The sequence below is a fragment of the Lampetra fluviatilis genome, chromosome 61, assembly GCF_964198595.1.
Source record: "Lampetra fluviatilis chromosome 61, kcLamFluv1.1, whole genome shotgun sequence".
Classification (NCBI taxonomy): domain Eukaryota; kingdom Metazoa; phylum Chordata; class Hyperoartia; order Petromyzontiformes; family Petromyzontidae; genus Lampetra; species Lampetra fluviatilis.
Window position 1 is genome coordinate 5437780 of NC_136335.1, and position 112463 is coordinate 5550242.

Sequence of the window (112463 nt, forward strand, 5' to 3'; positions counted from 1 at the left end):
ATCACAAGGGAGAAACACAAACAAATAGACTCAACAAATATTTCCCGTATTGAAACGGCTGTATGCCGTATGGATCTGAAAACTCAATTTCCCTGTACAAGAATACGGGGTAAACCGCATGGGTTGACACGGTATGGGTTTAAAAAACAAGAATGTGTTTACCAACACTTATTCTTGGGTTTTTTCGGTAAAGTTCCGTAGGTAAAAATTTAGAATTAATAAAAGTTAAATAAAAATAAAATAAAAATCACGACGTTTCGGAGGCAACACAAGCCTCCGTCTTCAGGTGGAACCGTCACAGCACGCTCGCTGTATTAAGTAAATGAGAAATTCCAAGAGATCCGACCCCGTATATATACTGGTTGAGGGGGGAGGAGCCAGGGCAGGCCCCTGGATAGGAGTTTTTTACCAACACTTATTTTACCTGGAATGACACCTTCTACAAACAGAATGAGGGTACCCATATGGGCTCCCCCTTGTCACCAGTGATAGCCAATGTGTTCATGGAAAAGTTCGAATCAGACGCCATCCAGACGTCCACCCTACGTCCTTCCCTGTGGAAGAGGTATGTGAATGACACTTTCGTCATTTGGCCACATGGCCTCCCAGCATTGAACCATTTCCTGGACCACATCAATTCCAGACACCCATCCATCAGATTCACCATGGAAATGGAGATTGATGGCAAACTACCATTCTTAGATGTTCTGTTTGAGAGGAGATCTGATGGATCCTTGGGACATTCTGTCTACAGGAAAGCCACCCACACAGATTCCTACTTGAAACCTGATTCCCACCACCACCCGGCTCAAAAGAATTATCTCATCAAAACACTATACCACAGAGCTCATGGCATTTCTGACCAACACCACCTGGCCAGTGAATTAAAACATGTACATCGGGCCCTCAGGATGAACGGATACTCTGACCGCACAATCCGCAAAGCTCTTTCTCCCACCATACAGAACCAACCACTTGAAACTCCGATCAAAACTATCACGTTGCCACACATAGCAGGCATGACCAAAAAGATCTCCAAAATTCTAAACAAACATAAGATCCAAGTCCGATTCAGTACAGTGCATAAAATCCGTGATCTAATTCCATCTGTGAAGGATGTAATTCCTGACTTGCAGTACCATGGAGTCTATAAACTGAGTTGCAGCTTTGGTGATTGTTACATTGGGGAAACGAAACGTCATATCTCCGATCGTGTCCGCGAGCACAAGTCAGATCTGAAACACGGCAAAATTGAGTCTTCCGCCGTTGCCGAACATTGCTACAACGCTGCGGGCTCTCATGATATTGTCTTTTCCGAGACCAAGGTGCTCTGCACACCTTCTGGCTACCATCAAAGGTTTGTACACGAAGCCATCCAGATATACAAACACAGACATAACTTCAACCGTGATGATGGGTACAAACTGAGTAATCATTGGAAATATGTTATTAACCATGTAAAAAAGATTTAACTACACATATTTGTACCATCTTATTTGACAGGTACTATTCTGCTTTACCGAGTGTTGACATCAACAGCGTTTAACAGCACTGCCTTTTTTGTATTTCGATTGTCAGCCAACACCGGTTACAACCCGTAGTCGAGGTACACTGATTGTTCTCTTTTAGCCCCCCCCCCAACACGTTCCATTCACTGGCTACCACGTTCAGATAAGCCCGCCCCCTCCCCCCTTAACTTGTATTTAAGAGCTTGTCCCTTGGAATTTTGCCTCACTTGATACAGTAAATATTAGCTGTGACGGTCCCACCTGATGACGGAGACTTGTGTTGCCTCCGAAACGTCGTGATTTATTATTTGATTTCTATTATTTTTATTATTTACTTTTATTATTTATTTCTACCTACGTGACTTTACCGAAAAAACCTAAGAGTAATAAAGCAGGAGTTGTGTTAAGATGTTCAAACACCAAACAGAAACCTTTTGCATGGAATCAAGTTACTGGATTAACTACACACGGTACTTGCGGTGAACACGCAAATAACACATGGCACTGATAACACTATGTAACACAATTTTTATTCCTGGGTAGTAAGTGTTATTTCCTAATTGTTTATGCCTAAAAAGTATAGAAAATGCCTATTATTCCCCAAAAACTTTGCTTTTGTGATCAGCATATTGATATTTTGAAATTTACCTATTTGCAATGAGAAAACGGGTGAATTTGTGTCTTTTCCTTCACATAAGGTCAGAAAAAAACAACATATGAATAAAAATTAGCATGTATTTATACTAAAGTAATAAAAAAATACTACAAAAGATTTAGAAGTGAGTAGTTTTTCGAGATTTACAATTATACTGCAAATCACTTTCACGAATCAGCCCCCAAATGTAGTCTCCCATCATGTTCTCGTTATACTGTCCTTGGTAGCGGCGTTCAAAGTTCAGTATATCCTGGTGGAAGCGCTCGCCTGGCTCCTCCGAGTACGCTCCCATGTTCTCCTTAAATTTATCGAGATGAGCATCAAGGATATGGACTTTGAGGGACATCCTACAGCCCATTGTGCCGTAGTTCTTCACCAGAGTCTCAACCAGCTCCACATAGTTTTGGACCTCGTGATTGCCCAGGAAGCCACGAACCACTGCGACAAAGATGCTCCAAACCGCTTTCTCCTTACATGTGAGCTTCTTGGGGAATTCATTGCACTCGAAGATCTTCTTTATCTGTGGTCCGACGAAGACACCGGCTTTGACCTTTGACTCAGACAGTTTAGGGAAGAAGTCTTGAAGGTACTTTAAGGCTGCCGACTCCTTATCTACAGCTCTGACAAATTGTTTCATAAGGCCCAATTTGATGTGCAGTTGTGGCATCAGCACCTTCCGGGGGTCCACCAGTGGCTCCCACTTGACGTTGTTCCTCCCCACAGAGAACTCGGTCCGCTGTGGCCAGTCCCGCCTGTGGTAGTGCGCCTTGGTGTCCCTGCTGTCCCAAAGGCAAAAATAGCAGGGAAACTTTGTAAAACCGCCTTGGAGACCCATCAGGAATGCCACCATTTTGAAGTCTCTCATGACCTCCTAGCTGTACTCATCATACTTCAAGGCGTCCAGCAAGGTCTTGATGCTGTTGTAATCCTCTTTGAGGTGCACCGAGTGAACCAGGGGAAGAGACGAGTTCTTGTTACCATTATGGAGCAGCACGGCTTTGAGGCTCCTGGATGAGCTGTGAATGAAGAGGCGCCACTCATTCTGGTTACAGGCGATTCCGATTGCCTCGAACAGACTGGTCACATTGTGGCAGAAGCAGAGCCCATCTTGACGGGCTGCATAAAGGTTGGTGACGCTTCCTCTGATCTGCGACTTGCACACTTTTATCCAAAAGTTCCACTGCTTGAGCCTAGACGTCAACAGCTCGGCATTGGACTTGGTGAGACCAAGATCTCTGATCAAATCGTTGAGGTCTTTTTGGTTGGGGTAGTATGGGTTTCTCTCCTCAGCTCCACCTCTGAAATTGTCATCTGCATCTACAACGTCTTCCTCGCTCCCTGACTTGCTGCTCTCTTCTAAAGACGGCTGCTCTCTCTCCAGAGGAGTGGGTACGGGGAGCTCATGGCAGTGTGGCACCGGGGCGATGAAGGAAGGTCTGGATACGTGATAGCAGGTGCATTCGTGCCAGTCCGACGTTTGAAAGGGTCCACCATGGAGAAGTAGCCGTTGCTTGAGTGGTCCATGGGTTCCCGCCAAATTCTTGGGATAGCAAACTTAATGGCTCTTTTCCCCTCTGTACCATCCTGCAAAAATAAATGTATTTGACCCATGACTAATGTGTAAGAGATTCTCCCAACATTTTTCATGTATGATATATTTTGTCAATAACATTTAAAATTGTCAAACATTTAAAAATGTAACACTTTTCCAATAAAAAAATTTTCCACAAATTTTAAAACATAAAATTCCGAGCAACAATTGTCCATCTTACCTTCCAGAGTTTTTTTTGCATTGCTCGCAGGTGAAATGAGGTTTGTCTTGATCCCCGACAGGCATGCCGGATTATCCTCGTAGCAAAAGTAGCTACATATGTAGCATGCTACTTTCAAGGGCCCCGCGATAAATGCTTTCAAGCTATCAATTCCGGTTCAGTGGTTCTGCACTTGCTCTATTACTCTAGTACTACACCGCCTTCAACTTTATGAACTACTGGGTGTTGAAGGCTAGCGATTTGTCGTATTATCTGGTTGTATAGCAAATTAAAAATACAATTACTGTTCTATGCAAGTAATTTGTGTACGTGTTTTAATGTGTTTTTATTTAGGGCCCCTTTATAACATATGCTACAGGCCCCGTACTAGCTTAATCCGGCACTGATCCCAGTGGGCTCTCTTACCTTTAATGGCTACTTCTTCGGTTGAATTTCGTTTCAACCTAAGGACAGTTACCTTCATTGCCCGACCCCAACAATGGCTCCGTGTAAAATAAATGCGCGAATTAATGAACGTCAATATTTTAATCAAATTGTCCAATTTTGTGAGGTCACACCCTAACGAGCTGAGTAACTTGCAAGCGAGTTCAAAACAAACGTTAAGCGGACGCTCTGCAGCACGTGACGTTATTTGTTCATCGTTCGCTGGCTACTCTTGGAAACCAACATTTTTGACGATCGGTGAGTTCAGAAAGGTATTTTACGTCGTCATAGGCTACCACGTGGAATTAAAAATGTATCGTGCTGATTTTATATCGGCAGATTCATACAACGTGATGATTCACTAATGACTCTCACGAATGATATAATTTCACCCACATTTATAATTCACGTCACGTCACGTGACCCTTGGTTGAGAACCCATGACCCTACCCAATGTCTATCCATTGATTCGTGCCCATGACCCTACCCATTGTCTACCCACTAATACGTATGGTCACCTGTAAAGATCGCAGCAAGGGCTTGTCATAGGGTTTGGAGACTTCTTATTTCGTACCACTGATGGCGTCAACAACTTTACAACGCCACATTCAGGTGGCAGAGCCAGCAGATAACCACAGCGCCAGGATCCAGCGGAGTTGTTGTATCGCTGTGATGTCTCCTCCTTCGGGGCGTTGGTGTCTCGTTAGACCTGTGATGTGTCTCGTTCGACCTGTGATGTGCCTCGTTAGACCTGTGATGTGTCTCGTTCGACCTGTGATGTGTCTCGTTAGACCTGTGATGTGTCTCGTTAGACCTGTGATGTGCCTCGTTAGACCTGTGATGTGTCTCGTTCGACCTGTGATGTGTCTCGTTAGACCTGTGATGTGTCTCGTTAGACCTGTGATGTGTCTCGTTAGACCTGTGATGTGTCTCGTTCGACCTGTGATGTGTCTCGTTAGACCTGTGATGTCTCGTTCGACCTGTGATGTGTCTCGTTAGACCTGTGATGTGTCTCGTTAGACCTGTGATGTGCCTCGTTAGACCTGTGATGTGTCTCGTTAGACCTGTGATGTGTCTCGTTAGACCTGTGATGTGCCTCGTTAGACCTGTGATGTGTCTCGTTAGACCTGTGATGTGTCTCGTTAGACCTGTGATGTCTCGTTAGACCTGTGATGTGACTCGTTAGACCTGTGATGTGTCTCGTTAGAACTGTGATGTGCCTTGTTAGACCTGTGATGTGTCTCGTTAGACCTGTGATGTGTCTCGTTAGACCTGTGATGTGTCTCGTTAGACCTGTGATGTGTCTCGTTTAACCTGTGATGTGTCTCGTTAGACCTGTGATGTGTCTCGTTAGACCTTGCACTGCGTCTGTTCTGGATAACCACAGTCGCCGCACCACTACCAGAGTTTTACCATTTTCTATTCGTGCGTCAAGGTATCATGCGAAATCTACTGCTGCCATGGCATGTGCGGTGGGTGATGCGGTTTAGGGTGGGCCATGAGAGCAGCGTCGCGGAAGATGAAAACCCAAGGAGGGATCTTCTGCGTTGGCTCTTTTGTAGATACGAGGGCCCTAGACTAGGCACTGACCACCTACATTTGTGTATTTTTTATTGGAGAAATAAAAACGTTATTGAAAATGAATAACATATTAACTTCAGATCTGCCCACCGCAAAACGTCAGTGTATATATAAAATAATTTGTTGAAAATACTGTGGCCTAAAAAGGAAATTATACAACAGGGGACGTTTCAGGTAATGGTCCTTCTTCATGTTACACTGCACACATGGAAGACAAACCCACGCTCGCCTCGGTAGACAGAGGCGACTTCAGGTGAACCCTTCCCACGGAGTGTTCATCCCCAGCGACCTGGCTATCACAAATGACAGCGCAACAAATTGGCTCATCGTGGAAATGTCGAGCAGAAGCCAAATACTCTGAACGCGTCATGTTGTTGAGTATGAATGTGGAGGGAGAAAACGGGAGGATGTGCAGGAATTCCCATGCGGCCGCGGTGAAAGAGACACACAAACTCCAAATATACAGCTGGAGTCGGGATCAGGATCGACGCCCACGACCTCCTGCATACCATGCGAGGTAGTTAACATCTCCTAGCCACCGTGGCGCCCACATCTGATATGAGTGTGACTTGCAGATTTGTGGGTGGGAGCAGGATTTCGCGTTGTCCCTCACATTAGGAATCGCGGGTGAATATAATGAATGTTTTATATTTTCATTATAAACTACTGGAAATAAATCTACAAAGGTGTCCAACTCGTGAGATTAATCCCTATGACTAGAGGCGGTTGGAGCCACTATGTATACGTTTTCTTGGTTCTTTTGGTAAAGTCACGTAAGAGGGAAATAATAAAATAAATAAAATTTAAGAATTTTAAAACAAATTTAGAAGGGAAATAATTAAAATAAAATATTGCATTTTTTATGTTTTCTTTTGATTATTTCCCTTCTACATGACTTTATCGAAAGAACCAAGAATATAAATCCCTGCAGTCACGAAAGCTTTAAATCGAAATTTATGTATAAGTTATTGAGTAATGACATGGGGTGATGAAAAAGAAATAACAATAGGCTTTACACCCTTTGTTGTGGCGATTAAACAGGTGTGCTAAGATGTTCAAACACCAAATTAGACACAGGCCGATTGCAAGGCATCAACAAGTCTACATGTAACCGGTGCGTTGACCCAGTGACGTTCAAGTTTAGTACTTATCCCATGGGCTGGACACCTTTATGAATTATTATGAATTAATTTCAAGACAAAACATTAATATTCACCCGCGACATTTGCAATCCGAGGTAAACGACGTTTCACTGCCGATTACAAGCGGCTTCATCGGGCGATGGCCAGATTGTTAGAAATTAAAGTAACACTTTTACTCGTTCTAATAAGACTTAACAAATAACGGCAAGAACCACCTCTGGTCCACACGGTTAGAGGCACGCACTTTGTACATCAGCAGAATGTTCGTCGCGGGACAGATTTGGGAAATCATCACAGCTGGAATTGACGTCAATCCAGTGGAGAATCAAATTTATAGAACTGTAATGTTAACTTTTTCTTCTTGGTTCTTTCGGTGAAGTCACGTAGAATGGAATAAAAAGAATAAAATAAAACATAATAAAAGAAAAATATTTTCTTTTATTATGTTTTATTTTTAAAATTAAAATAATTAAATAAAAATATTGTTTTATTATGTTTTATTTTATTATTTGTATTGTTTTATTTTATTATGTTTTATTTTATTATTTGTATTGTTTCCATTCTACGTGACTTTACCGAAAGAACCAAGAAGATGAATCCCTGCAGTCACGAAAGCTTTAAATCGAAAGTTTACTTTTTTATTACACGCTTTTTTTTATTAACTCACTGCCTGTTGTATCCTCAAATATTGTAACTCAATTTTAACCCACTTCCCAATGTGGTATCGACTGCAAACTTGCTATACTTATGCCATACTGATGACAATACTATATTCTATCATAAAAAAATATAAATTATATATTTTTAAACATTTTTTATGTTATGTTTCGGCTTGGGTCTAATTGTCCACACTCAACTGACGTTGGCTGTAAATCACCACGGCCCCTTACGTTATGGTAAGCTTCGGGGCCACTTCCTGGAGTTCTGCCATTTCGAGTACGGTACATTTCATTAAAGCGTGTTTTTTAAAAAGTTTTTTCAAAACACATTCCTGCGGAGGGAGCTGGTAGGAACGTTGGGTTGCTCGGTCAATGGCCAGGGTCAACGGCGGCGTGGTGTATTCCGCAAATATGCCTGAATGTGAGGGCGGGCACAAGCCGGCGTGAGTAGGTTAAACGTTTAAGGGCACCACGGGGTGATCAGCCCCTCCCCACCCTCCCCTCTCCACCCAGCCCCACCCCTCCCATTTTTGGATGCACGACGGACGGACACAATAATCCCGTGGGCTGGTGTAACCAGGAGGTTCCTACCAGTAATATTACTTATGTGTGTGTAGTCTTTGGTGGTCTGAGCAAGACCACCGACTCACTGCACTTTCATCTTAATCCCAGGAAGTGGCAGAAGATCCAAATCTTTATCCAAGGACCTCGGCGGTTCTAATCTGTTCTTGCGCTTGATGGCAGCAGCAGCAGCAGCGATGTATTTAGGAGCCAAATGGCACTGGTGAGGTCTGCTGGCCGTGGTGGCTAGCAGATGTTAGCTCCCTCGCCTGGTACGCAGGAGGTCATGGGGTTCGATCCCGACGCCTGTGTAATTTGAATTTGCGCGTCTCTCCTAGGTCCTCGTGGTGGTCGCGTGGATGTTTTCTCCACGGTCCTGCGGGGTTTTCCCTCCACATTTAGAATCAACGTCACGCGTTTAGAGTCTTTGGCTGCGGCGATAAATCTCCAGGTGAAAAGCCACTTTGTTGAGCGATCGTTTGTGGCCAGGTCACTAGCCGAGTGGGCCTTACCTGGTAAAAACACATTCCTGTGGAGGGAGCTGGTAGGAACGTTGGGTTGCTCGGTCAATGGCCAGGGTCAACAGCGGCGTGGTGTATTCCACAAATATGCCCGACTATGAGGGCGGGCACAAGCCGGCGTGAGTAGGTTAAACGTTTAAGGGCACCACGGGGTGACCAGCCCCTCCCCACCCTCCCCTCTCCACCCAGCCCCACCCCTCCCATTTTTGGATGCACGACGGACGGACACAATAATCCCCTGTGGGCTGGTGGAGCCAGGTGGGGTTCCTACCAGTATAAAGTTGCTTGTAGTATCGTTAGTTACGACGAGAGGGCTTCGGCAGAGTTCGTGTAGTGTCAATGTTCCTTCTTCTCCTCCGTTGCAGGAGCACAGACCACCGTGGGTTTCTAGACGGCCTGTTACCATTTGACCTCGGTCGTACCAGCTCAGCCACTCTCAACGCGAACCCGCGGGTGACCGGCGTGGCCCCGGCACGTACGTACATACGTATAGTCTTGGTTCTTTCGGCAAAGTCACGTAGAAGGGAAATAATAAAGTAATGAAAATTTCTAAAACAATAAAATTCTCACGACGTTTCGACTGCAACACAAGCAATCATCATCAGGTGTGAAATCCACAGCAATACGTATGTTGAACTTCTTTTGCAACGCTTCGCGCTAATTGGAGGTAAGCAGTGCGGGCGGAGTGAGAGCTTGGGACTCAGACCGTATAAGGCAGAGGTCGCAAACGGGTTTTGATTCCTTACCCGTACCCGGCCGCACCAGGGTCGCTACCCGTACCCGTACCCTACCCAAAATGAGTGACAAACAGTTACTCACCAGTGACTCACTGCCTCCCCGTACCCGTACCCGGCCGCTCCAGGGTCGCAAACCGGTACCCGTACCTGGCCGGGTGTCGGGTAGGGTACGGGTATCGGGTACCCGATTGCGACCTCTGGTGTAAGGTGACGTGAAACCCCCCTCCCCCCACACCCTCCCCCTGAACTCCGCGTCCGTTCGGCACGAAGCACCGCAACGCAAGGCGATCGCCGGCACCCCTCTCGTTTTATTGAACCCTGCGCACGCGAACGCGCCTGCCGCCGATCGATCGCTGCCGTAACCACCGCTCAACAACCACAGCACGGGAGGAAGGGCGTCGCGGGCGGAGGGGCCGGGGCAAATGCGCCCCCCCCGGCATTGCCACGCACGACAAACACACGCCACGCCACGCAAAAAAATAAAACGACCGCTTTAAATATTACAACATTAAATAGGAACACTTAAACGCGCGCAGGCGAGCACGGCCGCTTCGGGATGCCGCCCCTGATCAGTGTAGCCTGCGGAACGGTGAGCGACGGCCGCTGGCGAGTATATTACAGTCGTGTTCTCCGATGGCGTGGGAGTAGCTGGCGCTCCTGAAGGACGCCGCGTGACGGGAAAATCGCGTTGTAATAAATAATACATAACATAGGGGTAAAGCGCAGTCAGCGATAACGCGCGAGATGCGTGACGCGGGCCGAACAAAGACCGAGGCGCGTGGGCAGCATCTAGAAGCATCCAGCAGCATCCCAATGCCTTGTGCGACGCCACGCCGAGGCAGCCGTACGACCGCTTATTCCTACTTCGTGTTCTATCCGATTCGCAACCGCGTTATAAAACAATGCGTTCCCCCCCCCCACCCCCCCCCGATACATTCATCGCGTTTTGAAAACTACATGGCGGCACAGGAGAACCGACTGCGCATACAGAGACTGGTGGGCGTATTGACGGAATGATGTGCAACAGGCGGTGGCCGCGATATCAATTTTGTTCACGATACAACACGCTCACGAGATCAATTGTCCGCATCGCGATATCGGTTTCCCGTAACTTTGCGATTCGTTTCATCTCGAGTTGATCGCCCCGTGCGTGTGTGTTTGTGCTTTGCTGTTGTCCAGTAAAGGATGGAGATTAAGAGTTCTTTTACACCCTTTCCCCGATCCGAGACGACTGCGGCAAGCGGCTCGGCATTAATCTTAATTAGAGAGGCGCAGTGGTTAGCGCCGTTGTTTTTAAAGGCGTCGTTACTCGCCGCGGGGAGCCGTAGCGGCACGACCGCTGCACTCCACGACAGCCGGCGCCAACGCTGTGCCACACGCCGTCCCGCGTGGCCTTGTGGGAGCCTCGGGCACCGATGAGGTTCATGTTTACGTGAACCTCGTTGGCATGGCATCGGGAGAAAAACGTACGACCCACACCGGTGTTCTTCATTGCAAGGCCACGCGACCCACCAGCGGCCCCTGGAGGCCTTTAGTGCGGCCGCTGACATGCGGTCCTCCCCGACAATACACTCAAGAGTGAAAGCACCCTTCGTCGTCATCGTCGTCATCATCGTCGTCATCGTCGTCATGCTGCTCTCAAACAAACCCGCAATGGTTTCAAATGTGTGGCGGCCCTCGCTCACACTCGAGATGTCATGAAGGCGAAAGTGGGCCCCCCCCCCTCTGAAAACTGGTGGAGGACATCACCGTACGTACACGCCGTCGAAATGGGGAAGGGTTAACTGCAGGGTTAAGTCGGCCGTCGGTTCGTTAAGAGTCGATGACGCTTCCGACGCGGCTGCCTCAGCAGCCTTTGCTTCCGCCCTCAGCTCAACGTGACGTCGCTATTTTGCCTTGAGGCGTCGTTTAAAAATAAATCGGTCGAGGAGTGGGGTGGGGGGTTTACTCGGCGCGTCGCGACGCGGTCAACCGGGCCGGCCGCCCTCCCATGACTGGTCTCTCTCCCTCGTGGGTGCTGTCCCGCCGATTGGCTTGTTCCCTCCCACGAGTTACCGCCAATGTAATTGGTCTATCCTCACCGCGGTACTCTTCACCGATTGGCTTGTTCCCTCCGAGTTACCGCCACTGTGATTGGTCTATCTTTACGGTGTACTCTCTACCGATTGGCTTGTTCCCTCCGAGTTACCGCCACTGTGATTGGTCTATCCTCATCGGGGTACTCTTCACCGATTGGCTTGTTCCCTCCCACGAGTTACCGCCACTGTAATTGGTCTTTCCTCACCGGGGTACTCTTCACCGATTGGCTTGTTCTCTCCGAGTTACCGCCACTGTGATTGGTCTATCCTTACGGTGTACTCTCTACCGATTGGCTTGTTCCCTCCGAGTTACCGCCACTGTGATTGGTCTATCCTCACCGGGGTACTCTCCACCGATTGGCCTTTTCTCAAATACTTTCCCCCCCTCCCCCACCGATCATCACTGGTCTATTCTACTCCATGATTAGTTTATCCCCGAGGGCTCCGTTCACCAATTGGTCCGTCTCAGGTACCACGATGGTGAGATGTTAACCACCTCGCCTGGTACGCACGACCCCGACGCCTGCCGTATATTTGGAGTTTGCACGTCTCTCTCTCTCCTTGTGGTCGCGTGGATTTTTCTGAGGCCTCTGTTGTTTCCCTCCACATTTAGAATCAACGTGCGCTTAGAGTATTTGGCTGCTTTCAATCTCCACATTATACGCCACTCCGTTCAGGTCGCTTTTGAAACAGAGATACATAGCTAAGTCGGCCTTAACTGGTAAAATAAAAAATAGTTTATCTTAGCTAATCCCGCTCCGTCATTCGTTCTATCCCCCCAACGGGCGCTGCCTCGCGATTGGCCCATTCCCGGTGATGCCGCCCAACAACCGGTCCACCTCCAATATCCCTGGCCTGTAATTGGTCTATCTCCGCTGTCACCACTGCTCCGTGATTGGTCGATCCCCGTTGAAGCCGCCCCCCCCCCCCCCCACCGCCCTGACTGGTCTATCCCCGACGATGCTGGGCCCTGCAATTGGTCTATCCCCTGTAGGCCCACAGGGTGACGGTCCTGTCGGCGGACGAGCTGAGGAAGGCCAGGTCTTCCGGGTGCCACCGGCACTGGATCACTTTGTCCGTGTGCTCGGCCGCCACCGTGACGGGCAGCGGCTTCGTCAGGTCGCCTGGGGGTACAGGCGGAGGTGGTGGGGGGGGGGAGTCAGACAGACAAGGTCATCCCATTACAATCAGCATCATGATTTGGCATCTCTTACATGATAACAACCATCCACATCGCCATTCATCTCATTATCGTCATCATCATCATCATCTCCTTCATGATAATCACCACCCTCACCACCATCGTCTCATCATCATTTGGCATGGCCATTATGAGAACCACCATCCTCATCGCCATCATCTCATTATTGTCATCATCATCATCATCTCCTTCATGGTAACCATCATCCTCACCACCATCGTCTCATCATCATCATTTGCCTTGATGATAACCACGATCATCATCATCATTCGACATCGCCTTCATGATAACCACCATCCTCAAAACGTAGTCAGGCTCTGCAATGTTCACATCAGTGCTCTACGACACATTCGATCAAGCCAATGAGTTGGCGGGGGGCACTTGGGGTGCTGTTCCCGGGGCCCTATTACCACCACCGCCACCACCGCCACCACCGCCACCACCGCCACCACCGCCGCCACCACCGCCACCACCACCGCCGCCGCCGACGCCACCCTCACCCTGCAGGTCGGTGAGCATGGCGCGCCCGTCGTAGGAGCCGGTGAGCAGGTAGTGCGCGCCGCCGGAGAAGCGTACGGAGCGCACGTCGGCGGCGTGCGGGCGGTAGAGCTGCACGACGCGGCCGCCCCGCACGTCGTACAGCACGCAGCTGCTGTCCTCCAGCCCTGCCGCCAGCAGCCGCCCGCTCGGGTCCACGGCGACGGCCGCCACCGCGCTGCCCGCTGTCGCCCCCGGAGCATCGCACGCACGCAAAGGTAAGGAGGGGACACCACGTGTACACAACAACAACAACCGCCATTCGCCACTAAGTGGCGGTGACGTCACCACGACGCTTGTGCCAGGCCATGTGCACCTTGAGGCCACGTGAAGTGTCGAACGCCCGCTGGCAGGAGGTCACGGGGCAGACCCAGATGCCACGGGTCGACTGACTGAGATGACTGAGATGACTGGCTGATTCACCACCTGTGCCCCCTACTGTGCCAACTTGCTGTGCTTTAGCCACCCGGCGCTCCGCTCGTTGTTGTGAGCGTCGCTCCTCCGCCCTCCGTTGTTGTTGGAGGGCGACTGCCTCCAACTGCCCAGTAGCGTCCTTCATGAGCCTCCTCCACAGAGGCCGATCTTGACACTGCTGGTTCCAGTCATCGGCAAGTCCACTCAGCTCCACGTCCTCCTATACCACATCACTCCATCTCTTCTTTAGCACGTACTGGGCCCGTTTACCCCCCTCGATCCACCCGAACAAAAGCTGTTTGGGCATGTGGTGATTGGGCATGCGGTGATTGGGCATGTACACACATAAACATGCTCCCCCCCCCCGTGTATACTGTAACAGACTGTTGGGGCAAGTGCTGTTAGCGAGCACCTATGAAGGCCGAGACGGCACGCGAGGGGGTGGGTGGCCAACACCACGCCCGGCCGCCTTTGTCTCCCCAGTGACGATGTTTACACACCGCATCAGGTACTCATTGAGGCTGACTCGACCTAAGGGAGGCCTAGGACCGGTTGAGATAATCGTCAATGGTGTTGGCCGTGAGCGGGAATTGAACCCGGGTCGCCAGGTTCGTAGTGTAGCGCGCTAACCGCTACACTACCGCTCCCCACTGACACACACACACACAGACTGACACACAGACAGACACACACACACACAGACACACACACACACAAATACAGACACATAGAGACACCACGTACATACACACAGATACAGACGCACAGAAACACCACGCACACAAAGATACAGAGACACCACAAGACAACGGTCCCCTCGTGTAGCCTTAACAGACTGTTGGGGCAAGGGCTGTTGGCGAGCACCTACAAAGGCCGGCACGGCACACGAGGTAAATCTATGGCCAGCACCACGCCCGGCCATCCTTTGTCTCCCCAGTGGCGACGTTTACACATTGGCACCGGGTACTCGCTTGAGGTTGAGTCGACCTAGGGGAGGCCCAGGACCGGTTCAAATAATCGTCACCGATGTTGTCGGTGAGCGGGAATTGAACCCGTGTCACGAGGTTCGTAGCGCCGCGCGCTAACCACTACACTGCCCGCTCCCCGCTACGCGTGTACACAAAGACAAAGGTCCCCCGCGTAGCCACGCTTTACCCCACCCGCACGCGACCTGCCGATCGGCTGCCGTTCTACGCTGCCTGGTGGGGGGACAAGAGCCAATCCGAGGCGCCGGTAACCCCTTGCGCCACGGCCGCTACGGAGCCGGAAAGAGCGCGGGGCGCGGAGACGGTGGAACGGAGGGGCAGTCAGGGTCAGCGGCAGGGGCGGACGGAGGCTGCCGGCCGTTCGGCGGCGTCGTTACCCGAGCCGGAGAGAGCGGTGCCCACGACGCTGACGCAGGAGGGGACGCGCAGGTCCCAGAAGCGGATGGTCTTGTCCTGCGCCCCGGACACCACGAGCCAGCCGGCCCACGCGTACAGTGACAGCACGTGGCCTGGAAACACAAAGATCCCCCGCGTAGCCTTGCTAAGACCGTCGGGGCAAGTGCTGTCAGCGAGCAGGAGCAGCAGCAGCAGCTGTGAAGGCCGGGCGCGACGCACGAGCGCGGGGGGTTTGGATGGCCAGCGCCATGCCGTCTCCCCAATGAGTCACCACAACTTCACACACACACACGGGGCATGCGCGCACGCACGGACAGTTCGCGAGCCAGCCGCGGCGGTTCGAGTAGACCGTGTGTCCGTCGGCACGTACCCGTGTGCCCGCTGAGTGCGTGCAGGCCCTGCCGGGCCCGGCAGTCCGTGGTGTAGATGTTGCAGTCGCCGGCTCCTGCGCTCACCAGCACGGGAGCGCCGCTGTCGGGCGTCTCCAGGAACGCCAGGTCACGGATGGTCCCGTCGTGCATGCTGAACTCCAGGTCAGGCCCTGGGGTGGGTGGAGGTGGAGGTGGGGGGGTATTCAGGAGGTCGTGGGTTCGATCCCGACCCTGTATATTTGGAGTTTGCGCGTCTCTCTACGCGTCGTCGCGTAGATTTTTCTCCGGGTCCTCCGGTTTTTTTCCCCTCCACATTAGAAACGTGCATGTAAAGTCATTTGGCTGCTATAAATGTGCACGCGATGATAAGGCCACTTCGTTGACCTATCATTTGTGGCCAGGTCGTTTCTAAAATAAGAGCTCTGTATTCGCTCGGTGGGCCTACCCGGCAAGTTTTTTGTTTGTTTTAGTATGGGTCTCTATGGATCTCTATGGGTCTCTGTGAGTTTCTGTGGGTCTCTACGGTTTTACAGTGGTACCTCGGTATACGACCGCTTTGGAATTTGGTATACGTCGTGTTTTGACGAGAAAAAAATGTCTTGGGATACGACGTCTTGCTTGGGATACGACGCGCTTGCTAGAACTCGTATGGGTCGGGATGAGTCACCGCGTACAGTACCGCGTACACAATACTGTTACGGCTCTAACAAGCCGTAACAGCATTGTGTGGAATGACCAGACAATGTCACACTTCAGGAACATTCTTAGAAGAAGGCAAAAACAAACTTCAATGGGCAGGTTTTTAGTAAAACTCAAACCTGGTGAGCCTCAACCAGGTCCAAGTCAAGAAAAAAGACAGAAAAGAGAAAAAACTCCAGAAATTTCACCGTGCGTGTGTGCGTCCCACCGTGCATGCATGTGTGCGTCCCAACGTGAAAGCGTGCCACAGTGCGTGGGTGCGTCTCACCGTGCGTGCGTGTGTCCCACCGTGCGTGTGTGCGTGCCACCGTGCATGCGTGGGTGCGTCTCACCGTGCGTGCGTGCCACGTACCCACGGCGTTGCAGGTGTCGGCGCTGAAGGGCAGCACCTTGACACACTTGTCGTTGGAGCCGGTGGCCAGGAGGTCCCCGCGGGGGCTCCACGCCACGCAGTAGATGGAGCCCTTGTGGTGCTTGTTGCGTTTGAAGCGCACGGCTGGAGCCCGCACCTCCTGGTCGTCACTGCAGGCACAAAGATCCACCCCCCCATACAGCCTCAACGGACCATCGGGGCAAGGGTTGTTGGCGAGCGTGCACGCGCGCCCGGTGCGGTGTGACGTAAACATCGCCGCTGGGGAGACAAAGGCGGTCGGTCGTGGTGCTGCTGGCCACACACCCCCTCGTGTGCCGTGCCGGCCTTCATAGGTGCTCGCTAACAGCACTTGCCCCAACAGCCTGCTAAGCCTATACGGGGGACCTTCATCTTTGTCTTTGGGGGTGAGAGTAAAGTGTGTAAGTTGGCACAGTAGGGGGTACACAGCTGGTGCATCTGCCATTCATCTCAGTGAATCAACTCATAGCACCTGCAGGGTCTGTCCCGTGACAGCAGTGAACCTTCGTCACTTCACATGGCCTCAAAGTGCACCTAGACTGGCACAGGCACCACTCAGTGGTGAATGGCGGGAATGGGTGTGTTTATGTGGTCGTCTTTGTGTGCGTGTATGTGTGTGTGTGTGTATGTGTCTTTGTGTGCGTGTGTGTGCATGTGTGCGTGTGAGTGTGCGTGCGTGTGCGTGTGTCTGTGTGCGTGTGTGTGTGCAAGTGTGTGCGTGCGCGTGTGTGTGTGCGTGCGTGTGCGTGTGTGCGGCACCGGAAGGAGAAGGAGTCTGGGTAGGCGCACACACGCAGCGTCTTCGAGTTGGAGCCGACGGCGTACAGCTGCCCGCCCGGGTGGAAGGCGACGGCGCGCACGGCCTGAGCATCCTCCAGCGTGGTCACCGCCACAAAGGGGCGGTCGTCGCGCTCCTGGCGCGCACACACACAGACGGGTGACGCACACACACAGGCACACGTGTGACACACACGCACACGGGTGACGCACACACACACGCGCGAGTATATTCACGCTCGCACACATGCGAGTATATTCACGCTCGCACACACAGCGGCGGTCACCCAGGGCTCCGGGGTGCGGGAAGAAGTCTGGCGAATTGCCCGATGATGCTGGATATAATTACCAGCGAAACGTCGTACTCAAAAATTGTAAATGTTGTGGATTCACTCTTCAACACACCGGTGGGCTAAAGCAGTGAACTATTTTGTCTTTTGTCAACGTGACACTTTTTACTGATTGGCCGTGTCGGGTGGTGGAGGGTTACGACACATTTATAAATAACGCGATCTAACCCAAACACCTTTATTATGAATAATATTAGTCGCGAAAGCCTACGTGTTAAACAGAAGCCTCACCTGCTCGTCCTGCGCGGGGCTCCTGGTAGCGCCTCCCGAGTCCTCAAGCCGCCCAGACACCCCCAGCCTGGACGCAGCCACGAGGAGTAAATGGGAATAAATGAAACCCCTCAACATTCCGAGAGCCGCAATGCGCGTGGCGAACACGAGATGGCGCTCCTTAGAGAGCCCTCGCGCGCACGGCTCCCGAGCCGCGGGGGGGGGGGGGTGGCACGTGCCCCCCCAACGATCCGATCCAAATCCTAATTTCGATCGGATCATTGGGGTTTGTTAGTAATAAATCGGCATTTTGCGACCCCCACTGCCACTGTGTAGCATATTATTACGTGCCAGGGACTCTATGAGATGATGGGACAATAGTCTGAGTTCATAATTGGCAATAAGTAATGGCAAAGCGGTTATAAGTGACTCACAGAATTGTGCGCAGTTGCGTTTACAGCACACACGACTTCCCTTCAGCGAGCGCGATGCCGATCACACAAAGCGGTTCGAATTCTCCCCTCAATCGATGGCTGCGCCATCGCCGCACACGCGTTGAATAAAAAGCAAGTGACAAGTCCCTTACTTACTAACAACTCCTCTATCATTTCTCTTTGCTGGAGGGGTTGCCTCCCCTACCTGAAAATCCTGGCTCCGCCATTGCCTGCACTGGGCGATTAACAACCCTAACAAAGCCCTAACCCCTGACCCAGCGGTTCCCAAACCTGTGGCCCGCGAGGCAACTACTACTACGACGGAGAACCACGGAAAAAGCTGAATAAACAGCCTCGCCACGGAAATGTACAAGATGCTGGTGAATAGCGGATTTTCGCGGATAATGATGTTGGCCTCGGGAAATCCGTCATTTTATAACGAAGTACCTTAAAACATACGAAAATTGGCTATTAAATAAATGAAAATTATTGTGAAACAAAAAATGTAAATTGGTTATGATGAACATGAAGTAAAATGAATAATTACCTCACCTTAAATGGTGATGATGCTGCAGAGTAGCATCATCATCATCATCACTTTACCTCATCACTTTACCTCATCACTTTACCACATCAATTTCTCTCTCATCACTGTACATCTCATCGCATTATTTTTTTCTTGATGCGGCAGTCGTGCGGAGATCCCGGATGCGATTCGCGGACATCCAGAATCGCGGAGAGCGAGTTCGTGACGAAGGAGGGAACGCCGTTTAGGGGCCATCCATTTAATACGCACGCAGAAATCTGTCAAAACTTGACCCCTCGCCCCCTCCCTGTACGCACAGAGACTTTTTACACCCCAACCCCCGAATCCTATCGAACGGCCGATATTTAATCCACGCTGAAACGATCAATGACGTTTTTAAGCAAACAGATAGTCCACCGCCGGACTATCGAACTCATCTGAAGGCCGATGTAGACAAATTATTATCGAGGCTTCACCACCCCCACCCCATTTCCTATGCGTACGGACATTGTCAGTAGACCCCCCCATACGCATTTGGGTTAAACCCTCCTCCCCCCTCCATGCGTACGTACTCAATGTATAGCCCCTAACTAGTAGTAGCGTGTGGTGGTGGTGGTGGGAATGTTTGGACGTTTTAGAGGCGTCCGCACGCTCACAGCGGTTGGGAACCGCTGCCCGAACCCTGCGAGAGTGGAAAGCGCACTGGGGGTTGAGGGCACTGAGAGCTGAGAAGCCTTGGTCACCGGGTGCCCACAAACCTTCTGGGGGGCTGGGAGACCCCCCCTGACCCCCCTCCCTGACCCCCATACAACCCCGACGCCCCCCCCTCTGACCGCTCCCACGACCCCCTTCGCCCGCCCCTCCCCTGACCCCCCCACCGTCCCCCCCGCGCTCACTTGTCAGCGAAGCGCACGGGCGACTCCTGTGGACGGGGCACCCTTGTCGGCGTTGAGCCTTTCCGCGGCGTGCTGCTCTGGGCTCTGCTGGCCTCCACGTCCGGCCGCTCGCCGCCGCCGCCGCCGTCGCCGTCGTCGCCGGCGCCCGGCCGCGTACCGTTAGCGCCGCCGCGCTGAAGGGCGTTGCCCTCGTGGGAAGGCCTGGCCGGCGCGAACGCCTCGGCGGTCACCGGATCTGCGGCGGCATCGGCGGCGTCAGGGCGCCGGGTTCCGGCGAATGTGTTTGTGCGTCGAGTGCTCGAGGGGGCGTCGGGGGTTCAAAACGTGACCGGCGCGAGCCTCACTCACCCAGGCCCAGGGACTGCTGCAGGTCGGGGCTCAGGCCTTCCATGCTCACGGTCATCTCCTCCAGCTTCTGCATTGACCTGTGTGTGCATCGGGTGCGAGGCAGGCGACAAACCACAGGGCACACACCGGTTACTAAAAATATGAGCGGAAATAGAGTTTGTGTAGCAGTGACAAATACGAGGCTTTATTTGCTATAGGCCGCTGTACGTGAGCTGTATCGTTCAGTTTCGTTCCGACAAACGGGGCACTACTTTTTCCTTTGCTCAATATGTTCAACGTTAATAAAAGGTATCCAAGCAAAAAGTTCTCCACGCATTATCCTGCAGTTAATGAGAAAAGTGTAATTTATTGGCGCACTATATTGACTGCGTATTGAGACACATTAAACTGTTGAGCTAGATTTTCAACCAATCAGCATCGAAAATGTAAGTAGGTCAGAGCCAAAATCAAGCCAATATCACTACGCACATGTAAACATGGAGGAGGGCGTAAGCAGCGCAGCTTCATCTGATAGCGGCGATCAAGCTCGATTAACACCCGTAAAGTTTATTCTTCATGTCGGAAAAGATGGTGGGAAAGGTCCGTAGCCCTTTACTGAAGTCCGATGGAAAAACATCAAGCAATGTGCGAAGGTGAGTTCCACACAGCCATGTCCTTTATGGCAGTGATAGGCAAACATTTCAAAGAAGCAGGACTACAGGATATGCTGATTGAATCAAATGTGGTAGCTGTTGGTTCAATAAATGGAGTCATTAGTGGACATCACTACAACCGTAGCATTCGTGCACACAAACTCCTATTTGAGGCAATGCATATCTTGCGGTTGAGGTCATTTCTTCAGTCCCTTCCTGAGCAACAGCACACTCGTTACATATCAGCCATGGAAGATCTAGTACGAGAGTACAAGTCTGAGGCAAGATTTTCATCTAACTCAGTGTCTGACATATCAGATATGCTGTCCTGCTATGATAGATATGTACATGAGATGAACTCTGTTAATCCCACCTTTGGACTTTGGAGCTCATACATTGAAATGGTTCAACTGTTACTGAGTTTCATTAGAGACTCTGACTGGAGCCTTCACTTAGCAACAGTGAGACGTATGCTGGCATGGTATTTTGCATATGACCGCCAAAATTATGCAAGGTACCTATCAGCATATTGGGTCGAGATGATCAATCTTCCAAAGACTCATCCACACTGCTATGAGGAAGTTACTGCAAAAGGAAACTGGACAGTACAGCGTAAGGATGCTAACAGGTTCTCATCCATAGTTTGTGACCAAGCAATAGAACAAACCTGCAACCGTGATTCAAAGACCAAAGGCGGCATAACTGGGATAACATTGAACAGAGGTGCCGTCCAGCGATGGATACTGTCTCATCCTGAACGTTCTGCAATCACGAGGCCGTGTGAAATGATGGCTGGAATGCAACATGAAGAGAGGGGTCATAAAGAGTTGGATGCAACAAGAATTGCAAAAGACAATGCTGCTGTTATATCTTTGGTTTCAGCGGTTGAGTCTATGATCAATCCCTTCCTGCCTCGTGAAGATCTTGTATGTATTAGCTCTGGTGTTGTTGCTACAAAGACTGTCAGAGATGACATACAAAGTGCTTGTGATAAAGGTGAAACAGCTCTGAAAAATTTCATCCAAGATCGAGTCCAGTCACCAAAAACAGACTTCTTCTCTCCAATAAAGTCCTTGAAGCTCACTACGTTTGGGGATCAAATGAAGAAATTATCCAAGACAAAAGATGGAAATCAAGTCATTCTAAAAAATGACAGGAGACTCTTTGCACGACTGTTAGTGATACGTCAACCCCGGTCTGTAAACTTGAAAGAGATTCTGACATATTCACTTGGCAATATCTCATCCCCGCTAGCAAGCACTAATGGTTCATTAGCCAAAACAAATAAGGCCGCTCTTCTAGCTTGTTTAGAATCAAAGAACAAGGACTGTCATGTGAACAAGACTGTTGGTGATAATGATGCCCTACTGATAGATGGCATGGCATTGATCAGGAGTCTCAAGAATATACCAGACACATTCGGTGAGCTTGCTGATGATCTTCTTCAACTTATGATTAAGATGGGTAGAAAGTTCAGTTGTCCAAGGGTCGATTTTGTCATTGATCGCTACCCGGCAGTGAGCTTCAAAAATGCTGAACGATCAAGATGTGCTGTTGCTGGACAACAATTACTGCAAATATACAGCATCAAGCAGAAGACTCCAAGTCAGTGGACCAAGTTTCTAGCCAGTGGTGAAAATAAAGAAGCCTTGACAGACTTTCTCTTTGAGACATGGAGAACTGTGCCTTTACAAGCAGCTGGAAAAGACATAGCTATCTTTGTGGCACACAGAAATGTATGTCATCAACTCACTCTTAAAGATGGCATTATGTCTGTCAAAGAGGTAGAATCTTTGACTTGTGACCATGAAGAAGCCGACACGAGGCTCCTACTTCATGCAAAACATGTCTGAAGTTTACTTTATAATAAGATAATCATCCAGAGTCCTGACACTGATGTTGCTATCATTTCACTTTCAATAATGGCTAAGCTTCCCTCAGCAAAGATGTACTTTCTGACAGGAACAAAAGACAGGCAAAGAATGTTCGATCTCCAGGCTATTGGTTCTGCTTTGGGTCCTTCACTAACAGAGACACTGATAGGACTACACACATTCACTGGCTGTGACTCAACTAGTTCCTTTTATGGGAAAGGAAAAGAGAAACCACTAAATATAGTGTCTGGAAATGCAGAGTACATCAGTGCATTTGTTGCTCTTGGGAGGCAATTTGAAATGGACAGCACCACATTTGTGACCATAAAACGTTTTGCGTGTGAGCTGTATGAAGAAAAGGTATCAGATGTTAATTTGGCCAGATACAATAGGTTCTGTGTCCAGGCCTCTTCCGAACAGGCATTACCTCCAACAAAAATGCACTTACAGAGCACTTCAAGCGTGCTAACTACCAAGCTGCAATCCACAGGAGAGCATTGGATCCTTTTATACATGCTTCCAGTCCAGACGGCTTTGGATGGATTGTCAAGGATGGTGATCTCATCATATCATGGATGACTAAACAGATTTTGGGGTCACTCCACTGTGGGTGTAAGTCTCGTACTTGTACAGGTGGAAGGTGCTCATGCCACAAGGCTGGCCTGGCCTGCACTGACCTATGTAAATGTGTTCATTGTGACAATGTGAGATTAACTGAGGATATTGTTTCATGTGAATCTGATAGTGAGGACAGTGATCTTGATATTTAGTGATGTGTATATGATAATACAATTAATATAGGACAGATATATTTAATATAAATCAATCAAAATTAAATCTTGTTTACAATAATAATTCCCGTGAATATGTACATGTAGTGCAGTTACTGCTCGTGTATGCGAATTGACAATTCACCATTAAATGTGTTATTTTGAAAAGTGTTTTTTATATATTATATTTTGGCTTAATTCTATTTGTTATTCAGATTTTATCTCAAATATTACCTTTGAATTGGAACAACATAATGAGAAGTAATTGGGATGTTAATGCTACAGTAGAAGTTTTCTTGATAATCTTATCATGTTTACTGTGCATAGATAGCAACTTCAGGTATATCACACATTTCAAACTGGTTTATTTTGTACTTCAAGTGGTAATTCTGCATTTTTGGGTTTATATGATAAACAGGTTTGAAAGTGCAAAATTCCCTATGGTTTCCCTTTTTTTCAAAATGGGCACCTTTAGCATCATTTTTCTCAAAAACTGCAAGGTTGTGTGCGGATAACTTTTTCCTAAGGAATTTCTATATATTTCTGATGTTAGATATAAAAAAGCAGGTAGTGTCCCACTTGGTGGAACGAAACCCTATTTCTAGGCCTCTTTTAGGCTACCGACAGCGGCCTACTAAGGCACGAGACACTCTCTCTCTCTCTTCAAGGATTCCATGCACTCCCAGCGTCCCGAGCTCTCGCGTTTCCCCCCCACTTTTACGTCCCTCAAGCCCCTTTCTCGAAGGTTCCTTGACCCGCTTTCCCTCCGGCCAATCACCTTCCCACTTTCTCTAACGGATCTCAACAGACCTCCCTGTCAATCGCCCTCCGATTTCCCCGCTCTTTCCGTGTTGTATTTCCCCTCCAATCCCTTCAATTTCCCTGCCTCTAACCCAGGGGTCCCCAACCCCCGGGCCGCGGACCGGTACGAGTCCGTGGCCTGTTAGGAACTGGGCCGCACGGCAGCAGGAGGTGAGAGCGGTGAGTCCGCACGTGGCCCGCTCCCGTTATTTTATTGACCACTTCCGTCCGCGCCTCTTTCCCGCACTGCGCGCTTATCTCAGTCATATTGTTGGTAAGCCCACAAGCTCTAACCCCGAGGCGAAATGAGTAAAAAACAAACGTCGCTGGAGAGCTTCTTTGAAAAGGGGGAAAGACCCAATAATGAACCCCCCCCTCCCCCCAGTCCATGAAAAAATTGTCTTCCACGAAACCGGTCCCTCCACACAACAAACTTGTTGTGTTTAGTTTGTTGTCCTTCCCCCCCCCCCGCGCACCTCTGATTAGCATGGTTGGTTATGTACAGTGTGAAAGAAGTTCAACATACATATACAGAAAACCACAGACACCCAGACCCATAGAGATCCACAGAAACACCCAGAGACCCATAGAGACCTTCAGAGACCCATAGAGAGACCCACAGACCCACAGATTATCACGGTTGGCTACGTACGGTGCGAGAGAAGTTCAACATACATACACATACGTACATCAATACAGACCCATAGGTGACACCCATAGAGACGCATTTATTAGCACGGTTAGCAACGTATTGTGCTAAACAAGTTCAACATAACGCTGCTGGATCACAGGCAGCCACCACCACCGCCGCCGCCACCCCGATGGCAACACGACTGAGCGCTCGCCGGCCCCCCACGCCCCCCCCCCCCACCGTTCCCACCGCTCTACTCACCGGCTGAGGAACTGATCGGTGAGCCGCTGCTGGCGCGCGCTGGGGTGGGCGGGGGCGGCGTCGGTGGCGGCCACGCCCCCCTCCAGCAGCATGGCCTGGTAGAGCTGGCGCTGGGACTCCTGCGCCTCCAGGTGCTGCTGGTAGCGCAGGCGCTGGCGGCAGTACTCGGCAAACTGCTGCTCCGTTGAGTCGCGCGGCTGCGGGAAGCGTCAGGCGCAGAGTCTCCCACGATCGCCGATGCACCACCCTGGGCCCCCCCATGACCTACCATGCCCCACCCCCACCACCCCCCCCATGACCGACCGTGCCCTACCATCCACTCTCAACTGTGCACGGCGTGACGCTCTGCGTGCCGTGTACCGTATCGTGTACCGTGCCGTGCGCAGCGTGACGCTCTGCGTGCCGTGTACCGTGCCGTGTACCGTGCCGTGTACCGCGTCGTGTACCGTGCCGTGCACAGCGTGACGCTCTGCGTGCCGTGTACCGTGCCGTGTACCGTGCCGTGTACCGTGCCGTGCGCAGCGTGACGCTCTGCGTGCCGTGTACCGTGCCGTGTACCATGCCGTGTACCGTATCGTGTACCGTGCCGTGCGCAGCGTGACGCTCTGCGTGCCGTGTACCGACCTCTGCCGCCTTGACGGGGGACTCTGCTGGTTGGGCGGCCGTGGCTGGGCCTGAGCTGCTGGCTTCCGGAGCCCTGCGGGAGGGACAGAGACACACAGCAAATAACCTCCACCCCCTCCCCCTCTCCCTCTCCCTCACCCTCCTCCCTCCCTCCCTCCCCCTCCCCCCTCCCTCCCCCCCTCTCCTCCACCCCCTCCTCCTCGTAACAGGAGGCGGTCGCTTTCTCATCTCAACGGCGGCCACGCTGCGCAGGTCGGCGCGGCCCCGCCCCCGCGCGGCCCCCCCCGCGTGACCCCCCCCCCGCGTGACCCCCCCCCCCGCACACCCCCCCCCACGTGACCCCCCCCCCTCGCACACCTGTCGTGCCCCGTCGGGGCCGTCTCCTCCTCGCCGGCGCCGGGCCCCTCGGGGCTCTCGGGGATGAGGCTGCGGCCGAGGGCGCCGGGGTAGTGGAAGCTGGCGAAGGAGCGCGACAGCGCGGCCGGCGGCGCCGGCGGCGTCATCGGCGGCAGCGACCGGCCTCCCGCGTAGCCGCCGCCGTCGTCCCCGGGACCCGAGCCCCTGCCGGGAGGGCCGCGGGGGCCCGCGGAGGGTCCGGCGCCGGCGCCGGCGTGTCGCTGGCCGGCCACCAGCAGCAGCTGCTGCTGGTGGCTGGCCAGGCCGCACGCGAGGCCGTCGAGCGCCGGGGTGAGCGAGCGCGACATCGCGAAGGTGTCGGCCGACTGCGGGCGCCGGCGCAGCGGGGACGCGGGGAACGGGGACAGCTTCTGCGTGGGGGGGAGGGGGTAATGTAAATACAGTCATATCTCGGCTGTGGAATACGTCGAATTTGGTACACGTCGTGTTTTGACGAAAAAAAATGTCTTGGGATACGACGTCTTGCTTGGGATACGACGTCTTGCTTGGGATACGAGGCGCTTGCTAGAACTTGTATGGGTCGGGATGAGTCACCGCGTACCCGCGTAGACCCCGTTCACGACTCCTCCCCTTCCTCACCACCATCCTCGTAGGCTATCAACTCCTCTCAGCAAGGTAAAGTGATGTTAAATTTTATTTTTATTTCAATTTATTTAAATTTATTTATGCATTTATTTAAATTTACGTATGCATGTTAGTAATAAGTAGTGTCTAAATTATTTTATTATTTTATACAACCCCATTAATGTATAATATGCCATATAAAATATAATTTCTTATACTCTGGAACGGATTATTTCCTCTTCCTTAATTTCTCATGGGAAAAATTTGTTTGGTACACGTCATTTTCGGTACAAGTCCTACCCCTTCTGGAACGAATTAACGACGTGTACCGAGGTACCACTGTACAAAGGTAAAGGTCCCCTGTATAGCCTCAGCAGACTGTCGGGGCGAGTGCCGTTAGGCGAGTGGCACCTAGTGAAGGCCGGCATGGCACACGAGGGGGTGGGTGGCGAGCACCACGCCCGGCCGTCTTTGTCTCCCCAGTGGAGATGTTTGCACACCGCACCAGGTGCTCATTTGACGCTGAGTCGACCTAGGGGAGGCCCATTTCATCGTCACCGGTGTTGGTGGGCGTGAGCGGGAATCGAATTCGGTTCGCTGGGTTAGTAGCGCAGTGCGCTAACCGCTACAATACCGCTCCCCACTCACATACACACATACAAACACACACACACACACACCTGTATCACACACACACACACCCTGTATCTCTCACACACACACACCTGTATCTCACACACACACACACACACCCTGTATCACACACACACCTGTATCACACACACACACACCTATATCACACACACACACCCTGTATCACACACACACACACACCCTGTATCTCACACACACACACACCTATATCACACACACAGACACCCTGTATCACACACACACACCCTGTATCACACACACACCTGTGTCACACACACACACACACACCTGTATCTCACACACACACACACACCAGTATCTCACACACACCTGTATATCACACACACACACACACCCTGTATCTCTCACACACACACACCCCGTATCACGCACACACACCCTGTATCTCACACACACACACACACCTGCATGAGTGGGGTGAGCAGGTCGGACAGCGTAGCCTTGACGGGACGCACGAGGCGGTCGAGCTGCACAGCGAGCGTCTTCTGCTCGAAGGCGCAGGAGAACGTCTCCGCCGGGATGCAGCGCAGCCACGACAGCAGGCTCGGGTCCATCTCGTCGCAGCCGTTCCCACTCAGCAGGTCCACGCCTGCACACAGCAGCACACACACAGCAACACGCACGGTAGCACACACACACACGCAGCCGTTCCCACTCAGCAGGTCCACGCCTGCACAAGCCCGCGCAAACACACAACCAGCCATAAACACAGAGCAGCACACACACACACAGCTGTTCCCACTCAACAGGTCCACGCCTGCACACGGCATCACACACACACAGCAAGATACACGGCAGCACACTGTGATTCGCACGGCAGCACACACAAACACAACCGAGCGAGGGAACAAGCGAGGGGGCGAGATAGGGAACGAGAAGCAAACGTGGCAAGCAGTAGCGGATGACCCAGCGGGTGACTTAGCGGGTGACCTAGCGGGTGGCCCAGCGGGTGGCCCAGCGGGTGACCCAGCGGGTGACCCAGCGGGTGGCCCAGCGGGTGGCCCAGCGGGTGGCCCAGCGGGTGACCCAGCGGGTGGCCCAGCGGGTGACCCAGCGGGTAACCCAGCGGGTGACCCAACGGGTGACCCAGCGGGTGACTTAGCGGGTGGCCCAGCGGGTGGCCCAGCGGGTGACCCAGCGGGTGGCCCAGCGGGTGGCCCAGCGGGTGACCCAGCGGGTGACCCAGCGGGTGACCCAACAGGTGACCCAGTGGGTGACCCAGCGGGTGACCCAGCGGGTGGCCCAGCGGGTGGCCCAACGGGTGACCCAGTGGGTGACCCAGCGGATGACCCAGCCGGGAGACCGGTGTTGGGAGAGGAGCGGTAGGGGGGTAGGGGGCGCCACCTTGCAGCACGTCGGCGTCGCCCAGCAGCGGCTCGCCCGTGGCCTGCGCCTGGCACAGCTCCAGGGCGGCCTCGTACAGCAGCCCCTTGACGAGCAGCTGCAGCAGGCGGTCGGGGCTGGCGCGGAAGCCGGCCTCGCTCAGCTTGCGGTCGGCCGGGATGAAGTCGGAGACGAGGGCGCACGCCTCCTCGAAGCAGCGCACGCGCGCCGCGCTGGGGCTCCACTCGCGGAACTCGGCGTGCTCCGTGAGCTGGGGCAGCGTGAGCAGCAGGCACAGGCCGCTGTAGTCCTCGCGGCTCGGGCAGAACGGCTCCAGCGACTGCAGGCACTGCACCACCGCCTCCACCGTGAACTCCAGCTGCAGCGGGGGGTGGGGGGATGAGTGGGCGGGCGGACGGGGGACGGACGGAGAGATGGAGGGTGGGAGGTGGGAGGGAGAAGGAACGGACAGAGAGAGAGATATATGATGTATGTGTAAGGACAGTACGGGGCCTATTGGCCGTAAATGATGATTGCAGCGATGAGGATAGGCAGGGTCAGGTGAGGTTAACTGGGTGAGGGAGTCAACGTGGGGGGTAGAGACGGAACCCCCGGGGTGTTCTCGTGAGGCGAGGGGGAGAGAGTTTGGGGAAAAGGGGCGTGGCCAGAGCCGAGGGGAAATAAAAGGCAGCGCGGAGCGGGGCTCGGGGCTGCCGTGGGGATGCGGGGTCCGGGCCGTCGTCGCTGGCGATCGCCCTCCTCGTCTTGGAAGGGAGTTAAAAATCTTCGCCGTGGCGACTACATCGACGGCTCTTATATAGTAGTCAGTCGGCTATAAAGCGAATGTCGTGTAGCAGCTCCATAGAGTCACCCAGTTGTATAGAGTCAACCTGCGTCCACCTGATAACATGTGATCGAGTCGGGTGGACTTTGATATACAGGTAGTCCCCGAGTTACGATGGGGTCCGACTTACGATATTTCGATCTTACGATGACGATAGCGATACGACAAAATTGCCATCAACAACCTTAACATCGTTCAAGTATGCAGACGACGGACATAATCTTGGCGAGTACAGCACAATATGACACGTTACGATACGTTCAATGCATGTGTGATACGTAGCTTTAGCGGTATCATTTATGGTTACCACGATACGATACGTTCAAAGCATGTTAAAAGTTTTTTTTATAGAAGATAGGATTGTTTCCTGAAAAAACTTTCTATTAAATTGCAGTTCATATCGGTAGGCTAAGAATTTACCTTGGTTTTTTTACTTTACATTTTACTGCGCAATACAGTATTGTAATTAATAAATACATACATTATATAGTTTATACAGTACGCTACTGTAAATTGCTCTGTTTTGCTAAATTATCACCATTCTTTAAGACTCCTGGGTAGGCTAGGCCATCTTCGACTTACGATATTTTCGACCTACGATGGGGTCATCGTAACGCATCTCCATCGTAATTAAAGGACTACCTGTATAATATAATAAATATATGTAACTTAAGCAAGACAGCGTCTCCGAGTGCTACATTACATATGCATGCATGCTGAACTTCTTTCGCACCGTACGTAGCCACCCGTGCTAACCGGAGGTGCAGGGGAAGGACAAGAAACTGAACACAAAAAGCAGCTTAAAAAAATGAGGTTGTCAATATAGATGACGATTTAAAAGTGCGGCGCTCCCAAGTGGTTTCCATATATCGGAAGGCAGAGAGCGTTCCAGACGGCCGCAAAAGCGCATCCGAAAGCCGCTGCTGCGAGGATGTCCGGAGGTTGCGTGAAATATCGAGATAGAGGGTGGGAGGTGGGACGAGGGGGGAGGGAGGGGGATAGAGATGTAGGTGGGGAGGAGGGAAGGGGAGCAAGGAGGGAGGAAATGAAGGAAGGAGGGAAGGGAATGAAGGAGGGAGGGAAGGAGAGAGCAAGGGCCACTGCTGGCTCACCTGGCGTGGCTCCTCATCCATTGGCACCGCCTTGTTGATGCACAGCGCCTCCAGGAACTTCTGCTTGAGCACCAGGTAGCGGAACCTACGGACGCGATGACAGTGACGCTCGGAACCCTGCTGACAGCAGCAGCAACACTGCCCATAGACTAAACACTGCACCATAGACTCAACACTGCCCATAGACTCAACACTGCACCATAGACTCAACACTGCACCATAGACTCAACACTGCCCATAGACTCAACACTGTGTAATAAGAGCCTATGTCGGATTCACGTGGTGATCGGCTTTGCCGGTCCCGCTTTACAGCCAATGGGGGGAGAGCCTGGGAGCATGGCCCCGGCGTGATCACGGGATGTCAGCTAGGTGATTGGTTTCGCTGGTCTTGGCCTCAGCCAATGGGAAGACAAGTCGGGGGCGTGGTCCCGGGAGTTGATGGGGGATCTGGAACATTCGGTGCAGGCTATTGAGGATTGGCTGGAGTGTACCACGTGACCCAGGCATTAAATAAGGGGAGAGAGGAGAGACACGGGGTCAGACACGGAACGAAGAGAGAGAGGGGCCACGCACGAGTGGGGCTCTGAGTGCCACGTGGTGGTGTGTCTCTGGTGGCTGTCTGCCCGCTTCCCAGGCATTAAATAAGGGGAGAGAGGAGAGACACGGGGTCAGACACGGAACGAAGAGAGAGAGGGGCCACGCACGAGTGGGGCTCTGAGTGCCACGTGGTGGTGTGTCTCTGGTGGCTGTCTGCCCGCTTCCCGTTGCCTGCCAGCAACGGGGAGTGTTTGTGAACTGCAAGAAAGTGAAATAAAAGGACCGATCCTACAAGCCGTCTCCAGTGTGTTATTACAACTGCACCAGAGACTCAACACTACCCATAGACTCAACACTGCACCATAGACTCACCACTGCCCACAGACTCACCACTGCACTAGACTCAACACTGCCCATAGACTCACCACTGCACTAGAGAATCAACACTGCCCATAGACTCAACACTGCCATAGACTCAACACTGCCCATAGACTCAACACTGCACCAGAGACTCAAAACTGCCCATAGACTCAACACTGCACCAGAGACTCAACACTGCCCATAGACTCAACACTGCATCATATACTCACCACTGCCCATAGACTCAACACTGCACCAGAGACTCAACACTACCCATAGACTCAATACTGCACCATAGACTCAACACTGCCCATAGACTCAACACTGCCCATAGACTCAACACGGCACCATAGACTCAACACTGCCCATAGACTCAACACTGCACCAGAGACTCAACACTGCCCATAGACTCAACACTGCACCAGAGACTCAACACTACCCATAGACTCAACACTGCACCATAGACTCAACACTGCCCATAGACTCAACACTGCACCATAGACTCAACACTGCCCACAGACTCAACACTGCACCAGAGACACAACACTGCCCATAGACTCAACACTGCCCATAGACTCAACACTGCACCAGAGACTCAACACTACCCATAGACTCAACACTGCACCAGAGACTCAACACTGCCCATAGACTCAACACTGCACCATAGACTAAACACTGCACCATAGACTCAACACTGCCATAGACTCAACACTACCCATAGACTCAACACTACCCATAGACTCAACACTGCCATAGACTCAACATTGCCCATAGACTCAACACTACCCATAGACTCAACACTGCACCATAAACTCAACACTGCACCATAGACTCAACACTGCACCAAAGACTCAACACTGCCCAAAGATTAAACATTGGACCCCACCTGAAGCGGTCCTGGGCTTCCCCTAGGTCGACTCAGCCTCAACCGAGTACCTGGTGTGGTGTGTAAACATCAGCCCCCTCGTGGGCCATGCCAGCCTCCGCAGGTGCCGTTCGCTAACAGCACTTGCCACAACAGTCCTGTCAGAGATACACTCGGGGGCGTCTTTATCTTTGCGAGTGCGCGAGAGTCACCTCTTCGACTGGAACTTCTCCATGGCCTCCAGTGGCTGGATGAATTCCAGAACGTCGTCCCACTGCCCATCTAGGATGAGCTGCCTGCACACGCACGCACGCACACCACAACAGCTGCCATTTGCCACTAAGCATCGGTGATGTCACCACAGCGCATGTACCAGGCAAGGTGCACTTTGAGGCTACCACGTGAAGTGTCGAAGGCACACTGGCAGGAGGTCACGGGACAGGCCCAGGCTGCCACAGATCGAATGACTGAGATGACCGGCAGAGATGTTTCTGGTGCCACGGTGGAAAGATGTTAACTACCTCGCCTGGTATACAGGAGGTCGTGGGTTCGAGTATTTGGCTGTGATACATTTCCACACGATAAGCCACTTAACCGAGCTGTTATTTGTGGCCAGGATGCTTCTGAAATAGAGCAATGTGGCTGAGTGGGCCTTTTCTGGCAAAATAAGAATAGTTTCGTTTTCACTAACTGTGCCCCCTACTCTGACAACTTGCTGTACTTGAGCTGCCCGGCGCTTTGCTCGCCAACACGTACGCACGCACTCACTCACACTCACTCACTCACGCACTCACTCACTCACGCACTCACTCATTCACGCACTCACTCACTCACGCACTCACTCACTCACTCACGCACTCACTCACGCATTCACTCACTCACTCACGCATTCACTCACTCACACACTCACTCACTCACGCACTCACTCATTTACTCACGCACTCACTCACTCACGCAACAGTTATTCACTCACGCACCAGTCACTCGCATTTCTACAGCAGTCACCCAGGGCAGGCTGCCACCTTGCAATGGCCAGAGGTCACTGGTTCAATCTCCCAGCAAGGCGGGGGGGAAGGTTTAAGAAACTCGCCCGTTGTTTTTACTGTGCAGGTGGGTGGGATGGGTGGGTGGCTGGGTTGATGGTAGGGTTATGGGTGAGTGGGTGGGTGGCTGGATGGGTGGGTGGCTGGGTGTCTCTAGGTGCCTGGCTGGGTGGGTGGGTGTCTCTGGGTGGGTGGGTGGGTGGGTGGGTGGTTGGGGTGTCTCTGGGTGGGTGGGTGCCTGGCTGGGTGGGTGGCTGGGTGCGCGGGGTGTGCCTAGGTAGGTGTCTCTGGGTGGGTGGGTGGCTGGGTGGTTGGTTGGCGATGAGCGCGAGTGGAGGGTGGAGCCCGGAGGGGCTGGCGCACCTCAGGAAGAGCATGTCGTCCGAGTAGAGGCCGTTGATGACGCCGCTCTCGCGCTCCAGAGCCAGCGTGCTCACGTGCAGCTTGCGCGAGTGCAGGAAGTCCAGGACGAGCTTGATCACCTCCGCCTCCTTCACGTTCAGAGCCTCCTCCATCCTCATGGCGGCGGCACCGCCGATGGGAAAGGGATGGAGGCCGTGGGGGGGGGGGGTGGGTGGCCCTGGACGGCGCCGACGGAGGAGCTCGCGGGGGACGGAACGCGGCGCTGGCGGGGAGAGCGCACGGCGCGTTAGAGGTCGACTCGCCTGCATCGCGCTTCTCGCCGTGAAGTCACCGGGCGCGGAGATGGTCCGGCACTCACTGTCTCACTCCAGGTCTCTCCTTGTCTCTCTGCTGCCGCTACTACGACCGTGATTAATATGCCACTGATCGATTCACTCCAGTCACACACTCAACGGTGGTCAGTCGCCCCCTTGTCTCTCTCCCTCCACCCATGTTGGGGATGCAGTGTCTACCAGACACTGACTGTTTCGTCTCATCCACCACCGCCGCCACCACACTGTGTTCAACCACCAGCACATTGCAAGTTACACCTCACCCACCCACAAATTCACCCACCCACCAACCTACACACTCACCCACCCACCAACCTACACACTCACCCACCCACCAACCACTCACCCACTGACTCACCCACTCACCCACTGACTCACCAACTCACCACTCACTCACCCACCCACCCACCCACCCACACACTTTCTCACTCACTTACCCACCCACACAAAGACAAAGATCCCCCATATAGACTTAACAGACTGTTGGGGCAAGTGCTGTTAGCGAGCACCTATGAAGGCCGGAACGGTACACGAGGGGGTGGGTGACCAGCACCACACCCGACCGCCTTCGTCTCCCTAGTGGCAATGTTTACGTCACACCGCACCGGGCGCGCGTGCAGGTACTAATTTCAGGCTGAGCCGACCTAGGAGAGGCCCGGGAACGGTTCAGATCATTGTCACCGGTGTTGGCCATGAGCGGGAATCGAACCCGGGTCGTCAGGTTCAGAGCGCAGCGCGCTAACCGCTACACTACCGCTCCCCACACCCACACACTCACTCACCCACCCACATAACTCACCCAATCACCCACACACTCACTCACCAACTCATCCACTCACCTACCCACCCATATACTCGGCGCGTCCTCCACAGACCAGGCGCCTCGCCACCCACCGCTGGCGACGGACGGCAGATTAACCGGCACGAGAGTGACAATTCAATCATGGGCGGCCGCTGCCTGGATTCGTACCCAGCTTCTCAGGTGCTACCAGCTCACCTCGATGCGATTTGGTGCCGGGGCAATTGCTAGTGGCGCCGGCCTCTCACCGCTGCTGCTGCTGCTGCCGCCTTCCCGCGCCTCGTCTCTGGTTGCCCCGCACCTCCGATCAGGACGGTTGGCTACATACGGCGGTGCAAAAGAAGTCCGGCATACGTACCGTGCATGCGTACGTCTGCGAGTCCTCCGCCTAGCGTCTCCGAGTCATCGTCCCCCCCTCGCTCTATGCTCTTTGGTTCTTTCGGTCAAGTCATGTGGGTGTAAAATAAAATAAATCACGACGTTTCGATCGCAACACAAGCAAGCGGTCGTCCTCAGGCGGATAAAATATCATCCAGCGGTTTAACTGCTGAACATAACGAGAGAGTAGCTATCACAGTTCCTATGATTACTGTTGTTGCATTGTTTTTATAGCTTTATTTTGGCGATTTCGAAAACATATGGTTAAGCCATGTTTCTTGCGAAGTGTGGAGTTGGCCTGATAACTTCCATCTAAATTGTCTCATGGTTGTTGTTGTTTGACTTGCATCACACTGGAGTTTTGCACACAGCGTTGTAATACGTTTTTTTGTGTTTTTTGGAAGATTTGCTGTTTTATCCAGGATGTTTCTCTCTCTCCTCTCTTCGAGAGCGATGAGCCAACGCTGTGCGTTGCAAGTTGACATTATTCATTATTAGTAGGTAGTATTTAACGATCATTTTATTCCACCTGTGTTGCCTGTGTCGCATCATCAGACGCCGTGCCTATTCAGAATCAGAATCTTTATTTATCCTGGAGAAATATGATGATCATTTTCACGGGTGTCTAGTCGGGGCGTGTAAGGTTACAATGACAAACAATACAAAAACGATTCGAGTGCAAAGTATGGTAAAGGTAAACAAATCGATAAAAATAAATAAAACTAAACAATTTTCGACTTTACCAGATAAAGCCCACTGACCTCATAGTTATTTTTCAGAAGTGGCATCGCCATAAATGATAGCTCAACGAAGTGTACACACGTGTGTATGCTGAATGTGTGTAGCCAACCGTGCTCATTGGACATGTATAGCAGCCAAATAATCTAAACGCGTGTTTCTAAATGAGTTAGATCAGGGGGTGGGGAACCTTTTTTTCTGCCAAGGGCCGTTTGGATATTTATAACATCATTCGCGGGCCATACAAAATTATCAACTTAAAAATTAGCCCGTTATAATTGGTCAAACATTTAATTAACTCGCCCCTAATGCGATGGCTGGAACTGCTTCTCTTTGGTGAGGCGTGTGATGTTAGCTGGTATTGATGATGTTGCTGCTACTCGCAACTGCCTGTCCAGGTTTGCACCTAGATTTATTGAATTTCGAGTCACGCCTGCGGTTGCCTTGGCAGGGCCACACCAAATGATTTTGCGGGCCTCATACGGCCCGCGGGCTGGACGTTCCCCACCCCTGAGTTAGAGGAATTGTCGCCCATTCTCGACAATTTGCCCTAACCCCTTGATGCCTTTAAAACTCCGAAGCGGAGCCAATGGTAGTTTGGCTCATGAGCTCCGGCAAGGATGGCGGCGTGATGACGACAACTCCCAAGAGGAGTGTTCCTCTCCGTGTTAGCGGCGTTACTAAAGGGGGGGGGGGCACAGCAGCTTGTGACATCTAGGAGGATGGATGGATGCAAAGGCTGGCACGTGGAAGGACGCACACAGGGGTAGAGGTGCAGCGCTGCAATGTCTCCCGCTCGCGCCACTGCTGCCGGTAGGGCCCTCCGCTGGACTCGGAGCGTGTTTTAGGGGCGCTGCGGTGGCTAGGAGATGTGACATCTCTCGCCTGGTATGCAGGAGGTTGTGGATTCGATCCCGATCCTGACGATGCCTGCTGCTGTATATTTGGAGTTTGCGTGCGTCTCTCTCCCCCCCGTGACCGCGTGGATTTTTCTCCGGGTCCTCCAGTTTTTTCTATCCACATTTAGAATCAACGTCACGCGTTTCAAGCATTTGGCTGTTGCTATCAATGTCCACGTGATAATAAGCCACTGTATTGAGCCTTACCTGCTAAAATAAAAAAATAGTTTGATCTTAAACAGTTTTGGCTGGCCAGAAGGTCTTGGAAGACAGCGAGGTGGGGAGTTACCCACACTTGACCCCGCCACGCGCGACCAGCCAATCAACAACAACTGTGGTGCAGCCGTGTAAACTGATGGGTGGATAGAGGCGGGGGGGGGGGGGAGATTAAGAAATAAAACGCACCAATGTTTCAGCTGCCGCGTCGGGAGATCAAAAGGTGAATGGATCGTGAGCGGTGACAACGGCGGCCTTGGTGAAGCCTTCATCTCAGCAGTGGATCGATCGTGACTGATGGTGGTTGTGGTGATGGTGATGACGATGGTGGGGAGCGGTAGTGTAGTGGTTTGCGCGCTGCAATATGAACCCCGGTGATGCGAGTTCAATTCCCGCTCACGGACAACACCAGTGACAAATATCTTAGCTGGTCCTGAGCCTAATTCAGCAGTTTTTTTTCTTGCTGTGGTTGTCCCACTTGATGAAAATTGCTTGTTGTTGCGATCGAAACGTCGTGATTTATTTTATTTTTCTACCTATGTGACTTTACCGAAAGAACCAAAGAGTATGGATTCCTGCAGTCATGAAAGCTTCAAATCGAGATCGGTCCTGGTCCTCCCCCCTAGCTCGACTCAGCGTAAACATCGCCACTGGGGAGACAAAGGCGGCCGGGCGTGGTGCTGGCCACCCACCCACCCCCTCGTGTGCCGTGTCAGATTTCACAGGTGATACTCGCTAACGGCACTTGCCCCCAACAGTCTGCTAAGGCTACACGGGGGATCTTTGCCTTGGATGAAGATGGTGATTGTTGAGTTAATGCACGGGGGGGAGTGAGTGCCGTTGGCTCACGGAGAATATTCATCTTTAAAGGTGCATTGAAACGTTTTGATACTCCTACTGATACTCCTGCTGTTATGGACTGACTCGAATTTGGTCGTACATGTTATGTAGATCGTTTATTGTTAAATTTGAATCACAGTTCGTATGATCACTGTTTCATTATAGCTTTATTTTGGTGATTTCGAAAACGTTTTGGTTTAGCCATATTTGTTTGTTGTAGTACAGAGTTAGACTGGATAACTTTAATCTAAATTGTCTTATGGTTGTTATTGTTTGACTTGCATCTCACTGGGATTTTTTGCACACAGCGTTGATATACGGTGCTTTTTTCTGGAAGACTTTGCTGGTATTTCCTGGATTTTTCTGTTGCGCGTGGTCACAGGGCTACACCAAATAAATGAACTAAATGAACTAATAAATACAATAAACTGGGGATAAGCTTGAAATCAAGATTGACGCATAGACTGGCAACCCCTTATCATTGCCCCTAGCTTATTACAGACCAATTCAGACCGTATTAGTCACTGCCTGCCCCATTTAAATCTCAACGTTCATCCTACAAAGCCCCATCGCAAGCGAGAAACACAAATAGACAAATTATATCACTAAACATCAGCTGTTGTATGTATTAATGTTGATAATAGGTGTCAATGATGCTACTTAGCATGCTATACTGTCTGTGATCTTGCATGCTGATGGCTGCTGCTGCTTGCTTGATATGTGGATGCACACACAAATAGACAATCACCACTAGTACACTCAACACTAGTACACTCAACACTAGTACACTCCCTACCAGTACACTCACCACCAGCACACTCACCACTAGTACACTCACCACTAGTACACTCACCACCAGTACACCCACCACTACACTCACCACTAGTACACTCACCACCAGTACACCCACCACTACACTCACTACTAGTACACTCACCACCAGTACACTCACCACCACTACACCCACCACTACACTCACCACTAGTACACTCACCACTAGTACACTCACCACCAGTACACTCACCACCACTACACCCACCACTACACCCACCACTACTACACTCACCACTAGTACACTCACCACCACTACACCCACCACTACACTCACCACTACTACACTCACCACCAGTACACCCACCACTACACTCACCACTAGTACACTCACCACCACTACACCCACCACTACACTCACCACTACTACACTCACCACTAGTACACTCACCACCACTAGTACACTCACCACTATTACACTCACCACCAGTACACCCACCACCAGTACACTCACCACCAGTACACCCACCACTACACTCACCACTAGTACACTCACCACTAGTACACTCACCACTAGTACACTCACCACCACTACACTCACCACTACTACACTCACCACCAGTACACCCACCACTACACTCACCACTATACACTCACCACTAGTACACTCACCACTAGTACACTCACCACCACTACACCCACCACTACACTCACCACTACTACACTCACCACCACACTCACCACTAGTACACTCACCACCAGTACACTCACCACTACAACCACCACAACATCATGCCTGTCAACCCCTTATCACTGCCCCTACCTTATCGCAGACCAATTCAGACATTATTGGTCACCCCGTGCCGCTTAGAAATCTCTCACAAGCAGAAAAACACAAACAAATACGTAGGAGACTAAACATGTTTTTGCCCGTATTGAAAACGGCTCTGTACGCCGTATGGACCTGGAAACTCAATGTCCCTGCACAAGAACACGGGGTAAGCCGTGATGGGTTGACACGGCACGCTAACGGAATAAGTAACGCGACCAGTAACGAGATGTGTAACGGAATGAGTAACGCGATGAGTAATGTGAAGAGTAACGGAATGTCACCACCGGCAGAGATTCATTCGGGCAATGAGGCAACGCCGCGCTTGTTACGGCTGAGGTAACGCAATGGTAACGGCCGGGGAAGAACGGTAACGGCCGTGGTAACACAATGGTAACCAGGGTAACACAATGGTAACCATGGTAACACAATGGTAACGAACAGGGTAATGCAATGGTAACCAGGGTAACACACTGGTAACCAGGGAAGCACAATGGTAACCACGGTAACACAATGGTAACGGCCTTGATAACACAATGGTAACCATGGTAACACAATGGTAGCCAGGGTAACACAATGGTAACGGCCTTGGTAACACAATGGTAACGGCATTGGTAACACAATGGTAACCAGGGTAGTACATTGATAACCAGGGTAACACAATGGTAACCAGGGTAACGGGCGGGGTTCGTGCGGTGCGCTGCAACACTGCCGCAGTGAGAGCAGCACAGCGGAGGAGCGGGGAGCGAGGAGCGGGGAGCGAGGAGCGGGATTCACGACGGGGGAGCAGGGAGGTGGGGGAGGTGCAGGGAGCGAGGAGCAGGGGGGGAGCAGGGAGCGGGGGAGGGAGCAGGGAGCGGCGGGGGGGGGGCAGGGAGCGGCGGGGGGGGCAGGGAGCGGGGGGGGGCAGGGAGCGGGGGGGGGGGGGCAGGGAGCGGGGGGGGGGCAGGGAGCGGGGGGGGGGCAGGGAGCGGGGGGGGGGGAGCAGGGAGCGGGGGGGGGGAGCAGGGAGCGGGGGGGGGGGAGCAGGGAGCGGGGGGGGGGAGCAGGGAGCGGGGGGGGGGAGCAGGGAGCGGGGGGGGGGGAGCAGGGAGCGGGGGGGGGGAGCAGGGAGCGGGGGGGGGGAGCAGGGAGCGGGGGGGGGAGCAGGGAGCGGGGGGGGAGCAGGGAGCGGGGGGGGGAGCAGGGAGCGGGGGGGGGGAGCAGGGAGCGGGGGGGGGGAGCAGGGAGCGGGGGGGGGAGCAGGGAGCGGGGGGGGGAGCAGGGAGCGGGGGGGGGAGCAGGGAGCGGGGGGGGGGAGCAGGGAGCGGGGGGGGGGAGCAGGGAGCGGGGGGGGGGAGCAGGGAGCGGGGGGGGAGCAGGGAGCGGGGGGGGGGAGCAGGGAGCGGGGGGGGAGCAGGGAGCGGGGGGGGGGGAGCAGGGAGCGGGGGGGGAGCAGGGAGCGGGGGGGGGGCAGGGAGCGGGGGGGGAGCAGGGAGCGGGGGGGGGGCAGGGAGCGGGGGGGGGGGCAGGGAGCGGGGGGGGGCAGGGAGCGGGGGGGGGGGAGCAGGGAGCGGGGGGGGGGAGCAGGGAGCGGGGGGGGAGCAGGGAGCGGGGAGGGGGAGCAGGCAGGGAGGAGGGGGGAGCAGGGAGGTGGGGGGGGTTGCAGGGATGGGGGGGGCAAGGAGCGGGGGGGGGGCAAGGAGCGTGGGGGGGGAGTCAAGGAGCGGGGGGGTGCAGGGAGCGGGTTGCAGGTAGCGGCTGTCTCTGCGCTGCTGCTCTAATTGCTCAGCAACGCGCGCGTCCATGGCGCCGCGCGCACGCACAGCGAGAGGAGAGAGCGACAGGGAGAGAGGAGCCGTGGCGCGTCCCCCCCTCCTAGCGCGCTCGATGTGGGGACCCACCAAGCGATAGGGGGGCTCCCCCCCCTCCGTTGAAGGCGACTGCCAGGTCCCAGGTCCCAATCCAGGTCTCGAGTCCCAAGGCTTTCGAGTGTATCGCCTCCCCCACGCACCTCGACACGGCCGCCTACCACCGCTAACACCACCGCCGCCACCACCGCGGTGCCCGCGCCGTCAGAACGCGCGCGGCTGCGTCGCGGTGGCTACGCGGTTCACGCCCAGCGCGTAGAGCGACACACAAGCCTCGCGTCGCCATCTTGGGCAGGGGAAGCCTCTCGCCGCCATCTTGGGTAGGGAAGCCGTGCGCCGCCATCTTGGGTAGGAAGAGGGGGGGCAGTGCGGGATGGGGGGCACGTGACCCGAGTGGGCGCGTGGGGATTCGTCGAGACCCTTCTCCCCCCCTGCCCTGCCCCCCCCGCCTCCCGCCCCCTCCACCCTCCAGCCCCCACTTTGCGCAAGAGCGCAGAAGCGTGGTCACCACATCTACGCCTCGAGATAAGGAACGAATCAGGTGGACTTCTCCACAATCTGGCTGTCGCCTGATGAAGCTGGTTGTAATTACTGGCGAAACGTCGTAACTCAGATTGTAAATGTTGTGGCTTAGCTCTCCAACACACAACCTGTGTGTGCTGGACTAGTATACTACACTATATACTACACTATACACTACACTATACACTACACTACTATACACTACACTATACACTACTATACACTACAATACTATACACTACACTACTATACACTACACTATACACTACACTATACACTACACTATATACTACACTACTATACACTACACTATACACTACTATACACTACAATACTATACACTACACTATACACTACACTACTATACACTACACTACCACACTATACACTAGTGCTGTACTAGTGACGAATTGGCCACGTTCTGTTTACGTGACAACCCTTACTAGTTGGCTGTGTCGGGTGGTGGCGGGTTTAACGACACATTTATATATTTACGCTATCTAACCCCCCAAAAAAACCTCTATTATGGATGCCATTGGTCGCAAAAGCCTGCTACGTGTTAAACAAAGCAAAAAAATAGCTTCGCAGTTCATCGGGATTCCTGTTCCTGCTGCAGCCTAAACAAACATTCTGATTCATATTCTGTCAGCAGGATGGGGAGTGGTGTGAGTGGTGGGAGTGGTGGGGTGAGTGGTGGGGTCGGTTTCCCTACCCAACATGGCCACCGCTGGGCTTCCCTACCCAACATGGCCGCCGCGGAGCTTCCCTACCCAACATGGCCACCGCCGGGCTGTGACCCCCCCCCCTCCCATTGCAACGGCGGGCATTTACGATTGGCCGAGCGGGGCACCACGTGACCCACGTGTTTTGTTTGTCGATCTGTCGACGGTCGCTATGGGTGCTGCTGACGCTGCGCCTTGAACGTCCACAGAACGTTACGCATTGGAGACAGAACGCGGGGGGTGCCTGTGGCCTTGGGTGTGGCCCAAGGGATGGGTGGATCATTGACCCTCTTTTTATAATAATAAATCTGTATTTAATATACTAATCCGATAAGGGGCCGTCCATAAATGACGTCACGCGATTTTGGACGATTTTTGACCCCCCCTCCCGTCGTCACACGGCGTCACAAAAAGTCAGACCCCCCCCCTCAAATATGACGTCACAAAGCTTTGACACCCCCCCCCCCCAAAAGAAACTTAAACATGCTTCAAATCGCTTTAAACTATTGTCATTGTAGTGCGTATTTAATGTGGCGCTGCACTCTGATGTAGGAGAAAACATTTATTAAAAAGTCTATTTAATTAAGTAGAACGTGTTGTCTATATTTATTTAAAGTTGCGCATTTTGATGTGACGTCACATTTCTCAAACCCCCCCCCCTCGTCACACATCGTCACAAATGTCTGACCCCACCCCCCTCCTAGGTGCGTGACGTCATTTGTGGACGGCCCCTTAGGGGTTTCAGAGTCCGCACTCGGGTCAGGGGGTCAGAGTTGGCCTCTTGTAAGGCACCGCGCTCATTGGCCACACCACCTGCGTGACCACGTGCGTTTATTGCGATGCTGTGGTAACGAAGACAAAGGATAGAAAGAGATCAACGTCAGCGTAATGTATAAACAAAAAGGATAAAAAGAACCCCAACAAACAAACGAATTGCCAAGGGGTCACTTTTTGAAAGCGCCAATAACCGTGACAGCAGCATTCTATTCCGCTAGCGTCGGTTAGAAATCCCACGACGTCAATAACGAAGAGGTTCTGCTGCGGTATCACTCTTCAACACAGAAGAACAAAAATGATGACATTCACAATCCCGCACAATTATACAGAGACGTCTCAGGGCTGCTCGAAAGCCCCGACCCAAACAGACAAGAGGCCTTTAGATCTTCTTGGTTCTTTCGGTAAAGTCACGTCGAAGGGAAATAATAAAATAATAAAAATAAAACAATAATTCTCACGACGTTTCGGCCACAACGCAAGCAGCTGTCCTCAGGTGAAGAACAGGTCTGTCGGAAAGACAGCGTCAGACGCTGAATCCCTGCAGTCACGAAAGCTTTAAATCGAAATTTAGGCCTTTAGATGTTTCTTCAAAGTCAGGAGTGCATTTGATGTTGCGGATGTGAAAATGGTTAAGAGTTCCACACCGAGGGAGCAACAGCAGAGAACCGACGTGAGGCTGTAACAGTATAATGTAGTGTATAGTGTAGTGTATATTGTCAGTATAGTGTAGTATATAATAGTGTATAGTAGTGTATAGTAGTGTTTTATAATAGTGGAGTGTATAGTGTAGAGTATCATAGTGTAGTGTATAGTGACGTGAGGCTGTAACTGTATAATCAGTCCCTCCAGAAAAACGCGGAGTTTTTTGGTGATTGTTGCGGGCAAAAATCGTTGATTATGCGGCACGTTTTCTTAAAAAATGCGATGGAATATGCGGGATATTTATGCAATTTTATGCGATTAAATTGCGGGAACTTGCAAAAATTGCGGGAACTTGCAAAAACTGCGGTTTGATGAAAAAGAGAAAAAAAAGTGATTCCCCCAACACCCTATTCACTAGGCTACTACTTTAATGTAAAGAGTCATTTCTTATTACTTCCTATGATAAGCAAGCATACTACATCACAGAAAGTGCTGGGAATATTTAAGTTCTCATCTTGTTTTATTTCAGACCTTAACAAACAGATGGCTCAAACTTACAAAACATTGAGTCGAACAAGTTCTGTAGCTTTACAAAATGAATATGCTACAACTTCTGTAAAAATGAATAAATAAAATATTAAAAAATAAAATGTGTGCTTCCTGTTTTACAGAAGTAGCTATACAAAACAGACATCGTCTGTTAAAATAAGTGTTTTCAGTGCACAGTAACGTAAGAAATACAGTAACAGTACAGTCTTACAGTAATGTAAATTTACATACTACTAACAAAAAAGTGCAATCTTACAACTGTAAAGTTGCATAAACTCTTCATCATGGTTTCATTGGCATCGCGGGGTTTGCAGCTTTTCAATGATGTCGCGTAATGAGTGACGTCACTTCATAACGTTCCCATGGCAACAGGGGAAATGGCTGCGCTTGTGTGAAGTAAACGCAACATTTTTCAACTTTCTGCTAAGATATATGTGACTTTTTGCAACGAAAATGCGGGGATTATGAAATCATGCAAGCCCGCATATTTTGCGCGCGGAAATCTGCAATTTATGCGGCGAAAGTGCGGCGTATTTGAAAAAAACGCGCCCCCCGCATAAATATGCGGACTTTGGCTGATTTTGCATGGAATCATGCGATCGCATAATCGCGTTTTTCTGGAGGGACTGTATAATGTAGTGTATAGTATAGTGTATAGTGTCAGTATAGTGTAGTATATAATAGTATATTGTAGTGTGGGTGTAGTAGTGTATAGTAGTGGTTTATAATAGTGTAGTGTATAGGAGTGTATAGTGTAGAGTATCATAGTGTAGTGTATAGTGACGTGAGACTGTAACAGTATAATGTAGTGTATAGTGTAGTGTATAGTGTCAGTATAGTGTAGTATATAATAGTGTATTGTAGTGTGGGTGTATAGTAGTGTATAGTAGTGGTTTATAATAGTGTAGTGTATAGGAGTGTATAGCAGAGGTGTGGACTCGAGTCATGTGACTTGGACTCGAGTCAGACTCGAGTCATGAATTTGATGACTTGCGACTCGACTTGGACTTGCATAACAATGACTTTGTCCCACCTCTGGTGTATAGTGTAGAGTATCATAGTGTAGTGTATAGTGACGTGAGGCTGTAACAGTATAATGTGGTGTATAGTGTATTGTATAGTGTGGGTGTATAGTAGTGTATAGTGTAGTGTATAGTAGTGTATAGTATAGTGTGGGTGTATAGTAGTGGTTTATAATAGTGTAGTGCATAGTAGTGTATAGTAGTGTAGTGTATATGAGTGTATAGTGTAGAGTATCATATTCTTGGGTTTTTTCGGTAAAGTCACGTAGGTAAAAAATTAAAATTAATAAAAGTAAAATAAAAATAAAATAAGTAAAAAATATTCTACATTTATTTATTATATTATTTTTACTTTTATTAATTTTACTTTTTTACCTACGTGACTTTACCGAAAAAACCCAAGAAAATGAATCATTGCAGTCACGAAAGCTTCAAATCTAGAATAGAGTATCATAGTGTAGTTCGAGACATTGGTGTCCGGAGAATATTTTGAGTGACGCTGCTGCGTAGGGCTCTCAACCATGAACTTCTGTGATCACGAAAATGTTCGTGATCACGGATTGTATGTGTGCTGACCTCATGTCGCAACGTACGTAGCCAACCATGCTAATCGGAGCTGCCGGGTGAAGGACAACAACACTAAATTTCGATTTAAAAATTTCGTGACTGCAGGGATTCATCTTCTTGGTTCTTTCAATAAAGTCAAGTAGAATGGAAATAATAAAAAAAAATTAACCCGTAAAAACAAAGTTTTTCACTATAAATCCTTTATATGCGTGGCGGCTAGAGTCCTCTCGTCCTCTGGCTTGAGATGGCTGCCACCTATGGGTCAGATGATTGTCTGCCAGCATTAAGCAATTGGTAATTACATATTTTAAAAAAATTCCCTAAACAGTGTAAAATTTTGGAAAAAATTTTTCACGAAAATTAATTGTCACGCACAACGAGTCTGTGTGGATAATGTCAGCTCGATTGGATCACGGGAAGTGGGTTAAAAAACGACCGAAATATTTGCACGGTCGTAAGCAAGCAAGCAAGCACGCAAGCAAGCAAGCATGCAAGCGAACTTAATATAAGGGATTTGATAATAGTATGTTTTATTTTTATTATTTTTTTATTTCCATTCTACGTGACTTTACCGAAAGAACCAAGAAAACAACACTAAACACACAATATCAGTTTCCCTTCGTGAACTGTGTTGGTGTGGTCTTGTTTTTGTGATGTTCATCTTCCAGTTTGAAAGCTTGCCAAAGGGTTCCTCCATCCAAGTTCGTTCACTCTTATCCTCGAAAGATGTATACAGCAGCGCCTTATTTCAAGGCGCTTTACAAACGTTTTAAAAAAGTTGTACTTAAGATGATCGTGGTTCAAATAACGAGTGGGGTTGCTATTGAAAGTGGCGGTGTAGCGATGGTGACAGGGCAGCTGGGAGCATTAAGGAGGCACTGATAGTTGGGGTAGTGATAGGGGTTGGAGTAGTGATAGGGGTTGGGGTAGCGATAGGGGTTGTGGTAGCGATAGGGGATGGGGTAGCGATAGGGGTTGGGGTAGTGATAGGGGTTGGGGTTCGGGTAGTGATAGGGGTAGTGATAGGTGTTGGGGTAGTGATAGGGGCTGGGGTAGTGATAGGGGCTGGGGTAGTGATGGGGGTTGGGGTAGTGATGGGGGTAGGGGTGGTGATAGGGGTTGGGGTGGTGATAGGGGTTGGGGTAGTGATAGGGGTTGGGGTAGTGATAGGGGTTGGAGTAGTGATAGGGGTGGGGGTAGTGATAGGGGTAGTGGTAGTGATAGGGGCTGGGGTAGTGATAGGGGCTGGGGTAGTGATAGGGGTTGGGGTAGTGATAGGTGTTGGGGTAGTGATAGGGGCTGGGGTAGTGATAGGGGCTGTGGTAGTGATAGGGGCTGGGGTAGTGATATGGGTTTGGGGTGGTGATAGGGGTTGGGGTGGTGATAGGGGTTGGGGTAGTGATAGGTGTTGGGGTAGTGATAGGTGTTGGGGTAGTGATAGGGGTAGTGATAGGTGTTGGGGTAGTGATAGGGGTTGGGGTAGTGATAAGTGTTGGGGTAGTGATAGGGGTAGTGATAGGTGTTGAGGTAGTGATAGGGGTTGGGGTAGTGATAAGGGTAGTGATAGGGGTTGGGGTAGTGATAGGTGTTGGGGTAGTGATAGGGGTAGTGATAGGTGTTGAGGTAGTAATAGGGGTTGGGGTTGGGGTAGTGATAAGGGTAGTGATAGGGGTTGGGGTAGTGATAGGTGTTGGGGAAGTGATAGGGGTTGGGGTAGGCCTGGTCGTAGCTGGAGGGCAGGGAGGAGCAGCAGTAGCAGGACGGTGGCCTCGGGGATACGAGATGGGGGTTGTTTTAAGGGACTAACGGTAGCCAGTTGGTGAAGATCGCAGCAGCAGCATACACATGGCCCATTCTACTGAAAGAGAGAAATCACGACTAACGCCACCATCAATCCCGACGACTGAACATCTATTAAAAAACTACAAAACAATTGCAATTTTATTTTACCAAGGCCCACTGAGCTACATAGCTTTTTTTCAGAAGCGACCTGCCCACAAATTAAATTATAGCTCAACAGTGGCTTATTGCGTAGACATTTGTAGCAGCCGAATTCTCGAAACACAGGTCGATTCTAAAAATGTGGAGGGGAAAAAATGGAGGACCTGGAGAAGAATTCCACTCGGCAATGCCGGCAACGCGCACACTTGCCAGAATACGACGGATGGACGTGAGCTCGCAGAATCGACAATTGGTGATTGGCTAAGCACTCGTTTGTAGGAATGGGTAATGGTGATCTGTAGGACTTTTACTCATTTATTTAAAACTGTTGTTTCACAAATCTTCCGTCAGCATATAATGCAACAAACATTTAAACAGGGCCAAGATAATCACGATGCGACGAAATTTTGCAAAGCAAGATCATCGCCGCACTTGATTCGTACGGGATATGCATGCATGCTATACTTGTGTCACACCGTACATCGCCAAACGTGCTAATCGGAGTTGCAGCGGGGTGGAAACGATGACATACTATTCTCGTACAGTCTGTTCTCCTATAACACCGTAACAGAGTTCCTGAAAAACACCGCGTTATGGAAATATCGCGTAAAAGAAATCATATATAATATAAAGGGTAAATCACAGTCCGCCATAACACATGACATGCGTATGCAGGCTGAACAGACCGAGGCGTGTTGGTCGTATCTAGTAGAAGCATCCAGCAGCATCCCGCCTTATGCGATGCTCCAAGGCAGCCGTAAGACCGCTGATTCGAACTCGCGCGACGCAGTTTATGTTAACTCGATCGCGTTAGGGGCCATCCATAAATGACGTCACACACCTGGGGGGGTCAGATCTTTGTGACGATGTGTGACGAGGGCGGGGGGGTGGGTTGAGAAATGTGACGTCACATCAAAATGCACAACTTTAAATATAGAATTGTTATAACACTAATTGGTATAACACTCCTACAACATCAGAGTGCAGCGTCACATTAAATACGCACTACAATGACAATAGTTTAAAGTGATGTTAAGCATGTTTTATTTTCAAAATAGAAATATTGTTTTTGGGGGGGGGGGCAGAGCTTTGTGATGTCATATTTGAGGGGGGAGGGGTCTGACTTTTTGTGACGCCGTGTGACGAGGGGGGAGGGGGTAAAAAATCGTCCAAAATCGCGTTACGTCATTTATGGACGGCCCCTTATATCCAATTCGCATCCGCGTTCTAAAAAAAAATACGCATGATGAAAACACACGTCGTTACAGGAGAAAGACTACTTCCTGAACACCCCTGCCAGCAATGCACAGGCGACCACCTCCCTCCCATCACCCGGACAGACGACGTTCTATTCCATTTTGCACAATGCGCTGCAAGGAAGTTCATGGTCGAGAAGCCTACGCAGCAGCGTCACACAAAGTCTGCTTCGGACACCAAGGTCTCCAACTGTTACAGCCTCACGTCACTTTACACTACACTACTATACACTACACTACGATACAGGTGGTTGTTCGTGAGCCGTATGCCAACGTCGAGGTCTGCTGGCCACGACGAGAGGGGTGCATTATGGGGGAGTTCTCTCGCCCACCAGGCCAGACGAGGGTGCAGTCCACCAGGCCACCTAAAATATTAATTATAGATTTGAAGCTTTCGTGACTGCAAGGATTCATACTCATTGGTTTTTTCGGTAAAGTCACGTAGGTAAAAAATAAAATAAAACTATATTAAATTAAATCGCGTGATTTTATTTAGTTGTTTTCATTTAATTTATTTTATTTTTTACCTACGTGACTTTACCGAAAAAACCAAAGGGCCCTAAAATATTACTTTTTTGGTTTTAAAACCTTGAGAGTCTCCGTCCCAATTCAACGATGGCAAGAGCACATGGTGTGCCGATTAAGTACAGGGCAGCGGGCTGGTTTCGTTAGCAGCACGTGGTGCTGCGAGCCCAGTGACCCATCCGGACCAGCGTGGTGAAGAAGTATGGTCAGCCACTGGCGCTACGCACTTTTAAATCTATAACTCATTTATTTAGAACTGTCATTGTGTATAGTTTTGTTGTCCTTCCCCCGCACTTCCGATTGGCACAGTTGGCTACGTACGGTGCCAAATAAGTTCAACATACATAAGTACAACACTTTCACTCACTCACATAGACTAACACACTGACACTCAGAATAACACTCACATAGACCAACACACTTACACACCTCCTATTAGCATGCTTGGCTACGTACATTGCAAAAGAAGTTCAACATCCGTACTTGCTCACTTACACAGACTAACACACACACACTTACTCACTTTCACACACTCACACTGCAGAATAGGGGGGTAGGGGGACACACGCAGACTCCAAATGCATTGGCATTATCAGGGTTCGGGATCGAACCCACTCGCTCCTGCGCGCCAGGCTAGGGAGGTAACATCTCATGCGCCACCGGGACGGGGGCAAAAACAAAGATCCCCCGTGTAGCCTGAACAGACTGTTGGGGCAAGTGCTGTTAGCGAGCACCGATGAAGGCCGGCACGGCAGATGAGGGAGTGGGTGGCCAACACCACGCCCGGCCGCCTTTGTCTCTCCAGTGGCGATGTGTACACACCACCACACCAGGTACTCATTTGAGGCTGAGTCGACCTAGGGAAGGCCCATGACCGATTCAGATAATCGTCACTGGGTGTTGGCCGTGAGCGGGAATCGAACTCGAGTCACCGGGTTGGTAGGGCAGCGCGCTCACCGCTACTCTACCGCTCCCCACCACGACCGGGACACACGCACACACACAAAACTTTGAGTCCATCAAGAGTGGTGTAATATCAGGAACGTTATCGTACGGCATCCGATCAATTGCGTTGGGGCAAAGCGAGCGCGCTTGGGGGGCAGCACTCGTCACCGGACGGGGGCCGTGGACCCCCCCCCCCCCCTGGTGGTGGATCGGGAGCAAATGTCAAAACCGGGCCCAAGAGAGAGGACGGCTCGTCCGGGAGACGGAGCGACGAAACTGGTTCTGCGCAGCAGGTTCCAAGGCAGATGATCACAATCACGGGAACACGAGGGGCGAGGGGCGGTGGCTTGGGGGGGGGGGGCCTTCGAGGCCTTCGTCCACCAGTGGGTTGATCACGGCTCACGGATGACTATGATTGTAAACGTCCTGCGGCTCCAACGGCCACCGATCGTCTGTTGGGCGCCGTCCCTCCTTCGGAAAACGATCGTCACGCCACGCTGGGCCCCCCCGGCTGGCGTGGGGTGGGGGGGGCGGGTCGTGACCCCTCCGGTGACCCTGCCCCCCCCTCAGTAGCGCCGATTCATCTTGCGGAACTTCTCGTAGTGGAAGTCGTCCGTCGCTTTGTCGGCATTGGGTCGCTTGAACCCAGGTCGGTGGTCACCTGTAGTGGGGATACACGGGGGCGCGCGGGGAAACACGGGAGTACACGGCGGTTATGAAGGTGGTAACGGTTATAGGGGCAGCTGTGTGTGTATGAGCGTAGTGGCGGTTATCAAGGTGGTGATAAAGGTGTCTGTGTGTACGTGCGTGGTGGCGGTTATAAAAATGGTGATGGTTATAGGGGTGGCCGTGTGTGTACGAGCATCGTGGCGGTTAGGAAGGTGGTGACGGTTATAGGGGTGGCCGTGTGTGTATGAGCGTAGTGGCGGTTATGAAGGTGGTGACGGTTATAGGGGCGGCCGTGTGCGTATGAGCGTAGTGGCGGTTATGAAGGTGGTGACGGATATAGGGGCGGCCGTGTGTGTATGAGCGTAGTGGCGGTTATGAAGGTGGTGACGGTTATAGGGGCGGCCGTGTGCGTATGAGCGTAGTGGCGGTTATGAAGGTGGTGACGGATATAGGGGCGGCCGTGTGCGTATGAGCGTAGTGGCGGTTATGAAGGTGGCGACGACTATAGGGGTTGCCGTGTGTGTATGAGCGTAGTGGCGGTTATGAAGGTGGTGACGGTTATAGGGGTGGCCGTGTGTGTATGAGCATAGTGGCGGTTATGAAGGTGGTGACGGTTATAGGGGCGGGCGTGTGTGTATGAGCGTAGTGGCGGTTATGAAGGTGGCGACGGTTATAGGGGTGGCCGTGTGTGTATGAGCGTAGTGGCGGTTATGAAGGTGGTGACGGTTATAGGGGCGGGCGCGTGTGTATGAGCGTAGTGGCGGTTATGAAGGTGGTGACGGCTATAGGGGCGACCGTGTGTGTATGAGCGTAGTGGCGGTTATGAAGCTGGTGACAGTTATAGGGGCGGCCGTGTGTGTATGAGCGTAGTGGCGGTTATGAAGGTGGTGACGGTTATAGGGGTGGCCGTGTGTGTATGAGCGTAGTGGCGGTTATGAAGGTGGTGACGGTTATAGGGGTGGCCATGTGTGTATGAGCGTAGTGGCGATTATGAAGGTGGTGACGGTTATAGGGGCGGCCATGTGCGTATGAGCGTAGTGGCGGTTATGAAGGTGGTGACGGCTATAGGGGCGGCCGTGTGCGTATGAGCGTAGTGGCGGTTATGAAGGTGGTGACGGCTATAGGGGCGGGCGTGTATGTATGAGCGTAGTGGCGGTTATGAAGGTGGTGACAGCTATAGGGGCGACCGTGTGTGTATGAGCGTAGTGGCGGTTATGAAGGTGGTGACGGTTATAGGGGCAGCCGTGTGTGTATGAGCGTAGTGGCGAGCGTGACCACGCACCCTCCTTCTTGTCGGGGTGCTGCTGGGCCTTGCTGGCACGAGGTTTGCTCTCCTCGCGGTGATAGCCCCGTCGAGAGCCGTGGCCCAGCTGCTCGTGGGAGACTGCACGGGGAGGGCGGGGAGGAGACGCGACAGGGACTCACATCAACACCGACTCAACGTGACCCACGACTTCTCCTTTACCACAACTGAGCCAAGCCGGCTCGGCACGGCCCAGCTCAGGAGGGACCGCGTTCTTTTTCCAACGCGCAAGCCGAGCCGTCCTGCTATAAACTAATTAAAACTAACCTAATTTTTTTATTTTACAAGGTAAGGCCTACTGAGCTAAATAGCTCAACGAAGTGGCTTATCACGTGGAAATGTATAGCAGACAAATACTCTAAACGCGTGATGTTTCTAAATACGCAGGGAAAAACCGCAGGACCCGGAGAAAAATCCAGAGGCTACGGGGCGAGAAACATGCAAACTCCAAATATACAGCAAGCGTCAGGGTCGGGATCGAACCCACGAACTCCTGTATACCAGGCGAAGTGAAAATCTCTCTAGGACGCATGCGGGAAACGAGCGAAACAGCCTTGGTCTCTCCAGTGGCGACATTTACACACCACACCAGGTACTCATTTGAGACGGAATAGACCTGGGAGAGGCCCAGGACCAGTTCGGATAATCGTGAATGGGAATCGAACTCGGGTCATCGGGTTCGTAGTGCAGCACGCTAACCGCTAAACCACCGCTTCCCAAACACACACACTCAAAAACAGACATACATACGCGCACACCCACACACTTGTGTACAAATACAAAGATCCCCATATAGCCTTATTAGACTGTTGGGGCAAAAGCTGTTAGAGAGCACCTATGAAGGATGGCACAGCACATGAGGGGGTGGGTGGGTGGCGATGTTTACACACCGCACCAAGTACTCATTTGAGGCTGAGTCGACCTAGAAGAGGAGGCCTAGGATCGGTTCAGATAATTGTCACTGCGTGAGTGGGAATCGAACTTGCATAGCCGGGTTCGTAGTGCTAAGCGCTAACCACTACACTACCGCTCCCCACACACACACACTCAACTACAGACACGGGCACACACACACACATCTGTACAAGCACGAACACATACACACATGTACGTACAAACGAATACAAAGATCCCTGGTATAGCCTCAATAGACTGTTGGGGCAATTGCCAATGAAGGCTGGCGCACGGCACACGAGGGGGTGGGTGGCCAGCACGCGTCCACCCACCCACACACATTGACGTACACACGCCCACCCGTAAACGCACGAACACGATACACGCGCAACACACGTACGCGCGCGCGCATGTCACGCGTGCACGCACATCGGTTGTGCTGCACGTAGTTGACGGCCATGTTGGTGGGCACGAAGGAGGTGTTGTTCTGTTGGCGGTGGCGGCGCCGCTCGGCCAGCAGCAGCTGCTTCGCCTCCTCCGTCATCTCGATGTTGCGGATCTTAGCGCTGGCAGAAGAGGGGGGGGGGAGAGATGAGGCGATGACGCACGAGAGACGGTTCCACGACTGGTTCCGTGATCGACCGTCGGCATTCCGTGGCTGCGTCTCCGTCGCTGTGGCCGTGACGTTGCTGCTTCTGCCTTTCATGTTGCAATCTACGCTGCTGCTATTGCCTTAACTTGAACCGGGAGTTTATACTTTTTGCATTTTTTTCCGGTAAAGTCACGTAGGTAAAAAACTCAATGAATTAAAATGAAAACAACTGAATTGAATCACGACGTTTCGGGCGAAACACAAGAGTCCGTCTTCAGGTGGGGACAGACACAGCGAAAGAACAACCGCTTAAGTGTGCCTAAGAGATGGCTGTGACGAGGGAATATATAGCTGCAGGGGAGGGGGGAGTAGAGGGGGGGGGGGGGAGGGGGCCAGGGTGAGTGTGGGGGCGAGGTGTGGGCTGGGAGGTGCGCATGTGATGCAGGGGGCGGAAGTTGAACTGGTTGATAAGAAAGCTAAATTAAGCCGATTAATGACACCATTTGTTATGCTGCAGCGGAGTAAACGAGAGTTGCTAGGGAGCTAAGCTTGCACGCTCGAAACAACGCGCGGCAAATTTCCAAGTGATGGTAGTAAGCAGGGCTTGGAGTCAAATGTCTTAGTGATGGTAGTGTGTAAAGCTGGGAGTGAAAGACTGGGAACATGGATATGAATATAAACTAGCTGCCTTGCAGTAAACTGCAGTAGACTGCAAGGCAGCTAAAGTTGAACTTGGTATTCATCTTCTTGGTTCTTTCCGTAAAGTCACGTAGAATGGAAATAATAAAAATAAAACATAATAAATATGTTTATTATTTCCATTCTACGTGACTTTACCGAAAGAACCAAGAAGATGAATCCCTGCAGTCACAAAAGCTTTAAATCGAAATTGAACTTGGTAGTTAACTTGGTAGGGGAGTTTATCCTCTGTAGGCCCTGCCCTTTCCTGTTTAGCCCCGCCCACTTACTGATCAGGCCACGCCCCTGGTTGCTTAGGCCCCGCCCCTTATTGTTTAAGCCCCGCCCCCTTGCCGCACAGACCACGCCCCTTGCTGCTTAGGCCCCGCCCCTTGCTGTTTAAGCCCCGCCCACTTACTGATCAAGTCCACCCCTTGCTGCTTAGACCACGCCCCTTATTGTTTAAGCCCCACCCCCTTGCTGCACAGGCCCCCCCTTGCTGTTTAAGCCCTGCCCACTTGCTGAGCAGGCCACGCCCCCTTGCTGCTTAGGCCCCGCCCATTACCTCTTCTTCCTCTTTGGGCTCTGCGCCTTTCCTTTTTAGAAATCGGCCCCTTCTCCTTGAAGCCCCGCCTCTTTCTATGTAGGCCCTGCCCCCTTGCCCAGACACGCGGATGGGGTGGTTTGGGTAGCGGTGGGCGGGGGGTCAGTGGGGGTAGTGGTGGGTGGGAGTCAGTGGGGGTAGTGGTAAGTAGTGGTGGGCATGGGTCAATGGGCATAGTGGTCGGCAGGGGTCAGGAGGCGTAGTGGTGGGCGGGGGTCAGTACGGGTAGTGGTGGGCGGGGACAGTGGGGGGCAGGGTCAGTGGGGGTAGTGGTGGGCAGGTGGGTAAGTGTGCATCAGTGCGAGTACCAGTTCGGTTATTGGCGTGTGTGCGCTGGTCTGTGCGCCTGCGTGCGGGTCGTCGTTTGCATGCACGTCCGCTCGTGTTCCTTCCTGCGCATGCCTGCGAGGTGCCTTAGTCTGCGTGTGTCCGCGCGTGTCTGCATGCGTGTCGTTGTCCGCGTGTCGTTGTCCGCGTGTCGCACGCATGTCGCACGCGTGCCGTGCGCGCTCACTCGATGCCCAGGTCCACCTCCGGGATGCCGCTCAGCATCTGGTTGGAGAGCATCTCCTCGGTGCGTTTGGCCGAGTTGACGCGCAGGTTCTCGGGCAGCTCGTAGAGGGCATCCTCCGCGCTCCGCTGCCGCGCCGCCATCTCCTCGCTCTCCTCCACGCCCTTGCGCTTGCGAAGCTCCGTCTCGATGTACTTCATCCTACCGGCGCCCGCCGCACACCCAAGGCAGCAGCACAATTAGCGTCGCCCCAAGCGGCGGTGCAGCGTGGTCGGCATGGGCTCTGGTGGCAAGCGATTAAACGAATGACCCTCCACCACCGCCGGTCTCAATGGAACGGGCACCTGAGCCCCTTGCGGCCCGTAGGCAACCCCCCCCCCTTACAGAATCGCTGGCTAGGCCACTGCGATCGTCACACACGGAGTTGGCTCTTGCCTTTCAGAACCACTCCTTCTCAGAGACGTTGATGGAGGGGGAGGCGAGGGGAGAGAGGGGTCAGCATGGGACTGGTCGAGTTCTCCGTGTGATTAGCTTGGAATGAAATCTCCATATACACACACAAAACCAAAGATCCCTCGTGTAGGCTGCACAGACTGCTGGGACGAGTCTCGTGAGCGAGCGCCTGTCAATGCCGGTACGGGACGCGAGGCCGCCTTTGTCTGCTCAGCGCTGATGTTTACTAGACACTGCACAAGGTACTCATTCAACGTTGAGTCGTCCGAGGGGAATCCCAGGACCGGTTCAAATATTCGCCGCTGGTCATCACTGGGAATTGAAATCGGGTCACTGGGTTTGTAGTGGAAGTGCGCTAACCGCTACACCACCGCCCGCTGCTACATGCACGTACGTGTACGTACGTATATATGTTGAACTTATTTCGCACCGTACGTAGCAAACCGTGGTAAACGGTTGACTACATACAGGTAGTCCTCTGCTTACGATGGAGATGCGTTACGACGACCCCATCGTAAGTCAAAAATATCGTAAGTCGAAGATGGCCTAGCCTACCCAGGAGTCTTAAAGAATGGTGATAATTTAGCAAAACAGAGCAATTTACAGTACCGTACTGTATAAACTATATACTGTATTTATTCATTACAATACTGTATTGCACAGTAAAATGTAAAGTAAAAAAACAAGGTAAATTCTTAACCTACCTATATGAACTGCAATTTAATAGAAAGATTTTTTCAGGAAACAATCCTATCTGCATCACACAAGGCGGGAGATGCGTACATCCCAGCAGCATCCCAACGTACAGCATCGTACCTCGTACGCTGCTGTGTTTGCCTGCTGCGCGAAATTTTTAATAACTTACAATTTTGTATCGCTATCGCCATCGTAAAATCGAAATATCGTAAGTTGGACCATCGTAACTCGGGGACTATCTGTATAAACAACTTCAGAGAAAAATCACACGTAAGAATCATCATCATCATCATCACGATCCATAGGCCCGTAGCTGTCCACCCCACATTTCGTGATTTGGTCATCACATGCATCGGAATACTTGAGTCTTTTTTTTTCTTCACGGCCGAAGTGTCGGTACCCTTTCGCCCGACCCTCCTTATCCACGCTTGGGACTGGATCAGATATCCACTGGACTGTAAGAATGGATTATGGAATAATTATTCAACAAGCGGTGCGTCTTCGGGACGGATTATTCCGCAACACGGAGGCTTGCCGGGCCAGTCGTCTGGGCAGACTGCGGTTGGAGTTTGGCTGATCAGCATCATTTTTCTCAGGTCCGTCTCTCCCCGTGTTTTCTGGGCAGCGCCGTGGCAAACGTGGCCGGGCTTTCCTGACCTGCCGAGTCTCTAGCAGCATCACAATGTAACGCGCGCTTTCGGATGCAGACGTCTGGAGCGCTCTTCCTTCCGATATTCGGAACCCACTGGAGCTATGCAATGTGAAATCTCTATTGAAAAGTCGATTCTTTAAACCTGCTTTATGCGTTTAGTTCGTTGTCCTTCCCCCTTTACCTCCGATTTGCGCGGTTGGCTACGTACGGCGCGAAAGAAGTTCAACGTACATAATGACAAATCGAGTTTCGCACAGCGCCCGATACGCAGCTGGCTTTAATCTGCTGCCAGGAGGGGGAGTATACTGTTAGGTTTTTTCGGTAAAGTCAACTAGGTAAAAAATTTAAGAAATAATAGAAATAATAATAGAAATAAAATAATAAATCACGACGTTTCGGAGGCAACACAAGTCTCCGTCATCATGTGGGACCGTCACAGCTGAATTTACTGTATTAAGGAGGGGGAGTGATGATCGCTGCTGTGCAGGGGATCCCGGTTGAATAACCTGCGTTGTCATTTTCAAACTTTCAAAAAAAAAAAAGGACCCTGACGCGGCACACGCTGGCCTGCTCCTGCGAACGACGTCACGGGATCTTCAGTCCACTGTAGGTGAAGCGGACGGCACGTAACATTGTTACTATTACCATTAATAAGGTTGATACCACCGCCACCACGGGTATTAACCGGGGCGGCCGCCAGATTCGAACGGCAAACGTCCGCAACAACAAACGGCGAACGAAGCAGCGCCCCCGAGTTACCGTGTCTGCCTCCAGACGCACACACACATGGACGGACGGACGCACGGACAGATGGGACACACGGACACCACTCACATGTCTGCGTCCTCGTCGCGCCGGTTCGTCTCAGCCGAGAAGGCCGTTCCGAGGTTGGTGAGGTCTTTATCCTCATCCTCACCGCTCCTGCGCACGGTGCATCATACATGGCGCCACACGAACAGCGTATCACACACGCGTAGCGTGACATACGCAGCATCACACACCGTGTCACACGCATCACAGGGTCACACACACAGCGTCACACACAGCATCACACACAGTGTCACAGGCATCACAGGGTCACACACACAGCTTCACACACAGCGTCACACACAGCGTCACACACAGCGTCACACACAGCGTCACACACAGCGTCACACACAGCGTCACACACAGCGTCACACACAGCGTCACACACAGCGTCACACACAGCGTCACACACAGCGTCACACACAGCGTCACACACGGTGTCACGCGCACACAGAACATCATACACACGTCAAAAACAGCGTCGCACAAACATAGCATTGTGTAGGGGTTACAGTGGTGGGAGCGGTAGGGGTACAGTGGTGGGAGCGGTAGGGGTACAGTGGTGGGACTGGTTGGGGTACAGTGGTGGGAGCGGTTGGGGTAAAGTGGTGGGACTGGTTGGGGTACAGTGGTGGGAGCGGTTGGGGTACAGTGGTGGGACTGGTTGGGGTACAGTGGTGGGACTGGTTGGGATTCACGCGAAGCAAGACGCCATGGCTGAGCATTTCACCGGTCGCGATTGCGATCCTTGATCCGTTTCATGTCCACCATGCCGCCTGTGTCCATCTTGAACGGGTCGCTCTGCACCGCCACCAGACACACAGAGTCGGTAAAAAATATATCGGTAAAAAATATATTTTTTTTCCACTGGCGCATGTGAGCCAAGCCAGCCCTTAGCACAGGCATGTGTGTATGTGTGTAAGTATGTACCCCTAAGTCTCATATATACAATTAATGCTATGTGTGACGCTGTTTGTGACATCGTGAGTGTGACGCTGCGTATGTGTGTGATGCTTCTGTGTGCTTGCGACGTGTGTGACGCTGTGTAATGCTCTGCATGTGATACACTGTGTGTGTGTGTGTGAGACGCTGTGTAGGTGTTTATGTATGTTGAACTTCTTTCGCAGCAGCGTTTCTAGCCAAACGTGCTAATCAGAGGTGTGGGGGTAAGGACACCAAATTTAAACACATATAGCAGTTTTAGAGAAATTAGTTTTCAATGTACTATAGTGGTGTAGTGTATAGCAGTGTATAATAGTGTCGTGTATAATATTGTAGTGTATAGTGTAGTGTACTGCATAGTAGCGTAGTGTATAGTTGTCTAGTCTGTAGTGTGTAGTGTTATAGTAGTGTGTATGTAAGTATGTTGAACTACTTTCACACCGTACGTGGCCAATTGATCTACTCGGAAGTGCGGGCAAGGAAAAGGGTGGTTTTCCACTGCCCATTTGCCAAGCCAAGCCAGAAGTAAAGGCGTGGTATGGAAGCCTTGCAAGAAGATATTCTACTGGGGCTACGCACTTTTAAATCTAAATTTAAAATGAATTTCTTTAGAATACTTTTTTGTGTTTCGTTTGTTGTCATTCCCCCGTACCTCCAATTAGCACGGTTGGCTACATACGGCGCGAAATAAGTTCAACATACGTGCATACATTAGGCTTGTTTGTTTTTCCCATCTGCAATTGTGGATTTCTGTGATGTTATGCAAGTCTATGGGTCTCTACGCAAGAGCAGACTGAGACCATTAACTCACTGCACTTGACAACCCGGTTTAATCACAACTCAGTCTGTGTGAGTCTATGGGTCTCCATGTGAGTCTATGGGTCTCTGTTCAAATTTATGGGTCTCTACGTTGGGTATTAGTGACCAGGCTGAGACCATCAACTAAGTGGGCAGCTGAAACCTGGATTGGAACCCAGGCCCTCAACGGTGCTGGCTCAAAGCCTGCGACCACTCCTGGTCACTGGGGTTTATTTGGTATCACGTGGGGTGTATTTTAGTGTCATTTGGGGTGCATTTGGTGGTGCGTGAGTGACTCACCATGGTCTCCTCCTCGTTGGTGAGCTTCTTCCCCACCGACAGTGCCACAGCGCTGCTCACCGCAACGCGCGCAGACACGGCAACGAGTTGACCGAAGGGTTGCCCGCAACAATGCGATGAAAAATAAATTTTAAAAACTCCCAGCGCTAAAAGCATATTCAACTTCAACAGCCCTTGTCAATGTGGTGCCCTGATCTCCAAAGAAGCCCTGGGATAGTGGCGGAGTAGCATTATCAGTTTTCATTGATCTCACAAAAAGGCTCTGACTTTGCGCAGGGGGTCAGCAACCTGCAGCACCAGGGCAGCAGGCAGCTCTGTAAGGACTGCTTCGTGACGTTCTTCATTAACCGTTTCCCATTCCGATGACGTACATGAAAGGGTAAAACCTAATCTTATTTTTCGTACTTTTGATACTGGCAAAAAGGTCCCAGAGATATTAAATAGTATAATATACAAATCACGACTACATTATTTTACCGACAAAATACATAAATGACGGGGTGTTTATTTATTTGACAAAGCGAACACTATCATCGCTAAGGATAACTCTACCTCCGATATTGGAATATTTGATAATCCATGCATGTGCACAATTGTTCTTCTTGGTTTTTTTTGGCTGGTACTATTATGCCCAATGAGTAGGGCATTGGGTTACACACACCCCACACGTACACCCCGCAGCGCATGTGTGACAAACAAAGACAAAGATCCCCCATAAAGCCTTCAATAGACTGTTGGGGCAAGTGCTGTGAGCACTTCAATCAAACTATAAAGTGTTGCAGGCACATTGCATTGTGGGAAGGTACATCCTTGTGAGAGACACAGTCCACTGGGCACTGCATCCAAGGCCCAACAGCCCCAGGGGGTCTCAATCAGGGAGATTTACCAGCCCCACATCCCAGAAGCGGATAAATCTGAGTGATAAGACTATGAGCCACACACTCTCACTCACACACGATACGAACATTAAATGGTTGCCACCTGTTTGACTCCGGTTTGACCACAGTTTGACGCAAACACTCGGGAATCGGCATCTGCGTTCGGTTAGCAGGAATTGATTTGTACCAAACATCTGGTACCGGTGTTTTGCTGTGTTGAACTTTTTTTAAACCACAGCAGCGAGCCGCATAGTTGTCATAGCGCGAGGCTGACCTCTGAATATATCCGGGTCTGGGCTACAGTGGGAAAAGGTGGCGAGCCCAAGACCCGAGCAGCAGCACCAGCAGAACGACAGCCCCCCCCCCCCGTACAAGCAACCTCTTCCTTACCTGACACCGTGTGGCCGCTGACGAATCTTCTGCATTTCTCTCATCTCCTCCAGCTTCTCCCTGCAAACAAGCGAAACGCCAGATTTAGTTACAGAGCCAAATCAACAAGATCCGCTGTTCGCCGCTAGGTGGCGGTGACGTCACCACGGCGCTTGTGCCATGCTAGGTGCACTTTTGAGGCCCACATGAAGTGTCAAAGGCTCGCTGCTGGCGGGTCACGGAACGGACCCTGGGGCACTGTGGTGGCGAAATGTTAACTTCCTCGCCTGCTATGCAGGAGGTCGTAGGTTCGATCCCGTGGTCCTGTGGATTTTTTCTCCGAGTCCTCGGGTTTTTCTCTCCCCATTTAGAATCAACATTCGTTTAGAGTACAGTAAAACCTTGGATTGCGAGCATAATTCGTTCCGGAAACGTTTTTGTAATCCAAAGCACTCGTATATCAGTTGTGATCATGCGACGCTCGGCAGACAAAGCGTATACACGGACTACTCGTATTGCAAGACCTCGCTCGTGTATCAAACTAATATTTCTTACATGTTTTTGCTCATCTTGCAAAACACTCGCAGACCAAGTTACTTGCAATTCAAGGTTTTACTGTATTTGGAGTTTGCTGCTATAAATTTCCACATGAAAAGTCACTTAATTGAGCTATCATTTCTAATTCTGGCCAGGTTGCTTCTTTGTATTTTTGTGATTTGCTTACCGTCCCTCTACTTTGCACTCCTTTCGTGCTTTTTATGGTTGTTGTGACGTTCTAACCTGCTCCCTGACTGGATATCTGTGCAAAAGAGCTTTAGAGCCCATCAGATTCCTCCAGTATAAATACCTATTTTTGATGTGTTATGAAGGACCATGGGCTGAAACGTCGCATATTATATATTTGAAAGGCCGCACGCAGTGTCATTGACAAATGTGTCGAGTTTTGTGTGGAACAAAAAAAGTGGTGGAAAATTCCAGTCTCGCGGCCGGGACAAGTCCACTACACAATCCCTATTGTCATCAACAGCCATGATCTATCCACAGCTGCATAGAGGCCTCCATAACGAAGTTGATTTTGCCTTGGGTTAGATCGCGTAAATTTAAAATGTCATTAAACCCGAAGCGGCCAATTAGTTACTGCTTCAGCACACCCGGTGTGTTGGGAGAGTAAACCCACAACGTTTATGATTCGAGTGATGCGACGTTTCGCTGCTGATTACAGCAACCAGCTCCATTCGGCGAGAATTGTGAAAGAAATCTTCCCGTTTCGGTCTTTAAGGAACATAGTAATGCCGTCAACTCGAATCGTAAATGCCGTTGTGGAGTTACTCTCCAACTCACCAGTGTGCTGAACTCGTAACTAATTGCATACCTGTTAACAGTTTAACCGTATTCTTGTACAGGGAAATTGAGTTTTCAGGTCCGTATGGCGTATAGCCGTTTCAATACGGGCAAATGTCTATTTGTTTGTGTTTCTCCCTTGTGATGGGACTTTGTAGGATGAACGTTGAGATTTATAAGGGCACGGGGTGAACAATAAGGTCTGAATTGGTCCGTAATAAGGTAGGGCACTGATAAGGGGTTGACAGCTATGATGTTGTGGTGGATGTTGTGGTGATTGTAGTGGTGAGTGTACTGGTGGTGAGTGTAGTAATGGTGATTGTCTATTTGTTTGTGTTTTCTCCCTTGTGATGGGACTATGTAGGATGCAGTGCCGGATGAAGCTAGTGCGGGACCTGTAGCATACGTTATAAAGGGGCCCTAAATAAAATAAAAACCACATGAATATTTAAAAAAAATGTACTTGCATAGTAAAGTAATTATATTTTTTCATTTGCTATACAACCAGATAATACGACAAATCGCTAACCTAAACATCCGGTCATTCGTAAAAGTTGAAGGCGGTATAGTACTATAGCAATAGAGCAAGTGCAGAATCACTGAACCGGAATTGATAGCTTGCAAGCATTTAGGGCGGGGGCCCTTGAAAGTGCGTGGCACCTATTCTATGGGTCTTTCGGTAAAGCCACGTAGATAGAAAAATAGTAACAAATTATCACGAAGTTTCGATCGCAACACAAGCAATCGTCTTCAGGCGAAACGTCGTGATATTTGTATTATTTTTCTATCTATGTGGCTTTACCGAAAGACCCACAGAATATGTATTCCTGCAGTCACGAAAGCTTTAAGTCAAGATTTAACCGTAGCATATGTAGCTACTTTTGCTCCTAGGATAATCCGGCACTGGTAGGATGAACTTTTAAATTTATAAGGGCACGGGGTGACCAATGAGGTCTGAATTTGTCTGTAATAAGGTTGGGCACTGATAAGGGGTTGACAGGTATGTGAGTGGATTCATATCAAGGTATGTGTGTGGATCCACGTATCAAGCAAGCAACAGGATCAGCATGCAAGATCACAGACAGTAGCATGATAAGTAACATCATTGACACCAATTATCAAAATGTAAACATAACAGCTTTTGCTTAGTAACATAATTTTTGTCTATTTGTTTGCGTTTCTCTCTTGCGATGGGACTTTGTTGGGTGAACGTTGAGATTTATAAGGGCACGGGGTGGCCAATAAGGTTCTGAATTGGTCTGTAATAAGGCAGGCACTACTGATAAGGGGTTGTTGGCATCTTGATACAGAAAATGTAGCTGCGACTGTAAATTGATACAGTAAATTTAGATGTGACAGTCCCACCTGATGACGGAGACTTGTGTTGCCTCCGAAACGTCGTGATTTATTTATTTTATGTCTATTAATATTATTTCTATTAATTTTATTATTTATTTTCATTTTTACCTACGTGACTTTACCGAAAAAAACCTAAGAGTATGTTGACATGTAATTTGGCACGTTCCGTTTACGCCACAAACCTTACTAATTGGCTGTGTCGGGTGGTTCACAACAAACCCTCCACACTCCCCACACACTTTATAATGTTTAATATTTGTCGCTAAAGCCCGCGGCTGCAACTTGCTTAGACTACGGCGTTAAAAGAACGAGAGGGCCTCCTCCTCCTCCATCCTCAGTTTCCGTCTCTCACCGCATCTCCTCCGGCGTCTCGTCCTCCTCGTCGTCGTCCCGCCGCCGTCTGAATTGTTTGGAGGCCGACATCGTGGCCTCTTTGTCGTGCGTACGGATAAATGAAGTCGTAGAAATGTAAACAACAGGTGTACGAGGGAGTTTGCGTGAGCGAGAGATCGGCTGTTGGAGCGGTGCGGCCTACAAGCGCCAACCGCCGAGGTGGCGTCTCAGCCGGCCAAGCCGCTAGCACCACAGGCCCTCGGCACAACGCGTGGCAAAAGTAAGTTAAAAATAAATATACTGTAGCTGTTAAATATTAAACACAAACAAATCTATAAACAGTAGCGGGACACTGTTGATAAGATGTAACGTGTTAAAATAATAGGATTACGAGTAATGATGTAATAGAGTATTGAAGCCGAGACGGATTAAGCTGCCTTGTCGCTAAGGGCAACGGAAATTAACTCATTAAGTAAACTTTCGTAATCGTTACCGTCCGTGTCACGTATATTCTATCTATATTTGTTATATATTTTGTGTTTAATAGAGGGTGTAAGCGACGTCTTTAACACGGTGACCCACACGAGGGGGCAGATCAAAGAGGTTCCGGTGTTGGCTCCGCCTTACGCTCCGCTAATTATTAAAAATTAAATTTAAATTCTAGCAGCGAGCAAAATAAAATGTAACAAGCCAACATAATGAACTCTCTGACTGTATTGACAACTTTTAGTAGTTAATTTTCTGAGGTAAATCGCCTCTAAATGTAAAGAGTTCTCTGTTAATAACGCCAGTTCCGGCCTAACCCCCTCCCAAGCCTTCCCATCGCCACAAAACAACGCCGAATTGTACCTCACCACAGTATAAACGAGACACTAAACCCCATTAACTTATCGCCGTAGGGGTAATAGTTATACTTCTTTATTTTCAGTTAACTGTATTACATTTTAAGAGTTATTTATGTACATTTTAACAATATTCCGTCTCCTCAGAGCACCCATTGGCTCGTCGTTAAGGCAGTCGTTCAAATCCTAAAGTCGCCACCACCATCATAATCGATCATGATCTATCCACTGCTAAGTTAACAAGGCCTGTCTTCATGTCATCATCAGCATTAGCCACGGTATAGTCATCCCTGGATGAAGGCATCTTGTTATCGCCATGCGTGAAGGAGGTTTGTCTATCATTGTCGGCACGTTAAGTCATCACCTCCATCATTACAATCGTAGAGCTGTCACTACAGTCATCACAATGATTATGATCATCATCACAATAATCTTCATAAGAGTAATCGCCATCATCTTCACCCATTATCGCTGCTGCTATTATCACGCAATTAGCTTCATAGTTACCGCTATTATCACTACAGTCACTGCAAGCATAAACCACCATCACCGCAATCATCACCACCTTCATTAATCATAATCATCACCACCTCCCATCAACTTCACCACCATATGCATCACCACTTTCATCATCACCACTTTCATCATCACCACCATCACCATCATCACCTCCATCAATTTCATCACCATAACCATCACTACCATCATCATCATCACCACCACCACCGTCATCATCACCACCACCACTATCCCTTCGAACAATGTGTCAAGCCTAATCCTCCTTAACACTGAATGTGGTAGACTTATGTCATACTGATGACAATACTATATTCCAGAGGTGTGGACTCGAGTCATGTGACTTGGACTCGAGTCGGACTCGAGTCAGACTCGAGTCATGAATTTGATGACTTGCGACTCGACTTGGACTTGCATAACAATGACTTTGTCCCACCTCTGCTATATTCTATCATTTTAAAAAATGTATATATTTTAAAACATTTTTACACGCTTTCTATTAACTCACTCTGTTGTTGTCGTATCCTCAAATCTTGTAACTCAATTTTAACCCATTTCCCAATGTGGTATCAACTGCAAACTTGGTATACTTATGTCATACTGATGACAATACTATATTCTATCATTAAAAATAAAATATCTATTATTTTAAACATTCTTTTTACACGCTTTCTATTAACTCACTCTGTTGTTGTATCCTCAAATCTTGTAACGCATTTTAACCCACTTCCCAATGTGGTATCAACTGCAAACTTGGTATACTTATGGCATACTGATGACAATACTATATTCTATCATAAAAACATTTTTAATCATTATTTTTTACAAGTTATGTTTCGGCTTGGGTCTAATTGTCCACGCTCAACTGACGTTGGCTGTAATTGACCACGGTCCCTTACGTTATGGCAAGCTTCGGGGCCGCGTGGAGTTCTGCCATTACTAGGAGGGTACATTTCATTAAAGCGTGTTTTTAAAAACTTTTTTTATATTACTTATGAGGTACTATCCCTAACCCCAAATGTATGTATGTTGAACTTCTTCCGCACCGTACGTAGCCAACCGTGCTAATCGGATAAACAAACTAAACACAAAAAGCAGTTCTAAAGAAATTCGTTTTCAATCCAAATTATTTAAAAGCGCACAGCTCCAGTGGCTTCTTTATTATATTGGAAGGAAGAGCGTTCCAGACGGCCGCAGAAGCGCATCTGATAGCGCCGCGCGATGCGGTGACCACCGACTTTGTCCGATGGTCGAGCCGAAATCCGCCGCTGCAAGGATGAGCGTAGTTCGCGTGATGGTTTATGCTCCTTCACTAGATCAGCGAGGTATTGTGGTTCATTTGTGGCAAGCAAAAATAGAACCTCACCCAAAAACCGCACTGAGCCCGAGCCCAACCCCTATCTGTAACCCTTGAACCCAAACCCGAATCGGAAACTCGAACCCTATTGCCAAACCGATAAACCTAAGCCCTAAATAAAATCATAAACTGTGACCCCACTGATAATTCTAACCCCTGGCCCTCACTCTAACCCTAAGCCCGAACCCCATACCATAACTTCAACTCAAAACCTGAACCCATAATATTTTCCATAACCCCTTACTCTAAATCTTAACCCCTAACCCGTAAGTATGTATGTTAAACTTCTTTTACACCGTACATAGTCAACCGTGCTAATCGGAGGCACGGGGGAATGGCAACAAACTGAACACAGAAAGCAGTTTTAAATAAATTAGTTTGTCAATCTAAATTATTTAAAAGCGCATAGCTCCAGTGGCTTCCTAATATCGGAAAGACGAGCGTTCCAGACGGCCGCAGAAGCACATCCAAAAGCGCGCGATGCGGCGACCGTCTTTCTTCGATGGCTAGCCAAAAGCCGCTGCTGCTGCGAGGGTGACCGGAGTCCACGTGGTGGTTTATGTTCCCTGACGAGATCGGCAAGGTAAGAAACCGGACAGATATGGTGCCGAACAACTCGCGGTAACGACCGGGAAACACTCCGGGGGCGCTGTACGGCACAACCGCGGTAACCTACGCGCTCGGTGGCCACAGTTTTGCTCGGTGCACAGCGGTAACCTCGCGTTGCGCGTCTGCGTTTTGCGCGGCGCCCTCCCTGTGTCTTCTCTAGGACCCCTCTAGGGCTGCAGGACCTGGAGGAGGAGAGTGAGAGGCGAGGAGAGGGCATGGCGATGTCCGAGGCGGGCCGCGCCTTCAGCGAGCTGGGCCAACTCCTGGGACTGGACTTCTCCGCGCGCGACCGCACAGACGTGGCGCCCCACACATTCCTCTTCTCGCCAAGGGTCCGGGAAGCGGCGGCGAGGGCCGGCGCAGAGGTCGGTGCACGGAGGGGGGGGGCGAGGACCAGCGCGTGGTCCGTGGCGAGGCCGAGGTGGGGGCGTATGGTCGAGGGGTAAGGGAGTAAGGAGATGAGGGGGTATTCTGTTCTTGGGCGTGATTGCAAGATGCTTACGAGTCAGATGCCAATGTGAATGTATGGTATATGTGGAACTTATTTGGAAAAGTGCGTAGCCAACCATGCTAATCGGAGGTGCGGGGGGAAAACGACAAACTTAAAACAAAAAGTAGTTATAAAGAAATTAGTTTTCAATCTAAAAGAGCACCACGGTGGCTAGGAGATGTTAACTACCTCACCTGGTATACAGGAGGTTGTGGGTACAATCCCCACCTTGATGCCTGCTGTATATTCGGAGTTCGCTTGTCTCTCTGCCCGTGGTCACATGGATTTTTGTCCGGGTCCTCCGGTTTTATCCCACCACATTTATAAACGTGCGTTTAGAGTATATTTGTCTGCTATAGATTTCCACATGATGCTAAGCCTGTAAGTTGAGCTATCACCTGTAGCCAGGTCGCATCTGAAAAAGAGCTACACAGCTCAGTCGGCCTTACCTGGCAAAATAAAATTAGTTTACATAATTAAAATAAAGAAATTAGATTTTAATCCAGAATGTCCTGCTGCTGGCCACAACAAGAGGGCTTCAGCAGAGAGAGAGAGTGTCGTTTTGCTGTTCCTCCTCCTTTGCAGGAGCGCAGAATACAGTGGTTTTACTCCACGGTCTTTCGTTTGGGTTGCATGGCCACAGGAGTACTCGTGTCTGACTCCGCTGCCACGGTCGAATGGCCCCGGACCGCTCTTCCGCTTCAACACATTTTCTCCCTTCTTATGTTTTTTCGGTAAAGTCACGTAGGTAAAACATCAAAATGAATGAAAATAAAATAAAATAAAAAATCACGACGTTTCGGAGGCAACAAAAGTCTCCGTCATCAGGTGGGACCGTCACAGCCAGATTAGCTGCATCAAGTCTCACTTGATGCAGAAACGTCGTGATTTTTTATTTTATTTTATTTTATTTTCATTCATTTTGATGTTTTACCTACGTGACTTTACCGAAAAAACCTAAGAAGATGATTCCTTGCAGTCACGAAAGCTTCAAATCTAGACATTTTCTCCCATTTCGAGCAAAGCGTTACAAAATTTGCTGGATTTGAATCGTCACAAATTGGCTGCGTCGCTCTGTCGTCGAGCCCAGGTTGGACTGCCCCGTGAGCTGCTGTTTGGCCACCCCTGGTATAGAGCCTGAGGTTACAGCCAGAGAACATTGGGCATGCGGTAGGGGCTAGAGGGGTAGGGTATATTAATTTCGGGGTATGGGTTACATGGGCACAGGTATGGGGCTTGGGGCATACCTGGATGGTCAGCGGCATGGGGGTACTTATAAGAAGTACGGGGTATTCGGTTCGGGGCACGGGGGTGAGACATTGGGTTTTCAGGTTGTGGCTTGAGAGAATATGCAGTATGGGCATGGAGGTAAGGGATTAGAATCAGAATAACAATTAATATTGGAGGAATCCCATGAGCCATTAAAGCCCCCTTTCACAGATGTCCAGTAAAGGGCAGGGGTCGGCAACCTGCACGGCTCTTCAAGGACCGCTTCGTGACGTTATTTATTCAGGACCACAGTCTCGTGTTCACCACACGGTGCATTGCAGCTCTTGAAATAGTGAGGGGTTTTTTTTCCCCGGGTTAGGGGTATCGTGCATGGCCAAGGTATGTGTGTATGTACGTTTAACTTCTTTTGCACCGTACATAGTCAACCGTGCTAATCGGAGGTGTGGGGGTAGGACAACAAACGAAACACAAATAGCAGTTCTAAAGAAATTAGTTTTTAATGTACTCTAATAGTGTAATAGTGTAAAAGTAGTGTAGTGTAGAGTAGTGCAGTCCAAGCGACTTGGGTGAGTGGGTGGAGATCTTCAGTAGAGAGTAGTTTCCTGTAGCTCTCCGCTACATTTTCACGCCCGTTACTGATGGTCACTCTACGTGCTCCACGTGTTCCGCCTGATGGGAGCTTCTTGTATGTATGTATGTATGCTGAACTTCTTTCGCACTGTACGTAGTCAACCGTGCTAATCGTAGGTGTGGGGTAAGGACAACAAACTAAACACAAAAAGACAGTTTTAAAGAAATGAGTTTTCAATCTAGATGATTTAAAAGTGCGTAGCTCCAGTGGCTTCTTTATTATATTGGAAGGAAGATCGTTCCAGACGGCCGCATAAGCGCATCTGGTAGCGCCGCGCGATGCGGTGACCGTCTTTGTTCGAGGGCAAGCCAAAAGCCGCTGGCTCAGGGCTGTGACGGAGCCATGACAGTGAGCTCCACGTGTGGACGCGTCCGCCTGACCCGGCAGGTGGAGGGTGACGTGACGCGCTGGCTGGAGGAGGCGACACGGAGCCTGCGGCTAGGGGACCCCGTGGGGCTGCGTGCAGCCATCGAGGCCGGGGTCGGGGTCATCAGGGAAGGGGGCCTTGGGGTCGGCGGCCTCGGGACCGGGGCGGCGGGCGCTGGTGACCCCCGGGGCCTCCCGGCGGTGGCCGGGAGGGGGTGGCTCTTCCTGCAGCTGCTGGGCGCTCGCTCCCTGCGAGAGGCGCTGGAGCCCCTGCGGTCATGGCGGTCCGTTCCCCGGCGTCAGCTGGCCTGCTCCGCCTGCCTCCTGGCCGCCTGCTCGCTCTCCCGGCCCGTGGCGCGGCACTTGTGGGGCGGCAGGGAGTGGGTCCTGCGGGCCCTGCTGGAGGTGGTGGGCGAGGGCGGCACGCGGGGAGCGACGGAGGGGAACGAGAAGGCGGCCGACGGGGGAGAAGGGACGAGCGGAGGAGATGGTGGGGGCGTGGAGGGGTTGCTGAATGGAGGTGGAGAGAGCGAAGGAGAGAGCGCGGGAGAGACGGACGAGGAGGGCGACTGGTAGGCATCTGACCGTTTCACCGCCATCCCTCGCACCCGGGTGATCCGATGGAATTATTTAAGAAGTTTGTATTGTTTCTCATTTGTAATTCCCCAAACAAGTGTGCTCATACATTATATACACAAAAACTTTCCCATCTTCGCGGGTCTGGTTCGACGACGCCTCACGGACGCTGCGAACGTTGTTGCGAACGCTCGTTTGCCTCCGCAGCGACTGGGGCGCGATCGCCGCCTCCATGGCGGCCGAGTGCCTGCTGAACGTATGCGCGGGAGACGCGGCGGCGCCACGGAGCCGTCTCCCTCCTGGCGCCCCCGCCGCTTCCGACGTCCCGTCCGGGCGACGGAAGAAGCCGGACGAGAAGCCGGAGGAGGTGGAAGAGGAGGTGGAAGAGGAGGAGGAGGAGAAGAAGAAGACGGAGGAGGAGCCGGAGCCGCTGGCGCCGTCAGGAGGGGACGAGCGGGTGGCGTGGCTCCTGTCGGCCGGCGCTCTGCCCCACGCCTCATCGGCCCTCGCCTCGGAGCGCCCGGCCCTGCTCATCGCGGCGCTCAAACTCATCCTGCTGGTGCACGACCTGGCGGCGTGGGGCCCCGCCAAGACCCACGGCTTCCCCAGCGCTGCCGGCAGCGACGACGGCCGGCGCCAGCTGGGGCGAACTCAGGCGTCGCTGGAGCGGGCGAGGGAGGCGGTGGCGGCGATGTCGGCAAGGCGCGCCGCCCGGCTGGCGGTGTTGGCGGGGGAGGAGGAGGAGGAGGAGCGCGGGTACCTGCGGCTCTACGTGGAGAACCGCAGCGTGGGACGCCTCGCTGGATTCCTCACGCTGCCCGCGCCGGTGCTCGGGACGCCCGGCGCCGACCTGGGGCTGCGCTACCGCGAGCCGGCGCTGCCGGAGCCGGTATAACTGGGTGTAAATCACTGCAAAAACGCACACGTGTGGAAATGGCACGGCTGTGGTCGCGAGATGTTAACTGCCTCGCCTGGTATACAGGCGGTCGTGGGTTCGATCCCGACCCTGACTTCTGTATATTTGGAGTTTGGATGTTCTCTCCGGGTCCTTCGGTGTTTCCGTCCACATCTCGAACTAACATGCGTGTGGAGTATTTGAGCTATCATTTGTGGCCAGGTCACTTTTAAAAAAGTGCTAATAGCTCAAAAAGAGTGGGCTTTACCTGGCGAGGTAAAACATTATATAATTGAGTTTATAGTTTATATCCTGGCCCATGAGCGCTTGCTGATGGGAGCCCCGTCTCTCCGGCTGCTGTGTCCCACCCGGGTGCGTGCGGCCTCCCGTCGACGCGTGCAGGAGGTGGTCTGGTGCGGCCGGGCGTCGTGCGGCTCCCGTGCTGCCGGGCTGCTGCGCTACCGCGTGTGTGGCCGCTGCCGGCTGCTGCGCTACTGCTCCGTGGCATGCCAGCGGGCCGACTGGCGCGACGCCCACAGGGCTCACTGTGTGGTGCCGCCGCCGTTGCCGGCGCCTTCCGACGGGGCATCGGAGCGGCACCTCCGCGACGGCGGCCTCGAAGGGACGCCGTGAGCGGGGCACGCGCAGGCCGGCAAGACGCCGCTGGGCCCCCATGGACCCGAAGGACCCGGGCGCCAGCCAAGGGCAGGATAGCGTGCCGCGGTGGTGAGATGCTAACTACCTCGCCTGGTATGCAGGAGCTCGTCGGTTGGAGCCCGACCATGATGCCTGTATATTTGGAGTTTGCGTGTCTCTGCCCCCATGATCACCGGTTTTCCCTGCACATTTAGAATCCACACGCGTTCAGAGCATTTGGCCACTATAAATTTCCACGTGATGATGAGCCACTTTGTCAAGCTATCATCGCGCGATAGCAAGCACTGGCGGAGCCAATGGGGCAGGGTGGGGTGGCACCTACCCCCCCCCAATGATCCGATCGAAATCCCTAATTTCGATCGGATCATTGGGGTTTATTAGTAATAAATCGGCATTTTGCGACCCCCCCCTGCCACTGTGTAGCATGTTATCACGTGCCAGGGACTCTATGAGATGATAGGACAATAGTCTGAGTCCATAATTGGTAATGAGTAACGGCAAAGCAGTTATAAGTGACTCACAGAATTGTGCGCAGTTGCGTAGACAGTACACGATTTCCCTGAAGGCATTCACCTTCAGCGTGCGCGATGCCGATCATACAACGCGGTTCGAATTCGACCCTCGATCGATAGCTGCGCCATCGCCCCCCCCTACCTCAAAATCCTGGCTCCACCATTGATAGCAAGGTCGCTTCTGTGAAAAAGAGCCGTGTAGCTCAGTGGGCAATTACCTGGTAAAAGAAGAGAAATGGTTGAAGTAATTATAATGGGCGCCAGGGCCTTATGCCGACCGCTGGGGGAAGAGGCAGAGCAACGCGGCTGTGGACTTTCATGTCTGTGGGCTCTTGTCAGCCGTCCGCCCTGCCTCGCCGACCTCCCGTGTTACGTGCCTCGTTTCGCGTCTCTCTCGCCCGCGTCAACTCTCTTCCGTCCCGTCGTTCGTGTCACGTGTCCTGTCGCTTTCCGTTTTTTTCCCACGCTCGCCTATCTCGCGTGTCTCGACCCTGTCCTTAGTCATTTGTCTCGCCCGTCCGTCTCTCCGTCCCACCGTAGAGCAAAGATTGGCGCTGTGAGGACTGAAACGGGGCCTGGGCCAGCGGCTTCTGGCCAAGCCGTTGAACAAAGATGGTCGCTGCATCGCGCGGCGCTTTCAGATGCGCTTCTGCGGCCGTTGTGAACGCTCTTCCGATATTCGGATGCCACTGGAGCCATGCACTTTTAAATCATCTAGATTTGCAAACTCACTTCTTAAAAACTGCTTTTTGTGTTTAGTTTGTTGTCTTTCCCCCACACCTCCGATTCGCACGGTTGGCTACGAACGATGCAAAATAAGTTCAACACACATACAAGGAGTCGCCATCTCCACTCTGAACTTGCAGCGTCCGCAAAGAATGTTCCTGCGCACGCCAACGCAGTGGGTGGTCACGAGCCGTTGGATAAAACTCCACGTTCCTATGCCAAGGACTTGGTAAATGACAAGACCACCCGTCTCCACTCTGAACTCGCACCGTCCACAAAGAATGTTCCTGCGCACGCCAATGCAAGTGGGTGGTCACGAGCCGGTGGATGAAACTCCACGTTCCTATGCCAAGGACTCGGTAAACTGACAAGACCACCAATGACTCCTCATCCAGTTGCCATCGGCTCTGTTTTATTTGAAATGAGGACGATGCTCGTTTTACAGACCTCGGTCTAAATGATTTTTTATTGCCTGCTCTGCCTTTTGCTCGTCTCACTCGAGCCGTTGATTAAAGTTTAACTTTTTTACCGTCTCGTTAACCGCTTGTAGTCGCTTGGTATAGATTGAAAACTCACTTCTTCAGAACAGTTTTTTGTGTTTAGTTTGTTGCCCTTTCTCTGTACCTCGATGAGCACGGTTGGCTACGTATGGTGCGAAAGAAGTTCTCCTGTCACGCCGTGTGTTTTCATCACTCGAATTCGATAGGACGCAATGAATATTTTAAAGTGAGAAATGCGAATTGTATAGAACGCGATAGAGTGAATGGAACTACATCGCACTAGTAGAAATAAGCGGTCGTACTGCTGCCTCCGTGTAGCATAACAAAACGCATTGGGATGCTGGATGCTTCAAGATGCTGCCCACACACCTCAGTCTTCGTTCAGCCTGCGTAAGCATCCCACGTGTTATCGCGGACTGTGCTTTACCCTGTATTATTTTTTATAACACGATTTTTCCATAACGCGGTGTTCTTCAGGAACGCAACTACTACCGCGTTATAGGAGAACAGACTACGTACGTACATATTGTCATTGTCATCGCCGTCGTTGCCCTGTCGGTGAGTGAGAGATTGCCGCTGCGTGGATTGGCACGGAGCGGACGGATCCGGGCGCCAGTGATCGCGCGGCAGAAGACACGCCACAATGGAGACGCCCACCAGGCAAAGGCGCCGACTACGCGCGCAAGAAGGAATCAAAGACGCAAGGCTCCTGAAACCTTGTACCCGGATTGTCCCTCGGGATGGAGCATCTCAATTGAGATGGGGTGGAGGAGGCAGTTTGGGATGTTAACTACCTCGCCTGGTACGCAGGAGGGCATGGGTTTGATCCCGACCCTGATGCCTGTTGTGAATTTTGAGTTTGAATTTTTCTCCCGATCGTCTGATTTTTCCCTCCACGTTTTAAATCAACATCACGCGTTCAGGGTATTTGGCTGCTTCTATAAACTTCCATATGATAATAAGCCACTTCTTTGAGTTGTCATTTGTGGCCAGGTCACTTTCTGAAAAATTATTATATACCTCGTAAGGCCATACCTGGTAAATTACAAATAGTTTCATCGTTTAGTTTTACAACCTAAACATGGTAAAACAACTTGAATTACTTAACAGAAAAATATCACATTTAACAAAAACGCGGTTCCATGAAGAGTCTCCCAACGCTGCTGGTCCTGAGCACGCACAGGGTGTCCCGCTGCCGTGACGTTTCCATCGGCTTGACCCCGTGACCTGACACCGGTAAAGGCGGGCCGGGAAACAAAATGGAGGGAAATGTCAACGGTTTTTCCAAACGGATTTATTGTCGACATTACAAGACACCTACTTGTTCCCTGTATTTTAAAAGCCAAAAGTTGTAGGTTCGTTGTGTGATCGGATGTGTCTGTGAAGCTTTATTGACACGGGGCACAATATTAAACGATACTGAGGGGTTTGACAGTTTGTTTCCAGCGTTCTGATTGGCTGGGGTGGCAGGAGGGGCCTGGGGGTGGGGCTGTCGGGGTGAGGGAAGCCATCTTTCTTCGATGATGACTTTGACGCGTGGTTGCACTGTATATATATTTTTAATATATATATATATACAATCTTATCGATGCATACTATCCATTAGATGTTTTTTGGGTTACATCGCGTAAATATTAACGTCGATAAACCTGCAACTACCCGACACAGCCAATTAGTAAGGTTTATTACATAAACAAAACATGCCAATTCGTTACTAGTATGACGTTTCACCATTAATTACAACTTGCATCATCAGGCAGCAGCCAGAAAGTAATTACAACTAGCATCATCAGAACACAGCCACAACATCAGGCGACAGCCATAAACCTGGCTGATGCTGGTTGTAATTACTGGCGAAACGTCGTACTCGAATTTTAATTGTGGGTTTACTCTCCAACACACCGGTGTGTTGAACTAGTAACTAATTGGCACGTTCTGTTTACGTGACAACCCTTACTAATTGGCTGTGTCGGGTGGTGGCAGGTTTAATGGCATTTATATGTACACGATCTAACCCATAAAACCTCTTGTGGATCATATTGGTCACGAAAGCCTACTACGTATTAAAATAAATGCGTACTGTTTAAATTCCACGAGTGTGTGTGCGCGTATACAGTAAGTCCTCATCTAACGAGATCAATGCATTCTTGAAAAGTGCGCGTTAAGTGAAAAATGCGTAAAGCAAAAAACTGTTTCCTCATAAATGATGTAACAATAACGTTGGAGACACGATGTGCTGCTACTACTACGCCCACCACACAGTGAGATGGCGGGACACTACTGAGGGCACCCCGCCGCGTTAATGTATCACTCCGCTCAGCTGCGGGGCTCAAGAAAGTAGTTTGTCGTTGACCGCTCAGAAATTAACGTCATAACGGTGCGAATTCTGCCTTGCGTGAAAAGTGTTCCCGAATGGAAGAACCGCTTTATAGTGGAAACGCGTTTTAGTGTGAAAACACCGCGCGTTAAGCGAGGACTTAGCGTATAGTGTATATCACTCGCGTGTGTGTATATTTCAATGTGGGGTGGAACAATGTTCCTGTTTGTCCAGTTCAAGTGTCATTCTGTTGAACCAGGTGATAAGTCAAGAGGCCAGGAGGATGAGTCTCATTTCCCAGAGTGCCCTGGGATATTATTTGGCCGGTAGGGGGAGGGGCGGGGCAATGATTGCTGCGTGCGATCCCAATTCGAGTAACTTGCGGTGTCATTTTTCTAATTTGGCAAATTTGGACCGCAACGCCCGGCACGCACAGTGGGGCCTGCTCTTGCGAATGACATCACGGGATCTTTAAACATCCACCGGGAGACAGGAGACGGCGTTTAGCCGTACATTACTTTGGTCAAAACGTACACCGCAGCAGTGATAACCAGGGCGGCCGCTGTATTCGAACCACCAACATCTAGAAGCGGCGAATGCGCACCGCTGCTGGGGTTTCCGCGTCATGGGGGCGGCTGGTCGCCGTGTGACTGCACGAAGTTCCCGCTGTTCACTTCGCTGCGGTCAGCTGCAGGTGCTGCTGCTGCTGCTACGAGTTGTCGTCCCGAAGGTGCGACCCGGTACAGTCCTCGAATCGGCGGAGTCAGCATGTGTATCCGGTGCCGAGGTCTGGCGGTGGCAACGTGTGTTGAGCCCTGCATGCGGTGGGACTGCATGGCTTATGATGACAGACCGAGGCTGAACGAGGTCATGTCCGAGTTTGGGTCTGCAGTGGAAATGGGGGCAGCGCTAATCGCTGCTTCTGCTGCTGTCACAGTGGCTATTCCTGCTGTGAAGATGTGGATGCTGATGCCACGCGGCCTCGCGTCCGTGATTTTTATGCGCGGGTGGATATCCGACCGGTGCCCCTCGTTAACGGTGGCCAAAACAAAATGCTCAGCCGTCGTTGGGCGAGTGCCGTACACGGGAGGCCACGTTTCCTCCGCTCCGTGTTCCATGCAGCGTGACCCATGCCACGTTATTGCGTCTTCGATCTCGTGCACGCGTGTCCCACCCCTTGTTCCTTCCAGCGTGCTCCAGGTCGCGTTGGTTGGTTTATGTTCCTACTCTTTGGTTCTTTCGGTAAAGTCACGTGGATAGAAAAAAAACATTTCATAGATCGCGACGTTTCGATAGCGACACAAGCCATCGTATTCAGGTGAAGCAATACAGCAGGCGGACTGCTGAGGCAGGAGGAAATGTTGCGAGAGAGCTACCGCAACCAGAGGTTATACACGGGTTTATTTTCTACCCACGTGACTTTACCGAAAGAACCAAAGAGTATGAATCCCTGCAGTCATGAAAGCTTCGAATCAAGCTCCACTCTGTTCCATCACGCCTGACCCCCATGCCGCGGTGTCTTCCACAGAGCACTCGTTGCTCTGCCCCCGTGTTCCACGATGCAACATGAACGCCGCTTATCCTGTATTATTGTGAATTGCTTGTGACGACATCAATGTTTCAAACCAGGTCACTGTCCCCTCCCCCAATCCTGGAGTGGTCTGCATGTGGGGGTGCCCCCCAACCCCCCAGGGAGCGATGGAGCGGTCTGCGTGTGGGAGTCGGCGCCCCCCCCCCCCCCTCAGGGAGCGATGGAGTAGTCGGCGACGAGGAAGCTGATGTGCGACGTGCTGGGCTCGCGGAACGCCAGGGCGATGGCGCGCGCGGCGTCGTGGTGCTGTAGCCCACGCAGGCTCGTGCCGTCCACCTCCAGCAGCAGCTGGCCCACGCGCAGCAGACCGCTCGCGTGCGCCGATCCGCCCTCCTGGTTGCGCGCGACGGGGTGGGGGGTGTCACGGGGTCAGATCAGGCCACGGGGACATGGGGTTAAATGGGGGCACACGCGGGGTCGTGGCGTGACGAGGTCACGGTGTGAGCGAGTGAGAGAGTGAGCGAGAGAGTGAGCGAGAGAGTGAGCGAAAGGTGGGGGTTTACATAAAGCAAAGTTATTTAAAAAAAAAAAATTACGAAATGATGAACGAAGCAAAGTGCCAAATACACCGAGCATCTTCTTGTTTCCACTGATCGTAAAAAAAAAGAGCGGTCTCCCTCTCGCCTGCACGGTGACGATGCGAGGCAGCGGCTGGCGGGTGTGGGCACCGCCCTCGATGGCGATGCCCAGCGTGGGGGCGCACTTGGGCACGCGGACGCGGCGCGTTGTCCCGTCCCTCATGCCAGGCTGGGGCACGCGTGGACATGCGTGAGAACACGGGGACACGCAGGGGCACACGGGGACATGTGAGAACACAAAGACGCGGGGACACGCATGAGAACATGGAGACACGCGCGAGAACACGGCAGAGACACAGACACGGAGACGCGGGGAGAGGGGGGGGACACGTAGGGATACACGGACACGGAGCGACACGGGGATACACAGGGACACGGGGGGGGGGGGGATACAGGTACACGTGGGGACACGGAGTACATGGGGGAGACACACGGGGACACGGAGTGTGTGCACACTCGTACACCTACGTACAAATTCAAAAGCGCATTTTTAAATGGTTGTACGACGAGGTGATGATGATGGTCCATGACGACGAAGACGATGATATTCATAAAGGTTTTTGGGTTAGATCACGTAAGTATGTGTCGATACCCCCCCCTTCACTTCTGATCTTTGCACCTGATTGGCTTCAGTGATTTTGGGTTAAGTTATTAAGTAATACAGATGTAGTGACATCGGGGATGTCACTGTAGGGTGCCGGCCCGGGATGGCCGTGGCGTGTGATGTTCTTACGTCGCGGACATCACTGGGTGGGTTGCTGTGTGAGGCCAGCTTCAGCGTAGTACGGCGTGCGATGCACCGTCATCGCGTACACCCCGTAGATGGGTGTAGTACCAGCCATAGCAGGGCTTGGTGAGCGCTGGGATAACGCGGGCACCACACATAGCATGCGGTACAGCTCCCACAACGGGGAGCGGGAGAGTATCAGCCCAGGGACAGGGTTGCCCTGGGCACTCTGGTTGACGTGATCTGGAGTGTCCACAGAGAAGGCCGCAGGTAAGGGGGTGATCACGTGTCCAGGGAGAGCTCTTGAGGGGGATTGAGAGGGAGCTGGAACGCTCGAGAAGGTGGGCGGGGCCGAGGGCGGAGCCAGCCCCAACCCGGGAGGATAAAAGGTGGGTCCCTGAGAGGGACCGCGGTCGCTTCGTTCTACAAGCTGGAAGCTCTACGTCTACAAGCTGGAAGCTCCACGTCTACAAGCTGGAAAGCCCACGTCTACAAGCTGGAAGCTCCACGTCTACAAGCTGGAAAGCCCACGTCTACAATCTGGAAGCTCCACGTCTACAAGCTGGAAAGCCCACGTCTACAAGCTGGAAGCTCTACGTCTACAAGCTGGAAGCTCCACGTCTACAAGCTGGAAGCTCCACGTCTACAAGCTGGAAGCTCTACGTCTACAAGCTGGAAGCTCTACGTCTACAAGCTGGAAGCTCACCGTCTACAAGCTGGAAGCTCCACGTCTACAAGCTGGAAGCTCCACGTCTACAAGCTGGAAGCTCACCGTCTACAAGCTGGAAGCTCCACGTCTACAAGCTGGAAGCTCTATGTCTACAAGCTGGAAGCTCACCGTCTACAAGCTGGAAGCTCCACGTCTACAAGCTGGAAGCTCCACGTCTACAAGCTGGAAGCTCCACGTCTACAAGCTGGAAGCTCCACGTCTACAAGCTGGAAGCTCCACGTCTACAAGCTGGAAGCTCCACGTCTACAAGCTGGAAGCTCCATGTCTACAAGCTGGAAGCTCACCGTCTACAAGCTGGAAGCTCCACGTCTACAAGCTGGAAGCTCCACGTCTACAAGCTGGAAGCTCCACGTCTACAAGCTGGAAGCTCACCGTCTACAAGCTGGAAGCTCCACGTCTACAAGCTGGAAGCTCACCGTCTACAAGCTGGAAGCTCACCGTCTACAAGCTGGAAGCTCCACGTCTACAAGCTGGAAGCTCCACGTCTACAAGCTGGAAGCTCACCGTCTACAAGCTGGAAGCTCTACGTCCTACGAGGCATCAACACTTAGCCGGGGACCCGAGTGAGGGTCCGACCCTTCGTAGCTGTAACCCCTATGTAACGTATAGTTAGCTGGGTGGTCACCACCCCTGGTAAAGGGGCAGTTACCCCTTTGTATATACGTGTTACAATAAATGTGTTGCCTCTGAAGAATAACGTCTGCGACTCAGTTGGACTCACTACACATATTACAATTCCTTATAGAGGAAACATACTAATTAACTGATTACTAATCTATTATATAATTACAATACCCCCCTCTCCGTCTCTGATCTCTGCACTTGGTTGGGTTCCGTGAATGGGTTCAGTTATTAAGTAATACATATTACAATTGCAATTCCTTATAGAGGAAACATACGAATTAACTGATTACTAATCTATTATATAATTACAATACCCCCCCCCCCTCTGCCTCTGATCTCTACACCTGATTGGATTCAGGTGATGACGTCGTCCTACTGCTTTATTTAAGACCGGAAGTAGGTGGATGGCTTCACTCTTCTGGCAAATCGCCCGACGATGCTGGATGATGTAATTACCAGCGAAACGTCACGGTACTGAAATTGTAAATGTTGTGGATTTACTCTCCAACACACCGGTGGGCTGAAGTAGTACATTACACTATACACCACACTACTATACACTACCCTATACACTACACTAATATACACTACCCTATACACTACACTACCCGATACACTACATTACTATACACTACACTATGCACTACATTATACACTACACTATACACTACACTACTATACACGACACTACTATACACTACACTACTATACACTACACTAGACACTACACTATACACTACATTACACACTACACTATACACTACACTACTATACACTACATTATACACTACACTACTATACACTACACTACTATACACTACACTATACACTACACTACTATACACTACACTATACACTACACTACTATACACTACACTACTATACATTACACTACTATACACTACATTACTATACACTACACTATGCACTACATTATACACTACACTATACACTACACTACTATACACGACACTACTATACACTACACTACTATACACTACACTAGACACTACACTATACACTACATTACACACTACACTATACACTACTATACACTACACTATACACTACACTATACACTACACTATACACTACACTACTATACACTACACTACTATACACTATACTAGTAACTATTTGGCGTTTTGCTTACCTGACAAATCCCTTACTGATTGGCTGTGTCAGGTAGTGGAGGGGTTCGAGACATTTATACTTACGCGATTTCACCCAAAAACCTTTATTATGAATAATATTGGTCGCGAAAGCCCACGTGTTAAACTAACGATGATGATGAACGTTTGCCGAACGTGGCCTCTCCCTGTGCGCTCCTCACCGGCCTTGTGGGCCCACCGCTGCCCCCGCCACTCTCGTGGGCCCCTTGGGCCCCGTTCCGCGTGGCCTCGGACCCCGCTGCCCCCACCAGGGTCCGGGCAGGCTCAGTGGAGAGCGGTAGTGGGTCTGGGGGTGGGGGGGGTGGGGGCAGAGAGATCGTGTACACGTTCACAACAACATCTATAGCAACATCTACAACACCCACAACATCAACTTCAATTACGTCCACAGCATCAGCAGCAACATTCACAACATCCACAATACTGGCGAGACAAGGCCACATAATCAGTGTCAAGGACAATCGTACATGTCAAACCCTAGCCAGTGCCTCCCTTATTAAAGACCAATTCAGACCTTATTGGTCACCCCGTGCCCCTTACAAAGCTCAACGTTCATCCCACAAAGTCCCATCACAAGGGAGAAACACAAACAAATTGAAAATCATTTGTGTTGCCCGTATTGAAACGACTGTACGCCATATGAACCTGAAAACTCAATTTCCCGGTACAAGAATACGGGGTAAACCGCATGGGTTGACAGCTATGGACAATGCGTCCATTATTATTAAAGCACGTTTGTTCGCATGTTTGATCGTTTAATGCAGACTCGATGTCCGAACATCTTAACACCTCCTGTATTCGTTCCCAGAAAGGGTAGAAGCCTGTTAATTTTCCATCATTGTGTGAACCCCTGAAAAACTTTAAGGTTGCACTCATTGCACACACAAAGCGCTTGCCACAAATGAGCCACAACACCTCGCCGCAGATCTCGTCAAGGAGCTTGAACCATCATCACGCGACACTCCGGTCACCCTCGCAGCAGCAGCAGCAGCAGCAGCTTTTGGCTTACCGTCGAACACAGACGGTGGTCACCGCATCGCGTGGCGTTTTCAGATGCGCTTCTGCTCCCGTCTTGAATGCTCTCCCTTCCGATTTTAAAAAGCCACTTGAGCTATATGCTTTTAAATCATCGAGATTGACAAACGTATTTCTATATAACTGCTTTTTGTGTTTAGTTTGTTGTCCTTCCCCCGCACCTCTGATTAGCGTGGTTGTCGATGTACAATGCGAAAGAAGTAACATCCATATACAAGAACAAAGATACCGCATATAGCCTATAACAGGATGTTTGGGCAAGTACTGGTAGCGAGTAGCACCTATGAAGGCCAGCATGGCACATGAGGGAGGGGGTGGCCAGCACCGTATACATACAACAACAACCGCCATTCGCCACTAAGTGGCGGTGATGTCACCACGTCGCTTGTGCCAGGCTAGGTGCACGTTAAGGCCACGTGAAGTGTCGAACACCTGCTGGCTGGTGGTCACGGGGCAGACCCAGGTGCCATGGGTCAACTGACTGAGATGACTGGCCGATGCACCACCTGTGCCCCCTACTGTGCCACATACACGGATACACACAGAACCGTGCCCACACAACACAATGCACCCGGGGATTACAAGGAGGGGAGATCTCTGGGGACTGATCTCATGGGGTTGGGTGTTGTCCAATAGGGGCCCAACGGGATCCTATAGGGGGTCCCATTGGGGGTTCCAGGGGATCTCTATTGCGTCTGGAGGCACCCCTCCCCCTCGCCGGCCTGCCCGGCCCGCACCTCGGCTGCGTGGCAGTGCCGTCGCTTCGTTGACGTCCGGCTCCGCGTTGGGGCGGTGAACCTCCACCGTCACGAAGCGCACGTTCCTCCGCTCCTCCCTCCCCACCACCGCCACGCCGGGCGTTGTGGAACCCTTGAGCCCAGCGGGCCCCACCGGGCTCCGGCTCCCCGGCTCCCCCGGGCCCGCGGGCGGCAGGGAGCCGGTGCCGTGCGGCGGCACGGTGGGTGAGGTGGCCCTGGGCAGGACAAGCGTCCGCGGGCGAGCCGCCCCTCCGTTGGGCGCCTTCCCCGAGCGCCGGGACGACGGCGATGCCGGCGGCGACGACGAGGAGGAGGACGACGAGGAGGGCGACGAGGAAGAGGAGCGGCGGCGGAGGGGCGACCCGCGGCCGCGTGACGCGCTCGAGTAGCCCGGGTCGGATGGTCGCGCCGACGACGGCGACGACGACGCCGCGGCCACCGCCATGGCGAGGGGGATGACCGAGGAGGCCCCCGAGGAGGACACGGAGCCCCCCGGGACCGAGCCCCTCTTTGCCAGCGACGAGGCGACCGAAGACGGCGACGATGACAACGCGACGGACGCCACGTCCGCCGGGAAGGGCACGGGCGGGCGCCGGCCGGCGTGGGCCAGCAGCTCGGCCCCTCCTCCGGCCCCTCCCCCCCCTCCGGCCCAGCCGGCCCCGCCATGCCGGGACAGGGAGGCCTCCAGGATCTTGCGCAGTCCGGCGACGCCTGGGGCCCGGGGGCCCTCCGCCTCGGGCCCCTCCCTCTCCTCGTCGACCAAGAGATTGGGCTCCGGTGTTGGACCCTCCCTCCTCGGGGGCCTCGTCTCCTCTCGATGCTCGCCGTGGTGGCCGTTCTTGTTGACGTTGTTGTTGACGTCACCGTCGTTGTTGTGGGATGAGCGCCGCCGCTCTTGAGACTGAGCCCTGGATGGCGGCCGACTCCCAGAAGCCCCTGGGGCTGACAGGGGCGGTGGAGGAGGAGGGGTGGCGACACAGGTGCAGCAAGGCATGCTGGGAGGAGCAGGGTCCATAGAATAAAAATCTTCCTGCTGATGCTGATGGTGCTGGTGGTGGTGCTGCTCCTGCTGGTGCTGCTGCTGGTGCTGCTGGTGACGTGGTGATGATGGGGATGGGGGCGGTGGGTGGAGGTATGGAGGCCGCTCTGAAAGCACAGGCTGCACGACAAGAAGGATGGCATCGACACAGCGACATTACTACTATAATGAGCCAAGAATGTCTGTTTGTGTGCAACGCGCGTGACGTCACTCCACATGCCGCACCCCCCCCCCCCCCCCCATAATGAATATTCATGAGCAGGTGGATTTTTACACTCACGCAGAAGGTCGAGCGGAAATATTCAATTTAAGTTTGACGTTTCTTTATTGAAAGTGAATATAATTAATACTTCTACGCAGCAACAAATTGGATTTGGTGTCTTTATTTATTTCTTCAGCACTTCAGGCAAAAGTTAAGTCTAATTTATGCTTCTACATTCTGGTAAAATAGACATTTCTCGGTGATTTTCCAGATATTCTATCGAATTCCAGTTTATTTCAACCCCAGCAACCGAAAGCAGAAGAGAATAAAGTATCAGAGCAGTGAATTTGAACAAATTGAAGGTTAGTTATATACAGTGCTACAGTGACATGAAGTGAGGTGTTTTATGACGCAGTTTTGTGCAAGAATCACTGCCATGGATACAGTGCTACAGTGAACTGCAGTGAAGTGTTTTATGACTTCGTTTTGTGCCAGATTCACTGCCATTAATACAGTGCTGCAGTGAAATTCAGTGAAGTGTTTGATGACATAATTTTGTGCAAGATTCACTGCCATTAAATTTACACAAGATACAATTACACTAAAAAATGTCGTAAATATTACAGCTTCCGTCCTAGGACGGCAAACAAGCTAGTCAAAATATATCTACCTTGAACAACATAACAGCTCCAACAACGTTGAACATTAACAACAATTTCCATTCGTGGTATCACGTGGTGTCAGCTGGTGTCACGTGGCTTCACGTGTGTCACGTCGTGTTACTTAGTATCACGTGGTGTCACGTGGTGTCGCCTGGTGTGACACAGTGTCACGTGGTATTACATGGGGTCAGTTGGTGTCACGTGGTGTCACCCGGTGTCACGTGGTGTCACGTGGTACCACGCGATACCGAAGCGGTGTCATGTGGCGTCACGTGCTGTCGCATGGTACCAGGTAGGGGTCACACATACTGTCACGTGGTGTCACACAGTCCCACGTGCTCACACGTGGCCCCACGCGGGACCCACGCGGGGCCTCACCGTGTCCACGTCGTCCTGTGTCCTCGGGTCCCAGTCCAGGTTCGTCTCCGGGACGAGGTCTCCCACCTCCTCCGCCTCTTCCTCCATGAGAGAGGGGGCCGCCCCAGCCTGCAGGCAACCCGCGCAGCGTCAACGCAGCAGCGTTGGGGGATAAAAGAGGGGGGGGGGGCAGCCTACTAACCCTCCCCCACCCCCCAAGACCCCCCCTCATCCCACCATTCTAAAATCTCGTTTTTCTGTGGGCGGATTGCATCGTTGTGTGTTGAATAGAACTAGGGACCCGTCTTCTTGGTTCTTTCGGTAAAGTCACGTAGAAGGGAAGTAATAAAATAATAAGAATAAAACATAATAAAATAATTCTCACGACGTTTCGGCCACAACGCAAGCAGCCGAAACGTCGTAAGAATTATTTTATTCTATTTTATTTTTATTATTTTATTACTTCCCTTCTACGTGACTTTACCGAAAGAACCAAGAAGATGAATCCCTGCACTCACGAAAGCTTTCAATCGAAACTAGGGACCCATTTCTGATAGAGAGGGACCTTCCCCATAACATTGGGCAATGTACCAGCATTGCTTCAAGCGTGCCTGGCTGCTGATGATGGGACTCTGAATGGCGAAACAGGCCCTTGCCCACATCGGCCAGTTCACCAGCATTGGTTCAAGTAAACTGAAACTCAACTAAACAATTTTGTTATTTTGTCAGTTAAGGCCCACTGAGCCATGTTGCTCTTTTTCAGAAGCCACGTGGCCACACATGACAGCCCAACGAAGTGGCTTATTACGTGGAAATTTCTAGCAGCCAAATACTCTAAACGCGCATTGATTCTAAACGTGGAGGGGAAAATCGGAGGACCCGGAGAAAAATCCACGCGACCACGGGGAGAGCGACAAGGGAACGCCAAGTATAGGGTCAGGATCAAATCCATGGCCTTCTCAATACTAAGCGAGGTAGTTAACATCTCACCACCATGGCGCCCCATCAGAAGCAGAGTTAAGTGAGACTGACTCTGCTGCTGATGAGACATTGAATGTCGAAGACAAAGATACCCCGGTATCGCCGTGGTCCCCTCAATGGGTGCTCGCTAACAGCACTTGCCCCAGCGGTCTGTTAAAGGCTGCATGGGGGATCTTTGTGTTTGAGCTGTGGGGAAAGCTGTGCTATGAACCCGGTGAGTTTTGATTCTCGTTCATGGCCATCAATACTAGTGACGAAGATCTGAACCGGCCCATTTTTACCGGTGCCAATTTGACCTGTTTTAATTTTACCCAAACCATTTTTTCCTGTCCCATTTTCCCCCGTGCTTTTTATACCTGTGACAATTTTGCCTGTGCCATTCTTACGTGTGCCATTTTTTCCTTTGCTTTTTATACCTGTGACAATTTTACCTGTGCCATTTTTAAGCGTGCCATTTTACCTGTGCCATTTTTATCTGTGCCATTTTTATGCCATTTTTACCTGTGCCAATTTACCTGTGCCATTTTTCCCGTGCCATTTTTCCTGTGCCATTTTTACCCGTGCCAGTTTTTTTTCTGTGCTTTTCCTTACCCGTGCCAAATTTTCCTGTGCCATTTTTATTTTACCTGTGCCATTTTTTTCCTGTGCTTGTTTTACCTGTGCCAATTTTTCCTGTGCCCATTCTTGCCTAAGATCGGGTTTCACCAGGCTGGACCACGGTGCGAGGAGCTCGCAGATCCGCGAGAGACTTGGACACGGTCCCCAACATTAGCGGGCCGCGAGCGGGAGAGAGATGGTACCCGCCACTCGAGAGTGAGCGTGAGGGTCCCGTCGCCACGGCAACCCCGCAGCTCGCCCGGGTGGTCACCGTGGAGACGGAGCGGCCACAATAGAGCATGGGAGCCGTGTGCATGGGAGCCGTGTGCATGGGAGCCGTGTGCATGGGAGCCGTGTGAACCCCCACCTTCCCCACCGCCCAGCAACAAACAGCAGTCGCGAGGTGGAACGTTCATGGGGAGTTCCTGCCATAGTCCTACACAGAGACCCATAAACCTACACAGAGACCCATAGTCCTACACAGAGACTGATAGTCCTACACAGAGACCCATAGTCCTACACAGAGACCGATAGTCCTACACAGAGACCCATAGTCCTACACAGAGACTCATAGTCCTACACAGAAACCCATAGTCCTACACAGAGACCCATAAAGCTACACAGAGACCCATAGTCCTACACAGAGACCCATAGTCCTACACAGAGACCCATAGTCCTACACAGAGACCCATAGTACTACACAAAGACCCATAGAGACGTATTGTCTGTGTCAGTACCGCGCTTGGGATCATGACCACACTGCCCACAACCAAAGCTGACAAAGACAAAGGTCCCCCGTGCAGCCTTAAAAGACTGCGGAGGCAAGTGCTGTTACTGAGCAACAGCTATAAAGGCCGGCATGGCACACGGGCGGGTGGGTGACCAGCACCACGCCCGGCCGCCTTTGTCTCCCCAGTGGCGATGTTTGCACATCACACCAGATACTCATTTGAGGCTAAATCGACTCAAAGGAGGCCCAGGACATCCACCCACCCACACACCCACCCACCCACTCACCCACACAACCACTCACCCACACAACCACCCACCCAGTCATCCATACAACCACCCATTTACCCACACATCCACCCACTCACCCACACATCCACTCACCCACTCATACATCCACCCACTCACACACCCACCCACACACCCACTCACCCACCCACCCACTCACCCACCCACCCACCCACCCACGCACCCACACATCCACCCACCCGCTCACACATCCACCCACCCACTGACCCACACATCCACCCACTCACTCACACAACCACCCACCCACCCGCACATCCACTCACCCACTCACACACCCACCCACCCACTCACCCACCCACCCACCCACTCACCCACCCACTCACCCACCCACTCACCCACACAACCACCCACCCACTCACCCACACACCCACTCACCCACACAACCACCCACCGACCCACCCACTCACCCACCCACCCACTCACCCACCCACCCACCCACGCACCCACACATCCACCCACCCGCTCACACATCCACCCACCCACTGACCCACACATCCACCCACTCACTCACACAACCACCCACCCACCCGCACATCCACTCACCCACTCACACACCCACCCACCCACTCACCCACCCACCCACTCACCCACCCACTCACCCACCCACTCACCCACACACCCACCCACTCACCCACACACCCACTCACCCACACAACCACCCACCGACCCACCCACTCACCCACACAACCACCCACCCACACATCCACACGTCCACACACCCACCCACACACTCACCCACCTACACACCCACCCACACACTCATCCACCCACACACATACCCACCCACCAACACACTCAAGCACCCACTCAAGCACCCACACATCCACCCACCCACCCACACACCGGTTTCACAGCGCCGCGCCAACCACAGCGCCACCGCTCCCCCCCCCCACCGCCCTCACCTGCAGCCTTGCCCAGGGGTCACGAGCCCCCTCCCCGTGGCTCCCGGCGGCGCCCTCCCCCCACCGGAGCGCCCCCCCAAGTGGCCCCCACCCCCGGGCTGCCCCGCACGGCGCTGCCCCGATGCGGGGCAGCAGGGAGTCGAACTCGTCCAGGTCGCGCGCGCTCACCAGCGCACGCACGTCCTGCAGCAGCGAGCGCTGCAGCAGTCGCAGCAGTAGCAGTGGTAGTAGCAGTAGTGGCAGCAGTGGTAGTAGTAGTAGTAGTGGTAGCAGTGGTAGCAGTGGTAGTAGCAGTAGTGGCAGCAGTGGTAGTAGTAGCAGTGGTAGTAGCAGTAGTGGCAGCAGTAGTAGTAGTGGTAGTAGTAGTGGCAGCAGTGGTAGTAGTGGTAGTAGTAGTGGTAGCAGTGGTAGTAGTGGTAGTAGTAGTAGTGGCAACAGTAGTAGTGGTAGTAGTAGTAGTGGTAGTAGCAGTAGTGGCAGCAGTGGTAGTAGTGGTAGTAGTAGTGGTAGCAGTGGTAGTAGTGGTAGTAGTAGTAGTGGTAGTAGCAGTGGCAGCAGCAGTGGCAGCAGTAGTAGTGGTAGCAGTGTCAGTAGTAGTAGTGGCAGCAGTAGTAGTGGTAGTAGTTTTAGTGGTAGTTGCAGTGGCAGCAGCAGTGGCAGCAGTAGTAGTGGTAGCAGTGGTTGCAGTGGCAGTAGTTGTAGTAGTGGCAGTAGTAGTGGCAGTAGTAGAAGTGGCAGTAGTGGTAGTAGTAGTAACAGTGGTAGTAATAGTAGCAGTGGCAGCCGTAGTAGTAGTAGCAGTAGTAGCAGTAGCAGCAATAGCAGCAGCAGTCGTACAAAATCAGCAATCCCATCGGCACGCACGCGTGTAGGGGGGGGGTGTCTTGTGTGTTATAGCGCAGGGAGGCGCTGCTATACGTGAATGGAAATGCAGGGAGGCGTGGTGCAGGGAGGAACGGAATCGTGAGTGATGGGTGTAAGTGGTGGATAGCGGTGGTGTAGTAGCGGTCAGCGCGCTGCGCTGCGAACCCGGTAGCCCGACTTCGATTCCCACTCACGGCCAACACCAAGCGGCGATTACCCGAAGCAGTCCTGGGCCTCCCCTGGGTCGGCTCAGCCTCAAATTGGTGTCCGGTGCGGTGTGTAGTAAACATCGCAACTCGGGGAGACAAAGGCGGCCGGGCGTGGTGCTGTTCACCCACCCCCTCGTGTGCCGTGCTGCTAATCGCTAACAGCACTTGCCCCAACACTCTGTTAAGGCTACATGGGGGATCTTTGTCTTTGACGCAGGGATTGGTGATATAGTGATGGTGGTGGTAATTGTGTTAATGCTGATGATGGTAACGTGGTGGTGGTGATGGTGATTGTGTTAATGCTGATTGTGGTAATGTGGTGGTGATGTGGTGGTTGTGATGGTGGTGGTGATTGTGCGAATGCTGATGGTGGTGATGATGTGGTCGTGATGGTGAATGTGTGAATGCCGATGGTGGTGATGTGGTGGTGCTTGGTGACAGTCGTGATGATAATGTGTTGATGATGATGGTGGCAGTGACAGTGGCGGTGTGAATGCCGAGCGAGAGACACCGATAGAGAGAGAGAGAGAGAAGGCACCGTCCCCTACCTGCTGCGGCGTGTGCAGCAGCGCGTCCAGCCGGGCGAGCAGCGCGGGCACGGTGAGCCCCCCCGCCCGGTACTCGTCCACCAGCCCCTCCAGCCGGGCCCCCCCACCGCGGCCCGCGGGGCCCCCCAGGACGAGCGCCGCTCGCTCCCCCAGGGCGCGCCGCGGCTGCTCGCAAAGCGCGCTGGGGGTCACGCCGGTGCCCCACACACCGCGGCACAGCACCACCTGGGGGGGGGGAAGAGTGGGGGTGTTACAGGGGGTGCGAGCGGATGGATAAGCGAGTGGATGGGTAGGCGAGTGGATGGGTAGGCGAGTGGCCGGGTAGGCGAGTGGACGGATTGGCGAGGGTGCGAGCGGATGGGTAGACGAGTGGATGGGTAGGCGAGCGGATGGATAGGCGAGTGGATGGGTAGGCGAGTGGATGGGTAGGCGAGTGGATGGGTAGGCGAGTGGATGGATTGGCAAGGGTGCGAGCGGATGGATAGGCGAGTGGATGGGTAGGCGAGTGGATGGATTGGCGAGTGGATGGGTAGGCGAGTGGACGGATTGGCGAGTGGATGGGTAGGCGAGTGGACGGATTGGCGAGGGTGTGAGCGGATGGGTAGGCGAGTGGACGGGTAGGCGAGGGTGTGAGCGGATGGGTAGGCGAGTGGACGGGTAGGCGAGGGTGCGAGTGGATGGGTAGGCGAGTGGACGGATTGGCGAGTGGATGGGTAGGCGAGTGGACGGATTGGCGAAGGTGTGAGCGGATGGGTAGGCGAGTGGACGGGTAGGCGAGGGTGTGAGCGGATGGGTAGGCGAGTGGACGGGTAGGCGAGGGTGCGAGCGGATGGGTAGGCGAGTAGATGGGTAGGCCAGTGGACGGATTGGCGAGGGTGTGAGCGGATGGGTAGGCGAGTGGATGGGTAGGCGAGTGGATGGGTAGGCGAGTGGACGGATTGTCGAGGGTGCGAGCGGATGGGTAGATGAGTGGACGGGTAGGCGAGTGGATGGGTAGGCGAGTGGATGGGTAGGCGAGTGGATGGGTAGGCGAGTGGACGGATTGGCGAGGGTGCGAGCGGATGGGTAGGCGAGTGGACGGATAGGTGAGCACGGGAGTGGATGGTACACGAGCAGAGGGGCCAGGCGATTGGGCGGTTAGGTGACCACACGGGTAGACGTGTAGGCGAGCGTGCGGGAATCCATCCGGCGCCTCTCACCGGAGCTAGCTCCGCATCGTCGTCCGCCGCCGTTCGCCGGCGCGGCGGCTGCGCGGAGCGGTGCGGTGGCACCGCGGGAGCCCTGGGGAGGCGGCCCACGTCGCGCACGGTGAGCATGAGGTGCGCGCTGGCGCCCAGCGCCGCCACCGCCTCCGCGTGGCTCGCCGAGCGGAGGCTCCGCCCGTTCACCTCCACGATCTGGTCGCCGACCTGCAACGGGAGGCGTCATTCGGAGTGTTTAGCTGCCGTGCATTGCCACGTGATGTTGATGAGGCCGCTTTGTCTTGTGATTGGCAGGTTCCTTCTGAAAAAGAGCTATGCAGGGTGCTTCAAAAATATGTGAACGCTTTGGAGGATTTGCAACAAGACCACAAGAAATGCACCTCTGGGCTCTGGAGACCACCTGGAGTAGATTCCAGGCACGCGCTGACAATGATGGCGAACAAGTGGTGAGACTCTTTGACTTTTGGAAGCTATTTGTTATCATGTTAGAGTGTAGTATCCATTATTTTTCCATTAAAAACGAAAGTCCCATGTAAGTGTTAACATTTTTTTAAGCACCCTGTATATAGCTCAGTGGGCATTGCCTGGTACAATAAAAAGAGTATTAGTTTAAAAATATTGATGATGATGACGATAATGACTTTCCTTCCCTCCCCCTTTAAAGGCTTTGTACCCAATCTTTGCCCCCGCCATGGCAGGGCGGTGAGCCTGGGTGTTCTCGTCCATTTCCTAAGCACGAGTCGCACGTTTTGTCAACGTGCTGTCTCGCCCTCCTTTTGGCGTTCCCGTAATATCTTTGGCTCTTGAAAAACAATAAAAAAGTGAATTGTCATATAATACCTGTCAACCCTTTATCAGTGCCTATCTAATTACAGACCAATTCAGACCTTATTGGTCACCCCGTGCCCTTATAAATCTCAACGTTCATCCTACAAAGTCCCATCACAAGGGAGAAACACAAATAAATAGACGGTTTTTAAAATAAATTTCCCTGTTCAAGAATACGGGTAAACCGTATGTGTAATGTCAATACAGTCTACATGCGGTGTGAGTGGACTAGTGGCCACGGGAGGTAATGCCAGGGGAGTCAGCTGTGAGTGCGAAAGAACTAGTGGCCACGGGAGGTAATGACAGGGGAGTCAGCTGTGAGTGTGAAGGGACTGGTGGCCACGGCAAGTAATGACAGGGGGGTCAGCTGTGAGTGCGAAGAGACTGGTGGCCACGGGAGGTAATGACAGGGGAGTCAGCTGTGAGTGCAAAGGGACTGGTGGCCATGGGAGGTAATGCCAGGGGAGTCAGTTGTGAGTGTGAAGGGACTGGTGGCCACGGGAGGTAATGACAGGGGAGTTAGCTCTGAGAGCGAAGGGATTAGTGGCCACAGGAGGTAATGACAGGGGAGTCAGCTGAGAGTGCGAAGGAACTGGTGGCTATGGGAATGATCTAGAAGGGAGCGTAGTCAGGTGAAGGAAGAGGACGGTGGAGTCAGTGAGAAGGTTCGAGAAGAGGGGCGTGGCCTCCTGTTGATATATACGGGAGATGCGCGGGAGACTCGGGACTGTTGCAGTGGGGGTCTCCGCCGGATATCAAGTGAACATGTCTTCAATAAAGTGCCATCTCAAGAGGATTGTGTTAAGACGTCATTACATATATACACAGTCTGTTCTCCTATAACGTGGCGGTAGTAGTTGCGTTCCTGAAGAACAAAAATCGCGTTACAATATATGATACAGTAAGGGTAAAGCACAGTCTGCGATAACGCGTGACATGGATACACAGGCCAGACAAAGACCGAGGCGCGTGTGGGTAGCATCGAGAAGCATCCAGCAGTATCCCGACACCTTGTGTGCGACACACAGCTGTACGACCGCTGAATTCCTACTCGCTCTGTGACGTAGTTCCGTTTGCCCGATCGCGTTACTATATATCCGATTCGCCTACACGTTATTAAAAAAAATGTGTTCCTCGGTACATTCGTAAGTAGGAACACAGAGGCTCAACATACGGAGAAGGGCCCTCGCTTTATTCACACGTGGATCTACCAGGCTTGGCCATAATCTTGTCCTCCTCCTCCTCGTTCTCTCCCTGCCCCTCCTCTCAAATCATCCCTTCTCGCCTCCTCTCCTCCCTCTGATGGGTCCCCGGCCCCTGTCCACGGGTGCAGTAGCTCTGCTATCTAATGCTATTTGCTTCGGTTGCTTGCAACACCCCTGACGGATTCATCGGGTTGCGAAAACTACGCGCTATACGAGAACGGACTGTGTTAATACACTTTTTATTTTTAAATGCCGATGTCAACTCGCGCCGCGGCGCAGCCAGGGGTTTTGTCTCCCTCGTTCCGCCGGCGTCGTCCCTGCCGCCGCCGTTCCCCTCTAGGTCGACTCGGCCTCAAAACGGGCTTTACCTGGAGGCCCGCGCTCTCGGCAGCGCCGCCCGGGTCGAGGCCGGACACGAAGATGCCGAGGCCGAAGTCGCAGCCGCCTCGAACCACGAGCCCCAGCGGGGCGCGGCCGGAGGCCGGGAACACGCTCACCTGTACCATGCGAACACAGGAACATGGGAACAACACGCTCACTTGCACCACGGAAACACGCTCACCTGATCATGTTGAACTCGGGCAGAGAGGTCAAGCGGTCACAATAGGAGTCTAGATTGCACGAGTGAGTGGATGGGTGGGTGGGTCAGTAGGTGAGTCGGTGGGTTAGTGGGTGAGTGGGTCGGTAACTGGGTGACTTGCGCCAGTGGGTGGGTCAGTGAGTGAGTAGGTTGGTAAGTGGGTGACTGGGTGGGTGGGTCAGTAGGTGAGTGGGCTGGTTAGTGAGTGAGTAGGTGGGTCAATGGGTGGGTGTATCAGTGGGTGGGTTGGTGGGTCAGTGGGTGAGTGGGTGGCTCCTTGAGGCCAAGACGAGGTTCCACTGGGCCCCGCTACCACGACATTGACAATAATAGTCGTCTTGGAGGGCAGGCGGCCCTGTGGACCGGATTAATCTTCACCGACCCCCCCCCCCAACACACTCCCCACCACTCTGCGTGCCCCCACCTTCCTCTCGTCGCCGTTGCTCAGCAGCCGGAGGCCGCCGCGCTCCTCCGCGCTGGGCGCCGACAACGTCGCCGCCTCCGCCGCGTCTACTCCCCCACCCGGGCGATCGAGAGGGGGCCCGCCCCCTCCCCCCGCCTCGGCCACGTGGCCCCACCACTCGTCCCCCCACGTGCGGTGGCGGTGGTGGGGTGGTGGTGGTGGTGCAGCAGCGCCCGCGGTGGTGGGCTTGGCGGCCGGGGGGACGGACAGCACGGTGAGGTCCAGCCTGCGGCCCGAGCACAGCACCTGGGCGGGCGAGCGAGGGGGTGGGACGGTCACGCGAGCGGAGAATTGCGCCGGCGAGCCCGGCCACGGCGAAGAAGATGGTGGCCCGGCCGGTGCGCTGACCACGACGCCGTGGCCTTCAGCGCTGCCGTGGGCATCGCCGCCGCTCTCTCGCGAGATCGTTACCGGCACGCTGGCATCCGTAGCCCCGTCACGGTCATCGTCGCCACCACCACCAATACCGACGACCGCCATTCGCCACTAAGTGACGGTCACGTCACCACGGCGCCTGTGCCAGGCCAGGTGCACTTTGAGGCGACGTGAAGTGCCGAAGGTTCGCTGACAGACCCAGCAGGTGTCATGGGTTGGCTGACTGAGATGACAGGTAGATGCAACGGTCGTAGCCCCTGCTGTGCCAGTCATCACCACCAACATCACCGGCATGGTCATCCCCATCACGGCCCCGTTCCTGGGTGTGCCCAACGTCACAGTGGTGCTGTGACGTGGTGGTGCATCACACCGCGTGTGTGCGTGTGTTTGTACCCACCCTGGCGATTCGTGGTAGTGTATTGGTTTGCGCACTGCGCTACAAACCCGGCAACCTGCGTTCATTTCTTCCTCAGCCAACACCAGCGACGATTATCTTAATCGGTAATGGGCCTCCCCTTGGTCGACTCAGCCTCAAATTAGTACCTGGTGTGGGGTGCAAACATCACCACTGATGAGACAAAGGCGGCCAGGCGTGGTGTTGGCCACCGACCCCCTCGTGTGCCATTCCGGCTTGCGAACAGCACTTTCCCCAACAGTCTGTTCAGGCTATACAGGGAATCTTTGTCTTTTGCTGTGTACACACCCTGGCAGTTAATGGTCGTGTATTGGTTTGCATACTGTGCGACGAATCCGGCGACCCCGCATTCATTTCCCGCTCATAGCCAACACCGGTGACAAAAATAATTTGAGCCGGTCTTGGGCCTCCTCGAGATTGACCCAGCCATAGTTGAGTGACCTTCCCATGGTGCGTGAACATCACCACTGCGGAGACATGGGCAGCATAGCGTGGTGCTGATCACCCCCCCCCCCTCCCCCCCCCCGTCGCACGCAGTGCCACCCTTCGTAGGTCTTCCTCTTTAGTGTAGATTCACAACGGAAGATTAAAGAGATGATTAGATGTGCCGTCCACTCAATTGTCTGTTCAGATGCAGAGCGGATCTCGTCCCATTCCTCCTTTAACGGGGGTGAAGACAGCAGTGGCCGACTGTTCACGGTGCGGTCGAAGGTTCGCGATTCGTGGCCGCACTGCTCGCAGGCTGCCGAATCTTCCGACGCGCCATTCGTGGCGTCAGGTGGCCGGCATCGGCCAACCTGATGTCCCGGTCCCGAGTTGGTCGACGGTCGACCGCTGGCGGCGTTGGAACGTTGGAAACTGGGAGGTTCCACGGTACCTACTCGCCCAGCAGTAGTTGCCTCGTCAGTTAAAGCCTACCATGGTCGGCGGATCCTACGCCTTCGTTTTTGCGACCAGGGGCACAATGACCATACCTGTCAACCGCTTATCATCAGTGCCCCTTACCTTCTTACAGACCAATTCAGACCTTATTGGTCACCCCGTTCCATTATAAATATCAACGTTCATCCTATAAAGTCCCATCACAAGGGAGAAACACAAACAAATCAACTATTATTTTTGCCCGCATTGAAACCTCAATTTCTCTGTACAAGAACACGGGGTAAACCATATGGGTTGATAGGTATGCTATCCCAATCACTATCCCTATCACTATCCCTAGCTCTATCACTATCCCTATCTGACATACCTGTCAACCCCTTATCAGTGCCCTACCTGATTACAGACCAATTCAGACCTTATTGGTCACCCCGTGCCCTTATAAATCTCAACGTTCATCCGACAAAGTCCCATCACAAGGGAGAAACACAAACAAAGAGAGATTTTTCATTTGCCCACATTGAAACGGCTGTACGCCGTACGGACTTGAAAATTCGAATTTCCCCGTACAAGAATACGGGGAAAACAATATGGGTTGACACGGTATGCATACCCCCCCCAACACCAAACCCACCCCCCATAGTTGTGCCACCCCGTTCATTGCACCCACCCGCACGGCGTCCTGGTGCGTCACACCGTCGTGCAGGACGACGCCGTTGGCCCTCAGGACGAGGTCACCGGGTCGCAGGCCGCACCGCCAGGCGAGCGAGCCGGGCACCACGTGGCCCACCGCCACGGGCAGTCCGTGCTCGGCGCCACCCCGCACGCTCAGCCCCAGCGACGTCGGGGCACCCCGGGACCCCCTCTCCAGCAGCACGCGACGCACGGAGGCCTGGGGAGGCACGGCCTGGCGGGATTGCGGGGGGAGAAGGGGGGGAGGCAGAGGTCGCAAATGAGTTTTGATTCCTTACCCGTACCCGTACCCGGCCGCACCAGGGTCGCAAACGGCTACCCGTACCCCGTACCCGGCCGGGTACGGGAGCCGGGTATCGGGTAGGGTACGGGTATCGGGTACCCGGTTGCGACCTCTGGGGGGGGGGGGGGGTAGCATGGGCAAGGTGACGCAAAGACAAAGGTCCTCCAATGTATAGCCTTTAACAGACTGTTGGAGACAAGTGCTGTTAGCGAGTAGCAGAGCCTACGAAGGCTGGCACGCCACACGAGGGAAAGGGGGGTAGTGGCCAGCACCACGCCCGGCCGCCTGTCTCCCCGGAAGCGATGTTTTACACACACCGCGCCAGGTACTCATTTGAGGCTGAGTCGACCTAGTGGAGGCCCAGGGATGGTTAAGATAATCGTCGCTGGTGTCGGTCGTGAGCGGGAATCAAACTCGCTTACCTGTCAACCCCTTCAGTTTACCTCGTATTCTTGTACACGGAACTTGAATTTTCAGGTGCATATGGGCAACATTTATTTGTGTCTATTTGTTTGTGTTTCTCCCTTGTGGTGGGATTTTGTAGGATGAACGTTGAGATTTATAAGAGGCACGGGGTGACCAATAAGGTCTTTATTGGACTGTAATATGGTAGGCACTGTGAAAGGGTTGACAGGTATGAACTCGGCCCGGGTCACCAGGTTTGTAGCGCCGTGCGCCAACCCCTACACTACCGTCCCCCCACACCACGGCATCACATGCGCGACCCAACACACAGGAACGTGGGTGTTACACGTTGTTGCTTTTGTCCTGATTTCTATTCACTTCCTCGATCCGCTTTAAATGATTTCATCGTTTTTGTCACTTTGGTGACCCAGAGTTACTCTTGCAAATGAAATTTTCCTAATCTCTCGAGTTCTTGCCCGGGGGAAACACATGGGGGGTGAATGACACGGGGACAACGCGGGAGACACGGGGGTCACATATAGGGGTGAAGGTGGACACAGTGGGCACACGTGGAGGTGACTTAGGCCTGTCCTCAGTCTCCTCCCAATTCCTCTGCCTGGGGAGGCAACGAGGACCAGGGCAGGGAAACCAGGCGATGCAGGCCTGTTCCCGCGGACACTAGGCCTCAACTGCGTATACAATAAATACGATGACATTAAAACAGATTACATCACATGACGTACACGTGTTAAAGTCACCTCGTTGACAATTGATTGATTTTGAACATTAAACACATTTGAGGCCTAGTGTCCTACCCATGACCATGCCTTCCTCACCCAGTATCCCTACCCAGGTGCTCGCACCTGCCCGGGCAAGGGAATCGGACAGAGATACTGGGGTAGACCCAGTCACTCATCATCATTCAAAGTGTTTGACGTCACAAAGGCCAATGTAATAAAGAATGATTTTTTCTCTCGTAATTTTGGCCAATCCTTTGATAAATTCTCCCTGGTCGTCTATAATTGCCAATATGAAAGTATGAAAAATAAGAATAAAGACACCTTTAGCAAGGAATGGAGTCTACATCGACCACACGTACTTGTGGAAAAACATGCACAAAAACAATGCACATATTATCAGAGCATGTTTTCATGTTTTGCTACAAGTACGTGTGCTTAATACAGACTTGATTCCTTGCAAAATGCGTCTTATTTGGTGTTTGAACATCTTAACACCTGTTTAATTTGCCAGAAGAGGGCAAAAGTCTACTATTGTTATTATTGTGGCTGGCAGATATCGACGCTGGCCTTTGACCCCGGGGCCATATTGCCTCACGCAAGGAGAGAGGATGAAATTACATTTATGTGAAAACCCTTTTTTCAAGATAGCTATTGTAACCCTGCTCTTAACACGTAGGCTTTCACGACCAATATCATCCACAATACAGGTTTTTTTATTGGGTTAAATCGCGTACATATACGTGACGAACCTTACTAAATTGGCTGTGTCGGGTGGTGGTGGGTTTAACGACACATTTAAATATTTACGCGATCTAACCCCAAAAAACTGTGTTATTGATAAATATTGTGATTCACAAGTTATTTTTTATGTTAGTCAACGTAAGGAGAAGATCAAATGTGTCGTTTAAAAACCCTCCACACCCGACGCAGCCAAATGTCCAATCGTCACGCGCAGAAGTGTGTGAACAACGCGCCAAATTGCATACCTGTCAACCCATACGGTTAACCCATAGTATTGTACAGGGAAAGTGAGTTTCAGGTCCAAACAGCCGTTTCCATACGGGCAAAGAAAAAAACCGTGTCTATTTGTCTGTGTTTCTCACTTGTGATGGGACTTTGTGTAAGGGCACGGGGTGACCAATAAGGTCTGAATTTGTCTATAATAAGGTAGGGCACTGATAAGGTGTTGACAGGCATTTGATTGTAATAATATTGAATTTTGGTTTCAGCTCAACTCGCCAGTGAGCCGTTAGGAGCACAATTCTCACGGCCAGATTTAGCAGCCGTTTATATAAAACAAAGCTTTGCTAACTGCATCAGGCACCCTCGAGTCATAAGGGGCCGTCCATAAATGACGTCACGCGATTTTGGATGATTTTGACCCCCCCCCCCCCTCGTTACACGGCGTCACAAAAAGTCAGACCCCCCCCCCTCAAATATGACGTCACAAAGCTCTGTCTCCCGCCCCCCCCCCCCCAAAACCATATTTCCATTTTGAAAATAAAACACGCTTCAAATAGCTTTAAACTATTGTCATTGTAGTGCGTATTTAATGTGGCGCTGCACTCTGATGTTGTAGGAGTGTTGTTATAGCAATTAGTGTTGTTATAACAATTCTATTTTTATTTAAAGTTGCGCATTTTGATGTGACGTCACATTTATCAACCCCCCCCCCTCGTCACACATCGTCACAAATGTCTGACCACCCCCCCCCTAGGTGCGTGACGTCATTTATGGACGGCCCCTAACCAAGGAAGGCAGAAATAAGCCTTGCCTCGTTTCTTAAACAGGCGTCATGACAACACAGGAAAAACCAATCAAATCTAAGCATAGACATTAACCATGGTAAATGAATGCATTCTAATTGAATTCTAATTCATCTGGGTCATTGGTTACCATCACATGCATTATTCATGATAGCTACTCATGAATATACATGGCTGCAGCAGGATGGGAATATCATGTTAATTCAGGGGGACTGTTTCATGCCAAACATTTGGCCAGCTCGTTACGTGGTCGAGATGTTGTCACCAGGGCGGGGTTGATTGGGCCCATCATGTCACCTGGCTAACAAACTGAGGCCCGTACGTCACCTGGGTGGCACAGTCAGGCTCTGGATGGCACAATTAAGCCCGTATGTCAACTGCATGTCACGTGTATAAATGTTGAACTTCTTCCACACGGTACGTAGCCAACCTGAGTGGGTTGGTGAGGTCCGTTTGTCGTCTGGGTGGGTTGGTGAGGTCTGATTTCCGCCTCTGTTGATCTCCCGCAAGAAGCGCAGCTGATGGAGCTGAAGGAGGCGTGTGTGGAGCTATTAAGGAGGTGGAGTCAGAGAGACATGAACACCACCACCACCACGCTTGCATGCCTCATCGCTTCCACCACGACTATATATACCGCCACCACCATTATCAACACCACCAACCCCATCACCATCAAAATGACCACATTATGAACATGACCACCACCAATACAACCAAAATCACCACTACTATCACTAACATAACCACCAGCACATCACCACCATCAACATTAACCCAATCACCACCACCACGTCACCACCATCAGTAATAACACAATCCCCTCCACCACATTACATCTCTACCATCAGCATTCATTTAATAACCACCACATCACCACCATCAGCAATAACACAATCACCACATCACATAATCAGCATTAACACAATCACCACCACCACCACATCACCACCATCAGCATTCACACATTCACCACATCACATCATCAGCATTAACACAATCACCACCATCAGCATTCACATAATCACCACCACCAACACATCACCACCATCAACCTTCACACAATCACCACCACATCATATCATCAGCATTTACACAATCACTACCACCACATCAACACCATCAGCATTAACACATTCATCACAACCATCACTGCCATCACCACCACCATCACCACCATCACCATATCGCCATACCTACGTCAAAGACAAAGATCCCCTGTATAGCCTTAACAGACTGTTAGGGCGAGTAGCACCTATGAAGGCCGCTACAGCACACGAGGGGGTGGGTGGCCAGCACCACGCCTGCCCGGCCGCCTTTGTCTCCCCAGTGGCACACGGGTTACTCATTCAGGCTGATTCGCCCTAGAGAAGGCCCAGGAACGATTAAAATATTCTACATGACTAATAATCAATGTGTTTGGGTTAGATCGCGTAAGTTTAAAAGTACTACCACCAATACTACACCCATCACCTGCACTACCACCACTACTACACCCATCACCTGCACTACCACCACCACTACTACACCCACACCACTTGCACCACCACTACACCCACCACCTACACTACCACCACGACTACACCCACCACCTGCACCACCACCACTACTACACCCACCACCTGCACTACCACCACTACTACACCCACCACTTGCACCACCACTACACCCACCACCTACACTACCACCACGACTACACCCACCACCTGCACCACCACCACTACTACACCCACCACCTGCACTACCACCACTACTACACCCACCACCTGCACCACCACCACGACTACACCCACCACCTGCACCACCACCACTACTACACCCACCACCTGCACCACCACCACTACTACACCCACCACCTGCACCACCACCACTACTACACCCACCACCTGTACCACCACCACTACTACACCCACCACCTGCACCACCCCTACTACTACACCCACCACCTGCACCACCACCACTACTACACCCACCACCTGCACCACCACCACTACTACACCCACCACCTGCACCACCACCACTACTACACCCACCACCTGCACCACCACCACTACTACACCCACCATCTGCACCACCACCACTACTACACCCACCACCTGCACTACCACCACTACTACACCCACCACCTGCACCACCACCACTACTACACCCACCACCTGCACTACCACCACTACTACACCCACCACCTGCACTACCACCACTACTACACCCACCACCTGCACTACCACCACTACTACACCCACCACCTGCACCACCACCACTACTACACCCACCACCTGCACCACCACCACTACTACACCCACCACCTGCACCACCACCACTACTACACCCACCACCTGCACCACCACTACTACACCCACCACCTGCACCACCACCACTACTACACCCACCACCTGCATCACCACCAATACTACACCCACCACCTGTACCACCACCAATACTACACCCACCACCACCACCACTACTACTACACCCACCACCTGCACCACTACCACTACTACACCCACCACCTGTACCACCACCAATACTACACCCACCACCACCACTACTACACCCACTACCACCACCACCACTACTACACCCACCACCTGCACCACCACCACTACTACACCCACCACCTGCACCACCACCAATACTACACCCACCACCACTACTACACCCACCACCTGCACCACCACCACTACTACACCCACCACCTGTACCACCACCACCACTACACCCACCACCTACACGATTGCAATCACCACCACCAACCAACCAACCACCCTCCTCCTCGCTACCTGGGAAGGTTGTACGACACTCTGATGGGCAGGGTGGCTGTGGCGCCACCACCACCTCCACCGTCACGAGCAGCAGCAGCAGCAGCTCCTTGCTGCTGCCCCAGGCAGGAACCCCGCGACGTGTAGGTATCGAAGAGCAGCTGGTCGGCCGCGGGCAGCACCTGCCGGAGCAGGGGCAGCAGGTGGCGCCTGGGCGGGCAGTCGAGGCGAAGGTCACGGAGGGCGGTGACGAGGTCGCGAACATTGCGCCGCGCCTGATACTCGCGCAGTCGGCCGAGCAGCGCCATGCGCTCCGAATCGCTGAGCAGCGAGCCCAGGGCCCCGTGCAGCTTGCGGACGTTGGCGGACAGAGGTCGTCCCACGGCGGGTCGCCCCGGGCCCCCCACGGCGAAGGAGGGGCCCGAGAGACGCGGCGGAGGAACCGCGGACATCGGCGGCGGCGGTGGTTCGGATGGTTCGGCTGCGGGAAGGGTCAACGCGGAGACTCGGACATCGGAGACGCGACGCGAACTTCTTGCTACAACATTTATCGCGGGTTTCAATTATGTATGTGACGCCCTCCTCCTCCTCCTCCCCTTCTCCCCTTCATCCCCAACTTCACCACCTCCACCACCCCCTCCGTCCCCCGCACGCCAAGCACGACTCGCGCTGTCTCGTGTTATTATTGCCGCCCTGTCGAAGCGAGTGAACCTAGCCTGGCACCAGCGGCGTGCTCGCGTCGCCCGCCGACTAATTGACGAATGGCGGCCGTTGTTAGTCGTCGTTGTTGTTAGTCGTTGTTAGTCGTCGGAGGACGACTGAGCCCTCTGACGGCCGAGAGAGAGAGGCATCGGGTTCGATGTTTGCTGTCTCTCTCTCGCTCCGTCTCTCCCTCCCTTCGTCGCCTCCCCACCCCCCCCCCCCCGTGCTCACCGCCGCATCGCCACTTGTTGCTGCCGAGCGCGGAGAGCCTCTAGAAGCCTCGGCCACGGGCCCCGTACCCCTCCCTGCTGCTCCCACCACCCACCCACCCACCCCTGCCTCGCCGATGCCCCTCTTCCTTCTTGATCCTCCTACTCCTCCCCCCACCCTGCACCCACCCTGCACCCACCCTGCACCCAACCCTGCCCCCACCCTGCACCCACCCTGCATCCAGCCTGCACCCACCCTGCACCCAACCTGCACCCACCCTGCCCCCACCCTGCCCCCACCCTACACCCAACCTGCACCCACCCTGCACCCACCCTGCCCCCACCCTGCACCCACCCTGCCGACACCCTGCACCCACCCTGCCCCCACTCTGCACCCACCCTGCACCCACCCTGCCCCCACCCTGCACCCACCCTGCCGACACCCTGCACCCACCCTGCACCCAACCTGCCCCCACCCTGCACCCACCCTGCCCCCACTCTGCCCCCACCCTGCCCCCACCCTGCACCCACTCTGCACCCACCCTTCACCCACCCTGCCCCCACTCTGCACCCACCCTGCACCCACCCTGCCCCCACTCTGCACCCACCCTGCCCCCACTCTGCCCCCACCCTGCCCCCACCCTGCACCCACCCTGCCCCCACCCTGCACCCACCCTGCCCCCACTCTGCCCCCACCCTGCCCCCACCCTGCACCCACCCTGCCCCCACCCTGCACCCACCCTGCACCCACCCTACCCCACCCTGCACCCACCCGGCACCCACTCTGCACCCACCCTGTACCCACCCTGTACCCACCCTGCACCCACCCTGCCCCCACCCTGCCAGCGCGCGCGCCGCTCAAATTCAGCACCAGGGACAGCGCCGCCAGCGGCTGCAGTGGTGGAGTCTCTTGACAACGGGGAGGGGTGGGATGGAGGGGAGGGGCATCGGGGAAGAGGGGGTGGGGGAAGGAGGAGATCAAGGCAAGGAGGTCGGGGTTGGGTGGGAGGGCTGAATGACGCGGAGGGGGAGGGTCACTTGCAATCCCACTCCAGGGTCCCACTTACAATCCCTCCCAGGGGTCCCACTTACAATCCCTCCCTGGGGTCCCACTTACAATCCCTCCCAAGGAATCCCACTTACAATCCCTCCCAGGGGTCCCACTTACAATCCCTACCAAGGAATCCCACTTACAATCCCTCCCAGGGGTCCCACTTACAATCCCTCCCAGGGGCCCCACTTACAATCCCTCCCAGGGGTCCCACTTACAATCCCTCTCTGGTATCCCACTTACAATCCCTCCCAGGGGTCCCACTTACAATCCCTCCCAAGGAATCCCACTTACAATCCCTCCCAGGGGTCCCACTTACAATCCCTCCCACGGGTCCCACTTACAATCCCTCCCAGGGGTCCCACTTACAATCCCTCCCAACGGTGCCACTTACAATCCCTCCCAGGGGTCCCACTTGCAATCCCTCCAGGGGTCCCACTTACAATCCCTCCCAACGGTGCCACTTACAATCCCTACCAAGGGGCCCCACTTGCAATCCCTCCCAGGGGCCCCACTTACAATCGCTACCAAGGGGTCCCACTTACAATCCCTCCCAGGGGCCCCACTTACAATCCCTCCCAAGGGGCCCCACTTACAATCCCTCCCAGGGGTCCCACTTACAATCCCTCCCAAGGGGTCCCACTTACAATCCCTCCCAAGGGGTCCCACTTACAATCCCTCCCAAGGGGTCCCACTTACAATCCCTCCCAGGGGTCCCACTTACAATCCCTCCCTGGGGTCCCACTTACAATCCCTCCCAAGGGGTCCCACTTACAATCCCTCCCAAGGGGTCCCACTTACAATCCCTCCCAGGGGTCCCACTTACAATCCCTCCCAGGGGCCCCACTTACAATCCCTCCCAGGGGCCCCACTTACAATCCCTCCCAGGGGCCCAACTTACAATCCCTCCCAGGGGTCCCACTTACAATCCCTCCCAAGGGGTCCCACTTACAATCCCTCCCAAGGAATCCCACTTACAATCCCTCCCAAGGGGTCCCACTTACAATCCCTCCCAGGGGTCCCACTTACAATCCCTCCCAAGGAATCCCACTTACAATCCCTCCCAGGGGTCCCACTTACAATCCCTCCCAAGGAATCCCACTTACAATCCCTCCCAGGGGTCCCACTTACAATCCCTCCCACGGGTCCCACTTACAATCCCTCCCAACGGTGCCACTTACAATCCCTCCCAGGGGTCCCACTTGCAATCCATCCCAGGGGTCCCACTTACAATCCCTCCCAACGGTGCCACTTACAATCCCTCCCAGGGGTCCCACTTACAATCCCTCCCAGGGTCCTGCTTACAATCCCTCCCAGGGGTCTCACTTGCAATCCCTCCCAGGGGTCTCACTTACAATCCCTCCCAGGGGTCTCACTTGCAATCCCTCCCAGGGGTCTCACTTGCAATCCCTCCCAGGGGTCCCACTTACAATCCCTCCCAGGGGTCTCACTTACAATCCCTCTCAGGGGTCTCACTTGCAATCCCTCCCAGGGGTCTCACTTACAATCCCTCCCAGGGGTCTCACTTGCAATCCCTCCCAGGGGTCCCACTTACAATCCCTCCCAGGGGTCCCACTTGCAATCCCTCCCAGGGGTCCCACTTACAATCCCTCCCAACGGTGCCACTTACAATCCCTCCCAGGGGTCCCACTTACAATCCCTCCCAGGGTCCCGCTTACAATCCCTCCCAGGGGTCTCACTTGCAATCCCTCCCAGGGGTCTCACTTACAATCCCTCCCAGGGGTCTCACTTGCAATCCCTCCCAGGGGTCTCACTTGCAATCCCTCCCAGGGGTCCCACTTACAATCCCTCCCAGGGGTCTCACTTACAATCCCTCCCAGGGGTCTCACTTGCAATCCCTCCCAGGGGTCTCACTTACAATCCCTCCCAGGGGTCTCACTTGCAATCCCTCCCAGGGGTCCCACTTACAATCCCTCCCAGGGGTCCCGCTTACAATCCCTCCCATATATTTGAATGTTAAAGGCTCCCATAGATTTCGATTTAAAGCTTTCATGACTGCAGGGATTCATATTATTGGTTCTTTCGGTAAAGACACGTAGAAGAGAAATAATAAAATAATAAAAATAAATAAAACAAAATATGTAAAAAATAAAAAAATATCATAAAAATAAAATAAAAGTCTATGTTAAAGGCTCCCATAGACTTCAATAAAGCCTCCCATAGACTTCAATGTTAAGGCTCCCATAGATTTTATGTTTAACACTCTCATAGATTTCGATTTAAAGCTTTCGTGACTGCAGGGATTCATCTTCTTGGTTCTTTCGGTAAAGTCACGGAGAAGGGAAGTAATAAAATAATAAAAATAAAACATAATAAAATAATTCTCACGACGTTTCGGCCACAACACAAGCAGCCGTCCTCAGGTGAAAACCAGACGCTGTCTCCCCGACAGACCTGGTTTTCACCTGAGGACGGCTGCTTGCATTGTGGCCGAAACGTCGTGAGAATTATTTTATTACGTTTTATTTTTATTATTTTATTACTTCCCTTCGACGTGACTTTACCGAAAGAACCAAGAAGATGACTGCCATAGACTTTAATGTTAAAGGCTCCCATAGACTGCAATGTTAAAGGCTCCCATAGACTTCAATGACACAGCCTCCCATAGACTTCAATGTTGAAGGCTCCCATCGACTTCAATGTTAAAGGCTCCCATAGACTTCAATGTTAAAGGTTCCCATAGACTTCAATGTTAAAGACTCCCATAGACTTCCATGCTAAAGGCTCCCATAGACTTCAATGACAAAGCCTCCCATAGACGTCAATGTTAAAGGCTCCCATAGACTTTAATGTTAAAGGCTCCCATAGACTTCAATGTTAAAGGCTCCCATAGACTTCAATGACACAGCCTCCCATCGACTTCAATGTTGAAGGCTCCCATAGACTTCAATGTTAAAGGCTCCCATAGACTTCAATGTTAAAGGTTCCCATAGACTTCAATGTTAAAAACTCCCATAGACTTCCATGCTAAAGGCTCCCATAGACTTCAATGACAAAGCCTCCCATAGACGTCAATGTTAAAGGCTCCCATAGACTTTAATGTTAAAGGCTCCCATAGACTTCAATGTTAAAGGCTCCCATAGACTTCAATGACACAGCCTCCCATAGACTTCAATGTTGAAGGCTCCCATAGACTTCAATGTTAAAGGCTCCCATAGACTTCAATGTTAAAGGTTCCCATAGACTTCAATGTTAAAGACTCCCATAGACTTCCATGCTAAAGGCTCCCATAGACTTCAATGACAAAGCCTCCCATAGACTTCAATGTTAAAGGCTCCCATAGACTTCAACGTTAACGGCTCCCATAGACTTCAATGTTAAAGGCTCCCATAGACTTCAACGTTGAAGGCTCCCATAGACTTCAATGTTAAAGGCTCCCATAGACTTCAATGTTAAAGGCTCCCATAGACTTCAATGTTAAAGGCTCCCATAGACTTCAATGTTAAAGTCGCCCATAGACTTCAATGTTAAAGGCTCCCATAGACTTCAATGTTAAAGGCTCCCATAGACTTCAATGTTAACGACTCCCATAGACTCCAATGTTAAAGTCTCACATAGACTCCAATGTTAAAGTATCCCATAGACTTCAATGTTAAAGGCTCCCCTTCAATGTTAAAGGCTCCCATAGGCTTCAATGTTAAAGACTCCCATAGAATTCAATGTTAAAGGCTCCCATAGGCTTCAATATTAAAGACTCCCATAGAATTCAATGTTAAAGGCTCTATCCTGGCTCGCTTGAGTCCTCACCATCCCGGGCTATCGAACGCACGGAGTGAATCGAAGATCGGCCCCTAACGAACATCAAAGGAACTGCACATTTTCCTCAACTCAAGACCGCAACATTCCCTCGTTTCCGTCTCTACACTCTGCTGCTCTGAGTGAATCCTCATTTCTCTCGTGTGTGTCTCCGGGTGTGTCTCTGTGTGTGTGTCTGTGGGGGAGTGTGTACATGCGGGGGAGTGGTGGTGCAGCGATTAGCGCTGCACTGCCCTAGTAACCCGGAGACCCGGTTTAGATTCTCGCTCACGGCCAACATGAATTGACGAAAATCCGAACCGGTGCTGGACCTCCCCTAGGTTGACTCAGCCTCAAACGGGTAACCTGGTGCGGTGTGTAAAACATCGCCACTTAGGGAGACAAAGGCGGCCGGGCGTGGTTGCTGGCCACCCACGTCCTCGTGTGCCACAGTGCTGGCCTTCATAGGTGCTCGCTAACAGCACTTGCCCCAAAAGTCCGTTACAGGCTATTTGGGTGATCTTTGCCTTTGTATCTGTGTGTGGGCAGCGTGTACACGTGGGGAGCGGTGGCGCAGCGGTTAGCGCTACATTGCGCTCCGAACCTGGAGACCCGGGTTAGATTCTCGCTCACGGCCACCAACATCAGTGACGATTATCTGAACCGTGTCGTGGGCCTCCCCTAGGTCGACTCGGCGCCAAATGACACATGGTGCGGTGTGTAGTGAACTTCGCCACTGGGGGAGACAAAGGCGGCCGAGCGTGGTGCTGGCCACCCACCCCCTCGTGTGCCGTGCTGGCCTCCATAAATGCTACTTGCTAACAACACTTGCCCCTACAGTCTGTTAAGGTTATACGGGGGATCTTTGTCTTTGTGTGTGCGTGGGGAGGGGGGAGCAGTGGAGTGGCAGGTAGTGCTGCACTGCGCTACGTAAACCCGGCGACCCGAGTTCGACTCCCGCTCACGGCCACCAACACCCAGTGACGATGATCTGAACCGGTCCCCCTCACCCCTAGGTCGACTCGGCCTCAAATGAGTACCTGGTGCGGTGTGTAGTGAACATCGCCACTCGGGGAGACAAAGGCGGCTGTGCGTGCGGAGTCCGCACTTGTAGAAGTGGGACGAGGATGGGCCCCGTTTGCCTGAAATGCCACCGATGATAATTTGCGCGACCTTTGTAGGTCACGGTGTTATTGAAGAACGCGTTGTGTTGAGTAACACATTTTTCTGGCTCATCTCGGAAAGCTTCACCGAGTCCCCAAGACTCGTACGTCCCCCCCCCCCCTGCATGTTGCTACATTCTGAGGGGTATTTCGGCCGTGAAATTTGCACGGTGGAAGGCGTTTAAGAATCGGGTTTTACCATTTCTGGCAATACAAAAGGAGGTAATAATAGGGGGTTTCCCCTTTTTTCTGGCAACAAAATTGAAACCTTTTTACAAGGATTCATGTCTGCATTAACCACAACACTTGGAGTCAAAATGCAAACAAAAAACACTCTGATAATATATGCATTGGCCTTGAAACTGATTGGTCCACACCAAGGGACGGCTTTCTTTTGAGCCTCGACCCAATTGGTGCTCGACCAGAGGACGCCAAAAGGCGTACAGCTCAAAGACAATGCACTATCAAAGTAATGAGGGCTCGGGGTGAGCATCTACATCATTAGACCTCCTTTGCCAGTACAAAAATATAATAATAGGGTTTTCCCCCTTTTTCTGGCAACAAAACTGAAACCTTTTTACAAGGATTCATGTCTGCATTAACCACAATACTTGCAGTTTCAAGGACAATACATTATATATTATCATAGTGTGTTTCTGTTTGCATTTTGACTGCAAGTATTGTGGTTAATGAAGACATGAATCCTTGTAAAAAGGTTTCAGTTTTGTTGCCAGAAAAAGGGGAAAAACCCTATTATATTATAGTACTGGAAAAGGAGGTCTAATGATGACAACAGGAGGTGTTAAGATGTTCAAATACCAGACAGGAACTTTTTTGCAAGGCATCATGTCTGCATTAACCACACATGTTGGTGGTGAACATGCAAACAAAAACACGCTCTGGTAGTGTATGATGATGCATTGTCTTTGAAACTGATTGGTCCACAGCAGAGACAGCTTTCTTTAGAGCCCGGTCTCAAACAGTGT

The 112463-nt window shown here is 52.1% G+C and overlaps 4 protein-coding genes across 8 annotated transcripts; 1 reads left to right on the plus strand and 3 right to left on the minus strand.

The window, feature by feature from the left end:
- Positions 1 to 9847: 9847 nt before the first annotated feature.
- WDR47 (WD repeat domain 47) lies at positions 9848 to 41821 on the minus strand. 2 transcript variants are annotated; one of them, XM_078881352.1, is made up of 19 exons: positions 41555 to 41821; positions 35199 to 35320; positions 33870 to 34131; positions 32676 to 32759; positions 30702 to 30786; positions 28767 to 29124; positions 27827 to 28011; positions 26124 to 26533; positions 25767 to 25839; positions 25143 to 25339; positions 20174 to 20250; positions 19826 to 20060; positions 17991 to 18057; positions 17392 to 17546; positions 16594 to 16763; positions 15542 to 15712; positions 15153 to 15284; positions 13339 to 13560; positions 9848 to 12761 (listed from the first exon to the last, which is right to left on the minus strand). In XM_078881352.1, exons 3-19 carry the CDS (start codon positions 34025 to 34027, stop codon positions 12619 to 12621), a joined length of 2922 nt encoding a protein of 973 aa, XP_078737478.1. In that variant the 5' UTR covers positions 34028 to 34131; positions 35199 to 35320; positions 41555 to 41821; the 3' UTR covers positions 9848 to 12618. The 2 variants fall into 2 exon arrangements, with proteins under 2 accessions (XP_078737478.1, XP_078737479.1); XM_078881353.1 differs by lacking the exon at positions 35199 to 35320.
- A 6395-nt stretch (positions 41822 to 48216) lies between these two features.
- Positions 48217 to 65319, minus strand: C61H9orf78 (chromosome 61 C9orf78 homolog). The gene is made up of 9 exons (XM_078881292.1): positions 65188 to 65319; positions 62157 to 62216; positions 60889 to 60940; positions 59579 to 59649; positions 58876 to 58962; positions 56244 to 56441; positions 54285 to 54421; positions 52941 to 53042; positions 48217 to 51650 (listed from the first exon to the last, which is right to left on the minus strand). The coding sequence occupies exons 1-9, from the start codon at positions 65256 to 65258 to the stop codon at positions 51556 to 51558; spliced, it is 873 nt and encodes a 290-aa protein (XP_078737418.1). The 5' UTR covers positions 65259 to 65319; the 3' UTR covers positions 48217 to 51555.
- A 6-nt stretch (positions 65320 to 65325) lies between these two features.
- Positions 65326 to 78679, plus strand: LOC144951159 (uncharacterized). Of its 4 annotated transcripts, none has more exons than XM_078881285.1 (6): positions 65326 to 65448; positions 68653 to 68857; positions 71231 to 71781; positions 71993 to 72674; positions 73083 to 73406; positions 74390 to 78679. In XM_078881285.1, exons 2-5 carry the CDS (start codon positions 68708 to 68710, stop codon positions 73311 to 73313), a joined length of 1614 nt encoding a protein of 537 aa, XP_078737411.1. In that variant the 5' UTR covers positions 65326 to 65448; positions 68653 to 68707; the 3' UTR covers positions 73314 to 73406; positions 74390 to 78679. The 4 variants fall into 4 exon arrangements, with proteins under 4 accessions (XP_078737411.1, XP_078737410.1, XP_078737412.1 ...); XM_078881284.1 differs by lacking the exon at positions 65326 to 65448 and adding an exon at positions 65840 to 66339; XM_078881286.1 differs by lacking the exons at positions 65326 to 65448; positions 74390 to 78679 and adding an exon at positions 65840 to 66339 and having other exon boundaries at positions 73083 to 73680.
- A 95-nt stretch (positions 78680 to 78774) lies between these two features.
- Positions 78775 to 105134, minus strand: LOC144951244 (whirlin-like). Its single transcript, XM_078881393.1, has 14 exons — positions 104618 to 105134; positions 102271 to 102388; positions 98624 to 98860; positions 96246 to 96530; positions 95610 to 95738; positions 93206 to 93415; positions 91762 to 92231; positions 91467 to 91488; positions 90386 to 90583; positions 86889 to 86996; positions 84587 to 85766; positions 82976 to 83100; positions 79608 to 79730; positions 78775 to 79316 (listed from the first exon to the last, which is right to left on the minus strand). Exons 1-14 carry the CDS (start codon positions 105046 to 105048, stop codon positions 79134 to 79136), a joined length of 3819 nt encoding a protein of 1272 aa, XP_078737519.1. The 5' UTR covers positions 105049 to 105134; the 3' UTR covers positions 78775 to 79133.
- Between the last annotated feature and the right edge of the window lie 7329 nt (positions 105135 to 112463).

Bases quoted from the DNA above. Each gene is read 5' to 3' on its own strand.
- LOC144951244 (XM_078881393.1), bottom strand. From the start codon at position 105,048: ATGTCCGCGGTTCCTCCGCCGCGTCTCTCGGGCCCCTCCTTCGCCGTG. The intron at 98,861-102,270 runs GTTGGCTACGTA...CAATCCCGCCAG, and splicing joins GACCTCACCAACCCACTCAG to GCCGTGCCTCCCCAGGCCTC. The intron at 93,416-95,609 runs GTAAAGCCCGTT...CTCCCGTTGCAG, and splicing joins CCGAGAGCGCGGGCCTCCAG to GTCGGCGACCAGATCGTGGA.
- LOC144951159 (XM_078881285.1), top strand. From the start codon at position 68,708: ATGGCGATGTCCGAGGCGGGCCGCGCCTTCAGCGAGCTGGGCCAACTC. The intron at 71,782-71,992 runs GTAGGCATCTGA...TTGCCTCCGCAG, and splicing joins ACGGACGAGGAGGGCGACTG to CGACTGGGGCGCGATCGCCG. The intron at 72,675-73,082 runs GTATAACTGGGT...CGACGCGTGCAG, and splicing joins AGCCGGCGCTGCCGGAGCCG to GAGGTGGTCTGGTGCGGCCG.
- WDR47 (XM_078881353.1), bottom strand. From the start codon at position 34,027: ATGAGGATGGAGGAGGCTCTGAACGTGAAGGAGGCGGAGGTGATCAAG. The intron at 32,760-33,869 runs GTGCGCCAGCCC...GTGCGTGTGCAG, and splicing joins GACGACATGCTCTTCCTGAG to GCAGCTCATCCTAGATGGGC. The intron at 15,713-16,593 runs GTACGTGGCACG...CACCCACCCCAG, and splicing joins CGACACCTGCAACGCCGTGG to GGCCTGACCTGGAGTTCAGC.
- C61H9orf78 (XM_078881292.1), bottom strand. From the start codon at position 65,258: ATGTCGGCCTCCAAACAATTCAGACGGCGGCGGGACGACGACGAGGAG. The intron at 58,963-59,578 runs GTGAAATGCTCA...CACCGTGCGCAG, and splicing joins AAGGATCGCAATCGCGACCG to GAGCGGTGAGGATGAGGATA. The intron at 53,043-54,284 runs GTGCGTGCACGC...CTCCCCGTGCAG, and splicing joins CTACGTGCAGCACAACCGAT to TCTCCCACGAGCAGCTGGGC.